Raw genomic sequence first — 118,959 nt, 5'->3', positions numbered from 1 at the left:
GCGACCGGGCGCCCACGGGCGCGAGGCCGCCCGGGAACCCCCCTGCCCGCAGGGGCACCGCGCGCCGGCCCCGGCCCCTGCCAGGCCCGGCCCTGCCTGAGCCGGCCCCGGCCACGCCGGCCCTGCCGCGGCCGAGCCCTGCCAGCCCGGGCCACCCCACACCTGCCCGGGCCACCGCACCCCTGCCAGCCCCTGCCACCCTGTCCCTGCCTGTGCCACCCCACACCTGCCCGGGCCACTGCACCTCTGCCAGCCCGGGCCACCCCACACCTGCCCGGGCCACCGCACCTCTGCCAGCCCGGGCCACCCCACCCCTGCCCGGGCCAGCCCACCCCTGCCTGGGCCAGCCCACCTGTGCCAGCCCGGGCCACCTCACACCTGCCTGGGCCAGCCCACCCCTGCCACCCTGGGCCACCCCAGCCCTGCCTGGGCCACCCCTGGCCACCCTGTCCCTGCCTGGGCCGCCCCACACCTGCCCGGGCCACCCCAGCCCTGCCAGCCTGGGCCACCCCACACCTGCCCAGGCCACCGCACCCGTGCCAGCCCAGACCACCCCGTCCCTGCCCGGGCCACCCCACACCTGCCCAGGCCACCCCACATGTGCCTGGGCCACCCCAACCCTGCCTGGGCCACCCCAGCCCTGCCAGCCCCTGCCACCCTGTCCCTGCCTGTGCCACTCCTGCCAGCCCCTGCCATCCCATCCCTGCCTGGGCCACCCCATCCCTGCCAGCCCCTGCCAAGCTATCCCCAGCCAGGCTGGGCCATCCCATCCCTGCCTGAGCTGGCCCTGGCTGGACCCTGCCACACCATCCCTGCCAGGGCCAACCCCTGCCAGGCTGGGCCACCCGCCCCCTGCCAGCCCAGGCCACCCTGCCCCTGCCCGGGCCACCCCGTGCCATCCCCTCCATCCTTGTGGTGGTGGCCACAGGGCTGCCCCACCAGCAGCCACCATTTAACACCTTCCATGGAAACGCATCATCCCACAGTGCCCATTCCCTGCCTGGTTTTGTGCGTGTATCTGAGGACCAAGTTTCTGACCACGCTGCCGTGGGCCAGACACTGCCACGGTGGTGGTGACACGTTGCACGAAGGTCCCGGACTCGGGGTGCCGGTGTGCTCCGGAGAGCTCTGCCCTGCTGAGAACCAGGGCTCTGGGAGGTGCCCGGACACCCCCCGGTCCTTTGGGCCGGAGCCCCCAGCTCTTCCGTCGCAACCCTCCCGCCGCAGCGGAGCAGCAGGAGGCTCCGGGATGATGCACGGACCAGTCAGTCAAGGAGCAATGCAAAGAACATGCAAAGCTTATTCCTCAAGCAGGGCGCTGCTGCATGGCCCCTGCCCAGCCCTTACAGCCCGGGACGTCTGGGCGATGGCGGTGCTTTTTGGGGGTGTCCCACGAGGGCTGCCACCCAACCCGCTGCCTGTGCACAGACCCTCTCAGGTGGGCGTGCACGCCTGCTATGGGGTTGAGCGTTCGCGTATCCTCCGGGATAGGAGAGCAACGCCTTACCGTGGCACAGCTTATGGCACAGGGTGGGACCAGGGGCAGCGGGCGTCAGCTCTGCCGGCTGCATCCCCAGAGCAAAAAGGAGGGGGTCAGTGGTGGGAGCTGAGGTCCAGCAATCGCCCCCCCCAGCCTGCAACATGGGGGGCCTTGACCCACCCAGGTGAAGCTGCATGAACAGGTGAGAGATGTTAGCTCCCAAATTGCAGCCAGCTCCTGGCGTGGCTGGGTTTGCACACTGAGCCTGGAATAGTGCAAGTTTCACTGATCCCAGACCCCATTTCCCAAAGCTCCCCAGCATTAAATTCAAAATTCAAACTATGACCCAAGTTGTGTTGCTGCCGTTCTTGGCTGTTTCTTGGTCTTAACAGTTTTATGCATTTTGTGTGCGCCTACACGAGTAGGCGGGGATTGCTGAGGCCCATGAAATTATCTGGTGGCTTTCCAAGAGCAGGGAACACGCTTCTTCACTGGGATGCAGAGTCTGCTGCCGGTCACCTGTGTCACACCAGCAGGCTTGCCAATGGCCGGCCTTTCCTCCTTTCAGAAGTCGGGATCATTTTCTTAAGCAAAACGCCCATTTATTTTAGGAGAAAGGAACACAGCTCATGGGGGAAGGACTTTAAGGTGATCTGTATCACCGCAGGCACCCCATCATCTTCCGACCATGGTAGAGGCAATTTCTCCAGCCATGCCCAAGGCTTTGCTTCTTCCTCTCTTGCAAACAGCCCGGAGACTTCGCTGGATTCACGGACATTTTCCCCTCCCAGCCCTGGCCGGGAAGACCCAACAGGCTCAGCACCAGCCCTTCCCCAGCTGCCCCTTTCCCCAGGCACGTCCCGGGTGGGGGGGTCACACCGACAGCCCCACTCGGCTCTCGGGGGTGCCCTGCCTTGCGCAGGATTCGCCCCGTGCCCCTCCAGCTGATGCCAACCTCAAAGCGGCTGCAAAAAAAGGTGACCAAATCTGCAGCCTGAAGCCGCTGGCGCTGGGACGCCGGCAGAGAGGAGCAGGAGCCTCCGCTGCCAGAGCCCACGCGGCACTCGGGGCTGTGAGAGCCAAGTTTTGGCAGTCTCAAGCCCTGGCAAGAGATGGAGGAGCCTCCTCGGCGCTGGGCAAGACCGGGGCTGAGGGACCAGGCTGCCGGGAGGGTGACGGCGAGCCCCGGCTCTGGATGGGCAGGGACGGCCAGGAGGGAGCCCGGTGAGAAGACGACATCAGGCAGCAATTGAAAAGAAGGAAATTACAGGCCTTAAACACTTCCAGAAACAAATTTCTGATGTAAATCTTCCTTTTGAGGGGGAAAAAAGAAAAGAAGGGGGGAAAAAAAGGAAAGGAGTGATTCTACGCCTCCATCACCCGCCTCCCCCCGCCCGAGACACACACACACCTTCACACACACACGCGCGCTGAAATTAGTTGTGACAGCTGAAATTCTCCTCTCGTCGGACGCTGTTTGACAGGGTACTTAAAAAAGGAGGAGGGAAAAAAAAAAAGGAGGAGAAGAAGAAAAGGGAAAGTGGTTTGGTGTCGCATGGGGGAGGCAGAGGGGGGTGATGGGGTGGGGGGTTTCAAGTGATACAAGGCGCATAATTCAGGCTTCTTGGATTGCAAAAGCTCCTCTTACCTAAAGGGCCTGCTGCCTTTATTTTTATCCAAATGGCTCAATTACTGCAAAGCCCCACAGAGAAAATTATGGATGTTTGCCTCTATTTTTCTCCCCTTGTCTCGACAACTGTAGATATTTTGTTTTCCTTCTTTCCATCTCTTTTTTTTTTTTTTTTTTTTTTTTTTCCCTTTTGGTGGTAGTGGGTGCGGGGTTGGAAGGTGGCCGGGGACCAGGATGGGGAATGGATGGGGAGATGTTGGGGACCTGGGGCGAGGGATGGGGCGCTGGCGTGTGGTGGCCCTGCCACCATCACACAACTTGGTCCTCTCTCCATCTCCCCCGTCTCACCTTGCACCTTTGGCTCCTCGCATCCCCCTTGTCCCCGCATCCCCCACCCTTCTCCCTTCCTCCAGGCCTCTCTCCCTCTCTTCTCCCCCACCTCCCTCCTCTCCTTCCCCCTGCTCTCCTCCCCATCACCCCCTCCCTGTGCCTCTCAAAGCCACCATAATAGCAGCTTGTTTGGCACTTCACTTGGTCTCAATAAGAAAATTCCCCCCTCTCCCTCTTTTTGCCTTCGTTATTTCCAAACCCTGCAATAGCTCCTTTGCTCAGGGCTGCGGGAAGTGCCCATTTTTCAACATTTTTCTTTGGCTTATGTTTGTCATCCTCTGAATTACCGCACCAGGGAGTCCAGTCAGCCCAACACCGGGCCCTGCTATTCACGCCTCTCCTGCTCCTTAAGATCATGTAGGGAGAAATTAGTTATTTATTTCGAGCACCGCTGCAATGCACTTGCCCGCAGAAGTGTTTGTTTTGATGCACCGCTGGAAAAGGAGGCTCCGCGGGGAGTGCCGGCAGCACCGGGTCCGGCAGGAGACGCGGTGAGGGCAGGGCAGGGTGCGGGCAGCCCCGGGGGCTCCCGGGAGAGGTGTGAATGTGAAGACCCCCAGCAAACACGTGGCTTGTGAGAGGGGTCCCCACCATGCTGAGATGTTTCTCCAAGGCTCCTCCTGGAGCAGATGCTCTCTGTGGGTCCTGAGAGTTTCCAGGTGATGTTGTCCCATCAGGAAACCTGGTTGTCCATGGGTTTATCCCTAGGTCAGACATGCCACGGTGAGATGGATCCCGCGACCGGATGGCACCAGGGGAGCATCCCACCCCAAGGTGGCTGTGACAGCACCAGGGAATGCAACCCAGGAGGCTCTGCCAAGCGCTGAAAGATTGGGCAGATTTGGTGGCTGGAGGAAGAAACCCTGCTCCAGCCCACAGTCACCGGACACAGTCCCCAGTCCCACTCACCAAGTGCTGTCCTACCCACCCTGGCCCCCTTCGCAGAGCGGTGCCAGCTCTGCCCGGGCAGCCGGGCTTTTGGGCAAGGGCAGCACGGATCGGGAAAAATTCACCAGCTTGGAGAGTCCCAGATGATGGGAGATGGGAAGGACGCTGCCTGCCCTTGGAGGTCATAACACCCCTCCCCTTCTCCCTGTGCCGGGGTCAGGAGTCAGCGAGCCCCATCGCTGAGCCCACCGCTGCCATTGCAGACGGGGCTGGCATCGCGGCAGCTCCATGGCCGCCCTGGCAGTCGGGATGCTGCCAACGCCTGGGAGCCCTTCTCCTTGCGGAGGTGCCGCCGGCAGGCTGCCGGGGAAGGGGCCGAGGGAGCTGCAGCTTTAAAGAAAGAAGAGGAGCAGCAGGAGGAAGAAAATGTAAAATTGGCCCAGTGGGTAGACCTGCTATTTAAGTGCAGTTGAGAAGCGAGCGGGAGGAATTACAGGAGAAATGATAGTGCCCTGACAGCTGCCATTTCCCACCGCCAGTCTCCCCTAATGGAGTCCTAATGTAGTGGTGGGCTCTTCACTGACAGCCCAGCCTGAGACAGGGCTCGTCTTTGTGCTGGTGACAGATGGGACAGTCCGGCAACAAACCTGTAATCCTCTGATTTCTGCTGCTGGCTCAGCTTAACCCCTTCTTCCCCTAGCACCCGCTCGCTGCCCAGGTGTGGGGTCCAACCTGCCCCCGGGATCCCCCATCAGCCCGCTGCGGTGTGCCGGGTCTGGCAGCAAAGCAAGGCGCTGGGAAGAGAAGGCAGCTGCCTGCAGCTCCCTCCGCATCGCTTGGCTGCTGCTGGCCGGGGCAGCGTGGCAGAGGCTCAGCCTGGTCCCCAAACCGAGCTGGAGCAGGCAGCAGCACGGCTCCCTGCGGGGAAAGCAAAAAGCTGGATGCCGCTCTGGCTGGGTTCCCCGTGCCGCTCTGCCTGTGTGCCATTTAAGCGGGCAGGTGAGCGCGGGCAGGTGAGCGCAGGCAGGTGTGCTCTGCGGCACGGTGCTCGTCGGGAGGGCTCTGGGCTGCCTGCCTGGCACAGCGCCTGCCGGGAGCCTCCCGCTACGGCTGGCTGCCAGCTCTGGCACTGAACCTCCTTGCCTGCCTCAAATTAGCCCCAAACCAGGGGAGGATTAGACAGTTTTAAGCTAAAAGGTGTGACAGTCCCCCCTCAAGACCAGGCTGCCTTGACTACACGCAGCTCCGGTCCTGCTCCCCGGGACGCTGGGGGTGGCAGCAGGAAAAGCTGCTGGAGATTTTCTGCAGAAAAATAAATGCAGCTACTCCACACACTTGTCTGTCTGCTGGGAGGGAAGGCCAGGCGTGCTGGGGGACCTTCTGCAGCAGAGGGGTGGGCAGAGGGATGCTCTTGCCCCTGGGATGCAAAGGCGGAGATTAACCACCTGCTGATCTCTTCTCCCCTATCCCAAAGGGCCCAAAGGATCCCTGGGGAGGGATTTTTGGATGCTTCTCCATTAGGCAAAGGTCCAAGCCCCTCTGCCTCCTTCCCAGCATGGAGCATCTCTCACTTTCACCCTATCTGCTCTCCAACGCACGTCTGGGTCTCCCATCCCCTCTGGTGCAACCCACCGGCATCCTTCCCAGCTACAAGGGAGCTCTCTCCCGTCGGCACGGGGCAGCCAGCTCTTCTCAGCCTGCAGACACAGAGCCATCACCCCAGGATCACAGGCACCGAGCAAAAAGTCACCAGCCTGGCGGGGTGCCAGCACCTTCCTCGTCTCCCCTCCAAAGCTCCCATCCCACCGGCAGCGTGCCTGCCTGCTTTCCCTCCTGCTTTCCTGCCCGGGCAGGAGTTAGCAGGTAGGACAGATTGCTCCAGGCAGCTCTGCTGGCTCCATCTGCTCATCCATCTCGCTGCAAAGCGGGGTCCTGAGCTAAGCCCCACTCCTGGCTCTGCGACCATCCTCTCCAGCTGATCCCGACCTACCCGAGGCCACGGGGAATGGCAACATCCCCATCCCGTATCCCTGCCCCACCAAACCCTGGAGAGCAGCTGAGTCCCCTGGGCCGGTCCTGGTGGATGCTGAGGGTCCCCCTCACCCTCTGCTCGGTGGGAGCCCCGGCCCCAGCAGCGTTAGGCACTCCTCGGCAGGAAAGCGCAATGCGGCGCGCGCAGGTCCTCGGCACAATTAGCCAACAAGTGGCTGTTTTGTGAGGGATTGTTGCTGATGTGTTTTAAGTGGCTTTCTGAGTGGAAAATGTGAGGTGCTGGAGAGGCCGGCAGACAAAGGGGGGGATGCATTAGGTTTTATTGGTCTGCTTCGCACACATCTGACATCACTCCACGGAGCAAGTTCTGCCCGGCTTTGGGGAAAATGAAAAATAAAGCAAGAAAAAGGGGCCAAGGGTACAGGGGCGGGGGGAGCGGGAGCGATTCAAGCAGGCAAGTGGGGGCTTAATAGCAGGAGACACTGGAGCAAACTGTGTCAACCAGATGGGACCCGGGTGCCGCGGGAGGAGAGGGGAATTAGCCAACCCGCGCTTTGTTCCAGCAGAAAGCGCGGCCCTCTCCCCCCAGGAGCTGCCTACATGTGATATAATACAGCCCCTTTCAGCCGCTAAGCTGGCCAAGGACAAAAGTCACCGATAAATAGCGAGAGGGCGAGGCTGAAAGCAAAAGGCAGAGTTGCCAAGAGCCCCCGCTTTCTCCTCGGGCGGCCCGCGCTGCCGCGCATCTGCCCCGGCTGCTGGCGCGGGGACCCGTGGGCACGGCGGTGGTGGGGCCGGGGGCGATGCCGTGGGACGGGGCTGGGGGCAGGAGGGGTTCTGGAGGCATGGTGCCTTCAGCAGGGGCAGTCGCAGCCTGCTTGGCGTTCGAGGGTTGTCCGTGTTTTCTCTGCCTTGATTCCCTTCGCCAAGCTGCAAGAGCCAGAGCCCCCATGCCTCGGGCATCCCCCGGAGTGCGTTGGGAAGGGCTGGAGGCTGCCGTCCTGGCCATGTCTCCCAGCAGCCCGCCGCTTGGGCTTATTCAGCCGACATGCATCCTTTACCTTCGTTTCCAGGCTCCTGTAAAAACACCCTCAGCACCAAATAAAATAGCGCAAAAATTCTTCAGCCAGCCCCAAACGCCTGGAAGCCAGAAGCGGACCCTACCGAGCGCTCTCCCTGCAGCCGCCTGCTCGTGGCCATCGGCGTCCCTCGGTTCCTCTGCCCTTCATCCAGAGCCCGGGGAGCACCCTGCGCCCTCACCCACCACCGCCCCACTGCCCGCAGCAGCCCCACACCTGCTGGGTGGGGGGGCTTGAGGGCCGGAGCCACCCCAGCTCCTTGGATTTTGGACCCAAAGGCACCCTGGCCATCGTGCCCCAGCACAGAGCTCGAGATCCACAAACATTTACTGGAAGCAGGAGACCCCCAAACACCCCCGGTCTGAGCTGGCACCCCCAGTTTGGGGTCTCCCCCCCTCCCAGCCCGCAGCAGGGACCCAGCCTGGCCAAGCACTAAACCAGCCGTGGGGCTGTGCAAACAAGTGGGACCACCCCATCTTCCCCCCCCAGAGGGGTCTTCTTGCTCTTGCAGAAATATTGATCCAGATAAACCAGGGAGACACATTAGGTGCCCCGGGGCGGGTCAGGAGATCAGTGGCTCAGCTGGCCGCCCGCTGCCCCGTGCCCATGGGGTCCAGGATGGGCAAGGGGAGCTCCAGGGCCTTGGGAAGCCCCTTACGCCGCCGAGGGGGCCGCGTCCAAAGTGCTTTTGCCGAGGGGAGGTAAAACAAATCGATGAGGGGCCGCCGTGACACGCTGACCCTAGCGCTGAGCCGTGGTTTTAACGCGTGACAGTAAATCTGGGCGGGGGGCTCGAAGGCAGATGGCTGGAGGGGGGAGGCGAGATGGGGCACTTGCTGGTGGGATGAGGGAAGGGCAAGAGCTCCCAAACCAAGCTGAGGCCAGCACAGCCCCCGGGAAGGGGGAGGAGGTGGCAGAGGGCAGCTCGGGCGCTGACACACGGATGGGTGACGCCTCTGCCATGAGCGGGATGCCCCTCGCAGCCGAGCATCCCTCCGAGCGGTCCCTCCTACCACCGCACGTGCCCTGGTCTGGCCGGGAGGGCTGTAGAGTGCCGGAGCAAAGACACCCCGAGGCTTTCTCCAAACCCATTATCCATCCAGCCGAGGGGAAGCATCCCCTCCAAACGGAGGTCTCGGTTTCCAGCCCTTGGCTCCTCACTCCCACCTCCCGTCTCTCCCCCCCCCGCCAAACCCGGAGGAGAGGGCAGGAAGGCACCAACGGCCGCGGATCCAGTTACCTGTGGCCAACAAAACCTACCTGTCCCTTCCCGGCTGCTCCCCCCGCCCCTCTCCGGGGGGACAAACCAGAAGAACACCCCGGCCCTCCCCGAGCATCGCCGGGTCGCTGCCTGCCGCGATCGAGTGACCAGATGGACGGCGGGCTCGCGCCGCAGCCTCGTCTGTGGGTCCCTTGTCCCCCGCCCCAAGCCGGCTGAGCTTTGACGCTCTGTCCCCCCGGGGCAGCCTTTTGTCAGGGGCATGCAGAAGGGCCCCTGTGTCCCTCTGATCCCCGCCGGCCCAAAGGCAGCGCGTCCCCGGCCGGAGCATAAAGCTGGCTTTCAGGGATCCGGCGTTGGGAAACTCCCAGGGAAGAAGCAAGGGAGCTTCTTGTTAAACGGGGAGACAAAGCCACCTTGTTAAGGGGTTTACAAAGGCGACCATCTCCCCCTTGCCTGGGAAGCTTGCAGCCGGCGACTCCCAACCTCACCGGCGGGATGGCTTTCCCTCGGAAAGATGGAAATATTTAATAGCTGTGCTGTGCTGCAGCCCTGTGACTTCTCTGCTCCCTTGAACCCACTTGGACCCTCGTCTCCGAGGGAAAATGGAGACTGAGCGCTCATCGCGGGGTCTCCCATGGTTTTCCTCTGAGTGCATCGCCGGTAGCGGTGTCCCTGCGCGGGGAACGCCATCCTCGGCGCTGCCAGACCATTACCAGCACCCAGGGACCACTGGCTGCCCAAAATTACATGGTGTTGGGTAGCACAAGAGGATTTTCTCCCCCTCCCTTGGGAGAGGTGGGCCGGGGTCCCCTCCCACACACCCTGCAGGTGGGGAGATGGAGCCCCAGGAGGGGACGTGATGGGGACAGAGTCCCACAGGGCACAGCCACACAAGACCTCCCTGCTTCCCTCCTGCAAAACATCCCCTCTTTTGCTCCCTTTCTCCAAGCAATAAAATAAAGTTTAAGCAAAAACCCAGTGGCCCCACAGCTGCTCTGTGCCCCCAGGTGTTTTCTCTGAACACTCATCTATTCTTCCTGTCTTTTGCGGGAAACAGTCCATGCCCCAAACAGCAGGATTTTGGCACGATCTTTGTGGAACCTGATGGCAGCTCAGCCTCTGAGGGGCCCCCCCAAGCCCCTGGGCTCCCCATTTTGCAGACCACATCTGGGGGTTCCTCACCCCATGGCCACATCCAAGCCCCCAGGACGCATTGCCCAAACCTGCACATTGTTCCGAGTTGTTCTTGGCAACGCTTGTGCTAAAATCCACATGCATATTAAACCTTAAACCCGGTAATTACCACTACCTCCAGAGAAACGGGAAAATTGATTTTGCCATAGTGATGCAGCAGGCTGCGGTAGCCAGCATCGGCTGTTCAGCTTAAAAAACCGGGACCCCTTGGGCATGTACAAAACCCACCTGGGCACGACAGCCAGCCGGGCAGGGGAAGGAGAGACCTGCCTCTGCTAGCAATCCCTAGGGATGGACAAAACAGGCCAAGCCCGGTGCAGTGAGCCCTGCTGGGCAGCAAACGCGTTGCCAAAAAAAGCCAAATTAACAGCAAGGACCTTTCCCCCCCCACTTTTCCCTGTGGCACACGCTTGCCTCACACCTATGCTTGCAGGTGGCACTCTGAGGGGTCCACATCCCTGCTGGCATCATCCCCACATCCTCCTCCTCCTCTCCCTGGGGAAACACCACCCCTGGGTGAGCAATGCTGGAGGACATGTCACCATCTCTGCTTGGAGCCAGCAAGTGTGAGATGCTGCAGCTGCCCGCGCTGTGTGGTGCCACCCTGGGTGCCGGCCCTTCACCAGGAATCCCCAACCCCAGGTCTGTGCCCCACAGGGCTGGGCTGGAAGCAGCTTTCCCTCACCGGGACCAGCAATAAATTGGACTGCTGCAGCTTTAAAGAAGCATGTCTGCTCCTTGGCTGGCTGCAGGGCTGGTGGCAGTGGGGAGAGCTGGAGGACACCTGCGGAGATCCTGTACAGCTGGGGAAGATTAGCCTTTTCCACTAGACAAGACCCATTACCATGTTCCAATATACCATCACTTCCGCTAGGAGAGCCTGCAGATGAGATATCGATTGCAGTGACCCCGGACAAGCCCTTCCCCAGAGCCTGGGAGGGCGGCAGAGCAGCCCCACGGCATGGCCTGCAGTGCAAAGAGGGGGTGCAGCTTCCCAAGGGCATCCCCAGGGACTCCCAGCCCCAGGGTGGCAAGGAGCTGCCTTGGAGCAGGCTGGAGCTTGAGCGATGGGCGACGCTGTGGGGGGATGCGCAGAAGAACTTTGGAGCCCAGCAGTGACCCACGTCCCTTCCCGGGGTCCCTCCGGGCTCTTCCCAGCCGCAGCTCTGCCCTGGGGATGGGGAGCCCCCAGCCCACGCTCGCTGCCTTTACAGCCGGGTGGGTGTTGCAGAAACAAGCCTGCCACCTTGAAAGCCCAAAATGTTATCCCCAAAATGCCTCTGCGGGGGAGTTACCAGGTAGTTCAGGAACTGCTCACACCACGCTGCTCGCCCACTGCTTTTCCTTCTTGCTGCGACATGAAGCTGGCAGCCCCAGCCCCTGAAATACCTCCCTGAGACGCACCAGGGCTGTGGAAAACTGCAGGGAGGGCAATGAGAAACCATCACATCATGGAAACTGGAAGGGCTGATGGTAATTATAGTAGTAAAGTAATTAAACGTGATGTTTGACTCACAGCATCCTATCACTGCAGCCCACGGTAGCTGCACCAAGGGGAAAGGGCAAGCACTTGCTGGGTCTTCTCCATCCTGCAACCTGACAATTTTCAAGAGTTTTTTTTTCTCCTGCAAGTCTCATACTGGGTTTGACTTGGCTTTTTGAATACACCAAGCCCTGCTTTACCAGAACAATGCGCTTTCGGCCCCGTTGGAAGCAGCAGCTGGAAGCCGACACACGCTGCTCCTCCAAGGCTCACCACAGCCACGGCCACCACCTCCTCCGAGAGCAACCCTGCGCTGCCCGAGCAGCCGGAGCTGCCGTGGCACGCAGCATCCTCTACCCTCTGCCAACAACCTTGCGCATCCCAGCGGGTGCAGCGAGGCACGGGCAGCCGGGGCACCCCGGGGTCCATGCTCAGAAGTGCTGCGGCGTGAGTGCTGGAGGAGATTTGAGGCCTCGGGGTGAAATGGCTTTTTCCAGCTGATGATTTAAGCACCCCAGGGAGAGGTGGCCCAGCTGGTCTGATGAGCCCTTCCCAAGCATGGCCAGCATGACCAGAAGCTTCTGCTGTGACACTTTTTGGTTTTCCCCCAAAAGAGACATCAGCTCCTCATTGCACCAAGTTCCTTCAAACTCCACTTTGCCAGTGGAGACCTCTGCCACGGCCAAGCTATGTCGCTGCCGAGGACGAGCAGGGGAGGTAATGCTCACAGCTTACAGGGCTGCCCGTTGTCCCATGGGCCAGCACGGTATCCTTCCCCAGCATGTGGGAGGGCAGCAGCTCTGTTCCCAGCTTGTTTTTTGGATGACCCCCCCCAGGAGATGGCTCTTGATGTGGTTTCAAGCCCTTTCCCCCACCTCGGAGGGGGCTGTTGTGGGAGGAACAGGGCTGGCTCAACACCGGGCACCCGTGCCAGGGTGGGCTCAGCAGCACGACCCTGCTGAGTACCACCACCGCTGCAGGGCTCCGGGACGCTGCTCACGAGGGACCCCCGACATGTAGCTGCACTTTCTGCATGGACTTGCTGCTGAAAGCCACGGGATGTAAGGAACAGCGCGGCCTCACACAGCATCCCCTCTCCCTGCACCCCACGGGGGTCAGACCGGCTCCGCCAGCCCAGAAAGCCATTTCTCTCCCCTTGCCTGACAACCCTCCACTGCTTTCTCCTCCCAAGATGGTCGCTGCCAGTAATAGCAGGGAAAGTCACATCCAAGCTGGGAAAATAACATGTTATTTTCCCAGCTGTGATGTCAGAGCTTGTCACGCCCGCTGGCTCGGCAGCGGGGTGGGCAGGGCACGCCTGGACATCCCCAAATGGCCACCGGGCCGGGCTGTCCCCCCGGGGGCTGCAAAAATGTTCCTCTTTTTGGCGGTAGCTCTGCTTTTGCTCCCCAAATGGGTGGGAAAGCGGCACGTCCCTGCCACTGGCATGGGGCTGCCTGGTGCCCCGCAGCCGTGCCGGGTACCACAGGATGCAGGATACCATCACTCCCTGGAGAGCGTCTCTGCTCCCCACCTGGGGACACCCACCATGGGGACATCCCAAACTACGTCCTTCCCCATCCTCGGTGGTGCAGAGCAGCAGTGCATCCTGGGTGTTTGCATGGGTTAGAAAATGTTTTCTTTCTTTCCTTCTGCTTCTACCATGCGTTTCAGAGCAGGTCTCTGTCACCAAGCCATCCCTGCATCCTGGCCGAGCGCTGCAGCCTGAGCCCCGGGGACGAGGGACCCCCAACCCACCCAGGCACGATGGGAGACAAACCCGCTGCCCAGCCCGGAGCAAGCACCCCTCTCCTCCTTGCCTCCCGCAACACCATCAGAGGATATTTCCCTTGTTTTTTCTTTTTCAAACAAGCCCCAGGTCTGCTCTTAAAACGCACTAAAACAAAGCCAAGAGAGGAAGGCTCAAATCCTCTTAACCCATCCTCGTCACCCAGCTCACCCCTCCGGACCAGCACCACGCAGGGCGATGTCCCCTGCACCCCACCTTCACAACAAGGTACCGACAAACCCCCCACGTCCTTCAGGGGCACTTAATCCATTACAAATTTCACAAAGCCCAGCTTGGGGAAGCGCTGGGCCAGAAGAGCAAACAAACAAGGCAGGAATAAAGCCCGGCTCTCAATGAGCGGACCCAGCACGTGGCTGGGTTTTTATTTCTTTCCCCACTTCTCCTCCGGCCAACCACCTTTTTTTTAATGATTGCATTTCACTTGCCGCCCTGTAACAAAGCCATCACCTCCACCGTGACTCCGGAGAGACGAGTTACAATTACAAATTACCACCACAATTAGTGCTAGTTCTTAGAAAAATTAGAAAGGGGAGCGGGAGGCTCGCGTGCGATTGATTGCTATTCATCCTGCTTTACGGTGACCTTGCTCTGGAGACGATGATATTCCTTCAGCCTGGAAACCGGATTTAAAAAAAAAAAAAAATTAATTGTAAATTAACAGTAATAACACACATTTCCTTTCAATTAATTTAAGCAGAATGAGGGGGCGTGAAGAGCAGGCGTTTGTTAAGGCCTGTACAGTTTAATTATTTTTTTTTTTTTCCACGAGATAATGTAATTAATTTATCTTAGAGGGGTGGGGGGACATGGCGGATCGGGGAGAACAAAGCATTTAACAGGCAATGGAAAAATTAAGAGCCCATTATGTAAATGCGGCGTGTTTTACACCCCTGGAGTTGCGGGGGGAGGCGGGGAGTATGGCGGGGTCTGAGAAATAAGTAAAATAACAACCGGCTGCGCTGGGGAAGGCTGTAATTAGGCAGGGCTGGTGCTGGGGGGGCTGGTTGCACCCCGACGGTGGGTGGGGGCTCAGGGGGAGGCCTCGGTGCACCCCCAGAGCCCAAGCAGGGCAGGGGGCTGCATCCTGCCAGCCAGGGGTGAGTCCCGGGGGTGCTGGGGGCTTTTTCCCCCCCTCGGGGAGGGTCCCGCCTCGACCCCGCAGACCTCAGCGAGTTGATGTTGATGAAGCCGGTGGCGTCGGCAGGCTCGTAGTCCCCTTGCACGTTCATGCTGTGGAGAAAAAGGCACCGTCACCGGGATGGAGGGGCCGGGGGGGGAGCTTGGGGCTGCCTTTTGGGAAGGGAGAGGACACAGGTGACCCCGGAGCCGGCTGCGACCCCGGGCCGGTGCCCGCTGCCACCCCTCCTCAGCTGCTGGCGGCTGCGGGGGGCTCAGGGCGCGGGCTCAGGGCAGGGTCCCCGCCAGCCCCCGGGAAGGAGCCCCTGGCATCGGGAGCAGCAGAGCCGCAGGGCCACCCCGATGGCCGTCCCCGGGCTCCCCAGCACCCTGCTGGAGACACAGCCCCAAATTTCCCTCTGTGGTCCCTCGTGCGCATCATCACCCTTCCTCCCTGCGCCCTTGCGTCAAGCAGGGATGCTCGCCCTGCCCCAGAGCCGGCCCTGGGCATGGCCGTCCCATGCCAGGCAGGGACATTGCCCCGGGGGCAGGGGACATTGCCCCAGGCAGGGCAGCGGTGCTGGAGGACACCCCCGGCACCGATGGGGTTCGTGGCACCGATGGAGTTCGTGGCCGCGGCAGCTGGGGCCTCGGTACAACACCGAGCGCATCCCCCTCCCCAAAGGCGGCGGCCAGCCTCCGCATCCCAACTCTGATGGTTTCCTACATCCCAAAAACACACGGCTCATTTCCCAGAAACCGCAAACCTTAAAAGAGGAAGCGGGGGGGGGAGCGGAATAAAGAAGAAAAAAAAAAAAAAAAAAAGAAAGAGTTTACAATGATTTTACCTCCCCTGACGGGCTACAGAAAAACCTCTGTGCTTTTATTTTTGCTCATTCGAGTGGTTCTGACCTGCTCTATAATTATGTTACTTTCTACCTACTGTGCAGAGGCATTTCCACACAGCTCTGCCTCTCACAGCTTTCTCTCGGGTTCCTGTGACGCCGTCACTCAAAGGCTTTCAAACCAGCGATGTAGAAATCAAAAAGAAAAGGAAAATGGCTGGAGACGCAGGGAGAATAAGTGCCCCTGCTTTTCTCTCCCTCTCTCTTTTTCCTCCGTCCCACCCCCCTCCATCCTCCTTTTTTTTCTTCCCTCTTTTTTATTTATTTTTTTTTATACTTTATTCATTTAATCTCTCCAAGTGAGAGCGTGAAGCATAATGAAGGGTTGGGACGGATTATTAGGAGCTGTTGATTTTGAGGGGGAGGGAAGGGGGGAAAAAAAGCCAGAGAAGAGAAAGAGAGAAGATAATTTGACATTTACTCCGACTGATCTAAACTCATTCGGGTGTATTTATGGCTTATAAAGTGTTTAGAGAGATTGAAAGGGGTTGAGGGAGGGCTGAGGGGGGAGCGAGCGAGCGAGAAAACAACGTGAAGAAAAAGGAAAAGCCGGAGGAAAAAAATAATACTGACTTGAAAGGAGGGCTCTTGCTTCAGCCGGGTGCTTGGCTGGGAGGGCACTGTCCCTGGTGTCCCCAGGGATGGGACAGGATGGGATGGGGTAGGATGGAGCGGGATGGGATGGGATGGAGCAGGATGGAATGGGATGGGATAGGATGCTTGCTGCCCTGCCCACCCTGGCCCCCCCCCCCAAACCCCACTCACCTCACCAGCTCCTCGTTGTACAGCGACCGCGGTGACTCCCTGCCCAGGATGTAGACCTGGCCCTTGAAGACGGAGAGGCGCACGGTGCCCACCACCGCCTCCTGCGAGCGCCCGATGCACTGCCGGAGGAACTCGCACTCGGGGCTGTGCCAGAAGCCTGCGGGCAGGAGAAGGCATCAGTGAGGGCACGGGGGAGGCTGGGGTGTCCATGCAGGGTGCCCCCCCCCCCCCCAGGCTAAGTCCTGCAAGGCAGACCCTAATAATTTACAAGGGAAGGGATGCAGCCACAGGACTGGGAGAGGTGCCAGGACACCCAGGTTCAGCTCTGAGTGATGGAGACCCCCGCCCCCCCCACCCCGTGTGTCCCTTCCCCTTGGTGGCCCCCGGGTCCCCACCCAGGGGGGCTGGAACCAGCTGCTGGAGAAGCAGCAGCGAGGCCATTCTCCTTCCAGCTCCTCCAAGTGGGGGGGGGGGCCCTCATGGAAATTAAAAGCTTCGTTAAATTATTATGCAACCGCCAGTCAAAACCCAGCATCTCAGGAGGGTCAGGTGGAGACAGACAGACGGACACAGAATCTGGGGGGGACACCAGCTCCCAGTCCCCTGGGATGGGGACGAGCTGCTCTCCCCGGGGACAGGCAGGGCAGGGATCAGCCCCGAAGGGTCAACCCTGACCGTGGGCTCTGCCTGGGGGGACGCAGCCCCCACAGAAATGCTTTGCCCCTGGGCAGCCCTGGGAAGGGACCCCCCCCGGCGATGGGGTCCCAGCGGGGTGGCCCCCCCAGCCCGCTCCCACACCCCGTCCCGGCGGGATGCGGAGCAGAGCGTTCCCCCCGGGTACCGCAGCGGGGGCTGACCCCGGGGCTGCATCGGGCTGCGCGTCGGGGCACAGACGTCTCGGCAGCCCCGGGTGGGCTCACTTCCCCGGCCCTTCCTAGGGCAGCAGGGCTCTGCTTTCCCCCGCCACCATCTCCCCCCATCACCGCTCGTGGTTTAGCTCGTTCCCCCAGCACCCCCCGAGCGAGGGGCTGGGGGGATGAGGGCAACCGCTGCCAGCACCCACCCAAAGCTCCACCTAACCACAACCACGGCAAGTACCTCCCTGTCCTACCCCAGCTCCGGCGGGCATGGCAGCCCCCCGGCACCCCAAGGCCCCAGCAGCCCGCCTGAAGCCCGGGCTGAGCATTGGGGTGATGTGCGTTCGCACCGCACCCCCCAAAACGCATCCTGCGGGAGCAGCCATTGGCTTTGCCATCCACCGAGGCCACCGTGGGCGCACGGACCTGGCCCTGCCTGCCGCCCCTGTGCCCCCTCCTGTCCCTAAGCAGGGTAATTAGCCAGGGAGCCCTCAGAGACCTGGAATAAAGCCTGGGAGATGGAGAGGGAGATAGAGGAGGAGAGAGAAAGAGCCCATTCACCGCCCTCCGGTCATCCCCAGGTTTTATCTCTCCCATCGCCTTCCTGCTCTGCTCACACACCGGTGCCCTCTCACCTTTCCCTTCCCAGCTGGGCTCCGGGGCTGAAGCCATTAAAGAAACAAACAATTTCTTTTGTTGTTTGGCCTCGCCAGCCCTGAGCGGGGCTGTATCCTGCAACCTTGTCCCTGGGACCTGCGTAGCCCTGCTCTGAGGCACGGCATCAAAGCCCTGCAATCTTCCAGCACCAAAACCATATCCCTGACCCAGACCCCCTCGGCCACCCCACCGCGGCACGGCTTGGGGGTTCGGGGACCCCTTCCCTGCAATCGGCACTGCCATGCAGGCACGGACCCAGCTCTGGGCAAATACACCCCTCTTTTTGGTAACCACCCTCCAGGTATAACTCTTCAAACATCAGGATTGATGTAGGGCTGTTGCATCCCCGTAAAAATAAACCCGAGACACGTTAAAATAATAACCAGCTACTTAAATCCCGACTCTGACAGCTCCAGGTGTGAGGAAGCATCCCCCCCTCCTCGCCCCCCACCGCAGACACATTCCCCACTGGAAGCGATCCCCCTTAATGACCTTCCCGCCTTGTAACCACGATCCTGCCCTAATCGCGGCGCGGGCAGGGGGACAATGGCATTTCCGCACCTGGCCGTACCTGCCGGGACGGAAGCTGGCTTCAAAGCCACCCCTCCACAATGGGATCAATGGGGAGGGGGGGAAGATAAACACTAATTCTCCCAAAATCAGGGACTAGTTGCAATAATGAGGTGTTAAAGGAAGGTGAGCTTGAAAGCCTGGCCTCTGGTGGGGGGACTGCGGGTGCTGTTTGCACCCCGTTGGGGTCGTTCCTTGAGTTTGGGCTCAGCTACCAGGAAAGCCTGGGGCCAGGCTGAAAATCCCCAGGGATTCAGCATCTGGAGCCGGGGAAACAGCAGCCTTCACCTGGCAGAGGTGGGGAGGGAGAAGCAAGACCATGATTCCCTGAGTGGCTCTTTAATCTCGTGGCTTCACAAGCAGCGAGTGGTTAGAAATAAACAAACAGGTTTATGCTTAAACTAAAAAAAGAAAATCAAAATAAAGGCAGCCTAGGATAAAGTCTAATAAAGATAGCTAGAGGCAGGAGCGGCATCAGAGCGTGAATTAAGGCAGGGGCTGTGATTCAAGGGAAGGTAATTGAGACTTCTGTGGCCCCAGAAGCCCGCACCCTGCCAGGTCCCTAAAATACAGTTTAAGCAGCAAAGGGGCTCAGGCATGAAATGCCAGTTGCCAAGGAAGACGCAGGAGGGAACGTCCTCGGAGGGGAAGGTGCCGAGGATGAGCACAGGCATCAGGAACTGCAGGGGAGAAGACAGCCTGACCCAGTCCCGCTGGATCTGCTGCTGCTCAAAGCCTGAGCTCCCGGAGTCAGGTTATTTCCAGGGGATCTTCCCATGGAAGATCCCATGAGGACCATCCCAGACCTTGCAGTTAGAGAGCAATGCCTGAAAACAGATGGGAGGAGGAACTGGGAGGCTGAGAAATCAGGACATATGAAAGAAAACAGCGGTGTTTGGCTGAGGGGCAGGAAATCTCCCCGCTGTGGGGTCTCCAGGGATGTCAGCTCTGAACCGGGCAGGGGATGGAGGAAGAGCCGGGGCATGGGGACACACCGCTGCGCTTGGAGCCGTGCAGCGGGCGCCCAGCTGTGGGCAGGGGGGTTTTGAGCACACCTACGGCATTTTGGGCTAATCCTGCTTCCTTCAATTTAGCACCAGCAACCGGGGGTTGATTCACAGAGCAGACCCCACGGCAGTGCCGGTGTCCCCTCCCGGGGGTGCCATTTGTTCCCTGCAGCACCCGCCCCAGCAGCGCGGGGGGACAGAGCTGAGACCCCTCAAACTCAGCCCACATAGGTGGCTGAGCAGACCCGCGCTGGAGCTGCTGGGTGCATTACAGGCAAAGGGCTTTATGTCTGTCCCGAACTGCGGGTGCAAGCCAGCGTCCCCGTGTCCCTTAGGGCTCCCAGCCCACGCCGGGCAGTGCTGTCCTCGCCCAGGCCTGGCTGTGCTGGGAGCAGCTGCAAGCCCCTCCTGCAGCCCCCGGCAAAGCCCCAACCCGCAGTGCCCCTGTGTGGGCTGCACACCACATAGCATGGCCCTCCCAAACCCTCCCAAGCCCTCCCAGATCCTTCCACAGCCCCCCGGACCCCAGCAGCCAGGGCCATGTCACCTCGAGAGCCCCCCCAGTGCCACGCACCCCTGTTCTTCCCCACGCCAGGGCATGGGGAGAGGTCTCTGGCTTCAAACCCCACCGCGGGGACAGCTGTGCCGGGAGCTTGGCAGCTCGTGCCCCCCATATCCCGGTGCGCTTGGGTCCCCGTGGGGCGAGGGCAGGCGGAAAGGCGAAGCGGGTTGGAGGGGAGAGCTAGGGAAAGGCGATGCGGGGGGACAAAGGGACCGTGAATTACAGCCTGCGAGGCATCTGAATGTGTTGGATGGGATGAAGCGGTGACACCGGGCTGGGAGAGATGCCGGGAGCATCCCCCACGAGCAAGCCCTCACGGAAGGCGACATCACCTCCCACAGGCAGGCGCGGAGCCCCTTTGGCACCAAAGCAGGCAGAGTGCGTGGTCGAGCTCAGCCCTCAGCACAACCAAACCCATCTTTTCCGCCGTGAGAAGCCTCAAAATCCACACATGAATTTTACAGCCCTGAGCGCACGTACCAGCGGGACCTGCAGCCTCCGGTAGCAACGAGGGAGGAGGATGAGGAGGGCTGTGAGGATGGTGCGGCGGCAGGCCTGGGCCAAAGGACCGTACGTACCATTGTACACCAGCTCGGAGAATTTCAAGGCGAGCCCCTGCTTGATTTTCCGTACTTCCCGGTCCATGGTGAAGGCCTCGATATCTAAATGCGCATGGTATAGGATCGTTCCCGCTGGGGTCTCATAGATACCTAGCCATTTTTCCAGGCAGGGGGAAAAGCAGAAAAAGAGAGAGAAACGAATGAGACCAAAACTGTCAGCAAATGACAAAAAATAATGATTTGGCTGACAGAAGGAGCTGTGGTCGAGCGCATTCAGTCCCAGCTTGCTGCAAAATGCATCTGTCATTATATTCATGCTGGGGCCGAGACAGTCCACTCCGCACCTTGCGGAGAAAATTTCTAGATTCCCCTCTTTGAAGAGGCACTCTGACGAGGCTAAATGACAGGGTTTGGGAACCGATCCCCCCACCGATCCGTGCCCAACGGTCTGCGGCTGAAAACCTGTAATTAAAGGAACGACGCGGGGCACAGGCACGGGGAGTGGAGGGCCTGAAATACCCTCCTCTCCCCTCGGCTGGCGAGAAAGAGCCCCGCACGTCCGCTGCGAAGCAATGAGGCTACCTGGGGGCTGGGAGGGCAACCTCATTTGGGGCTGGCAGGGCCCCCCCTCCGGTCCCTTCCCGCCTGCCCCCCATTGCACCAGGCCTGGGGATGGAGTGATGCTTAATTATTTCGGCGATGGGGGCTAACGCTGCGGGCGAGCTGCTCCCTTTGTTCCAGCCGCTGCATAACGTGTTTACTTGGTGTTTAAATGCGATGGTGGCCACGCGGTGCTCCGCTCCAGGTCGGATGCGGGTGGGAAGCTGGTTGGGGAAACGCTGAGCTAGTCCGGCAGCGAACATGCAGCAGGCAGAGCTGCAAGCTGCCCGTGGCCATGGCTGCTCCACCAGCGTGTCCCTGTCCCCTGCCCACCTGCCCTTGGGGATGGTCCCCTCCCAACGGCAGGCACCTGCGCTATGGCACGGCCATGGGAATGGCAAAGGGCACCCGCACGTTGGGTTTTGCTGGCACATGAAGAAACCCCATAGGAAACTGTCCCCGCTGAAGGGGACGTGTCCCCAAACAGCCCCAGCCCCAAGAAGGGGTGAGGGGAGCCCACGGGGCTGTCATGGGGGCTCAAACCTGCACCGGGCTCTGCCCGCTCGGAGCCCTGGAGCACAGCGTCAGGAGGGGGTCCCATCCCAGCATGGCCATGGGTCCCACAGACACGGCAGGAGCCCTATCTACCACGGCAGCCCAAGCTACTTCCATCAAACCTCATCCCTACCAGGGTCCGTGATCTCAGCATCCTACAGGCACGTCTCCATCCCAAAAGAGAGCCACCCCCTCCTCTCAGGCCACCCCAGTGCTGTTGCAGCCTGGTCCCCAGGGGCAGGTCATGGGGTGCTCACCGAGTACCCGTCCCCACAGGGCTGTGGGAGGAGACAGCCGAGTTAACACCAAAAACCAGCCGTCCCCATGGGCACGGAGGCGGCACAGGGGCACAGAGGGCTACTGTATGCCCCCTCCAGCCCCCGACCACGAAGCTAACGCAATTAATATTTCCTCTCCTTCCCCTTAGGAGGTGTTAAAGCCAATTCGGGCTGACTAAAGATTTGGGTTCGTGTCTTGACCCCCACCTCCTGCCCGTCTGCCTGCACCCCTGCCTGCTCCTTTCAACCTGATGCTAGAGGACCAGGGACCGGAGCGTGACAGCCAGGGTGGAGGGGAGGGGAGCTGACAGCCGTGCTCCCAGCCTCGACGCCAAGGAGACAAGAGACACCTTCAAAGTGACACTCGCAGCGTCTCCAAGTGTCTATTTTCATCTCCCCATGTTTACAGGAAAAAGACAGAGGTGTCAGCACTGCAGCCTGGCGAAGCTTCAATCACCCCGTAATTATCGCTGGGGAAGGGGGGGACCGGCGTGGGGCGGGGGGACATGGGGGGGGAAGCCAAGGAGACAGCTGCCGCTGCTTAAAATTTTCTAATTTGTAACCTCGGCTGTCAGTTCAGCTCCATCCGAGCAATTTTGCTGTGCTGAGTGTGGGCTGACACTTCCGACAGCATCCATGGGACTGGACGGAACGCGGTGGCTTCCCAAGGGGAAGGGGAGGGCGATGCTGCCCATAGGAAGATGCTGCCCAAATTTCCACTGCTTGTCCACGGCTGAAGCCGAGTGTGGCCTGGTACGGCTTCATCGCAGGGAAGGGGTTTTCCGCTTTCCTCTTCCATCTGCTCAGCGCATCAAGGGGAAGAAAACGAAGGAGGAAAAGCCCCAGCCAAAGGCAGCGCTTGGCTCTTTTGGCAGCGGCCGTCTCCTCCTTCCTGCTTTCTCCCCACTGGTTTAATTTACTTCACTTAATTAGCCCCCCTTTGGAGTTAAAAAGATAATTTGATAATGAGGATGTGAAAAGGTGAGAGAGGCAGGGCCAGGCTCCTGCTTGCAGCCAAGAGCCCCCGGCCAAGCCGTGGCCCCCCCCGGCCGGCTGCAGCACCACTCCCCAGCACCCCATAATTACCCACCCTCCTCCCACTAAAACAAATACGGCAAAATCGAGTTAATAGGGCTTAAAAGGCTGGCGCGGGCATGCTTGGCTCACCCCTTGCCCATTAGGCCTTAATGAAGTTCAATTAGGAGCTTAGTAAAAATCGATGCAAATGAATTTTTCTCTCCCCCGACTCCCTGGGTCCGGGAGGTGAGGGAGAGGAGGCACCTGGCAGGAGCCTTCGCTGCCACCTCCGCGGCCGTGGAGGGCTCTTGCTGTGCTGCTGGCTGTCTGTGCCTCAGTTTCCCCTGCAGAGCGGGGGTCCCTAGGGAGAAGGGGTCCCTGTGCTGCCCCGAGGAGTCCCAAGATGGTGGGAGCAAACAGCCACTGGGGCCACTGCACACTGCTGGGATTTAAGGGATCATCTCCTCCCGCCTGCGAGCCCAGGTCCCGTCTCGTGTCTCGTTGACCCCTAACCCCATTTGGGGTCCAAAATGCTCCTGCAGAGGAGCGGTGGGGCCACCCCAAGCTGTCCTGCACCCCAAAACCCTGGGAGGGAGGCAGAGTACCGGCAGCACCCTCCTGCTCCAGCCCCGTCTCGTCCCAGCTCTCCATCTCTCCCGCAAATCATCTCTCAGAGCAGATTTCTGAGAGGTTTCTGCTCATCCCAAGAAGCAAAACCAGGGCCAGGATCCTGCTCAAAGCAAGGGGGAAAACCCGCCGCCAAGGGCTTGTCCCCAAGGCGTGCGCACCCCCGCTGTCCCCAGAAAGCCCGGTCCTTCCGCGTCTGCCAGCGCACAAACACAGCAGCGATCGCAACGGCAATGTCACGCAGGAGACAGACGTGACAGTTAAATGGGGTTTAGAGAAATTATTAAATGCTGGAAGGGTCACTAGAGCATGTCAGTGGCTCTTAAAAAAATAAAATAGATTTTGACAAATTACTCAGCATCCTGCATGTAAATGCAGAGGCTGGTGTGTGCGGTTTGGGGTTGGTTTGGTTTTTTTTTTTTCCTTCTTTCAGTTTTAATTCAGTTATTCAAACTCAGATCAAATGATTTGGGGTTTTGTTTCTCGCCTTTCGTGGCTAATGCTCTTGCAAAGGGGCTGGTGCCCTGTGCTGGGAAGGGAGACTGTGGGCTGAGTCTTATCAAAATATTTGCTGATGCCCTGTATGAAGGGCAAGTTTAAAGAAAGGAAGTGTCTAATTAGGTAGTAACAAGATTTAAAACAAAAGAGCAGGGGCAATGGGAAATGACTATGAGCCCTCTCGTTACTTAGTTCTGCACGGGGCAGCTCGCTGCCTCCAGAGATTTCCAATGAAGCTGATCCTAATGGATGATCGATACCAAGAGTCACAGTCTCAAAACCACACAGATAAACCAAAGAATTGGCTTTAAAAAAAAAAAAAAAAAACTCAGTGACTTGCATCAGCCTCCTGCACTTTGTACCTGCGTTATACAGCCTTGCACTCTCCAGGACCTCCCAGGAGCATCCTCCCACGAGCATCCTCCCACACAAGCCCGCGGCTTGGCATTTTTTCCCACTGGGGACAGGTCTTGCCTGAGACCCGGGGTCTCTGGTGGCACCGGGACCCCAGGGCTGGTGCAAACGGTGGCACTGGCAGCAAGCGGGCAGCTGCCTTCATTAGGGAGCAGCAAGAACTCCCTGTTGCAGGGAAATCTTGGTCAAAAGGTGACAGGAAGGGAGCAGTTGAGGGCTGCTGGCATGGCCTGAGCCAGAGGACCCTGGCTATGCTGAGCATCCACCACATCCCACCTGGATTTTCCCTTTTTTTGCTGTTTTTAGGGCACAGACAGCACTGCTGACCGGTGGCCGCTCACCTCTGGACTTCATCCCGACGAAGCGGTTCTCCACGATGTCGATGCGCCCGACGCCGTGCTTGCCCCTGCGGAGGAGAAGGGAGGTTGCAGCAGCCCCAGCCCAGCAGCGGGATGCAGGGGGCTGGGAGAGGTGGGTTGAGGGGGGGGACAGTGGGGAGCAAAGCCCAAATGACAGCGTAGCCAGCCCCTGAGCAGCACTGGTGACCATTGGTAGTGACCCCCAGACTGGACGGGCGACAAGGAGATGGATTTTCTCTCCTTTTCCTCTCCTCTTTGCTGTGCCACCAGCCTCTCCATCCTCGCTCGCTGCTGGGGCTGGCGGTGTCGCAAGCAGCTGTGGCACTTGGGCCGCTGGAAAGCAAATTGGGCAAGGGGACAAGACACTCCGCAGATGTATTCCCGATGGCCAAAGTCATTTTAAAAACCACTTAATTAACACTTAAAAAAAGAGAACTACATGGAAAAGTTCATTCCCCTTCAGGACTGGGGAGATAAAGGCAGAGGCACAAAGGAGGATGGCTGGGGACTGGGTGGCACTTAGTGCGGGGTGGGAGGAGTAGGTGCCCTCATGGGTTTTGCCATATTTTTGGGCAAGCCCCAGGGGATGGCTTTGCCCCGTGGCAGCATAAACTGGGCAAGGGGTGGCACAGGGCAGAAAACCCTGAAGGAGCTGCTGCAGAGGCAGGGGGACAGCGCAATGGACCCAGCCAGCACATCTCTGTGAGCCAAAAAAGCCAACTCGCCACCCAAAAGGGACACTGAGCCCTCTTGGGCAGGCAGGGTGAGGCGATGCCCCCTGGGATGCAGGAGCTGGGGGTCTGGGGCATAGGGTGCCCTGCAGGCAAGGGGTGCCCCAGGACTGAGCCCCCCGCTGCGGGCAGGGGAGCCCCCACCCAACCGTGCGGCTGGGGCAGATGGTAAATGCACAGGGCGTAATAAGACTTCTTAGCCCTTCTCATGCACAGGGAGCGTAATCCTTAAATATCCCCGTGCTCCTGGCCTCAGTGCCCAGCTCTGCTTGCTGGAGTGAATGGCACCCAATTGGCACCCAGCTGGGACCACCCCATCCTCACGCTGCTGACCGCCATCCCTGGGCTCATCGGGACGCGCCTGCTGCGAGCATCCCGCTCCCACCCCAGCCTGGGGACCCTGCCCTCGTCCCCGCGGCCAGCCGGCGGGCAGGGGACAGCGTGGCACTCACGCGATGTCGTTCAGGTACACGAAGAGCTCCAGGGCCGAGCAATGAGTGGCTCCGTCCCCAGCGTTGGTGACCTTCACGGGGACACCTGCGGAGGCGGGGAGGGAGGACGGGCAGGATCAGCCGGTGTCAGGATCCCCCCCGGAACATCACCCCGTGGGCATTAAATAGATGTGACAGATATGAACTCTAAATAACTTCTTAAAAAGGCATATCCAAGCTGGTGCGGGGGGGGAGGCAAGGGGAGGGGGACCCACCTCGGGAGAGAAGCGAAATAAATAAATTAAAAAGGCCATAAAAACGTCCCCCCCCCCTTTTCCCCTCTCCTCTCCCTCTCTCTTTTTTAGGGCCTGTGAAATTGCAACCAGGCCCTTAACTAATTGAATTTCACGCTCGGCAATTGTCTTACAGCGCAGCACCTTCTGTCCCACCAGCCCCTGCCGGGGAGGGGGGCTGACAAATGTGTCCCCCACCCTGCCATCGCGGGGGGTGTCTGGGGGGGACCCCCACCCCGGGGCAGGGCTGCTCGCACACGCACCCCGCGGCGGGGTGCTCCCCGCCATGAATTAATTATTGCACTTTTTTTTTTTTTTTTCTTTTCCCCTCTTTTTGCCTTTAATTTTTTTTTTTTTTTTTTTTTTTTAAGGGCGCTGGGCAGGAGCAGGGCGGGTGGGGTGGGGGGGAGATGCTGAATAGAAAGAGGCATTTTTCTTGAGCAGTGTGAAATGAGCAATAAATGTATTAGGAAGCTGACAAGGGGGCTGCGGGGCCCACAAAGAAAAGCGGTGCGGAGTTGGAGGCTAATCCCCCCTCCATCTGCCCTCCTCATTACCATTTAACGCACTATCAGTTGCCAATCAGCCTCAATGCCTGCCTTTCTAGTCTTTATTACGGAGGCGCCCGCAAGAGCCCTGGCTAGTGATGGGGGCTGTCAGCTCCCCCCCCACACCCCCCCTAAACCCCCTATTTTCCAGGGGTTTATAAACTCAGTTGTAAATTGCTATTAAATGTAACTCGCGGCAATAATGAACCTTAAGCTGCTTCTCGGCGCGGGCCCCCCCCTCCGCGCCCTCCCCTCGCCCCGGCTCTTTCTATTCGCATCCTCCACCGGGGTATTGGCCGGGGTCCGCTCGGCGGAGAGCCGACGTTGTCGGGGCTGTTGTTGGCGAAAGCTGCTTAGCCTTTAAAATAGTTAATAATTAGATTAAAACTTCAAATAAATTAACTAGGGACTGAATGGGCTGCTGGGAGGGGGGCTGCTCCTTGCAGGGGGATCATTATAAAGGAGCAGGGATGCTGGCGGCGGGGGGGGGGGGGGGGGGGGGGTGCCCCCTTCAAGCGGGGTCTCCCCAGCCTGGGCTGGGCTCGCTGCTGCTGCTGCCAGGGTGGATGGTGGCACGGGGATGGCCACGGCTGGCAGAGGTGGGAGATGCTGCCCCATGTCCCCTCTCTGGGTGACGGCTCCGGGGCTGGGCCCTGCCGTGCATCCCCTGGGATGGGATGGGGTGTCCCTGTCTCCTCCACGCGATGCTGATAGCACCGCTGGCCAAATCCTGCTGGAGCATCTCCCCAGCTGTGACACTGGCCAGGGCCACCTGCGTGTCCCCAGGGCCAACTGCGTGCCACCCTGCGGGAGAGGGACCCCATACCCACTGCGCCCCAGTGCCTGGGGTGGGGGCTTGGACCCCTCTCCGCTCTCAGGGGGGTCCCAGCAAGCCCCCCGAGACGTACCCAGACCCTCTGCACGCCTCAGAGAGCCCCAGTGTGCTGCGAGGACCGTCCCAAGCCCTGATGCCACAAGTCGGGGCTCACCCCACCTGCCCCCGCCCCAGGGATGCTCCTGGCTCTCTGCAGCCCCTGGTCCTGGCCGGGGAGCGGGGTTTGGCTTCAAGGGGCCAAGGCACGAGGGGCTGGCTGCGAGGAGGCGCTTACCCCGCTCAAACTCAATCTCCAGCACGTCCGGGGTGTCGGGAGAGGTGGCTGGATCGCAGGTCTTCGTGTAGAGCCCTGGGGGGGCCTGATTCTGCCCCAGGGAGGAAGAGAAGAGGGAGAGTCAGTGGCATTGGCATGGCCAACACCGCCGGCAGCCTTGACCCTAGTGCGCATCCCCATCCCCGATGTGCATCCCCAGCCCCGACGTGCATCCCCCATCCCTGGCCCACCCCATCCCAAAGCACGGGGCCGGCACGGCACAGCACCGGTGTTTACCGAGGCCCGGGGAACAAAGGGGTTGGAAGAATCAGCCAATTTTTCCCCTCAACTTGATCTCATCTTTTCCTCCGACGCCCCCACAGCTGGAGGCGGGATGGCTGAGGAGACGCAAGTCAGGCAGGGAAAAGCAGGACGACGGCAGCAAGCGGCAGGGCGGGCGCCCGCACATCCCTGCGCCGCGGCCGGGCTTATTCGGCGCTGACCGAAAAAACTAATGAGAAGGCCTGACCCCAGCAGGTGCTCCAGGCGCACCGGCTCTTTCATGGTGTCCCCGGGGTTAATACACATGGGGAAAATAGAGGAACAAAGCAAAAACCCATTTCAGAGCACATCAACCTTTATGTATATTTTTTTTTTTTCTAGATTTATAGGAAAGAGGCATCTTATCTCCATCAGAGCCGGGCCACCGGAGGCTCGGGCGCTGGCAATGAATTGCTGCAATTGAAGCGCGTGCCAGAAGGGGGGGGGGGGGGGGGGGGGCGGAATATAATAAAAAAAAAAAAAAAAGCGCTTTCCATCCTGGAGAGCAAATGCTTTGCAATTTCACATGCCCCCTCGGCACTCACGCATGAGGCAGCTGCATGCACTGGTCTCAAAACGCTTTTGGAGCGGTGTTTGCAAACTCCTGTCTCTAAAGGGACCCCGCACCCAACCGCAGCTCCGGGAGGCGGAGGGGAGGGAAACTGAGGCACAGAGTGGTGGAAAGGCAAGGCAGCGCTGAGCAAGCGAACCGCAGAGCGGGGCTGGGCCAAAGCTGTCCTTGGCCGACGTCGGAGGGAACATTGCAACGGAGCCTCAGCTGAGGAGTCCCCGCGACCTAAAACCCCGTCTGCAAGCAGCTTGGGTGGAGTTTCTCCCAAGTGAGCCGCTCCTGCAAACGTTTTAAGCGGTGGTAAAGTGGTGGTTCTGCACAAAACCCGGCCAGTGTGAGCTGGAGCTCTGGGCGTCCCTGGGCAGCAGGGTCCTGCCTGCAGCCGGGACCCTGCCTGCACCACCCACCCGCAGCCTGCCCCGCGCTCTCCCTGCTTCTCCTCTCCTTTTTAAAGCACAACTTTTCTCCTGCTCCCTTTTCCTCCTTCCTAGCAAGGAAAAAAAGGACAAGGTAGAAAACAAGTTAAAAGAAAAAAAAAAAAAAAGATTGCTTTAAAAATATTTTTAAGCTTTTTTCAAGGGAAAATTGATTTCTCTGCAGAAGTTTTCATCTAAAATTTTTAAAGATGGGAAATAAGCCTTTTAGTGAAAAATTCCTCTTTTTTTTTTTTTTTTGGTCCAATATATAGCAAAGCCCAATCACTGCCAGCACTTAAGCCTGCCTGGCTGCAAGCATCCCTGCCTTCCGCTCCACACTGGGGGGGGACCCCTCGCCTCACCCCAAACCCCGGGGCGCAAGTCCCAGCAGCAACCACAGCCAAGTCCCGGGAATACAGACATAACTACCCCAGCACATGCTCCAGCCAGACCAGCCTCACGTTCCCATTTTACCTCATTTTTGCCCCTTTCCCTTGTTTTAAACAAGAGGCGCTCACACACGCGCCTCCCCCGTGCCCCCCGCGCACGCACACGCACAAATTACACGGGCTGCGGATTTCAATTTTACATCGTCTGGCCTTTCCTAGCCCTGATCACACTTATTAACTAGACGAACCTGCGAGAGATGATGAAAAACTTTGAGTTCAAAAGGAAAGATGGGGGGGACGAAGGGGTGGGAGGAGAAAAAATACCAGAAAGTATTAAAAACTCTTTACTAAACATTGGAAGTCAAAGTCAGGTAGTTTCCAATTTTCCGAGCCAACTATGAAAACCCCTATTAAATAAAATAACTAAATAGAAATAAAAGTGACATTTGGCTTGCATTCCACCATTACGGGCGAGTCTGTCCTCTTTTTATTCTCTCTCCTAAAAGCACAGTTCAAATGACAAATAGTTTGTTGCAGTGTATCAATGCCTCCTATTTATCCCTCCCCGCAGGGGGGCTAGTCCTGCAATGTCATCTTTAAAGGGGAGAGAGAGGAAAAAAAAAAAAAAAAAGGGGGGGGGGGGGAAGGGAAGAGTGTGTGGAAAGGGAGAGAGGGAGGGGGGAAGAAAGAAGCAAGAAAAACGGGGCAAGAAGAGAAGAAATTGGAAGCAAATGGTCCATGAAGTAAACCATGATGCAGAGCTATCGATGCCGCAAATGGTTTATTCATCCGGCTGATATTGTTGTGCCCGGGACTGAATGAACTCTTTCAGAGTGCCATATGAAGTTAAAGCAAGTAAATTTCTATCTTTCTCCACATTAGCTGCCTCATTGCCCTTCAATCGGGCCTCACAGAGGCAGAAAATAGCTCAACCATCTGCTTTCAAATCCCTGCGTTTGGCAGGTCCCGGGGGTTTGGGGAGGGGAGCCCGCCGTGCCTGGCACCCCGCATCCTGCCACGGCCGCCCTGGTGCCCGGCGCCGCTTCCCGGGCCGGGGAAAGGGACAGGGGTGACACCGCGCTCCGGGAAGCCACCTCCCGGCGCTGGCGGAGGGAGAGGTGCCCGTGCGGAGGATGCTTGGGGATGGGGTCACTGCACTGTTCTCTGCTAAACTGCCCCCCCCCATTTTCCAAGCTGGCTTTGGGAAGGAAGCGGGCTTGGCAGAGCCTCGGGACCGGGGGTCTTCCCCAAGGGGCGAGGTGCTGGGTGCGGAAGGGGGGTCAGGATGGGTGCACTGGGAAGGGCGCGGGTCTGCCCTTTGCTAGCTCCAGCTAGAGGCACCAAAACCCATCCCTGTGCCAACCGCTCTCCTGGAGGAGAAGACCCCCCTGAGGGCCTGGCTTTGCAAAGCCCGACCCGCAGACACCCCTCCCGAGGGCACCGAAGGGCGAGCGGGACCTTCCTCCACCTTCCTCTTCCTCACGCCCCCGCCGGAGGCACGCGCCAGCCCAGCCGCAGCGAGCCGGCTGCGGGCCGCCGAGCTCCAGCCGGCTCCTCTCCCTCTCCGCCTGCCTCCCCCTCCTCTCCCCGGATTGTCTAATTAGCGCTGATGGATAGTTTAAGTAACCGCAGAGCATCGCGACCTGCTGGAGCATGAACAGCGCAGGCAGGGGCCAGCAGGCAGCCGGACCACGAGCTCGATTCGGAGGCAGCCGGGGCCGGACCCACGCCTCCGGAGCCATGTGCCACGCTCACCGGCAGCGCCTGGCCCCAGCACCCGTCGCCACCGGGCTCTTGGTCCCGTCGGCGGCCAGAGCTGCCCGGGAGTCGGTGGTCCCACGGGTGTCCTTGGGGTGTCCCAGCTCCATCCCATGCAAGGGGAGGTTCTACCCCGTTTCCCCCCGGATAGCGGGGATGGGAAAGCGAGGAGGGCTGGGCGAGCTGCAGGCACGGGCAGGGGACCCAAGCTGCAGGGGCCAGCCCGGACCTCCGTCACCCGCCACCAGCCGCCGCTCTCCCACCAGCGCCTCATCTGTCTAATTGCTCCTTTATTGCTGCCCCGTGACATTGTCCCCTCCGGTGTCACCCTGAAACGGTCCCTTCCCCTATTCACGCCGGCGGCAATTAACGTGCCGGGAGAGGCGGAGGGGCCGGGGCGGGCGGCAGGGCCTCCCCGCCACACACGGCCTGCCGTGAAATTTCCAATTAGGCTGCAAATACACGAGACGCCCTCAGCCCTGTGGCTGCCACGTTGGCCAGGCGGCCGTGATCGATTACCTTGGGGTTCTCCAGGATCCCAGCTTCGTAGCTGCGGCAGGCAGGAAAGGAGAGAGAAGTCACTGCAGCACCTGCAAGCCCAAAAACCGCCGCGACGACCCCCTCCCTGCTCCCACCACCCCATAAGGATGGGCGTAAATACGTGTTATGGATGCCTAGGGGCTTTTAGCAGCAACCCTGGAAGGAGCGTCAGGCTTGGGAGAGCCCAGGGGATGGATGCTGCCACATGGGACGTGGACAACCGGGCAGAACGGGAGGCTGGAGATTTTGGGGTGACCCTTGGCCAGCACGTGGTGGGGCAGCCTGGGACTCTGGAGATGGGAAGGGCTGTCCTGACTGGGCAGGATGGGAGGATCAGTGCCCCAGGCTCTGGGTCCTTGCCCCATGGGAGCTCCCTGCCCACCCGGCCTCTCACCTGATGTGCATGAGGTTTTCATCCATGCTCCAGGGCATCTGGGGCGTCACGGGCACCGGGATCCCGTGTTTCTGCCAAGAGAAGGAGAATGGCACTGAGCGAGCCCACAGGGAGAGCCAGCCCCGCCGGCACCGGCTCCTGCCGGGATCAGCCCTGATAGCGCAAAGGCACAACCCACAGCCACCAGCAAGGTGGCACAGAGCAAGGTGGACATCTGTGTCCCTGACCCTGGGCAACATCAGCTCCCACCATGAGGGCCACCTTGATGGGGACATCAGGGGCACCGTGCAGCTGGGAGAATGGCTGCCCCAGCACCGCCACGAGCTAAGACGGAGACCTAGAGCACCCCATGAACCCCACGGAGACATCTGCACTGACATTGTGTGCTTTCTCTAGGTCCAGGTCCCGGATGGTGCATTCCCCCAGCTTAGCTCCTCATCTAGGGGAGGTGACATGGGGACAGAAATCCCCAAAGTCACAGGATGCTCTCCAGCCTAAGCAGGACAATGCTCTGCCGTGAGGGGACAACGCACACGTCCCCACAGCCTCGTGCAAGCACATGGCGACGCAGGCACACAGCACACGGGGTGGCAGGCATTCCCCCGAGCACACCGTGCACGGGGACGCATGCCCCCGTACCGGCTGCCTCCCCGGCGCAGCGCACAGCGCCAAGCCCAGCTCCCTAACAAGGTCACCGGCGCGCTCAATTATCCACTGACATTTCAATGGGGGAAATTGCCTGTGAAGACAAGGTGAATACGCGGGGGAATTAGCGGGAGAGGCAACGGCGGCGAGCTAACAACTGGAGCCAGCAGGGACGTCGCCCACCCTGCCAGCATGCCGAGCCGTGACGTCCTGGCTGCAGGAAGGCCATGGCGAGCTGGGGCTGGAGGCGGTGGCGGCTGTGGGTTCCCACCGTGCCTCGGCGTGTACGTACAGCCCATACATCAGCAGGCAGCTCTGCCATTTCAGTGTCACCACAGCAGGGACCTCAGGTTTGGCCAAGAGGAGAGGAGCAGGGGCTGAGCAGAGGCTCCTTGTTTGTCGGGAAGAGGGGAAGGAAACACTTGTACTTGTTAAATCACCATCCTCAACCCATCACCTGAGATCGCAGCAAGGTCCTGAGATACCTCCTAATGTTGCAGAGACTAACTCAGCCCTGCTCCTGGGGAACATTGCCCCAGGCTCATGGGTCCTGGTTTGCCAGTCCCAAAGCACGCTTCCAGTGTGGGACCCTTCCAGGACCCCCATCCCCGGCTTTGGAAGTGGGTGCTGGGCAGCCTTGGCCTCCTCAACCCAGGCTCCTCTGCAGGGCTGCTGGGCACAGGGTGCTCTCCTGCCTGCAGACATTGGGGGAGAGCAGGCAGGGTACGTCTGTGCTTCACAAGGGCTTCAAAGCACAAGCTTGGGCTTGCTGGGAGGGCCAAACGCTGCCTGCTGTGTGCAGGTGCTGGGGATCACCTGGCTTCTCCAGGAAAGAGCAAAAAGACGCCTCTCCCTATCCCATCCCTCAGACGGATGGAGCTGCAGGTGCCTCCCAACCCCCCCAATAATGCTAGGGGAGACCGAGGGCCAGGGGACGGACCTCAACCCTGCCTGGGCTCAGACCGTGCTCCCATCAACGCCTGTGCCCTTGTCCTCATCCCAGCGCCCTCGTGGATGTTGGCAGAGGAGGCTTCACCTTAGGTAATTAAAGCCAAGCAATTAATGCTGAATGCTGTTTACCCTGATGGGCAGCACTCAGCAGCGTGGGGCTGGGGGGCCGTGCCCTCTGATGGGCTCTCCCCGTGCCATCATAGATTCCTAGAACAGAATCATAGAATCGTTTAGGCTGGAAAAGACCTTTAAGATCATCCAGTCCAACCATTAACCTAACACTACCAAGTCCACCACTAAACCAGCTAAGGGTAGAGTAGCAATTTCATGTTTCCTGGCTTGGTGGCTGGATTATTTATAATGAAAGTAAAAAAAGTAAAAACTAGGAATCATTAAGGTTGGAAAGGATCTCTAAGATCATCATTCCAGTCATCAACCCAACACCACCATATCCACTACACCATGTCCCAAAGTGCCACATCTACCCGTTTTTTGAACACTTCCAGGGATGGTGACTCCACCACCTCTCTGGGCAGCCTGTTCCAATGCTTGACTACCCTTTCCATGAAGAAATTTGGTCACACGCATCTCACCCGGTATGTATAAATGCATCTTTCAGACCCAAATATCCAGCGGTCGCAAGCCATGAGCCCCAGTTGATTTATGTTCCCTGCCAGTCCTCTCCTCCCTCCGCCTCCTCCTGGCAGCTGGGGAAGCCCATGCTCCCCAGCCCATCCCCACCCCACATTATCACTTCAAATGGGATCCTCCAAGTCCAGACCCATGTACCAACAACCACCAAGCCCAGACAGCCTCGGCTGGGGCCAAACGTGTTGTGACCAAGACGAGATCTCATGTTCAGGGAACGGCCCCGATGAGCTCTGTCCTGCCTGGCTCTGCCTGAGGCAATGGTTCATCCTGGAGCAGCATCCAGGAGAGCTTCACCTTGCTCATTTTGGTGTTTCACCCTCAGCTGGTTGTGGGGATGGAACAGCCGCCGGAGCAGCTTGCTGCTGGAGTAAGGCTGGTTCCAGCACCCGGGCAACAAATCTACGGCAAGAGCTGTTGCACAGCGGCACAGATCCCCACTTTTGCTGGCAGCAACCGAGCCCCAAATATCATCACACTATAACTGCCCAAGCGCCAAGGCGAGTACATCCAAGTGCTGAAAGGACCTGGCCACACATCTCCCTCTCCTGAGCGTGAAAAAGAAGGGAAACACCCTGTTTTTTTTTTAATGCCAACCATAACCAGAGACCAAGAGGCACTACAAACCCTCAATCCCAACCTTTCTTCTTTGAATGGGGCCCCAATCCATTTCATTTCCCTTTTTTCCCCCCTTCCAAACAAAAAAAACCCCGCCCAGACAAAACCCCCAAACCCAAAACACATGTTCCATTTTCCATATAATAAAACCGCGGCACTCTTAATAACTCCTCTATTTGACAATTTGTTTGGCAACATATGGAAAGCTCTTGTAAACTCGCCCCTTCATAATACAACGGCAGATGGCAAAGACAATCCTCAACACGCCGCTCTCGGCGGCCCTAATGGGCTCGGAGGGCTCCTCACCCCGCTCTGCATCCCTCCGGCTCTGCACCTTGCCTTCCCAGAGATTACCCAGGCAGCTTCGATGGCAGCTATTTAAAAACTGAAGCAATTTTCTGGTTTATGCACAGAGCTGCCTTTTCCCTTTTGATTGATTGAGCCGAGTTGTCAAGCATTTCCATGAAGTCGCTAAAAAAGAAAGGTACCCTGGTGGGCACGTAAAAACCTGATGCAAAACTTCTAATATGTTTTATTGCAACTTGTACTTCAAAAAGGAAGGGACAACAAAGGCAAATGTATTTGCTTTGTCTGTTAGGCAAGTCAGGGAGCTGGGACCTGTTTCCTTGGAAAGCGGGTTACAATTAATAGCCAGGTAATTGCGGGGCTTTTAGAAAGAAAGGGGGGGGATAGAATGGAAAGAAAAAAAAACCACGGCTCCAGCATGGTGCTGCAGGGATGTCATGCAGGGTTGCAGCTGTCACCCACCAAGCCATGGTGATCATCCCACAGCCACCCCGAGCATCCCGTGGCCACCCAATGACAGCTCCTACCTTGGCATAGTCCATCAGCTCACGGCGCCCAGGGAAGCGCTGGTAAAACTCGGGCAGCCTCCATGGCGCAACAACCTGGAGGGAGGGCAGGAGCATGAGACGAGAAGCCCCCGGCCCCCTTGCAGCCCCCAGCCCCCTTTGCCCCTTGGCACCCCCTGGGGTCCCCACGGGAGGGGGCTCCTGGCAGCCCTGAAGATCCAGGACCCATGGGGTGTTGGTCCCCCAGCCGAAATTTAATCTCCCTGCACCAGGGTGGAGTAACCCAAACCTCTGACCCTAACAAGGCGTTGGATGCAAGGGGGAAAGAGGCAGCATCGATTATCCGGCAGCTGCCTTGGTACAGTTTCCTCCACGGCCTCGTAGTGTTTGGGGTAAAAATAGGTCAGTTAAGGATCATTACAGCCCCCTCAAATGCCAAAACGTCACTTTGTACAGCTGGCAGCTTGTTAAAGCGAGACACAGCCGCTCGCATTGGTGTTAAAACAAAACTCCCCATCAGATGGGGAGGGGGCCAGGAGCCTGGCGGTGTGGCCCCAGGGGACAATTTTGGGTGCCTTACCTTGATCTTAGGACACAGGGCGTAGCAGGTGAGCTCAAACCGAACCTGGTCGTTGCCCTGAAACACAAATGGGAGATGCTGAGGGGTCACCCCACACTGGGGTGGGCTGGGAGGTGGGTGCCCCCCACCCCGATCCCACTGATGGGGGACGGGGCCTTATCCCTGGACCAGCTCGCCCAGGGCTGTACAGCATCCTCGGGAGAGGAACGTGGCCTGGCAGGGCTGCAGGTTTGGATTTGGGGAGAGAAGCTGCAAAATCGGTGGGAACTGTTGAAGAAAAAAAAAAAAAAAAAAAAAAAAAAAAGAAGGAGCATTACAAGTGCAGATGACAAAACAGCAGCTCCTGGTTGCGCTACAGCCCCATGGCTTCGTCCAGGGAGCTGGGAGGCTCAGGGGCTGCTGGGCGCTGGGAGAGCACATATGTGGTGGTGCACACACATGTGACAGCACACGTGTGCAACCTCTGAGACACTGCTTGGCCGCAGTAGCAGCTCCCCTTGCAATGCTGGAGACCTCAGGCACGGCGGGCAAGGACCCACCGTTTCCCCGCTCCCGGCTGCTCTCCCTGCGCAGGGATGGCACCAAAATCCCCGCAGCAGAGCGCTAGAGGGGACGTGTCTCAGGGTCTCAACTCCAGCCAACACAGGACAGCCACTTGTCCTATGTCCACTGGGAAAAACATCCCAGCCTGTGGCCTGGGAGACCCTCGGCTGAGCGGGGCATTTGCAAATCCTGCGAGAGCCACCAGCCAGGAGGGTCATCTGCTGACACTGCCTGGGACTTCATAGACCGAGGATCCCTGTGCAAGAGTTGGGTCACATCTATTTTCCCAGTAATGCCTCTGGGATAGAATTGCTAGCAATTTTCACTAGAAAAGCAACGCCTGAGGATAAGGACCCATCTATGTCCTCTGTTCCCCCAGCATGGAGGGTGGTGGGAGGGGGTAATGGATGCCAGGACCCGGGCTGGTTCTGTCCCATGGGGTCACTCCCAGTCCTTCTCCATGGCTGGTTTGAACCCAAAACCACCTTTCCCGGTGCTCCTGATAGAATTGGGCACCGAGTGAACAAAACCCCGATGCAGCTCATTCACCTGGCTCCGAGGGAGGCCGGCTGACCCCAGAGTCACCCAAGAGCTATGCTCTCCCCTGGGCTAAGACTCCTAAAAACTGAACTAGTGGAAACATAAATTTGGGTATTTTTTTTTCCCCCACAGGCATCAGAGGACACATGGAGGGAGAGAGTGGGGGGGGAGGAAGACCACAGTGTCCAGGAGGATGCAGCAGCTCATAATTAAATAGCTCTGAACCTCCCTTGATCTTAATTGGCCATGCTGATGAGGTCCCGCTAATGAGGCCAGGTATCCAGGAAGGGGCAAGGAGCAAGCCTGGGAGTTATTAGCGCTTCCAAGGGAATAGCTCTCACCAAAGCCTATTTTCCACCAGCACCAAGGGGTGTAAGGACCCTCCTCCCCTCCTCTTAGCCCCAGCCTGGAGGATACATTTACGGCTGGGCTGGGAAGTCCCTGAGGACTATTACACGCAGGCGAGTACATCCACCAAAGCACTCATTTCCCTTACAGACCCAAAACAAGTCCATCTGCTCCAGCAGCGGGGACACCGCAGATGGCCCGCATTTAAGACGCTGCGGCCTCAGCCGGGGACGATGCGCAGCCGGGTCGAGTTACCCACGGTGGGTCCTTGCCTGCGCCCACGGCTTAATGGCCTGGGGAGTGGGCAGAGCCTGGGGAGCAGCTGAGGGTGCCCCTGCGAGCGGGGATGGCTGGTGCTGGTGGTACCCAGGAGCGGAGGGGACATTGTCGTGTTGGGGGTGCATTACTCCAGGGCACCCTCGAGCAGGGGCTTTTAAAAAGGAGGCTGCTGGGGATGGGCAAGATGGACTGGGAAGGGGTGCAGAGAACCCATCACAGTGGCACCAAGAGTTATTTCAGCCACGAAGCCCCCCAGTCCCGTGGCTGCCCCTCTGCCCCGTCTCCCCAGTGCCAGCCAAGCCCCTTGGCTATCCCCTGGCTGCACCCAACATCCCCCTGCTAGAAGCAGGGTCCTCTGCCATAGCCAGGGACCCCCAAACCCAGCCCCTTGCACTGAGATCCCTCCAGGTGGGCACCTCGCCTTTGCCCCTGGGCCAAGATGGGCACCATCTACTCTTCAGATCCCTGCGGGATGGGGAGCAGGCGGCATCCGGCAGGTCCTGGGTGCACGCACAGCACCCAAGGGCCCCACAGAGCCGCAGCTGGGATCAACCAGGCTTGTGGCCCCTGGTGACAGCGTCGCCCTGCCCTGGGTGTCCCCGCACCGGGCTGGGCAGCGTGCGGGCAGGGGCTGGAGGTGCCAGGGGGTGGCCCACGGTCACAGCACGCAAATCCCACGCTCCCCGTGGAGGATTTCCCTCTCTCCGGGCAGGGGCTGGCCCCAAGCATCCTTTCCACGGTCTCTGGCTGCCTCTAGCGGTAAAGTGTCCTCCCTGCGGCCATAGGGACAGCCCAGGATGGGGACAGCCCAGGATGGGGACAGCCCAGGATGGGGACAGCCCAGGATGGGGACAGGGACCGAGACAGCCGCATCCGGGGTGTCCCGAAACGCCCCGGGCGGTGCTGGCTCAGCCCCAGCCCGGTCCTGGCCCGGGCAGCCCGTGTCTGTAGCAGTTTTTAGAAAACTGATACTGAAAGTGGGGGGTTTTCGGCTGTGACCCAAGCCTTCCCGACAGGGAGAGGGAAATGAAATCCGGCACAGAAATTCCAGAAGTGAGAAGGAAGTGTAGAAACATTTCCCCTCAGAGCACCCACAAAATGCCCTGTGCACCCTTCCTGGCACCCACAGCTTGGCCAAGGAACTGACTGGATGTCCCCTGCAAGCACCCCATGCCATCCCCGCTCCGGTGCCCCCGTCCTCCCTCACCTTGCCGGTGGCCCCATGGGCAACGTACTGGGCTCCCTCCCTCTGGGCGATCTCCACCAGCTTGCGGGCGATGCAGGGCCGTGCCAGCGCGGTGCCCAGCAGGTACCGGTCCTCATAGAGAGCGTTGGCCTGCACCGCCGGCCAGATGAACTCCTCCACGAACTCCCTGCTGATGTCCTCAATGTAAACCTGCCGGGATGGAGGGAGCCCCATGATGGGAGGCTGGCTGGGGGGGGCGGGGGGGAATCCCACTCCTCTAGGGCTTTGGGGACAGCATGGTGGAAGGTCCTTTTGCCTCCCCCTTTCCTAGATGTTGCTAAAAGGCAACTTCTGGAAAAGCAATCCCTCACTGGCACCATCCCCTGCAATGGTGGCCCCAGCCACAGGGTGTGTGAGACCCCAGGGCGCAGCCCCATGGCAGGGAGCAGAGGGAGCTCAGAGCACCCTGGGCACCTGGAGGGAAGGACGCTGTTACCTTCTTGGCCCCCAGTGCCAGCGCTTTCTTTCGTGCTGCCTCAAAATCTTCCTTCTGCCCGATGTTGGCCTGGAAGGGGGGAAAAATACCCCAAGACTCAATTTGAAAGGAGACCACAAAACCCAGCATAAGCCTAGCCTGGCACGGGGCATCATGCGAGGCACGGCAGAGCCCGTGCTGGCTGGGCTTGAGGTCACCCAGGATGGGCAGGAGGGGGGTTGCCCCCCGAGACGTCATTACCTCGGGGCCGTACCTTCCTCTGCCAAGCCCTTGGCTCTGCCCCAGTGCGCTGCCCTCATTAGCGGAGGGTCATTTGCTGGCAAGGACAGGCTGTGCTGCACAGGGCTGGCAGCTCAGCAGAGCAGCACCCAGGCTGGGCGATGGTTAACTAGCGAGAGCAGGGTCACCACCATGGCCACGCACATCCCAGGACCCCCGTCACCCACCCCAGGTCCCCAGACCCATGGCCCAGTGCCCCCTCCACCCCCAGCCCCTGGGGACAGGGTCCACGCGGCAGGGCTCGGCGCGGGGCTCACCAGGTAGGCGACGACAGCATAGCCCTGCTCCTTCAGCCACACCAGGATGCAGGAGGTGTCGAGGCCCCCGCTGTAGGCGAGGACCACCGTGCCCTTGGGCTGAGCCATGGCGCTGGCAAAGCAAAGGGAAAGGGGTTCATGATGGCCCCAGCCCCTGCCCTTGCTCGGCGCAGAGATGCTGCAGCCATCAGCCGTGAAACCCTCCCCAGCGTCCCTTGAACTGGCCACGGGGCCGTCACGGTCCAGCTGGGTGCTGAGGGCAGCCAGGGGTGAGGGCTGTCCCGGGGATGGGCTATTCTGGGCAAAACAAACGTTATCCAGGGGATGAATAACCAAGAGTCAAGAAGCAAAGCCCATGGCAAACTAAACGCTCAGGGCTGGCGGCAGCTCGGGTTGGTGGAGGAGCACATGGCAGAGCCACCGGTGCTGGGACAAGCTCTCCGATTAAAACACGGGCTCCCAGGATTGCTCTCGCTCACGGGCAGTGAGAGCTGCTGCTGTCGGGTGCCAGGTGCTCCCGTGGGACCAGGGCCACGGGCAGCATGCCACGCCGGGCCGTTCTCAGCTCGCGTCTGGCTGAGCCCCCTCCTCTGCCGGGACCACCAGGCTGGGGGCAGCGAGCAGCGCAGGAGGGGACTCACCACGGTATCGGCATCGGGAGGGATCAGGAGCAAGGTGGGGGGAGCTGGGGGCCAGAGGAAAAGCCATGGCTCCCAGCCAACAGCAGCTGGGTGATGGAAGAGGCCAGGGCAGCCATCGGGGCAGCTTCGCTCTGCTTCTTACCTTTGCTCCACACGCGCTGGCAACCGCGGCACAGCCTGCCCCACGCTCTGCAAGCACCCTGCAACACCGGAGGGCCAGGACTCAGACACAGGTGCCCGACGGAGACGCAGCCCGACGCCTTGTGTAGGCATGACACGGCATGGGGTGGCCCCGAGCTGGCGCCGGTACAGAGGAGCCACCGCGGTAGATGGGCACAGCCACCCACCAGCACGGCCCCGAGCACCCACCAGCGCTGCCGGGTGTGCGATAGCCGCAGGGCTGCGGCGCTCAGCAGTATCCCCCGCAGCCCAGCCCTAAGTCTAATTAATGCTTATTGGGCGTTTGTCCTAATTACGCTGCCCCGTGTTTCCTGCCAGCGTGAAACACCTACGTGGGGATTTGATGCCCCTTACCCTTTGGCTGAGGATATCGAGGACTTCAGCCAACAGCAGGAGATGATGAAGGACGCTGCAGCCCTGGGGCTCAGGGGGAGGGATGGGGGATCCCGCTGCGAGAAGGGGCTCGGGGCTGTCCCTGGGCCGCGCTGTGAATCCCAGGGCCCCGCGAAGAGGCGATGCCAGCTGACCCTTGGCCGGGGAAGGGGAACGGCAGAGCCAGCCAAATCCTGTCCTGAGCAACTTTCATGCTGCTGCCGCCGCCAAGTCAGCACAATCCTGCTCCTGCTTTTGCAGGCAGGGAAGGCTCCGTGCCGAGCTCCTCCAGGCTGGCCCACCCAGCACCTTTCACAGCAGGATGCGGTTACACCGGGGTGTGTCCCAGCACCCCGGTCCTGCCAGCGCGGTGTGGGGCCAGCATCCACAGGGCATGGCTTGGAGCCGACCCAGGTGCAGGATCCGGCCTGCTGCCGCCGGTTTTCTGCTGAAGAGCAAAGGGGTCTGGCAGCCCTGTAACCGCGATTCGGTTCCCTGAGCCTGCCCGCGCCAGTCGGGCTGCCTGTGCAGGCGGTGCAGGCAGCACCCGATGCCCAGGCTTGTGCAATCCGTGTTTCCCTGTCCTCGGGGCCCCGTGGGTGTGCCGAGCTGGGCCCCTGCCCAGGGAGGGTCAGCCATTCTCTTCCTCAGCAGGGCATTTACAGGAAAGCAGTCGCAGTTCCCGAAAGGGCCCAGCCCAAGCATGACGCTGCACCTGCAGCCCCTTGCTGGGCAAATTTCCTCCTTTACCCCAAAAACCCAGCCCCGTCACGGCCTCCAGCATCGCTGTTGCAGTTGCCAGCCTGACTAAGCACCTCTGAGACCGGTACGCTCGCTTCACAAGCGAGGAAACACCTCCAACTTTTGCCTGCTCAGACAAGTTTGTGATGCCCACGCGGTGCCCACGGGACCTAGGGCACCTTGCCCTGGAGTCACATCCTGCATCCCGGGAAGGGTGCGGGGCCACCAGCTTTTCTAGCTCCAGAAACGGGGCTTGTGCCAAGACCGCTTGCCCAGGAAGGGAGAGCCCCAAAGTTTTGGCATTAGGTGGGAATAAATCAGAGCAAACAAAGCTCAGCAAAGGGGAACGTGGCGGGACTTTCTCAGCCCTGATTATTATTCTGTAGCAATTTCTGTGTGAGTTGGGGCAGCGTTCTTACCAGAGCGACTCTGGCTGCTCTGCTCCGCAGGACACTGCGCTTGTGTTTTTAAAAGCAAGTGAAAAAGTAAAAGGGGAGGGGAAGAAAAACTTGAAACTTTGGTAAGGAGAGGAACTGCTGGGCTGGAAGAGCAGCCTCTGCTCTGGCAAGTGCTGCCAGCGGGCTGGGCTGGGGCAGGCAGCCGGGGCAGGCAGCACGGGCAGGCTCCCCAGGGGTTCTTGCAGCAGAGGCATGTGGGGATGCGCTCGCTGGTGCTGGGGTTTGCCTCAGCATCGTTCCTCCACCTCGTGGGGGTCTCATCCTGCCCCCCAGCATCCCCAGAGCAGAGTGGGGAGGGCACAGGGTGATGCCAGCCAAGGTCCCAGCTCCCCTCCCTGGGGGTGGCCGAGCCTGGGGTCCCCAGGGAGCTGGAACTCACTTGCAACCTCCCCTTTCCAAAACCAAGCTAGAAGGGGCTTGACTGCAGCCTGCACCTCCTGGGGCTGGGAAAGTGCTGGCAAAGGGCTGGCAAAGGGCTGGGACCCCCCCCCCCCCCGCTCCTACAGGGAGCGGCGAGCCCTTCTCCAGCACCTAAGGGTGGGGGGAGCTGTGGGTGGGCGGAGAGGGGACAGCCAAGGACAGGGGGCCAGGTCCCCCAAGGAAAAGGGCCCCCTTGCCCGCCCCCCCCCATGCCATGTCCTCACTCACCCACTGCCCTGGGCGCTCCGGTCCGGTGCCTGAAGCATCCTCCTCCTCTTCCTCCTCCCTTATAGCCGGGCGTGGGCAGGCGGAGCCGCCGCAGGACTGTCCCCTCCGTGGGCACCGTCCCCAGGCGAGGCCCTGCCCTCCGCCTGCCCGCAGGGCGCACGGGCAGAAAGAGGGGGGCAGCTTGCACCCCTAGCCGGGATGGAGACCGTGCCCGGCCCTAGGCTGCTGCACAGCTGCTCTGGGTGCTGCCACCCCTGTCCCCCCACCCCTGACCTCCTCATCAGCCTCCACAGAGCACCGAGGGGGTGCCCCCCCCCCCCCGGGATCCCACACAGCCACCTGCCCCCAGGGGTGGGAAAATGGGGGGGCAGAGGGGGGCCGGTGCCCGGCTGCTCTGCGACCGCCCGGCTTTCCTCCCTGGCACAGCGTGGCAGGGGAAGGTTGAACTTATTTGAAACCCCATCAGGAGGAGAAGTGGGAGCCCAGGTGGGCAGGAGGGGAGGGGGCAAAACCCTGCCTTTTGGGCACAAAGTGGCCTCCAAACTCCCCCTCGCACGTGCCCGGGGACCCCAGACCAGCAGCAGACCAGGCCCTGGGGGACAGGAAACCCCTAAGCAAAGGATGGGCCTTTTGGGGGAATCTCAGTGCCCCCATATGGGTGCGTCAAGAGCGAGCTCCACGGCACCCTCACCTGGGTGCACGGCCACCATCAGACCCAGTGGCCCAAATGGCCCAAACCTGGGGACGTGGGCTCGGGTCCTGCACCCCCTCATCCCTCCAGCCAGCACCAGGGAGCAGGACTGAACTGGCTTTTTTAGGAACAGCCTCCACCTGCACCACATGCACAAAGGCTGCATCCTGCTCTCACTGACCAAGGGACCCGAGGCTGGGGCAGGATTAGACCTTCAGGTGTTGGACGTTGGCCCTTTGGCATTACCACATCCAGACAATCTCCCTTCCACGGTCCAAGGCCACACAGGGAGGTGCCCAAAGCCCTGGGAGGTCAGGGCTGCTGCTAGGGCAGCCCCCTCCCGCATGCTGAAGGAAGCTGCTTTCTTCAGGCATGGCTGGTATTTATCCACAAAACACCTTTATTTGGAACAAAACCATAAATAAATAAGTGTGCACAGAAACCAAGTGGATTTTAAAAAAGAAAAAAAAAATTGAACACGAGGCTATTTCAATTTAATATGTGGTTAATGCCGGGGTGCTCTGCACCCTCCCCAGCCCAGGGGACCCCACCCTGCACCCCAGCAGGGCCCTCACCAACCACTGTCACCAGGCTCATCCCCCCCACCCCAACTGGGGGCTGATCGGGGCCAAGGCCAGCCAGAGCTGTGTTTGCACTGCGGCCACCGGTGCAAGTTGCGGGGTTGCAACAAAACCTGCTGTTTGCGAGAGGTTGGTGGGACATTTTGTCCAGGGCTCTGCTGAGTCAGGGACTGGGCCGGGGCGAAGGCACCGCAGGCAGGGGCTGCCGGGGGGCAGGGGAGAGCAAGGGGGTGGCCAGGGGGGAGAGGAAAGGTGCAAACTCTGCTCTCCCTGAGCCACGAACACCCACTGGTGCGGTGGCGAGGGACAGGAGGGGCTAACACCGCACCCACTCCTGTCCCTCGGCTGTGTCAGTAGGGGTAGGGTGAGACAGAGATGATGAGGAGGAAGATGCTGGGTGCCCGGCGCCCACCCTGGGCCAGCGCCTGCACCGTGAGGCGGTGGGTGCCGGGGTCCCGCAGCGGGCGCAGGGTGGAGATGATGCCACGACCCCGCTCGGTGCGGAGGGCGAAGGGGCTGCCGGGCTCCTGCTCCAGCAGCGTGAAGACGGGGCGGTGGTGGAGGGCAGGGCCCGGGGCGAGGTGCACCACTTCACGGCCGGCGGCGATGCCGAGGGGCAGGGTGAGCAGCTGGTACTGCAGCACGGGGGGGCCAGCCGAGCCACAGTCTGGGGTGCAGCGACCAACACACACCCTGCACGAGAGCCAGGGGGGAACGCGGGATGCAGCGGGGCATCAGGAGCGGCCAGGACGCTTGGGTCCACGGTGCCACAAGAAGTAGTGCGGGATGGGCACCCAGAGCCCCGCAGCACAACTCACCCAGGCCTGGAGCCTCTCCGGTAGCCAGCAGGGCAGGGTGCGTCGATGCACTGGGCACCTCCACGGGTGTTGAAGCACATCTGGCTCGAGCCGCACTGGATCGTGCCCTCCGCGCACTCATCCACATCTGCGGGCAGAGAGGTGCCCACGCACCCCAGGCTAAGACGGGGATTCAAACCCCAACTCCGACACCTTCCCACCCCCTGCCTGGGGTCTCGGACACTGGGGCAGAGAGACGAAAGCACCCAGGCTTGCAGCCCCAAATGGAGGACATCCAGGGCACCCTGGGGGCGGGGTTCACACCCCGAGGGACTCGGGCATCCCACAGGCATCCCACCAGGCTGGGGCACCGGCCCTGCACTGACCGTGGCAGGTCTTCCCGTCGGGCAGCAGCCGGTAGCCGGGCGGGCAGACGCAGCGATAGCTGCCCGGGCTGTTCCTGCACTCGTGCTGGCACTGGTGCAGCATCTGGCACTCGTCAAGGTCTGTGTGGCAAGAGGGGTGAAGCCAAGTGGGGAAGCGGTGGTCCCCTCTGGTGCCCGCTGCCCTGGGGCAGCCTGGCTCTCGCCTCCCCTTCCCAGCATAGCCAAGCCCGAGGAGACCCCGACTCCACAAACAAGGGTGCAAACAAAATGGGAGACAGGGCAGCAACAGGCACAGGAGCTGCCTTTTGGGCACAAAGTGGCCTCCAAACTCCTTGCAAAGCCCTTCCCCAGTATTTCCCCTGTGCACACTCACCAGTGCAGGCACCATTCCTCTTGATGAAGCCCATGGGGCAGTGGGGGCCCTGGGCACCCAACCCCGCAGCCTTCGCCACCCGTCGGAGGGCAAGCTGGGTGTAGAAGGACCGTCCCCGCGGGCTGCTTGGCCCCAGCCAGCGCAGGGGAGGGTCCCGGGGCGTGCTGCCCGTCATGCCCCCTCCATCCATCTCCGCTGTGCCACACTCGCTGCCCGGCAGCAGGGTCCCACCGGAGGGACACAGGCACTCATAGGAGCCCCGCAGGTTGCGACACTCAAACTTGCACGGCGGCGGAGACTGCAGGCACTCGTTTACATCTGATGGAGGAAAGAGCAGGAGAGTTGCAGCTGGATGGGGAAACTCAGGCAGGGGAGCAACCGTGGCCCTGCACCGTGTGCCCGAGGTAGTGTCCCCCAAGACCCCAGCTTGTACCCAAGCACGGCCAGCCGGCACCCAGCGAGCGGTAGCCGGGAGGGCAGGCGCAGCGATACGTCCCTGCGGCGTTCTGGCAGAGCTGGTTGTAGCGGCAGATGTGGGACCCCTCGGCGCATTCGTCGATATCTGGGGAGCAAGGAGGGGACAGGGAGGTGGCACCATGCAGCAGGTGCCCCTCGCCATCCTCATGCCCCCCTCGGGAAGGTGCGTACCAAGGCAGTACAGCTCCTGAGGGCCCAGGATGAATCCCGGTGGGCACTGGTCTCTGTCAGCCCCTGAGAATCAAGCAGAGCCGGCTGAGAAGGGACTTGTCACTGCAGAGACGTGGCCTTTGCACCCTCACAGCCACCCAGGATCTCTGTCCCCATCCCTGGGAACCCCCTTGTTACCTGCGTCAAGAGATGCACGGAGCTGGAAGTGGAGCTCCTCCAAGGCCGGGTCGAAGGAGCCTTCGACAGCGGTGGCCCGAACGTGCTGCACCCGGGGGGGCTGTGGGCCCACGGTGGGGTCGTACGCGATGGTATGATTGCAGCGGGCACGGATAACCCGCCCATCCCGCAGGAAGCTCTGCACTGAGACCCCCGAGAGCCGCCCCATGCCCGTCTGCACATAGCGCTCGCTGAAATCCTGGGGAGAGGCAGGGAGGGGGGTGAGGCCACGGACCCCTCCCTGGGCTCCCAGAATGGGAGTCACAGCCCTGCGGGGATGACGGGCAGCGTCGGCACCTGCAGCAACACCGCGGCCTCGCCAATGCTCTCCGGCACGGAGCCGCTGATCACGCTGTCCAGCAGCAGATCACCAGCAGCATCTGCGCCCCGGGCGAGGTGGGTGACACGCAGGAGCTCCCCTGCCGGGAAGGCAAAAATGAGTGGCAGCCCACGGCACCCCCAAATGCAGCTCCATCCCTGGCTGCAAAGCTGAGCCCAGCAGTAGGCTGAGCCCCCAGGGACGGTGCATGGGGGAGATGGAGGCTGAGGCGGGCAGGACCCAGCGCCGCAGCCCCCAAAATGCCGGGGCCCCCTGGCATCCCTCACCTGTGGCAAACTCCAGCTGCGACTCGTGCCAGAAGGCGCCCTGGGTGACCAGGAACCCGCTCCGAGCCTCCCTGCTGGTGTGTGCCAAGGACCAGTAAACGGGGGCGATGATGGTGACCAGCACCCGCATCAGCGGCCCTGGGGGTGCGGGAGAGAGGGTGTCACCACAGAGCCAGCACCCTCCTAAGGGGACACCTGGCCCTCTCCAACCACCCTGGCCCCCCCTTGCCCATATGTGTGTGTCGGGGGGGAAATCTTTCCCCCAAGATTTTCACCTCGCGGGTCAAAATCCTCCCGGGGTGAGGGCAGGGGTGACCACCTACCGATGGCAGGTGGGATGCTGCTGATGCTGCTCCGGACAACAGCGGTGCCGGAGCGTGGGTCATCCAGCACACTGGCATGGAGGGTAGCGACACCGAGCTCGTGGGCGTTGACGATGCCACCCAGGCTGCCCCGCACCCGGCGCGGCTCCCCTGGGGCAAAAGGGGCAGTGGCATTAGGGCTGCTCTCCCTTGGGGAAGCAGGGTGCTTCCCTGCCTCCCTTCTCAATAATTTGTGTGTCAAGAAAACCTCATTTTCTGGAGGTGAAGGCAGCCAGAGTAAGGCAGGCAGCGTCCCTACCTGGCTGCAAGCACACCTCCCAAAGACACTGCAGGTCTGGGCAGCACGGTGCCACGTCCACAGGGGATGCTGCAAGCGTGGCCCCGTGCCTTTTGCTCACCGATGAGCACCAAAACCCCCCAAACCCTGCTGTGTATCAACCCCCATGGTCCTGGCCCCAGCCCCAAGCTTTTAGTTGCTTCTCCTCTAGCGCGCCCGGCAGTGGAATGCCAGCAGCCGTGCAGAAGGCACGCAGGGCACCCGGCGCTTCCTCCACGCTGCTGGCCAGCCCGGCCCTCTGCCCCCCAAGAGGCAGTGGGAGAGGATGCGATGTGCGTTTAGCAGAGCCCCTGGGAAATGGGAATCTAATCACGGGCAGCAAATGCAGGAAGGCTGGGGAGAGGCAAACAGGGGCACAGGCTGGCAGGCGGCAGCTGCTCAGGTAAGGGTTTGTCTGGGCTCAGACCTTCAGATGAGCAGCGGAAGAGACAGGAGAGAGCAAACCAGAGCGTGAATCAAGGGGTTTAGAGCAAGTAAGGAAAGGAAATATCCTTCCAAACCACCATGTAGGATGTCTTACCCCATGTGTAAGAGTGCTGTGGGCAGCCCCAGCCCCCAAGCCAGCCAGAAGCCCTGCAAGCCCCAGGGCAAACACCCACCTTGGACGGCCAGGGAGATGTGGGCGACAGCAGAGCCCAGGGCATTGCGAGCGAGGCAGGAGTAGCTGCCGGCATCACGGCTGCTGACGGCAGGCAGGAGCAGCGTGGCGTTGGGCAGGACACTGGGACCCTCAGGCAGCGGCTCCCCATCCCGCCGCCACTCCACGGAGGGGGTGGGCTCCCCCGACACGGCACAGTGCAGCAGCACCCGCTGCCCGGCGCGCACCGCCATCGCTCGTGGCGTCACCGCCACCGTGGGGGCACCTGGGCAGGGAGAGGGGTACGGGCAGTGCCGCAGCATCCCAGCGGCACTGGGGCTGTTCCCCAGGTGTCTGGGGGTGGGCTGGGGAGGTGACTTGATCTGCAGTCCCTCAAAAGGAGGGTGCAAAGGGGGGCAGCACTCACTCTGCAGCGCCAGGGTGATAACCTTCGCCGCTGTGCCCGCATCATTCTCTGCCACACAGCGGTAGTGCCCCGCGTCAGCGATCTGATGGTACCAACAGTGTTAGCACCATGCTTGGCTTTACCGTGAAAGCTCCCCAAAACATGCCGGTACCCCCAAAACTCCACTCACCCCCACAGCGTGGATGGCCAGGGAGCCGTTCTGCAGCTGGCGCAGGTGCCCACCGTCCACCACCGGCACCCCATCCTTGCTCCAGCGGATGAGGGGCGCAGGGTGGCCCTGGGCATCACAGTCGAGGAGGGCATCGCCCCTCGGGGGCTCCACCTGGTAGGTGCTGGGGTCCCCCCGTATGATGGGTGCCTCTGGGGAAGGGAGAGGGGTGGCAGAGGAGGAGGGCTGGCCAGGCACCCCGGTTTTCCTGTTGGCACCTACCTCTGACAGAGACAAAGGCAGTGGCCCTGATGGCACCGGCACTGTTCTTGGCATGGCAGACGTAGGTCCCGCTGTCGGTGTGGGTGGCTGCCTCCCGCCGCAGGGTGCTCTGGCCGCTCTGCCCCGACACGCCGTCTGCAGGGTGCAAGCCCCCCAAAAAGCACAGGCAGGGACCAACTGGTTATAACCCTACACAGCCAGCCATGCCAGCACCCCAGGGACCCCGAAAGGTGGAAGAAGGACAGGGTCGGAGCCAGGATCACATGCTCCCCCCAAGCTCAGCATCCTCTGTCCCCCGCTGCCCCCCTGCCACGCACCGGTGATGAGCTGCCCGTTGGCCGTCCAGGAGATGTGGGGCAGGGGGCTGCCCGCAGCAGCACACGCCAGCTCCAGCCTCTCGCCGCGGCTGAGGGTGACGTCTCCGGGCAGACGGGTGAAGGTGGGCAGGGTGTGGACAGAGAGGGAGAGCCAGCGGACGGCCCTCCCGGCTGAGTTCACTGCAGTGCAGGAATAGCTCCCGGCATCCCCTTCCTGCACGGGGAAAGTTGGGAGGACAGGAGGTGGGCTCACGTCTGGGGTCTGGCTGCAGCCCTGGCTTGCTGCGCTGCATATCTGCTGGCTGTCGTGCACCCAAAAAGCCACAGCTCAGCCACGGCCACTTTTTCCAGCCGGCGTTAGCAAACTCATGCTGCCCTGACCCGCCAGCCTGTTGCAAAGGACTGAACAGGGCTCTGCCTCTGCCAAATACTTGTGAAAGCAGCCAGGATGTGGCTTGGCTAAGTGACAATTTGTCCTGCCAGCCCCAGCCCAGGGACACAGCAGGGCACAGAACAACCTAGGCTTTCTTTTCAGCAGCAAGAGACGCTTGTTTTCCAGCTCTCCGACCTGGTGCTCACCTGGATGTCCCGCAGCAGCAGCTCCCCGGAGGGCAGGACAGTGGCCTTCCCGCTGCCATCCCGCACTGGGGCTCCCTCCCGGCTCCAGGACACGCGAGGCTCAGGGACGCCGTGGGCAGCACAGGGCAGCAGCACCTCCAGCCCCTCCAGGACAGCCAGCTCCGCCGGGCCAGCCGCGATGACAGGGGGCACTGGATGGGGCAGGAGAGCAGGGACTTGCTCGCATCTTGACAGCCAGGTTTCACTGGGAGGTGCGGGGAAGGAGCCGAGCAGAGGATGGGGCAAGCGCGGGGGCTCCGGTCCTGCCTTACCTTGCACGATCAGCCTGGTCCTCCCCGCAGCAGTGCCCGAGGGGTTGCGAGCCACACACAGATAGATGCCCGCATCTCCTGGGGAGGCCCGGAGGAGATGCAGCTGCCCGTTGGGGAGCACCTTCAGCCCGGGCCCTGTGGAGATGGGCAGGAATGAAGGGCAGGATGGGGCAGGACAGCCATGCTGGGGCGTGGATGGACGGAGCGCAGGGACTGTCTCCCCTGCAGAAGTGCCTCTGTCTGCGGAGTCCCCAGGGAACGGCTCCAGCGGCTATCGCACCCACCTTGGATGGCAGCCGGGAGCCAGGAGGACCCATGCACAGGTCCAGCCAGCACCTTGCTGGGATGCCTACAGCCCTGGGCAGCTCGGTCACTCAAATCTTCCCCCTAGCCAGGGGCTGGCGGGCAGCACAGGCTCTGCCAGCCTCCAGTGGGCTCCCGCTCACCTCCGGCGATGCCGACACCATCCTTCTGCCAGGTGACCTTCGGCCGGGGGACGCCGGTCGCCTCACAGGACAGCACTGCACTGGTGTTGACCATCACCATCGCCATGCCAGGCAGGGGTTTCAAGGCAGGGGGCTCTGCGAGGGGCAGGGAAGCGTTGCCCACGGGGGGTCCCCCAAGGTGGGCCAAGGCACAGGGAGCGGGACCTCTGGGAGCCGTGCGTACCGTGCACCGTGAGCCGGAGGTGTTTTCGGGCTGTGCCTGCAGTGCTCCTCGCCGTGCAGGTGTAGCGGCCAGCATGTGCAGGCAGCACCTGCCTGATCTCCAGGGCCCCTGGGAAGACAGCGGGCAGAGGGGAGGTGGCAGGAGGGCTGGCAGGGACCCACCGCCCCATCGGGGCTGCACTGCCCCATGCCTGTACCTGTGGGCAGGACATGGTAGCCCCCTCCTCGGCTCCCCAGCTGAGCCCCCTCCTTGCTCCACGACACCATGGGTGGGGGCACGCCGGAGGCGTAGCAGGTGAGGACTGCGGGGGACAGCCGGGTGACAGCCACGTCCGTAAGGTCATCAGCGATGGTGGGAGGCACTGGAGAGGTGAGGGAGGGAGGTGAGCAGGGCTGCCCAGAAACACTGAAGGCGATTGCCATCCACACGCGCCTGGGCACAGGAATTTCTATTTCCCCCCTCGCCCACCCCCATGTCCAGTCCCCAGGGGTGGGGCTGGAGCACACTCCACACCCGAGGTGGTGACAGACCCCGGGAACGCCACTCTCGGCAAGACCCACAGCCCCCAGGAGCTCACCGTGGACGGACACGAGGAAGACCTTGCGTGCCTCTCCAGCAGCATTGGTGGCAATGCACTCAAACTGCCCCTCGTCCCGGGGACCGGGGCTGGTGATGAGCAGTGACCCCGAGGGCTGCAAGCTGCATGGGCAGAGCACATGTTGGGGTCAGCCCCTGCCCCACGGGGAGCAGCAAGAAGGGACAACCCCCCCCTACAGAGGGACCCTTTGGCAGGCAAGGTGGCCGGTGCTGCGGGTACCTGTAGGCACCGGGCGGGAGGTGCAGGTTCAGCGGGTGGCCGTCCTTCTCCCACCTGACGTGGGGCTCGGGGGATCCCTGGGCGTCGCAGCCCAGCGTGGCCGGCTGCTGAGCCAGCAGGGTGAGGTTGGAGGGCCCGGGGGTGATGGCGGGAGGGACTGCGGAAGGGCATGGCAGTGATGAGCAGAGGACAGCAGCACATTGTTTTATCGATGAGAGCAGCCCAGCAGTGGTGGGTTGGAGGGGGGTGAGTCCAGGAGGGACCCGGCTTGGTTCTTCCACCTACCCAGCACGTGGAGGTCCAGACCTCGCCGGTCAGAGCCGGCAGGGCTGGATGCCATGCAGAGGTAATAGCCTGAGTCCTGAACATGAACAGGGTTGATTTGCAGGGAGCCGTCTGGCAGGAGCTGCAGCCTGGGGAGGGAAAGCAAGGGAGCCCTGTGTGGGTTCTGCCCAGCCGCGCTGCAACACACGGGGACACGGGGCTGGGAAGGTGGCATGTAACATTGCAGCCAGATGTGGCACGCATCTGCTGAGCCAGCATGGGGACAGAGCACAGCCCTTCATGGGGGCCCAGTTGCTGTCTCTGCTCCAGGCATGCCAAGATGCCTATTGATGTGGGAGGTGGCATGATCCGAGAGCCAGCTCTTGGTGCCACCAACTCACAGACCCTCGTACCTGTTGCTCCCACGGAGAGGCAGGAGCCGGCCATCCTTCCGCCACGTCACCCGGGGCACGGGCCACCCCTCCGCCCGACACGGCAGTACCGCTGAGCCGTTCAGCAGTGCCCTCGCCTCCTCGGGGCCCGGCTGGATCTCCGGGGCCACTGCGGCAGCACCCAGCCGGCACGGCAGAAAGTCAGAGACAGGGCCCAGGAGACGGAGAATATCAGCCCAGACCAGCACTGCCTGGGCACTGTCCAACCCCCGCTTCCCATTACCCCAACTGTAGGACACCCCGTAATATCGCACTTCCCCAAACTAACAGGGACAAGGCAGGTGCACACCTGCCCTGGGGCAGGGCATCATCGCTCACCGTGAACCTCCAGCTGGACACGCAGGCTGGTGTCCCCAAGCGCGTTGGTGGCCCTGCAGCTGTACTCCCCGCCATCCACTGCCCCCACGGCCTGGATCTGCAGGAAGCGCCCCTCGGCCAGGACTTGCCTGCGGGCATCCTCCTAATGCCCCCGGCGAGCCCCCGTCAGCAGCTCGCCCCATATCCCCCCCCCCACGAGCACGGCGGGGATGGTGGGGGTGCATCCCAGCCCCTGCCCATGCACTGTCCCGGGTCCCGTCACACGTACCCGCAGCGGGGAGCCCTCCCAGTGCCACTCGATGTGGGGGAACGGCACGGCATCCTCGGGGCATTCCAGGATGAGATGTCCTCCTGCCACAGCAGTAATGCTGTGGGTCTCTCCCACGCTTGTGATGCTGAGGGGCGCTGTAGGATGTGTGCCAGGAGAGACAGGGGGTGTCAAGCGAGTCAGGGGGTGCCAGGCGGGTTGGGCACACCCATATCTGTCCCCATAAGTCACGCATAGTCCCCCCGCTCTGCGGGACCATCACGCTGTGCTCCAGACCCCCCCCCCGACGGAGGCTTGACGGCCCCCACTGCTCTTCCCATCTGCCCCCCAGCAATCCCAAGGGTGGGTACAGAGGATGCTCTGGCTCTCTGGTTCCCCAGAGCTCTGATGGCCCCACAGCACCCCCTGCTAGCACCCTCCGTGCCTGCACCACTGGGGCCATGCTACCTTGGATGCTGATGTGGAAGCTCCTGCTGTCCTCCCCGGCGGGGCTAGCGGCCAGGCAGGTGTACAAGCCAGCATCAGCAACCTACATAAAGCCAGGAGAGGGAAAAATTGAGGCATGAAAAGAAAATGCACGTGGGGAGCAGAGAGAGGAGCTCCTACCTTCATGCTCTCGATGTGGAGGGTGCTCTCATTCCCTGACATGAGCCAGCGCCCTGCCAGCAGCCGCCCATCCTTCTCCCAGGTTACGGTGGGCATGGGGACACCCGTGACCATGCACGTCAGCTCTAGCGGGGTGCCCACGGCGATGGACATCTCGGTGGGATGGGGCGCAGCCTCGACACGGGGCGGTTCTGCAAGGCACACGGTGAGGCGGGTGGGCTCATCCCCTTGTTGCTCCCAAAAAATTGTCTGGCTCTCCCTCCCAAATCCCCGGGCGCAGACACGCACCAGTCACCAGGAGGTGGAAGGCTTTGCTGGCCTCCCCCACCTCGTTTGCCACCAGGCAGGAGTACACCCCCGCGTCAGCTGGCCTCACGGCCACCAGGCTCAGCCGTGGGCCACCTGGCACCTGGTTGCTCTGCTGTGCCAGGGGCTCGCCGTCCTTCAGCCAGGTCACCGCCGGTGCTGGGGACCCGGTGGCTTCGCAGGTGAAGGCGACGTCGGAGCCCTCAGCCACCATCAGCTCCTCGCTGCTCTCTGGGCTCTCCAGGACGGGGGGCACTGGGGAGGGAACATTTCTCCTTAGTGGGGCCGTAGGAGCAAAGCTGGGTCCCGAGGCACTGAGGATGGGTTTGGCAATTCCCTGGTGTCCTGTGAGCACCTGGAGGTGGCTCAGCCTCCCTGCGGGGTGCTCTGGGACTGCTCTGAGGCGGCTCCTGCCTTGCTCCATCCTCCCTAAGCCTAAGCCCAACCCCAGCAACCAAGGGCCAGCTCAGGACCCTGGTTAGAAACAGAGCTGCAAAGCACGACATGTGATCTGCCAGCAAAATTGGTGCTTGCGTGCCCCCAGCTCTGCTCTCCCCAAACCCCTCACTGCGCCGTACCCTGTATCTGCAGGACGAAGCTGCGATTGGCCACCCCTGCCTGGCTGGAGGCGATGCAGGTGTAGAGCCCGGCGTCGGAGACCTGTGCCTGGGAGATCCTACCCCATGGAGCAGGGCATGGGGATGGGGAGAAGACATCAGCTCCAGGTCCCCCCCCAGCCTCCCAAAGTCCCCCCCTCCAGCCTCCACAATGACGTGCAGCCACCTTTGGGGTGCAGCTGTGGCCATTCTGGCACACAAGCCTGGGTACCAGCCCCAAAGTCTGCGACCGAGCATCGCTCTAGGGTCGCTTCTTACCGGAGGACATGCCCGGCCGAGAACAGGGTGACGCGGGGGGACAGGCGCAGGGGCAGCCCATCCTTCAGCCAGCTCACGTGCAGCGGAGGGGACCCCCGCGCCCGGCACTCCAGTGTCACCACTGCAGACACGACGCCGTGGACCACCTCAGAGTCATCGACACCTCTCTCGATGGTGGGGGGGACTGGGCGAGGGGACAGAGGTGCTGACGAGGCTGTCGGGGGTGGGTGGCCCTGGTGCTGCCCTGTGGGCCCCAGCCCCACTCACCCAGCACGCTCAGCGTGTGCAGCCGTGCGTCTTCGCCCGCGCTGTTTTGGGCCAGGCAGGTGTATGCCCCCGAGTCGGCAGCTTGGAGCCCCTCGAGGAGCAGGGAGCTGCCGTCTGGGGACATCCTGGGCACAGAGAGAGCAGGACAGTGACCTGTGTGTCCATCCCCAATGTGCCCATGGAGCAGAGATGCTCTGCGCTTGGCTGCAACCCAGGCTGCAGATTTTGGGGTGCACTGCAAGGCCAGCACCAAGAGCTGGGACCCTGCCAGGGTGACAGTGACCACGCCAGGCTGCAGCACCATCCAGGACACGAGGGCTTAACCCAGCACAGTGCTTCTCGGACAGCTGGGATACGCTCGTCCCAGCTCTCCAGGCAGCAGGGAGACAGGGGAGAAGCAGCGGAGCTCAGCCTGCCTTGCGCTGCTCTTTTGCACATGGGGAAACTGAGGCACAGACAGGGCTGTGCCACGGCTAGCCTGTGGGGTGCTCCCCCCCACCCCAGACTCACCGGGCACGCGACGGGGGCTGCAGCCCCAGAGGCTGCCCGTCCTTCAGCCAGGAGATCTGGGGGGTGGGCTGTCCCTCCGCCCGACACTCCAGCCTCACCCCTCTGCCCTCCAGCACGCTGTGCTCACTGGGGACCCCCGCGCTGGTGATCTGGGGTGCCACTATACCAAGAAGAGAGGGAGGCTGAGGAAGAGGAGGGGAAGGAAGGCTCCCCTCAGACGGAGAGCCTGCGGGGACCCCCACCACCCCGGGAAAGCCCTACCTCGCACCAGCACCATGAAGTCCTTGCGCGTCTCGGTGCCTGGGCCCCGTGCCAGGCAAGTGTATCGTCCCTGGTGGAAGGGCTGCAGGGGGCTGAGCTGGAGCTGCCCCCCCCCAGACACCAGGCCCCGCTCCGGGCTGCTCTCTGCGAGGAGATGGGGCAAAGGGGGCTGCAGTGGCACTCCTCTGCCAAATTATCCCCAGGCACGTTGTCACACTCCCTCCTTCCCACCCCCAGGACCCAGGTTTGAAGACTTGGTTGGGGCTCTGCAGAGCAGGGTGTTTGCACTGCGTGTTGCTGGAGCTTTGCAGGAGAAAAAAGCCACTGGGCTGGGGGCAAACCCTTATCCCAGCGGGTGGCCAAGGGCTGGTACCCAGAGTGCTCACCCCCACATCTCTGCATCACATCCCATGCCCACATCCTATTGTTTCAGCCTCAGGAACAAATCTGAGGCCTCTTAAAAAACATGCAGGGAAAATGCCAGCCCCTTCTCTCCGTGCCCTGCAGTTCTCTCACAGCCAGAATAGAAGTGGGGAAACTGAGGCAGGTCTGCTTCAGATGGGGCAGTGGTGAGGCTCGGGATGGCAGCCTGGCGGAGCGTCCCCCTGTGCACATACCCAGCGGGCTCCCGTCCTTCAACCAGGTGACGGCAGGCGCGGGCACACCGGTAACTTGGCAGGTCAGGACCAGGGGGCTCCCCATGTCGGCATCCAGCGTCTCCTGCTGCGGGTCCTCAATGCCCGGGGGCCCTGGGGAGGAGGAGCGGGGGTGGGGAGTGCAAGCAGGAACACCCAGACCAGGGTTTGCCATCAGCTCCTTGGTGTGTGCTCTCGAGGGGCAGAGCTCCCAGCCGAGCCCTCGTCTCTTACCGTGGACAGTGAGGATGAAGCACTTCTCGACCCAGCCGACCGCATTTAGTGCCACGCAGGTGTATGTGCCTGAGCTGGAAAGCTGCAGGCGAGGGAGCTGCAGCACCCGTGAGCCTGGAAGAAGCAGAGAGCAGGGAGTCAGGGCAGGCTGGAGCCGGGACCGAGTCCGGGCCACTGTGCTGGCAAGCTGACCCGTCCCCCAGCAGGCGGCAAAGCTCCGTGCAAGAGGTGTCCAGCCAAAGTCTCTCTTTGAGGTCTGAGGCCTCACTGTGCACAGCAGAGAAGGGTGCTGAGCTCCTGGGGAGCGGCAGCGCAGAGTTTGCAGGATGCAACCTTGGTCCTTTCCAGAAGGGTTCACTCGGCAGTAAGTTGTTAGCGTGTGGTTACAGCTGAAAGTCTGAGCTCAAGTACCTCATGTGGGTTAGGGGAATTAGAGCCCGCCATGGAGAGCCAGCGGCTGTGCCAAGCCCTGGGGGACAGGCTGTCATCCTCGCTCATCCCAACGTACCTGGGGTGACGGTCACCTCCTCACCAAGCTGCAGGACATGGCCATCCTTGTACCAGGCGATCTCCGCAGTGGGCTGGGATTGGACATCACACGCCAGCGAGACGCTGCCGTTGACGATGCCGTCGATGCTTTCGGGGTTTGCACCCATGATCCAGGGTGCTTCTGCTCCGGCACACCCCAAAAGACAGTGCCAGAGGGGAACCGTCACTGTGGAGGCTAAGGTCTCCCCGGGGCTCCCCAGGAGGAAACACACACCGAGCATCTCGCCTGCTTGGAGCGTGCTGGTGCCTCGACCTCCTTGCACGGAGCGAGCGTGACAAGCACAGGGGCGTGGAGGCAGCCACGTGGTTCAGAAGCCACGGGAGACTCCAGCTGGCAGAGGAGGAGGAGGAGGTAAATCAGTGACCCAGGGACGGGTCGCTGGGGATTGCTTACCCTGCACGGCAAGGACAAAGTGCTTCTCAGCTGACCCGGCCGGGTTCTCGGCCACGCACGTGTAGCTGCCGGTGTCACCTGCCTCCACCGTGGCCACCTGCAAAGAGGGAGCAGAGCCCCACTGAGGGCTGCCCCAAGCCGGGGAGCTGCTGGGGCTCCCATGGGGACCTCGGCACCTGGCAAGACCAGGGCAGTCTCCTCCTTGGGGAGGGGAGAGTGCCCCGTCCCCTCCAACCAGTGTCTCTTATGTCCCCCTCTGGCACAGCCACCCTGCCCAAGGGGACACCAACCTGCAGGACTGTGCCACCCTCCAGGAGCTGGTGCCGTGGGCTGACCACAATGGGGACATCGTTCCAGAGCCAGGACACCACAGGCACCGGGTGCCCGGTGGCTTCGCACTTGAAGCGGACGGTGCCATTGATGGTGGCTGTCACCTCCTCAGCCAGGTCCTCCGTGCCACCATGGATGGCCGGGGCGGCTGGAGGCAGGCTGTTATCGGGCTGCCACGTGCCTCCGTCCACTCCCCGCCCCAGCCCCGTACTCACTCAGCACCTCCAGCTCGTAGTGCAGGCGGTCCTGTCCCGCCGCGTTGGCCGCCTCGCAGGTGTACCTGCCCGCGTCCTCCTCCCGCACCACAGGCAGCTGCAGCACCCGGCCCCCTGCGGTGCAGGGCAGGGGATGGGGAGGGCTCCGCGGGGGTTGGAGGGTCCCCTCCAACCTCCCCCTCCCATCTTGCTGTGTACGGACCCCCATGCAGCCCCAGTGACATGGGCCCGCTCGTGCAGGCCCCACGGGTGCTGTGCATGCTGGCAGGAACAAGAGGACAGAATCCAACACCCCCCCCCCCCCCCGCTATGGATGCTCTCAAGCCACAGAGCTGCTGCAGGAAACCCCCCCAAACCCCACAGTGAGGGTCCATGCCCATTACCTAGCAGCATCAGCACCCCCGGGCCTGGCGAGAGGGGTTCCCCGTCCTTGTACCAGGTGAGCCGGGGGGGTGGGATGGCACTGGTGTCGCAGTAGAGCGCAGTGGGCTGATCGAGGACAGCCTGCCGGTGCTCCGTCACCTCCCCATCCTGGTCTTCCTCCCGGTGGAAGATCTCAAGGGCTTCGTTGGGGCTCATCTGCTGCTGGAAGAGGGGTGGCACTGCGGGGACAGGCCATGGTCAGCTGTGGGCAATGGGGACTCGCACCCCCAGGTGCAACCAGAGCATCTGCCCGGGCCTGACTGGGGCCAAGGAGATGTCCATTTTCTAGCAGATACAAACCCTCTTCCTGCTCACCCTGCTCTGCTCCCACGAGGGACCACACTAAGGACCCCTCCTCCTGCCAAGACACCTGCTGCTCCGGCCACTGGCTGGCTGCCCAGGGCTCACCTTGGACATGCACGATGAAGTCCCTGTCATCTTCGCCCACGGCGTTGGTGGCCACGCAGGTGTAGTGCCCCGAATCCGAGATGCCAGCTGGTTTGATCTGGAGGACCTGCCCCTCTCTGAGGATCTGCAGGTGGCCGGTGCTTTCCAGGAGCTGCATGGGGACCCCAGCCCCAAGGCAGGGAAGAAACAGAAGGACAGGAGGAGGATTAAATACCCAGGAGTGGGACAGAGCCCAGCCAGCCATATAAAGGGTATCTTCCCGCTCCATCCACCTGGGAGGGTCCCCAAAACCAGCAGCTCCTCCCTGGTTGCAGTTAGGACCTCACCTGCTTGTCCTTGTACCACCGGATGGTTGGCTCGGGCACAGCCCAGGTCTCGCATTCCAGCAACACCGTGCTGTTGACCCTGGCTTTTACCTCTTTCATGGCAAATTCCCCCAAAGGGTCATCTCTGGCAATCCAAGGAGGAACTAGTGGGGAGAGACGACACAGCTGGCATGAGAGAAGAGCCCACGAAGCTCTTGCTCTGCCCTACTCAGCAACAGGCAGCACCTTGGCGTGCTGCTGACACCCTCAGACAGACCCCTTTGCCCTCCCCAGGGTAGGCCAGAGGATTTTTGGGGCCACATGCCAGTATGTGTGTGACTGAGCACCAGCTGCAAGAGGTGCAGCTCCCTGGGGTGAAGGCACAGGAAGGGAAGGAAGGGACACTGGCCCAGTTATAGCGGTGGGGTTGCTGCAGGAATCAGGAAGCACATTGAGAGCTGCCGCACCCAGGACCTTCACGGAGTAGTTCTTCACGGCCTCCCCGACCTCGTTGGCCACGATGCAGCTGTACGTGCCTGTGTCCTCTTCCTGGGCATTCAGGATCTGCAGCCCGTGGCCACCTGGGCAAAGGGGGTCTCCTCAGAGGGCTGCCGCTCACAGCCATGGCTGTCCATCCCCATGCAGCACAAGAAGGCATCTTAAGGGACCTGCCTATCACCTGCAAGCCTGACTTGAATGGGTCTTCTAGAGCCCAGTTTCCAGGCTTATAGAAACCAGTGCTGTCTCTCTGATGCTGCCAAGGAGGCTCTAGCTATATCGGACAATGCAGCACATGGAAGATCAGCACCCACCTGATGGCCTGAGCCCTTCGGGTCCTGCAGGACGATGACTGCTCACTATCCCACTGCCCTGGACAACAGTCAGACCCAGAAAAGGTCCCACTCCCGCTCCCCCAGGCATACAGCAAGGGGCCCCAACAACCCATGCAGAGCCAGTGGACACCAGAGCACAGTACCAGGGACCAGGTGGACATTTCTAGATGCTTTGAGGGGAACCTCATCCTTGAGCCAGGTGATGTTGGGAGATGGGTATGCCAGAGCCTCACAGACCAGGGAGATGGGGTTGTTGATGATCACTGTGACTTCTTCTGTGGCAGCATCATGGGCATCTCCAGCGAAGGTAGGCCTGGCTGCAGAGACATGTTTGCATGGCAGATCAGCATTAGCACCCACTTAGGCTTCCCAATACTTCGTTCCCCTGCCAGAAAGCATGATCCGAGTTCAGAGAGTTAGGGTTGATCACAGCATGTGAAATGCACAGCACATACAGCACAAGCCCAGCTTCAGACCCTGCCCTCCAAAAGCACAGGAGACACTCTCCCCCTTCCCACCAGCCACCATCAGAGATGGCTTCTGCACTAGATGGCCCCTTTATGCCCACCCAGGAGGTCTCATGAAGGCTTTGGGGCAGGTCCAGGACCTCATGCCATGCTGCTGGCAGTAGGGTTAAGGGATCGTCACCACCTACCTGGGGCAGGCAATTAAAAAGCCCTCTAAGTCCAAGTCCCCTGCTCACACCTGAGACCCTGCCTCCATCCAAAGGCATCTCGTACCCAAAACATCTAGCAGGTAGTGCTTGGTTTGATTCGCCACAGAGCTGGAGGCCACGCAGGAGTAGCGGCCAGCGTCAGACAGGGAGGCTCGGGGGATGTGGAGCACGGAGCCATCAGGGGAGATGGAGAAGGTGTCTCCACTGGGCAGAGGGTGGCTGTCTTTCAGCCAGGTGATCTTAGGCTGGGGGTTGCCTGTGCAGGATGGAAAGCGGGTTTTGGCCTTCATGCAAAGTTCTTTCTGTGCGTGCACACAGCCTGACCGGGGTCACCACGCTGGAGCTTTTCTGGAAAGCAGGGACATCAGCCCAAATCCAAAATTATCATGATCTGGATCAGGTTTTTAGAAGCTGCTGGATGAGCCAGCAAGAAGAAAGAAAACTGTCCTGAGTAGGAGGTGATTAATTATTCCCATCACTAAAGAAGAAACCAGATTAGAGGAATTTTAGCTCCATTTGGGAAAGATTGGAGCTTACGTCGTGGAACAAGCTCCCCGCGTGGGCGCTCCCTCCCCAGCGCTTCCCGGATAGCCCAACTGCAAAGCCAGGAATTATCCCAAAAACGCTCTTCAGCCGATTTCATCTATTTTCATGTCATCGACTGGAGCCATCCATTTGCTCCACGCCCCAAAGGGAGACTCAGGTCCGTGAGCCCCCTCTCCCACCTGCTCACACCACCTCCGCTCCCCATGTGATGCTCACCCGCAGCCAGGCAGGACCAGGTGACAGGGTGACCCTCTGGCACTTTGATGGTCTCTTCTTTGCCTGCGTTCTCAATGTGGGGAGGAACTAAGAACACAAGCCACCAGGGACCTCAGCAGCTGGCCAGCTTTGCCGAGCCCCTGAGCTCACATGCTAAGGCATGAAGGACTCTGGCACTGCAGCTCCCACCATGCCCAGTCTTAACTCATGACTGTCCCTGCAAGGGTGAAGCTCTGAAATCCCACCAGGAATCCTGCAGCAGACAGAGGACCCCTCCTTACCTAAGACCTCCACATGGAAATGCCTCCTGGCCTCCCCAGCTACATTGCTGGCCAGGCAGGAATAGTGGCCACCATCCTGGGCTCGTGCATGGGTGAGCCTCAGCAGCCAGCCCCCTGGAAGCATGGACAGAGAGGTCTTAGGGCCCTGATCCAGGCACTAGCCCATCCCAGCAGTGCTCCTGCAGGGCTGGAGCTCCGCCACATTTAAACCCATCAGCGCTGGGGCAAAACGTGCTCCCAAAGCTCCCATCTCTCACAGCATCCATGCCTTGTCCCTGACCTGAAAGTATCTGCACGTGCTTGCTGGGGGTGATGGGGGAGCCATCCCAGGACCAAGTGACTGTGGGCAGGGGAACGCCAGTGGCCTCGCAGGTCAGCATCAGGGCTCCATGCAGGGACACGCTGACATTGGTTGTCGATTCTGATCCTTGAATGAACTCAGGAGGAACTGGGGAGACAGAAAAGGGTAGACATCCATTTGCAAAGCAGCAACCAAGACAGCAGAGGAGCAAGGCAAAGGGGGCAAACTGAGTAAACCCATCTTGTTCCCACCCTCCTGCTCATATAGTTTGAAGACACAAGCCCAGAATGACCTTAGCATCATCTGAAGTTGTTGCCTTTGAAGGTGTTATGGGACAGGTGACCTACAGCAAGTATGTGCCACCTACCTGCACCCCCAAGCCCATGCTTACAGGTGTGACACCAAGCTGGCCACACACCCTGAGCCACCTCAGGCCTTTTCCAGCTCAAGTGCTTGGTACCTTGACCCATGAGGTTTCCCAAGTCCTTGGAAAGTAGATGACTTTATGAAGTGTGAGATGGTCTGCTCTGATGACCCTGGAAGAAAAACTCCTGGCTGATGGAGCCAGTTCTACAGCTATGCCTAGAGCATCCCCCTTCTGACCCAAGATCTTCTATGTGCTGGATTGTGCAAGACTTCCATGTTGGCTTGTTCTTCGCACTTGTGCTATGCAACATCACCACCCTCCCAAGCCTGCCTGCATCCATACCCCCCCAGTCACCAGCCCTGTCCCACACCCCTACCATGCACCACAACGTCAAACTCTCTCCGCTCCTGCCCAGCTGCATTTGCCACCAGGCAAGCATAGCGTCCCGCATGGGCCACCTCCGTCTTGGGGATGCGCAGCCGCCTCCCCTGCTCCGTAAGCAGGAGCCCATCTCCACTGGCCACAGGCTGCCCGTCCTTCACCCATGTCACTGTGGGCGGTGGCGTCCCCACGGCCTCGCACTCCAAAACCATCTCGCCAGCCTTGATGACAGAAACCTTCCTTGGGGCTTTGCTGCTGCCCTGGATCCTCGGCAGCGCTGCAGGCAGAGGGACACAGGGTGGAGGCAATGCTGTAGCAACTCCCTTGGCCGTACGCAAGTGGATATACAAATACCATCGGTCTGGACAGTGGCAGCAGGAGGGCGAAGCAAATGTGAGTGGGTGCAACTAGTGCAATCGGGCTGCTGGAGTGAAAACCAGCTACAAACAGCTTGGAGCCAAGAGGAAAGCTGGAGGAGCAAAGCTAGGCCAGCTAGCAGCATCCTTTCCAAAACACCCAAGGCAGCGGGCAATGGCTGTGAACTTTTGGGTCCAGCTGGATCTTGCATTGACAGAGATCATGGCACCTTCAGCCACCCCCACAGGTCCTCTGTGTCTCTGGAGCTACCCGGCTCACCGTGCACCTCCAGGCGATGCTCCTTGCTGCTGCTGCCAGCGGCATTCCTGCACTCGCAGGTGTACGTCCCCTTGTCCACCAGCCGTACCTTCTCGATGTACAGCATGCTCCCTCCTGTGGACACCAGCTTCGGGCTCCCGGGCTCGGTGGAGAGGGGCTTGCCTGCCCGGAAAAAGGGACAGCAGCCTCCTCTCAGGGTCCCAGCAGGACCAGTTCCCACCCAGAAGATGGATACTGCTCAACATAAAGCACTCCTTGCTGCAAGGAGACCAACATCTCTCTGGTGGGTCAACACATAGAATCATAGAATCATTTAGGTTGGAAAAGACCTTTAAGGTCATCGAGTCCAACCATGAAAAGGAAGGAAAGCATGTTTTTAACATGTGTGGGGAGGGACGAGGCTGAGGAGCGGGACCCTACCCTCCTTCTGCCAGCTCAGGGTGGGGAAGGGAATCCCGTGGCACTCGCAGGCCAGCCTGACAGACTGCCCCTCCAGCACAGACATGGCGGCAGGCTCTGCTGAGGAGAAGGACGGGGGCACTGCAGGGGACGAGAGGAGAAGAGCAGCTCACTGATGGCAGCGGACAAGAGGAGAGGGGCAGATCCCCACTGCAGCTCCGTCCTGCTGGCTACACACCACCCGCAGCTCTGCTGGGCTTTGCACAAGAACCAGCAAGCCTCCCCTGCGCTGGCTCCATGTGGAAACAATAATCTTGAATCTCCAGCTGTTAAGTGAGTGATGGTTTTAATTGCATGTGGCCTACAGCAGAGGATGACCAAGCATCCCGCACCAGCCACGCAGGCAGGCCAAGCCCAGACTGGCCAGACACAACCTTATTAGGTAGCACTGCTCACTGGGAAGGTTACCTAACTCTTTCCATTATCAGATGCTGTTCTCAGTTGCTCATAAATACTGGATGGAAAATGGTAACTCCTTCCCATGAGGGATATCAATTTGTAGAAGAAAAACCCCAACACCCAGAAACCCCTGAAAAACAAAAACAGCAGAACCCAAACAATCCACCCGAGCCAGGACACCAGACGTGCGAATGTTTCCCTGGGAAGGGATTGCAGGAACAAGCCTGGATCAGGAGAACTGGATTTTCTCCACTCCCTGGCTACCTGCCTGCAGGACTTCCACCAACTGGCCTAGAGCGTCCCTGAGAAAAGCCAGGCCCTGGCTCAGCCCCCAGCGCTGTGGACGTGCTGAACAGGCCGGGAGGCTGCAAGGATGCTCAAACTGAGTGAACGAAAGCAGCCGGTGCCCATCCTGGCAGCAGCCTGGGAACCACCGCTGGCATTCTCCCAACTTGGGCGGGAGGAGAGAAGGGGGACGATACCTGCAGCGACCGCTGCACTGACTAAGTGTGAATAAAGGACAGAGAAGCCCTGGAAATGGCAAGGAAATCCTTCACTCTCCTGCCTAAGTTTTGGAAAGACACCTTTTCTGCATCATCACTGAAATCTCCCCCTCAAGACTCATGCAAACATTGGCTTTTCCCCTCTGACATCGTTCTGGTGAGGATTCCCTACCACCTCCAGCTCCATCGTTTTGCAGAGCTTTAATATTTTGGGCTTAGTGTTTTCCAAGCCAGTCAGCTACCCCAGGTACATATTATACATATAAAGAAATAGTATATAATATAGTATATATGTGTGTGTATACACAAACACACTGTATTTGCCCCTGATGGGCTATTGCAGCCTCAGCGGCCCTCACCCCACACATCGAGGTTGTAGTGTTTCTCCGGGCTGCCGGGCACCTGGCACGTGTACTTGCCCGCATCCTGCACCGTGGCTCGCCCGATCTGCCGGAGCAAGCAGAGACATTAAGATGCTCTGCAGCAGAGCTGGACCCGCACAGTCCCTCCATGGGGGGATTTTGTGCCAGCAGAAGCCATGGGGATGGGATCAGCGTGAGGTGTGGGAATGGTGCTGAGCCATGGCCAGCAGAGAGGGACAACCCCCCCCTCTGCACCCACCCTCTCCCAAGGGCGGGGAGGCAGAGACAGGGGTCTTCACAGCCCTGTTTCCCCTCCCATCCCCTGAAATACTCCAAAACGTCACCTGCAGCACGGTCCCCTCCGCAGACAGCTGCACACCCAGCTTTGGTGTGAGCAAGTTCCCGTCCTTCAGCCAGCGGCACCCCCAAGGGGGGACCCCAGGAGCCAGGCACTCCAGGGTCACCGGCTGGTTGACAATGACAGAGACGTTCTCCTCCTCACCCAGAGCAGTGGGGGGCACTGGAAAACAGATCGACAGGGCAACACCTTCCCCGAGCCACCCCCTTCGGTGCCCCTCCCCAGGGCTGGTCCCCCACAGCCCTGCGCACTGGCAAGGGGATGGTGGAGCAGCCCCGTAGTCCTGAGCATCACCCCCAGCCACGCTGGTGGGAAGGGGCTGGGGATGCACGGGGGTACTTACACCGCACCTCGAGGGCGGCCTCACGGCTGTCCTCCCCCACGGCACTGCTGGCTACACACGTGTACGTCCCCGAGTCCTGGAGATGAGCGGTGGGCAGGGACAGCATGCGCCCACCAAAGAGGATCTGTGCTTCCCCAAGATGCAGAAAGAGCCCAGATGAGCACAAAACCAGAGAAACTCACAGGCAGCTGGGCTGCAAGCCAGCACGCAGGAACAGGGATGTGTGGGCATAAGCCTGCCTTGAGCCTGTCCTTGTCACATCCCAGGAATCCTCTGCCCATCCATGCCCCTCATGGCAGGAAAGGCCAGCAGAGGCCTGAGCAGATCCATGCTCCCATGGACCAAACATGGGGCAGCTCTGGGCAACATTGCACCTGCTCAGCTCCAGCAATTGTTTTTGGTTTTTTTTTTTAAAAGCCAGAACAAGGAAAAGGAGCATCTTCCTGGAGGGATGTTCCTCAGTGAGCCCCCCCTCCATCAGGACCTGTCTCACCTGTGGGCCACCCACCACCACGCTAGACACCGGATTGCCATCCTTCAGCCACATCAGCACTGGAGCTGGGATCCCCACGGCATCACACTCCAGCGTCACCGGCTCGTTCACCACCACCGTGAGAGGTCTGGGGCCAGCCGTGATCTGCGGAGGCACTGGGAGGGGGCGGGCAGAGAAACGTCACCAGGAGCAGCAGGGTGCAAAAGGGACAGAGTGGGTGGGAGACACCACGGTGTGGACCAGGCAATACCCATCCATGGGGTCTTGGTTTTCTAGGACGTTATTTGGGATGAACACAGGGCATTGCATGGCTGGAATTGCAAACGGGGCAGAGGACAGGGGCTCTGCTAAAGCCATCTTCCAGGGACACGTCCGGAAGGCTGGGACTGCCCCATTGGTACCATGCACACACGAGAGATGCTGGGGGAGGAACACCCAGCTCCCAGGCAGCCGCGGTCCTTCCCCTGCTCACCACGGACTCACCAGTCACCTGCAGGCTGTACCAGAGCTCAGTGACACCGGCCACGTTGGAGGCCACACAGCGGTAGCTGCCAGCATCGGAGAGCCGGGCACGCTGGATCTCCAGGCGCTTCCCATCCCTGGACAGGGTCCAGCCTGGTCCATCCGCAAGCTGCTCATGCCCCTTGTACCAGGTGACGTCTGCAGGGAAGCAGGGAGCAGAGCTGTAAGGAGAGATGCTGCTGCCCTTTCACCAAGGGGACCCAGGAAAAGCCCCAGGGACGCATGAGCAAGAGCCAAGGGAGAGGACCGACTCACTGGGAGCAGGCAGCCCCGAGGCCAGGCACTCCAGGGACACCGTGCCATTCTCCAGGACAGCCAGGTCCACCATGCTGGGTTCGATGTTCGGAGGCACTGCAACCCAGCATGCACAGTCATCAGCTCTGCATGACCCAAGCCAGCTGCAGCCACACAGTGCAGTGCCATGGGGCACACCTGGGCTCACCGAGGCCTCTCGGCACGCACCAAGTCCTGGGAGCGCAGCGGCCAGGGCTCACTCCCTGCTCTGGGAGAGGACCGCATCACCACATGGTGCCACTGCTGCTTCCCGAGTCAGCTAGCAGGTTTGTTACCCCCTGGGATGAGATATTCATCCTTCCCAGGGCAGGGGTCTCCGCTCTCTGCCTGGTTTCTTACCCGGCACCTTCAGCATCACATCCTGCGATGCTGACCAAGGGGTGCTCCGGCCAGAGAGGCTGGGAGCAGACCCTTCACTGGGAAGCACCCATCAAGGATGGATGCTGTAGTTTACCGCAGTGTTGGTGGCTGTCAGCTCTCAGCCTCATGTTGAGGCTGGTGAAGGGCAAGATCCCAACAGATCAAGCTAGTGACCCTACACCTCCCAAAAAGCAGGGCCAAGAACACACCTCTCCTTTGGCTAGGTATATCCTCCCTGACATGTGGCATGGATAGCAGGTCTCACCCCAGATGCTGCACTCACCTTGCACCAAAACCTGCACCTCTGCCTGGGCCACCCCTGCCTGGCTGCTGCCCTGGCAGCTGTAGAGCCCTTCATGACTGAGCCCCACACGAGTGATCAGCAGGGTCCCACCATCCTCGGACACCACCACACCGTCCCGTTCACCCAGCGGGTGCCCGTCCTTCAGCCACCTGCAAGGAGGGGGACAGGCAGCGAGTCCTTGGTCTGTCCCACCACCCCCTGGCCCCCTATTTCTGCCCACCGAGAGAGTGAACAGCGGGGTGCTGGCAGCAAAGACTGTCTCCTTGTCACCTGGAAAGGGGCTGGCAGTGCCCAGACCACTAGGAAGAGCAGGATCCGAGGGGCAAGAAGCAGGACTGATGCCTCCCATCCTAAGGGACACCCCAAGCTCAGGTCTCCATCACCCATTCTGAGCCCCCATCCCAATCTCTGCTGCAGCTTTGCACACTGGGCCGCAGAGCACCCCCAGGGAGTTATGCAGCCCCTAAGGGAACTCAGGGGGACATGGGCAGGATCCCCCCACTCTGCAGTACTCACTGGATCTGGGGTGCAGGGATGCCCGTGGCACGACAGTGAATCCGCAGGGAGTCATTAGCGACGGCTGTCAGGTAGCTTTCCCCATCGCCGATCAGCAGCTGAGGGGGAGCTGGGGGGAAAGGGGACCTCAGGTTGGGACCACACTGGGACCCTGGCACAGGAGCGTGGGAGCAGCTGGGGGCTTGGAGGGTGCGGGACCCCAGTGGTACATTAAGACCCGTAGCCCATGGGAAGAGCATTTTAACCAGCGGACATGAACCTTGGACTTGCAGGCTGTAGCTGAGCGAGGCGTTCCCCGCAGCATTTGTGGCTGTGCAGGTGTAGAGGCCGGTGTCCATCACCTGGAGCTCAACCAGCTGGAGGGACCCTGAAGGGAGGACGCTGTGCCTTGGGGGAGAGGGAACGGAAGAGCTGGATGGAAGGAACAGCCATGTCCTCCGGCACCTACCCCTGGGCAGGAGCTAAGGGCTGAGAGCTCACCATCACCTTGAGACAGCCAAAAGAAGGTCCCCAGGGCCACCTCCTGCACAAGGAGGGCAGCAGAGCTGTCCACGGGTGCAAAATCCCTTTGCTCAGCTCCTGCGTGAGCTCAGCACCAGGCAGCAGCGTGAGCCATCCACCCGGGGGGACGGGGCTCCCTGTGGAGCATGGCCCCCGCAGCTGGAGCTGGCTGTGCTCTCGCTCCCAGCACTGTCTGTGCTCCACAGACGTAACATCATCTCAGCCCACGGGTGCAGATTCCTCCCCGTGTGCTCCCATAAATCACCCAGACATGTGAGGACAGGCCAGCTGAGATGTGGGGAGCAGCACAGATCAACCAGGAGCAGTCATGGAAAACCAGACACAGACAAGCAACACAGTCCCTCAAGAAGAGCAAAACCAAGATGCCCTCCTGCTTCCCCAGGCCACAGCAATCCTCAGGTGCAGGGAAAGAAGTGATTAACCCCAGGACTGGGGCCCATGAGTTTAGGGAGCATGGTGCTAACGTACTGAGAAAGCATGTCCTGCTTCCAAGGGGGAAGAACAAGACACTCAATAAACACATATCCAACCACTCTCCAGGTTATCTTCTCCCATAAAATTGTATTAAATGACTGTCCCATGGCTGCCATCAGCCTCAACAGCATCAACAAGTGAGTTTGGCCCTTCAGAAGTCACCCATGGGAACAGAACCGGCCTTTAAACCCACATCCCAGTGCAGACAATGCCACCACCGGGCTCACAACTGTGTTTCTGCCAAACCTTGGCCCAGGAGCATTTCAGTGCCTAAAGCCCATGAAGTCACTTGGGCTGCAATGGGCAACAGAGGCTGCAGCACCCCCAGCCTCCCCAGCTGCTCGTCCTCCTCTCCTACTCCTCCAGACCTCAAAACACATCCTCCTCTGTGTCCTGCAGCCACCTGGGTGCGGAGCAGCATCAAGCCCCAGTCCAACACCTCCCGCAGGGATCCGTCATCCCCAGGCACATCCTTGGCCTTGCTGCCTCCAGCACCATGACAGCATGAGGCAGGAATGTGGACGAAGGCAGATGGGCGAGTGGGGCCGAGGAGCTGTGCTGGAGCTGCCTTCCCTTCCCAACCCTAGCCCTGTGTCCGGGGCAGGCACATAAAGTACTGGGAGCAGCTGGTCTGTCCCAGCAGATGTTTGTATGATGGAAAAAAAAGCTGGTGGTTCTTGCTCTGCTCTCCTTGAAGAGCAGAGCTAATGCCGTACTGTTCGGCTGCCTCAGCTCCTGCCAGAGCATTGAGATTCGGCCACTTGATGCCAGGAATGCCCTTCGCATCTCCCTACCAAGCAGCTGAGTCCCTTCGTGGACCCAACATCCCTCTGGGGAGACACACAATCCCAAGAGATCATGGCCTCAGCACTCACAACTCTCCTTACCTTCTGGTGGCGAGAGGCAGTGGCTGGGACTCCTGGGTCCACACTACCAAGGGAGGAGGATAGCCTTGAACCTCGCAGGGCAGGGTGGTCTTCTGCCCAAGCATAGCCAGAATGGTTATGGGGTCTGACGCCTGCGATCCGTTCACCCTGATCCTGGGCTTCGCTGGGTGGAGAGGAAGCACAACTGGTGCAGGAACACTTCAGGTGCCCCACAGCCCTCACTGCTGCTCTTTCCATCCTGAATACCCATCTGGCACCTGGCTAGGTGGCCCAAGGAAGCTAGGAGAGTCCCCAGGTCATGCTCTTCCCACCAACCACCCTCCAGAGCCGCTTTACTAGGAGCTGGTGCCAGGGCCAGTCCCGGGCACTCACTGCTGACGGAGAGCTGCATCTCCCGGCTGGAGAAGCCTGCCGCATTGGTAGCTGTGCAGAAGTAAGTCCCAGCATCCCCAGGGGAAGGCGAAGGGATCAGGAGGGTCCCATCAGGGTCAAGGTGGTAGCGTGGGCTCAGTGAGATGGGCTCTGTGCCCTGCAGAGGAAAGGGAAGGGAGGAAGAAAGACAGCAGAGACTCTCCCATGAACTGAGCATCCCAAGGGCACGAAGAGGGCTCTGGACCCATCAGAGCAAGCTATCTTCCAGTCCCAGCTTCCCAGGGCACTTGGTGCCACCTCCCTGGGCAGCCACAGCCACACTGGCGAGCTACATCCCCTCCAAACACGTTACCCCACACCTGAGGGTGACCCATAGCCCAGCTGGCAGCAGGATGGCAGCCTGCCTGTCCCCGTCACCTACCTTTGCCCAGGTGATGGTGGGGGGGGGCACGCCAGTGGCATTGCATCGTAGGGCAATGGCCACTCCCTCGGTGGCAGCGACGAGGACAGGGCCAAGCTCAATGCTGGGAGGAACTGGGAAGGAAGTACCTCAGCATGCATGGCGGGGACCACATCCATCAGAGAGAGCGGTGCTTTGCAGCTTAAGAAGTGCAGAGGGCACCCACCCCTGCTCACCACAGTGCAGGGATGCCCAGCACCCTGCCACTCACCGTGGATGACCAGGGACACGTCCTGCCTGTGCGAGCCGAGGGCGTTGGTCACCTCGCAGGTGTACCTCCCCGCATCCCCCTGTGACACCTGGTCCACGTGCAGGCTCCCGTCAGCCCGGACAGAGTAGCGGCTGCTCAGGGCTACCTGGGCATAGGCAGAGAACAGAAAGCAGGTCAGACCAGGGGGGTCAAACATCATATTGCTGTGTCTTTGGGGCACATCTAGAAACCAGTCCTTGAGTGGTAGGAACATTCTGATGCAGCGATGAACCCACATTACCCTCCCAACCCAAATACTCCCCTAGCATCTTCCACCAGCAGCTTTGGCCCCAGGAGGTTGGGGCACCCATCCTGCAGCAAAGCCCCCGCCGCAGGGCTGTGCTTGTGGCTGCCCACCCACCCACCACCCCAGCAGGCTCAGAAGCCTCACCGGCTGCCCATCCTTCAGCCAGCGGCGGGCTGGGAACGGCCTCCCAGCCAGGATCACACAGGGCAGAGACACGGGTTGGCCTGGGAGCGTGCGGACCACAGGGGATGCAAGAGCTATTTCTGGGGCTGCTTGAGGGAGGGGAAAGGGAAAACAATACTAATTAGAGATAAATTTGCCAGGAACGCTCAAGACAACAGATCTGGATCGCCTTTCTTCCAAGGTCCAGACCTTGGCTCGGCACAAGCCAGCTCCAACATTCAACTCCTCCAAGAATTTGGGGATATTTGTCTACAATTTGGGTTCAAGCACGTGTCAGTCCATTAAGCCAAAGAGGTAGAATTGCATTATCTGAACCCTGCGCTGGGAGGAGGTTTGCTGAGCATTCACCACGGCTGGCTTGGAGCAGACACGGCTGCATGGCTCTGCCGCTCGCTCATCCCTGGCGCAGCCGGCACTGGCTGCAGCCAGGATCAATACATCAACAAAAGCACGTAAAAGCAAACCATGTCCGGTGACTGTGAGCTTGACCTCTGCTTGGATTTTCCCAAACTCATTCTGGGCTTCGCAGATGTAGACAGCTTGGTCATCCAGCGAGGCGCCTGGAGAATGGCAGGGAGAAGCCTGAGCCTGGAAGGGCTGGAGAGCCCCAAGCAAGCTCCAGGATGGGGTGACACCACCCTCCCCTGCCCTGCCACCGCCTCCGAGGGGGAAGAGACCCCGCAGTGCTGGAGGCTTGCAGGCTGTTATCGCACAGCTAAGCTTGAACAAGTAAAAAGTAGAAGTAAACCCACTCTATCAATGCTTTACTGCAGCAAAAAGAGTGGGCATGGGGGCTAATCCCACTGCTGGGACACCAGCCTGCAGCAGGCTGGGGGAGAGCACCCGAGGGTGACACCGTGTAAGCATGCACCCCGGCGGGATACCCACACACGCTCTCCACCACGCCAATGCATGCTTGCACGCTTAGCTCTCTTACTGTTGATGAGGAGCTCGGCAGCCTCCAGATGGCTGGAAACACCATGCGGCTCATGCCAGCCCATCACGGGCTTCCCGTCCTGCCGGGACCAGGTGATCCGTGGTGGAGGAGAGCCCTCAACGTGGCACAGCAGACTCACGGTCTCCCCAACCTCGACCGCCACGTCCCCCAGGGGCTCGGGAAAGTGAGGGGCAGCTGGAGAGAGAGCAGCGGAGAAGGGGCTCAGGCAGGTCCAACACCCCAACTTCCCCAGAGCAGGCTCTGCACAGCTGAGACTATAGAAGAGACAGGGCTGCAAAACTCAAGAGCCAGGTGCCCTGAAAAGTTCTGAGATTGACTTAAAGCATTTGGTGTTTTTCCAAAGCTGTTATAGCCATTGCAGTTTCCACCCCTTCCAGTTACACTCAGCATCCTCCTGGCTCAGCAAAACATTTTGCGCTTTTCCACCTTTAATTGCTTCAAGACTTACTGCCCTCAACTCAGAACCTCCTCTCTTTCTCCTCCCCAGGCTCTTCCATCCCTTATGCCTCCAGTGGGAAGCCCTGAGCATCAGTTGGGGTACTTGGATTTTCAGACAAAGAGAAGCCAGCCCCGACCTCTGTCTAATCCTACTAATTGCACTTTGCATCCCCAGTCTTGCCCCAAGCCATCGCATCCCATGCAATGGCACCTGCACCCGTCTTCTGCTGCTTCTCGAGCCTTTTCCCAGCTCCTGATCCTTGGAAATCCCACCAGGCTTCAGCCTGCTTGTACCAAGCACTGACACCCCTGCGCTAGGAAACCCAGGAGCTGGGGGAAGAGGAGCCTTGGGAAGCAGCAAGCAGGAGCTGAGCCAGGAGGGAGAGCAGTGGAGATAGGCCTGAGTGCTCAGTGGGACCCAAAAGGAGAGGCAGAGACTTACACCCCACGTCCAGCACAGTGCTGTCGAAGGCGATGCCGGCCTCCCCGAGAGCCTCACAGACGTACTGCCCCGCGTCCTCCTCCCGTACGGCCTGCAGCCGCAGGACGGCACGCTGGGTGCCAGCTGGGAACACCGCCACCACCTGCTCACCTGCCCCGAGACCCCCCACATCAGCACCCCAAGTGCCTCCGGGGGTCCCTCCTGCCATCAGTCCAGGGGACCCCACGTGTGATGTCCCTGCAGGGTGGCGGAGGGCCCCCAGTGCATGGAGGGGGTTTGCTCCCCAGGTCCATTCCAGCCTCACCTTTGTACCACGCAATGTGGGGTGGGGGCACCCCCAAAACCCAGCACTCCAGGCTCACGTCTTCTCCCACCAGCGCCTTCAGGCTGGGCGTCACCGCCAGGATGGCGGGAGGCTCTGTGCCGCGGGGCGAGAGACGGCTTCAGTGACTCCCTGCAGCGCTGGGTGTGGGGCCATTCACCCCGAGGGGACCCCAGAGCCCTGGGAGCTGCCCCCCAACACCCTCCATCACAGACAGCCCCATCCCATAGCTCGCATGCCGCAAGGTCCCAGCCGGCAGCCGAGGGAGAGCAAGGAGGGATAATAAATCCCTCCTGCGGCAGCTCTGAGCCCGGGCCCTTCCCAGGATGCTGCCAGCCAGCGGGAGAGTGGGTACCAGTGAATTCCAGGGTGATGGCTTGCTCGTCCCAGCCCAGTGCGCTGCTGGCGTAGCAGCTGTAATTCCCCGCATCCTCTGGGATGGCAGCCCTGATGTGCAGAGTGCCCTGCGCATCCGTGAAAACTCTGCGGCAAATGGAGAAAGAGAGAGAAACAAGCCCTGTGAAAATGCAGCCAGCAAAAAATGTGATGTTATTTCACTTATTTGTGAGCGGGCTTAAGGCCATCCCACACACTTAGTAAGTGCTGGGTATTTGATAAATGCTAGCTAGCACCTAAAGCCAGCTACATCAGCTGCTGCAGGGAAGGGTATTGCTTTGAACTAGGGAAAAGCATTGAGAATTGGGCTTTTTCATCTCCAAAGTAAAAAAAAAAAAAAAAAAAAAAAAAAAACACAACACACACAACTTCACCAAAGTCCACTCCAGCACTCAGCCTGACATGGGCAGGGAGGTGGAAGCCAAAAAGCAGAATGAATCAAGGGGAAGCACAAGGAGTATTTTGAGACTTGAGCACACACCAGCTGTGCAAAGCACCTCGAGTCCCCCTCAGTGGGGACGGTGACCTGGATAAGGCAGGATGGCTTAAAAATAAATATATGAAATTAAGGCTAGCAGCATGCCATCCACCTCAGGTGGACAGGTCAGGGATATCGCAATGCTTTCCTCTCTCCAGAGCTATGGGCAGCCCCAAGCCCCTCTCCCTCAGCCCGTGCATCCCTGCAAGGGGAGCACCATCCCCAGTGGGACAGGGAGGGTCAAGGCACCCAGGTCCCCAGGGGTACCTCTCATCCTGCTCCAGGGCCCAGCCCCAGCGCTTCCAGGCAGTATGGGGTGGGGGGTGGCCGCCGGCCGTGCAGTTCAGCCGCAGCTCCTGGCCCCTGCTGAAACGCTGGGGGCTGGCGTCGACCTTCACCCACGGCGCCTCTGCACAGGGTTGGAGAAGGGCTCAGCCCCCAGGTGCCATCGGCCGCCCGCCTGCCTGCGGGGCAAGGCATCACCCTGGCCAGGGTCCCGTTTGGGGCAGAGCCTACCCTGGACAAAAAGCCAGAGGGAGGCGGTGGCGGTGCCATGGGCGCTGCGTGCCACGCACTCGTAGAGGCCCCCGTCCCCCGGCTGCACGCGGCTGATCTCCAGTGAGCGGTTCTGCAGCAGCCTGGTCCGGCCGTCCCCCGGCTCTGCTGCCTTCCCATCCCAGCTCCACGTCAGGTTGTAGGGCACATCGCTCAGAACCGGGCAGGACATGACCACGTCTTGGCCCGGTGAAGCTGTGATGTTGCCCGGGGCTATGAGGCGTGGCGGTGGCTCTGGAAACACGGCATGCCGGGGTGAAATGAGCCCATGCCCAGCCACAGACTGGGAGACTCATGGGCACCAAGGCTTGGCAGTCCCCACCTGAGACAGAGACATAGGCATGAGCCCGCGTCGCCCCAACCTTGCTTGTGGCTGTGCACTCATAAAACCCTTCATCGCTCTTGGACACCGCAGGGATCAACCAGCTGATGTTCCCCAAACTCCTATGAAAAAGAGACAACGGAGTCACCCCCACCCTGGGGCTGCCACGCCACCACCCTGCTCCAAATCCTTGGGACTTTTTTTTCCATCCAAGTCAGGCAAAGGGGTGCACCCCCCACAGACACATCCCTCGGGATTTTCCTCTGCTGCTTTGGAATGCCCAGAACTTGCAGGCATCCAGCCAGCACACAGCATCCCCCTGGCTGGCACAGCTCAGGGGGCTGTTGCTGCCCACATGGGTCCATCATGGAGCCCACTGGGCCAAACCAGAGGCTCACCTGAAGAACTGCTCTTCCCCGAGCTTCATCCTACCCCGGCTGAGCTGCAGGCGGAAAGGGACCTCGCTCCGTGCGGAGCAGGAGATCAGCTGTGGCTCACGGTTGTAAGCCTGGATCTTGCTGGAGATGTTCACTTTGGGTGGACCTGGAAGTAGGTGGGGACATGTACACATATAACACTCCTCAGGAGCTCACCAAGAGCTGCACTAGGAAGCAGGGTAAAAAAAAAAAAAAAACCAAAGCAGAAACCAAAGCAGAGTCAGTGCTGGAGGCTCTGGTCCCTTCTCAGCACCCTTGGGGAGCATGGGGACCACTCACTGGGGACCACGCTGGTGTAGGCGACCCCGGAGAGGCGGTGCAGGGGGTGGCCCAGGGCATCTTCACCCTTCACCATCAGCAGAAAGTCACCCAGGGGGACACGGAGTGGAGAGCCCACCCAGAGCTGCCCCAAGGAGGCGTTGGAGAGGGGCCGCACAGGCAGCGAGAGGAGGGCATGGCCGGAGGTGTTGAAGAGCTCGATCTCCTGCAAGTGCCCAGGCAGCTTCAAGCCGGTGCAGTTCACCACCACGGAGATGGGCAGACCTGGAGGGATGGAAGGGAAAAAACAACCCAGCCACGTTCCCAGCTGCAAGAAGCCCAGACGCAGCATCCGTGCCCCCGAGCAGCACCAGCCTCACCCTGCACCGGCCGCTCCCCGGGCTGGCTGGCGTCAAAGTCCGGCTGGGTGGAGAAGCTGGCTTGAAAATTAATGTTGCTGATGCCTGTGATCCTCAGCGAGTGGCGGCCGCTGCTCTGGGTCTGGAAGCGGAGCAAGAGGTGCATGGCGAGGGCAGGGGAAAGGGGAGGCCATGGGGAAGGCAGAAGGCGGCAGCCAGCCCCTTCCAGCCTGCTCATGCATCCTCTGCCTGGCTGGAGGTGGATGGGGGAAAGCCCATGCCTAGCCGGCTAAATATCCCTCAGGGATGGGATAGAGAACGACGTGTGGGGTCTGACACCAGCCTACCGTGACTGACCACATCCCTGGCTCGTGGGGGTCCACGGCCACCACCATGGCCGAGTTGGGGATGCTGAGCAGTTCCTTCAGACCTTGGCCTTTCTTGAGGACCTTTCCTGCAACAGCGAGTGAACCTCTGGGATTGGGAACCCGGCTCCATCCCCTGGTCCCTGCAGCCAGCCAGGTGCCCATTTTCAGGGCTCACTGTGGTGCGGAGCCCATCACACAGCTCTCACAGCCAGGGCAGCAGAGGAAACCCTCCTAAAACCAGAGACAAAGCCAACCCAGGAAGGGAGCAGAGCAGACACGCTCTGGTGCTTAGTGAGGGCTCGGCAGCTCTTTGCTTCTTCATTTCAGTTTTCAGTGCAGGGTTTGGTGATCCCCATGCCTGCAACCTCCCATTTGTCCTGACCCGAGGGCTCTCCAGGAGGCAAAGCATCACCCCCTGCCCGCTCCCCTCCCCTGGGCTCCTACCTGCTGGATCCCGGACCTCGATCCCTGGGGCAGGGCCGCTCAGGGAGATGGTGATCTCCTTCAGGCTAGGGTCGAAGGGGACGGGCCACGTGTGCTCCCCGCCGTCCTCGTGATCCGTGGACAGTAAGTGGACTTTGGAGGCCTGGATGGCCTCTTCCACCCACTTCAGCACCTGGGGGCACATGGGGGAGGATTAACCTGGATCCTCCCTCGCCATCAGGCATGGCCATTTCGGGAGCAGGGCTGTATTGCACCAGCTCAAAATCTCAGGCATGGCTGCAAAACAGTGCCCAGGCGAGGGGCCAGCCCCAGCCAGGTCTGGCGACACGGGAATGGGTGGGCAGGAGGTGACAGCCCTGGCTGAGACCCCTTGCTACAAGCAGGTGCAAAAGGAATTGAGTAATTTGGTGTAAATGTTATTGCCAAGTGGCTTCTGCTCAGCTGCTCGGAGCAGGCACATTACCCCCCAGCTCGCTCATGTGAATAGAAACCATTAGAACACAACTGCCAGAGGCTGGGCAGGGGCTGTCGCTGGGGGTCTGCTGGGAGCTGCTGCTTGGTAGTGAGCAGAAAAGCACTTGACTCTTCCTCAGGTCTCTGAGACTTCACAGGTGCACCAGTCAAGAGCTTCAAGGTCGGGAATGGGCAGAGAGGCTCCTCTCCCTGTGGCCAGGCCACCCACCTGATTCCCGGGGTGCTGGGAGCAACAGGAGCGCCCCAGCTTCAGCCTCAGCCCCCAGCAGACACCTCTGCTCTGTGGGAGCAAGCAGGTCGGCTCATCCCAAGGATCATGCAAGCACCCAGCAGCAAGCTTGAGAGCGACCAGCCTTCTCCAGCCCTTGCTTCAGCTTCAGGCTAAAGCGGGGCTCTCGGAGCAACCTGGAGGTGCCTTTGGCATGAGGATCAGCCCCAAGAAAACGTAAGAGCAGCTGAGCCGGGCTGGACCACACATTGCCTTGGTCACCCCGCCCCTGCTCCGGCAGGTCACCCTGCTCACCTCTGTCACCTGCTGCTTGTCCAGGTGGAAGATCTGCCCGGAGCTGGTGGCCGCGATGCGCTCGTACACGCGGTACCCGGGGTGGCTCCTGTCCCCGCAGTCCCCCGTCAGCACGAACACCACCTGCCACAGCAACGCTCCCCGTAGGATCGCACACAGCCATGGGGGGTCTGTCCATCCCAGGGAGGGGACGCAGCCAGCATCCACCAGCCCCCAGTACACCGAGCCAGTCCGGGGGATGCCAAATTCACCCCACTACCAGGCAGCGTAGGGGGGTTTATTGCTGCGGCTCATTGCCAGGAACTGCCATCGTGCTGCTGCAGCGTCCACCCAAGCCAGCTATCGCAGGAGGCCGGTGGGCAGTGCCACTCACCTGGGTCTGCTTGTGCTGCAGCAGCCGCAGCAGCCCCTCCTGCTCCTCATAGTCCTTGGCCCGAGCATCCGAGAAGACGTAGACGAAGGAGCCGGGGTGCGAGACCTCCACGGCCAGCCTGATGGCTCCCACGCTCATCTCCGGGCAGTCCCCTCCGCCCTGTGGCACACAGCGAGGGACGTGGCACAGGCACCAAGCCGACCACTGCTCAGCCCTTCCCTGCTGGCCTCCCGGCAGGATCCCACCCAGGGACTGCTCGTGGGGAGGAATTGCACCAGTTTGCTGGAGTCAGCCCGAGCGCAGCATGATGGTGCGGCAGGGGCACGCAGGATCACAAGGACCCGTCCCTGTCTCACCGCTAATGATGTTTAAACCACCCGTTTGGGGATCCAGACTCACAGAAGGCGCTGGCTTCCCATGAATGCCTTCAGTGGGCACATTCGTGCCCACCCCAGCCTGTCACCCCCCACGTGGCAGCAGAACCGGCCACCCCAGGCAAGCGCAGAGGCACAGCAAGGACCAGCTCCCGCTTCCACGGGGCTTTGCGCCCCGAAGGGCTGTGAAACGATGTGCAGCCGCAGCTTTACACCTCCTGCCAAAACACAGCTGCATCCGAAGGGAAACGCCACAGGGATTTAGCAATGCATGGGAGGCAGGGCAGGAGCAGGGATGGATAAAGCACGATTAAACTGCCAGAGAGCGTTTCAGCTGGCAGAATGCAGCTGAAATTGTTTGAAAAAAAAAAAAAAAAAAAGGAAAAAAATTTAAAAAACCAAACAATTTTCAAACAGCACTTCTAGAAGAACGAATTTTTGGTTCTTCAACCAGGGAAAGCATTCCCACTTTGGGACAAGAGCTGTGCATCGAGAGGGCTCTGCCCTGTTGCAGGAGCCTGAGGCACAGCACCAGCGTTACCCACCCTCTCCACTCCCACCCTGGCAGGGTCAGCCCCCAGCAAGCCCAGCTCAGCCCCGAGCTCCTGCCACACTCCCAGGGGATGCCAGGCCCGGAGGGGAGCAGGGATTGCTCCCAGGACCCACCACCATACAGGAATGCAGCGCCGGGCTTCCCACCAAGCGCCAAGGGCCACGCGCCAAGCCAGCCGTGCAGCAGTGCCGTGGGGCTGAGGACGCCTACCTGGACGTGGAGCTCCCGCAGGCGCCGCTGGAAGAGCCGGGGGTCCGCGGTGAGGGTGGCAGGTCCCACCTCTGCAAGCACACCGGCACCACCACCTCAGCCTCCCCGACCACCGGCACCAGCCTCCTCCCGTGCCACGCTGCTGGCACTGCCAAGCACCCACCCCGGCTTAAAGACCCTTACGGGACCCGCGAGACTCGGGGTTAAGCATCTACCCTGGCTTGGCACCATTTGGGCAGACCCGGCACCGTGCCCAGGGGTACAGCCTGCCCCAGGGAAAGCTCTCGGCCAGGGTGAGCTGCAAACCCAGCACCTTTTTCTGCTGGGGGAGGCTCCCAGCAAAGCAATGCAGAAACCCATTTACTGCCTCTGCCTTCTTCCCTGTTCAGCTCCAGCGATTTTCATTCAAACTCAGTGTTTCTGCTGAAACTGGGGCCTCGGTCCTGCTCTCCTTGTAGGGAGTCAGGGCTCTTTTGGAGAGCAGCTGCTATTTATGGGTGTGCACAAAAATCCCAAGGCAAAAACTGGGACAGAAAGAAACGATTCTGGTATTGCAATAAATTACCGAAACCTCTTAACAAATGGTGCTTTTATTGAGGCAACCTGAAAGCACGCTGTGGACTTGTACAGAAATGCCCCCCGTGATTAGACCAGGGAGATTGGGACAGGCTGGAAGTAGAAAAGCCACCCACAAGCGGGTGCCAGCATCACTGGGATTAATCCAGTGAGGAAGTGCTTGTCCCATGCCTGCAGGGCGGCTTGGGGATGGGAGTCCCTGCCCAGCACCGTGCCCTCAAGCTGCAGCTCATCCTGTGCTGGCATCCCCATCACGGCCATCACTGGGGCATTAAAAAGGTGGAGAACGGACAGCGCAGGCACTTGGAAAGTGCACGCTTCAGCCCCAAACCCATCCAGAAGCGCACCCCAGCTCCCTGCAGCCCCGTCCCCCAGCGGGACGCCTGCCCTCCCCCTGTCCTGGCCATACCTGGGTCGTGGAAGGGGACCAGCGCATAGTTGCTGATGGGCTTCGTGCTCCTGCTGAGCGTCCGCTCCAGGATGCGCGAGGCCCCGTCCATCACCTGCACCAGGTCGTCGTACATGGAGCCGGTGACGTCAAAGACGAAGGCCAGGGTGGTCCCCCCTGTGCCGGGGGGGAACTCGGCGAGACTGGGGGCCAGCAGCAGCCAGAGACCCACAAACACCCCTCCGTGGGGTGGCATCGTGGGGGAGACCTTCGGGTGCCGGGGACACCCCTTCTGTCCTTGCCCCGCTCCTTCACCCAGAACACCCAGGCACCGTCCCCGCACCGGGGAGGGACGTGGGGTGCAAGGGGACACGGGCAGCAGGGCCAGAGCCCGGACCCTGGGCAGGGGACACCCAGCCACCCACAGCTGTGGACCTGCTCCTCCGGCGTTCAACTTCTGGGAGGGAAGGAGGGAGGGAAACCAGGGCTTTTGGAGCCAGTGGCGTGGCAGGGAGGTGGGTGGGAGCAGCAGGAAGCTGGGATGGGGATGTGGGGATTGGGAAGCAGGTCCTGCAGCCCATAGGATTGTCAGAAACACTGCCCAGGCCCCCTCCCCGGCCCTGACACCCCCCCCCCCCCCCCCCAGCTCAGAGAGCCCCCCACTCTGTCAGGGGGAGCCAGGGGTTAGGGGAGGACACGGGGGCTTGCAGCTGAGCGCCTGCGGGGAAACCCTGCCAAACCCACGGCAGGGGGGAGGAGAGCCAGCTGCGAAAGGGACCCCGAGGAATCAACCCCCCCTCTGCCACACAAAGGGCCCTCCCCGGAATAGGGGTCTGCAATGGTGCTGGGGGGGACAAGGGGTTCTGGGGGAGGTCCGGGGGGGTCCTCAGCACAGCCGCCCTGGGAACAGGGACCAAACAGCCACGCAAAGTGCGGACAAAGCCAGAGCCAGGACAAGGGCTGGGAAACACAGCCCTTGGCGGGGAAAGGCAGCCCTTGGCCAGGAGCGCTGGCTGGGGGCTGCAGAGCTTTTCCTGGCTTCCCTTGAAGCAGAGCGCTGAGCTCATGGCCGCTCCGCAGGGATGCTCTGCTCTTGCTCAACTCCCCCCCACCCCGGGACCCAGGGAGAGGCCACGGCCAAGGGCCAGCTCCAGGTGAGGCCGAATCCTGCCCCAGGCTGAGCACCCCTCCTCCGGCCCCCAGCATCTCACTGGCATCAGCCCCGCTCCTCCCAGGCACAGGAGCCAGGGTGGGTTAGGGACCACCCACCCCACATCCCCACACACGGGACAGTGGGACCCTCTCGTGCATCCCTCTGCCCCACATGTCCCTGCAAGCCTGGGCTCAGCCCAGCACAGTCCCAGGGTGGGCAAGGACCCCCCCCCCTTGCAGTGGGGCAGAGGGGGCAGCAGGGCAGCACCTCTGCCCCACAGGGCTGAGCCGTGAGCTGTGCCAGTGGCCTGTCCCCCCCGTCCCACAGCCAGGGCTGTGGGCTTGCACGCAGCCGCTCACCTGCAGCCCCTTGCACCCCCAGGCTTTGCACCCCCAGCCCCACACTCACTGCAAGCTCAGGGAGGGGGGCCCCCCACCCCACAGTGTCACCAAACCTACCGCAGAGCATCCCCAGCCACCGACCCTGCGCCCCAGCTCCATCCTGCACACCAGCAGGGAGCACCTCTCCCCAACGCCGCTGGCACCAAGAAACCCCAACAGCTTCTCCCCATCACCAAATTAATCCCAGCCAGCCCTTCCCACACCCACCAGTGCTCCCAGTCCCAGGAACACCTGCACTAGCTGGGCTTTAACCCCTTCCGTGCTGGGGGTTAAAGCCCAGCAAAGGAAGGCACAGCCTCTGGGTAACCGCTGCAGTTTGGAGCCTGTGCCCGTCCTCACCCGCTCCCCAGCACGGGGGATAAATCCCCGGGTGCCCCCGCCGTGTGCTGGCACAAGGCACCTCTGACCAAAAACCCCTGTGCAAACAGAGCCTCCTTGTTTAGACCATTAGGGCATCTCCCCTGGCCTCCTGAAAATAATTAGTCAGCCTCGTTAGGAGAGCAAACAAAGGAAGATGGGCTGGCAGGGAGGCCTCGCGGCGCTCGTTTCCCAAAGACTTGGCAAGGCTGAGCAGCAAATGCGATCCCGCGGCACGTGAAAAGCCTCATCCAGGCTGTGAGCCCCCCTGCCTGCCCAGCCAGCCGGGGGCGGGGGGCTGCCAAGGGGCACCTCCGTTACGGGCTGCGAGGCACAATTACGAGAGATTCGTATCAAGCTCCCTCAGCAGCCATTGCGTGCCAGCAGCAACCCGATGGCTCCCAGCCCGCTGCATCGGCAACGGGGCTCGGGGGCGACGGGGACAGCGCAGGCGGGCACGGCACAGCTGCAAGCATCTTTGCTGCAAAAAAGAAGAAAGGATGCGGGCACTGCGGGAGCGGGGACAGGACCCGGCAGAAGAAAAGCTGTGTTTGGGTAAAGGGAGGTGGAAGGAGCAGTGTTACGGGGGTGAACGTGCCTGGAGCTGAGACCTGACAGCTCATCACAGCGTGTGGGCACCGTGCCTCACCGACTGCGCGCCAGCACAGCTCAGTGCATCCCTGTTTGCAGCCACGCTGGCGCAGCCCGGGCACCGCTCGCTGCTGGTGCCGCTGCAGCCCCGCGCTCGGGGCACGCAGCACTGGCCGGGTGCACCCCCAGCCCAGCTCCCGGCCCCGCTGAGCGCGAGGGCAGTTTTGGGGGCCGCAGGAGGCAGCAAGCCTGACCCATGCCCCCCCTCCGAGCCTGCCTGCCTTCCCCCCGCTCACCCCGCAGCACATCACAGACCACGGGTGCTTCGTTACTGTCATTAAGCTTTTATTTCCACTGTCACAAAGTTCCTGGGTTTTGTTTCGTTTTCTTTTGTTTTTAAACTGTTTCGTTTGCTTGGTTTGCTCTTGAATTCATCTCAAGACAAGGCAGCAGGGCATGCAAGCCGAGACACCGGCACGGACGCACAAACAGGCTTCATCTTTACAAACAAGGCTCTTTGCTGGAGCTGCTGTTTCTCAGCCCGGGGCTCGGCTGCCCCCCGGGCAGGGGTCCTGTGGGCCACGGCACCCAACCCGGGGCTGGCGGGCGCAGGAGCAGAGAGCGAGAAGGGAAGGACGGCTTTCCTGCAGCGCCCGCTGGAACAGTCGGGGCTGGCATGTCTGACTGAGACCCCAAAACTGCTCTGCAAGGAGACCCCCAAGCTGTGCACCGAGACCAGGGTCATCAGCCCCCTCCTTTCCCCCCAGCCCTCACTCCTGCCCCGCCAGCCACTGCCACCGCCCCAGCCAGACCCCTTCCCTCCAATGCCCCCGCGAAGGAGGGGTGGCTGATGCCCTCCCAAAATGCCCCAGATCCCCGCCTTTACCCCAGGGCTGGGGACGATGGGACAAATGAGCTGGCTGCAGGTCACCCACCCAACCCATCCAAACCACCTGACCCTAAATATATGGGAAGAGGGCAGCTCTGCCAGCGATTTTGGCTGCCCCCGAGCCACGCCTGGACCTGCTTCAAAGCCAGCCCTGCTCCAAACGGGGCTCGGCCCCAGACCCCGAGAGCCTTCACCCCCCGCAGCAGCCAGCGGCAGATGCTTGCTTGCATCCCTGCCCGCTCCGGGGGAGCAGCGGCTCCGGGCTGGGGGTCCCGCAGCCTCAACCCCCTCCATCCAACTGGGATGCCGTGTCCTGGCAGCAGGCACCGACGGGCACCCGCTTCTGCGCTGTCGGGTGAGGTGCAGCTGGTACCCGGCACAAACGGGGTCTGGGGTCCCCCATAAGCAAACACCCCCCTCCACGAACCCAGTGGGGAGCGCTCCCGAGGGCTGCCCAGTCTCATTACAAACGGCAGCAATTAAAGGGCTGCTCCAGAGGAAAAACCCGCTTCGCTTCTCTCTCTCGGGTCCTGGTTTGTGCCATGATGAGAGGGCAGGGGGGAATCTGCCCCCAGAGCCTTCTCCCACATCTTTGCTCTCAGGGGGGGAAACAGCTCAGCCCAGCCCAGCCCCAGCGCTCAAGGAAAGACAGTCACAAAGCAGCAACAGTCAGCGCACGAACCTAAAAATGAAAAGAAAGGAAAGTACAGATACGGCATTTTAATGGGGCAACACCGACGGGGACAAATGAGAGGTGGGGGGGACACGCCACAGTCGCCGGGGCCGGACCCTCGCCTCTGCCTGGCTGTGCTTCGGGTCCCCTTCCCATTGCCAGGGCTGCAGCCGGCTTTTATTCCAGACAGGCATCGGGAGCCCGAGTATAAACCGAAACAAATCAGGTCTTGTCGGCTGTTTGCTTTTAATAATGAGCAGGTGTAAAAAGAAGACCGAAATTAATTATTCGGTGATGTAAACTCCGACCCAGCAGTTTGTGCCCCACTCCCGGCGCTCCGGATGTGCCTGATGCTTGGTGGGTCCTGCCAAACCCTCACGGTCACAGCCGGGAGCCGGATCCAGCGCTCGCACTCCCCTGGGAACAGGCGTCGGATCGGTCTCCGGAGCGGGGATGGCTCACCCAGGCCATTTCACTGATGGGGAAACTGAGGCACGAGGAGGTTAAGGCCAACATTTCCAAGAGTGAGATGCTTCAAGCCTCATTTTCAGCGGTACCGGGAAGCCGCAGATCCTGGTGATGCTCAGGAGGAGTCAGGGGCCCTCGGTGCTCCCCAAAGGGAGGCTAGAAGCATCCAAGCCAGGGTCCCAAATCGACGGACAGGGGGGAATACTGGGGCCAAAATGATTTGCTCAGGGACGCTCAGCATGCCAAGAGCGGGGCAGGACAGACCCCACGCCGGGACCCAGGACAAGAACCAGCCCGACCCCGCAGGAGGGGCCTCTGCCCGGGAAAACTCACCATCGCCACCAAACCAACGGGGTCCTCACAGCCGGCACAGAGCTTTTGAATACAGGCATAAAACTTTGTTCCTTTTTGCTCTTTTTTTTTTCCTAATGTGCAAATATTTAACATGGGGCGAGGGAGGACGAGGCATTGGCTCCATCCCTGAGCCCGCCAGCAGCAGTGGCAGCAGGAGGTTGCTGGCGGCAATGGCAGAATCGGCCCGGTGGACACTGAATTTTGGTATTTCTGGGGTCTGAACGTCTCCCAAGCCAATGCCAGTCCTTCACCCCACCGTGACGGGAGCCACATACCCCCTGTCCTCGCAGGGCTGCCTCCCCGGCGAGACATCGGCGAGCGCTGATGGAGCATGAAGCATGGCAGGTCCTCCGAAAATTAAAAGCCTTTCAGGGGAAAGTGTCAGAGCAAATGAGGTTTGCCTTTGCCTGGGAATTATGTCAAATATCGCAGGGTCCATCATTTATCAACGGAGGCGATTACAGCAGTGTCACATTCATTGGGAACAGCCACTGGCACCGGGAAGGGACCGGTCTGGCAGATGAGCGTTAAGGAAGTTGGAGGCACTACAAAAATCTACCCAAGAGAGTTGCGTTTTGGCCACAAAGCATCAAGGAAAAGGAGTTTCCATGGGAGGGAGCGAGGCGACACCCTCCAGGAGCCCCCAGCAATGAAACGTGGCCACCCTCAGGGGCAGGAACCGCAGAAGAGGCAGAAATATTGCACGTGGGCATGAGGTCGGTCTCCTTGGGGATGGGGAAGGGCGGTTTTTTATGGGCATCAAAAAGTGCCACTAGCACACAGCCCCGAAACTGGGGAGTGGGGCTGCACGGCAAAGGACCAGCATCGCTCGGCTGGAGAGTCTGTCCCTGCCACGCTGGGAGGATTCACACCCCACCGCGGCACCGTCTTGTCTCCTGCATCGTGGACACCTGTGAGAACATCCTCCACGTCCAGATGTCACCTCCCACCGCCATGGGGACAGTCCCCTGGCTGGGCTCGGCCGCGGGAGCTGCAGACATCCCGGCAGACAGCGGGCTGGAAAGATGCCGCCACCATCAGCCGGAGCGGGGATGGAGGGCTGAGCCCCCAGGGTGGTGGGAGAGCGGCATCGGGGTCGCTGGGCCAGGAACAAAACCTCGTCAGAGCAGGAGGGGTTTGCACCCCGGCTGGCTTTAGGGGTCCCAGAGGCATCTTGCACTTCGCTCCCGAGGAGATGCAGATCTCTCCTTCCCCAGGCCAGGGGCCAAGGCGGATGGAAGCGGAGCTGCGGCAGCATCCACATAACGCTCGTCCCCCAGCAGATGCCAAGCGGTGTCCCACGGCGTGTGTCCCGCGGGGGCTGAGCCCTGCCTGGGCACGTCCCGGAGCGGCGGCGGGCGATGGAGAGGCCGCGCAGGCACCGCTCGCGGCTGGGGGGCTGTTTCCAAGACCCACGTTTGGGTGCCTCCAGGCGTTTCCCCGGCCCTCCGCCTCCCCCAAGGCGGGCGCAAGGCTTCGCTTTGGGGCCGCGCTCTCCATTTACAGCAAAACCTCCCACGTTCTAAACAAGGAGCAAGGGGATAAGGAGACACCCCGAGCTGCACGTCTCCCAGCCCCGCACCCCCGAGGCAGGAGCTGCTGCCCCCCCAGATGGGGGGACGGAGCGAGGCGTCCCCGCGGGCATCCCCTCTGCTCCCCCAGCCCCACCAGCACACGAGCGAATTCACAGCCACCTCCCTGGGCTGCAAACAGACCTTCCCACTATTTGCAAAAAAGAAAATAGTACAGGAATCCGCTTGAAAGCAAAAGCCAACTCTCGGCTCCATTAATACTTTTTCATGCAGCGAGAAAATTTAAAAAAAAATGGAAATGAGGACGTTCTGGTGCCTGGTGGTTTCCTCGCCCTGCCCGGCTGAGGGATGGAGCGGGCTCGGACTGCTCGGAGCCTGGGCTGAGCGAGCCCTTGCTGAGCTGGCAAAGGGAAGGGTGAACAGAAAAATGCAGGGAATGGGGGAACGGAAAGAGGAAAAGAAGCTACAGCATCCCCTTAGAACAGCAGCCAGCCCATGAAGCTTGGGATATGGGGGGTGGGAGGAGAGGGGGGAAGGCAGATTTTTGGCTTCATTGTTATTGCAGGCTCCCGGTGCCCCGCAATAGTGTACGAGCATGTAAACCTTACATATCATCACCTAGGTGGTTGGACACACACACGAGAGACTAAACACGGCAGCAACATTTACAACAAATAAATAAGGATATCGCTCATCGAGATAGGCATATAAAAAAAGCCTCACTTTTTTCCACCAAAGGAAAAAAAGGAAAAAAAAAAAAAAGAAAAAGCACAATACTGTCTCACCAAAAAAAAAAAAAAATATCCCTAGTGAGCCGGGCCAGGCTGCCAGCGGCATCGCAGGTGACGCCAAGACTGTGTTCCCAATCGCCGTCGGTGCCTCGGCTCCCCGGCCGCCCCACGCAGGCAGCACCCCGGGGTGCATGGCCCCCCAGTACCTTTGGGCTCCGTCTCCAGCCGGCTGGTTCCCGGGAGAGGACCACACCGGCACTGGCACATCCGCAGTCCCATCCGAAAACGTAGGAAAGGGGAGCGAAGAGGGCGAGGAGGCCGGGGTGGGGCTCTGCCTTCGTGATGCTCGACCCATTCCCCCGGCCTTGAAGTCTCGGGCATTCGCTGCCGCTCAGACCAGGGTCTGTTGCGGGGTTTTTTTTTTGGAAAAAGCAGAAGTTGGCAAATGGCAGCGGCTGGTTCAGAGTGCAGAGAGGGGGAGTGAGCTCGCGCTTCAAGGGCATCCTTTGCTCGCGGAACAGAAAGGAAGGCCGAGAGGGACAGGCAAGCTTCGTGCGGCGGTGGTCGGATGGCACGGAGAGCATCTTCCCCCAGGCATCTGCAGGAGAGGGTGGGGAGAAAGAAAATCGGGTGAGAAGGATGGGCAGAAAGACCTCCAGCCGTCTCACGCGACACCAGTGCAGCTGGAAGGGCAAAGCTGGAAACACAATAAGGATTCTGAAAACCTCAAAACTCCAGCGGGGTTAAAAAAACCCCACCACCCATGGTCAGACACTGCCTGGACTGCGATGACCAAAATCACCCCAAGAGACATCTCTGCATGGCCCCGCGGGGCACGGTGAGGACCACGGGGTGCTCAGCCCAGCACCCCTGGGTTGCTGTGAACCACAGCATCCCTGATACCGCCATGCCAAACCCTGCCAGCTCCAGGGTGTAATATAATAAGATATAATATAAATAAACCAGTTAATATAATATCTCTCTGGAGCATCCCCATGCCCTCAGCATGCCAGCTGCCTCCCTGCCTACTCTGCAGCCACAGCCGCAGGCAAACGCCTGCCAGCTGGGTGGCTTGGACCGTGTCCTCGTGGGCTGTGGTCCTGGGGTGCTCCGTGGGATGGGGGGGACTTGGAGAAACCCATTGGTATGGGAGCAACATCCCGCCCCAGCTGGGTTTGGGGGGATGCCCATGCTTTGATGCTTCAGCAGATGAGAACCAGCCGCCCGCCCCCGGGGAAGGTGGGAATGGCATCGGGTGGGTGGGAGATGGGGCACCCCCCGGCCCCCCCGCGCTGCACTCACCGCCGCTCAGCCCCGGGACTATACGAGCCCATCGTAGAGGGAGAGCGCCTGCACGATGGAGGGGTCGGCCTTGGAGCCCTCCTGAAACTCCTGCAGCGTCAGCTTCCCGTCCGCATTCTGCAAAACACTCCCGTCGCGGTGCCGCTTCGTCCCGGCGAGGGAGACGCCAAGCACCCCGGGACCAAGCACCCCGGGGCCCCGGCACCACCCACACCATCCCACACAGCCGCCCGGGTCCCCCCACTGCCGTAGACTTGGTTTCCCCATCAAACCACCCACGCCTGCAGCCAGGGGGGAATGCCATGGAGGGTGCAGTGCCAGCTCGGGGGCCCTGAAATGGATACGGGAATCCCGGAGGGATGCAGGGGTCTGCAGCGAGCCCAGCGGCAGCTGAGACCTTGTGTTCACAGGGGAAGGAGGTACCTGCAAGAGCCGAGACGCGGCGAAGGGGCCCACAACTACCTCCTAAACCCCTTGGCCCCAGGCAAAAAAACCACTCCAGCATCCTCACCTTGTCCATCATGGCGAAAATCCGATCCACCCTCTTCTCCGGCGTGTTCTCCTCCTCAGGAAGCTCCACCGTGTTTCCCTGCGGTGGCAGGACGGGACCCGGTCACGCGCCCGTTTGCGCCCTGCCTGGACGGTGCTCCCGAGCCAGGACGCACGTTTCGCCCCTGCCCCTCCCCGCATCAGGACAGGGCGCAGGGGGCCGGCATTCATGCCAGAGCCGTCCTCAGCGCCCAGATCCAGACCCTGCCCAGGCCACAACCCCCTCCCGAAAAAGCCCACGGAGGGAATCGGGGTGTTCAGCATCCTCTCCGCAGCCCCCCTGCCTGCAGAGCCGGGCTCCAGCCCAGCGGGGACCCCCAGGGGCTGCTTGTCCTGCACCCCCCCCCGGTGCCGCTTACCACCATCTGATAAATGGCATCCACAATGTCCAGCATCTCGTTCCTTGTGATGTACCCGTCGTTGTCCAGGTCGTACAGCTTAAACGCCCCTGCAAGCCAGAGCAACGCCGAGGGGCTGGGGACTGCGGGCCCCCCCCTCACCGGACAGACACCCCGTCGCCGCCCCCGTGCCACCCCCCGTCCCCCTCGCAGGGCTGAGCCCACCGGCGTCCCGCGGGGAGCACTTACACCTCAGCTTCTCGTCCAGCGTCCCCCGGGAGGTGACCGACAGTGCCTGGATGAACTCCGAAAACTCGATCCTCCCATCCTGGGGGGGGGGGAAGGAGGGGGTAAGGGTGCCGCTGCCACCCCCGCCCTGCAAAGTCCTCCCTGCCCGTGCGTGCCCAGCGTCGGGTGCTCTTAGGGGGCACATCCGAAAAGGCAAAGGGGAGAGAGGAGTGATGCACATTTATCCCCAGCAGCGTGATCCGGCTGCTGTGCCCAGCCCACTGGCGAGCATCCCAGCGGGAGCGACTCCGGAGCGTGGAGGGCACCGCGCGGGTGGGCTTTTGTAAGTGGCACCAAAACGTCGCATTTCTCCTCTCTCGCTTGCCACTTCATCGCCTTTTCCCACGTGACTCTCATCGACTAAAATAAGCGTGGGGGCTCGCTCGCTACAGCTGCGCCGCTTTAATTTCACGCCCCAGGAAGCACTGGAATATTTTGCTCCGCCGGCACCGCGCAGCTGCGTTAATGAACCTGTCCCACCAGCACCAGGGGCCCAGCCCCAATCCCCCCGGGCCATGCCCCCGGCTCGCAGACTTACTTTGTTCTCATCGAAGACATTGAAAACAAAGGTGGCAAATTTGGTTGGGTCGCCGAAGGGGAAGAACTGCTTATAGATCTTCTGAAAGCCGGCCGCATCGAGCTGCCCGCTGGGGCAGTCCTTGATAAAGCCCTTGTACCTGTGGAGGAAGGGCAGAGGATGGGCACCAGGAGGGTCTCCCACTGAACGCAGCCCCCCAAGCCCTGCGGAGCCGGGATGGGGCTCTCCCCGGTGCTGCCGTGGGCTGGAGCCAGGAAGGTCCCCGGGCGCTCCCTGTGCTGCTCCCATCACCCGCCCGCAACCTCCCAGCCCCGCGGGACGAGGTCCCCGCGGGCACTGCAGCCAGGGCGGCAGCGGGGAGAGCCTGGAGGAGCAGCGAGCGGAGCCCACCGCGCTGCTCCAACCCCGCTGCGAGCCCACAAGTGGCAACCAAGCCACAACCAGGCTCCTGGTGAACGTTGTCCAGGACCTGGGAGGGGACGGGGACCCGCTGCCTGGCCAGGAGCACCCGGAAAAGTCTTTTAAACCTCCTTTAAAATAAAAAGCCCCCTGCACAGAGTCACCTCCCGCCAGCACGGCCATGCTGCAGGCGGAGGTGCCGGGGCAGGCGATGCCTCGCTCGGCCCTGAAGCCATCACGGGGCCAGCAGGAGAGTGCTCATATCCCTTGCTCAGAACTTTGGATGCACGTGGCTCTGGAGCAAGAAGCTGCAAACAGAAAGCTTTACCCAAAGGCCAGAGCTCCCCTTCCCCTCCGCCGCTGCAGCATGGCCCCGCTACGTCAGGCGCATCCGACCGGCTCTCCGGAGGTGGCCGGGAAAGCTCCCCCCGCGTCGCTGCAGCACTGCGGGGGAGCGACTCGCGATCGACCGCAACCCCACAGGTGATCTGCAGCCCCCCACTCGGCACGCACGTGCTGCAGCCATGCCCTGATAAAAACCAACAGCACGGTGGCCTGAAGCACCCGGGGCAGCTGAGGCTCCGCGACGGCATTTTTTGCACAATCCCAAGTGAAAGCTGCTGGAGGAGCTGGGGGGCACAGCGTGGTTACTGCATCCTCGGAGTGGCACGGCCCAGGGCATCTCCCAAACCCCATCGGCGCTTTAAACACCCCCAAAGCCCTTGGTCCCAGCTCCGGGCTGGACCTGGATGCTGCAAAGTGCCACCCTGGAGGGTGCAGGGGAAAGGGCTCGCCGGCTCCGTGGGTGCGGGGACCACACGGGAACAACACAGGGAGCACGCAGGGTGCGTGAGCATTATGCAACGCATCGCCCAAATCTGTCAGGCGCCCGCTGCAGCGGGCCGAGGGCTGGAGGAGGAGGGGAAGGGGGTGGCGAGGTGGGAAACCGAAGTGCCGGTGACATGGTTTTCACGCTGCTGCAGCTATGACTCATCTCGAGGGGGGAAGGATGAGAGAAGGAGATAAAGAAAGCAAACCTTGACTGGTGGGATAGGAAGATGAAAGGGAAGCAGTGGCTTTTCTAGGGCGTCACGTTTGGTGGGGCAGAGGGGATGGGGTGAGAGCGTGCTGCCAGCAAGGCACTGCACCCCTGGCCCCTGCCAGCCTCTGCGGGCCCCAGTGCAAATGGGGACACACTGGGACAGCGCCGGCCTCCCACGGCCAGCAGCTGGACAGTCCCCACGTCCCCGCTCCCCTCGGCCACCCATATGGGGAGGGAAGAGGTGAGAGGGAGCGGGCACCATCCCACACAGGCGGCCGAGAGCGCTGGAGCCAAGCCCCACCGTGCACCGTGCATGACGTGTGGAAGGAAAAGAACCCTCTATTTTCCGGTCTCCCCTCTATGAGCTAACACCTGCACCCCAAAAGAGGTGCACCCTCCTGCACCCCTTGCCCTGCACGGCTGGCGGGGTCGCTGAGCACTGCCAGCTCCCGCCCTGTCGCCCGCCAGCCCCGCGCCCCGGCAGCTCACCGCCACGCCGCCGCGCCGGACACTCACCACTGCTGCACCTCCTTCTCCGTAACTGCAAGAGAAAACAGGAGAAAAGAGAAGAAGAAAAGAAAAAGGCATTTAGCGCTTTCCCAGTGACGGCTGCTCTTCTGCACCTCACCTGAGTGACTTCCCTGGGGGTATGCCCCAGGGCTCGCTCGCTCCACGCGCTGCCACGTGTTACCCGCATGCAAGCGGCTGCCTTCGAGGCACAGCCTGCGCTAGCCCGGGTGCTCCATGGGGCCGGGACTGCGGGTGCTGGGGCCCCTCCAGCCCCAAAACCAGGGAGCCCACCAAGATGTTTTGCTCCCTGCCAGGGGAGTGCAGCACCATTGCTGCAAGATGCTATGGACCATGCAAGGGCCGGGCTGGTTCATGCCTGGGGAGGATCCAGCCCTGTCCTTCCACCTCCCCAGAGCCAAAACATCCCTGGAAACATCTGGTGAAACATCTGCCCGGAGGCAGCGTGGGGAAGGCACCCGCCCGTCCCTGACACCAACACACCGAACATGGGCACGGGCACAGCCCCAGGACCGGCATCCCCCCAGGCACCACCTCTGAACTATGCGGAGAAACATTGTCAAACCCATGCCAGGGCCCCAGGAAGCTTTACCGGGCTCCAGAGAAACCCCAAAAATGTGACAAGCTAGAAAATGGCAAGTGTTGGCAACCCTGACTGTCCCCAGCCCAGGGACAGCTGCTGAGATCACAGATGTCCCCAGCAGAGGAAAAGCTCCGATGGGATGCGGGATGTCGGGGAGCCTGATGGGGCGGGGGTCTGGTGCCCGTCCCCATGCGTCCCGCTGCAGGAGCGGTGCCTGGCCGGCATGCCAGCGGGGAGCCCGGTGCCAGCAGCGGGTGCAGGGGGAACGGCCTCATTAGTCATTTCCATTGCATCGTGCATCTAAATAATAATAAAAAAGCAATAGGTCTGAAACGTGCTGGGATAATGAGGCGGAGTGGAGATGTGTCAATGTGCAAATGCATGATAAAAATAGAGACCCAAGACACATCAACAGATGCCAATTACCTTGGATGGCAAATAAAAGAAAGCAATTTTCCATCAGAAAGATTTATAAGGTGCCTGGCAGAAGGCGCAGGCCGCAGAAGGTGAGGGCTGGCAGGCGGCAGCAGTGGGGTGCCAGGAGGGCGCACGCCGGCCCCCACCTCGCAGCCGGCTGGGTGCTGGCTCCCGCGTACCCGTGGGCAGGAATCGCTGCATCCAAGGCTGTTCCCACAGGAGGTCCCTCCATCCCAGCTCGGGGACCGCTGGAGGGACAGAGCCTGCAAACCCCCCGGGAAGGGCTCGACGTGGGGCAGAGAGGCCGCCAGCCTCTCCCCCTGTCTCCCCAGGGAGCTGGCAAAGGGCTGCAGCGGCCGTGCCAGGACCAGCCGTGCCGGGAGGGCAGCAGCTCCCGCCGTACTGCCCCGGGATGCCTACAGACCGCAGCACCCGGGGACGGAGCGGGGAGGCAGGTAGAGGGATGCTCGGCACCCAGGCTGAAGGACACGGGTGTCTTTGGCAGCGCTGGAGGAGGGATTTGGAGGGTTGTTTTGGCAGGGCTGTCTGGCAGGAGGAGAGCAAACAGGGGAAAGGACAGAGGTCTCCTGGCAGGAGGGAGCCAGGAGGGACACGCTGTGTCCAGCAGCAGAGCTGGGGCGGGCAAAAACAGTCGTGCCGGTCCCAAAGGATTCCCCATCCCAAAAAAAAAGAGGGTTGCACAGAAGCATCCTTCCAAAAGAGAGATGCTGAGTGACATCTCTCACAGAAACGGGCTTCCCTGCACACATTCCCCACAAGCATGGAGACAGCAGCCAGGACCGCCCCCCGCCGAGGATGCCCGGGGGATGCCCCAGGCACCAGCTCTGCAGCCCGGATCGCCCGCAGGCACTGATGAAGGCGGGTGGGAGGAGGAGGAGGAGGAGGGTGAATGGCAGGACTTTGGGCAGCCCTCGGGGCAGGCGAAAGGGGCAATGGCAGCAGCCCAGGGCTGTGGTAGGGGCTCGGCTCAGCCCCTCCGGGCGAATCGCCTTCTGCTCTCTCTCTCGTTTGGCTGTGTTTCCCCCAACGTGCTATTTTGGGCCTGGGAGCTGCCTTTCAACTCCACCAGGAAACAATTAAGAAATTTGTGCTTTTTTTAGTACAGGAGAAATGCTGGTAACGACACGTTCGAGCTGGGGCGGGAGGGGAGGGACGGAGCCGGCTCCCCTCGTGCCTGCAGGAGGGATGCGTGATGCTCCCAGGAGAGGCTGTTCCGATGGAGGGGACTCTCCACGTGCCAGCCTGAAAACTGGCACGGGGCTCCCAAGGTGGGATTTGTTAATGTGCATCCCTGGAACGGGCCCACGCAAAGCCCCATCCCTCCTCCAGCGCACTGGCACCCGTGCCCTTCCTCCTGCCCCGGGTGCGAGGGGAAGCTGCGGGGTTTGCGCTGGGGCGGGAATGCAGGCCCCATCTCCCAGCCCCTGGAAAACCACCCACCGCTGGGTGCATCCCTCCACTGCCACCAAATCTTCCCTCTCCCCAGGGAAGTGTTCCCAGTGCAAGGAAACACCACGGGGCCCCAGGGCCAGTGTCGCTGCGGCCGGGCGAGCTGGGGTTGCGCGGGTACCTGCCTCCCCGCATCTCTAGTTACGGATCTGAGACAGGCGATGACTTCGCGGCTGCCACTTCCCAGCCGCTCCGACCTCGCCGGGTGTCGACACTCTGAGTGGCACCGATTAGGGATGCTAACACCCATCCCCGCAGCAGGGACCCACAGCCTTGGGGACACGCCGCTCTCCTGGCTGGGCTGAGCCACCTGTCCTGGGGCTGGGGCCAGGGGACACACGCAGGGGCAGAGCTGTCCCTCCGCTCTCCCCGATCCATCCTCTGCAGCTCCCCGGCATGCAGAGCCCAGCCAAGCTCACAGAAAGTACCTGCGCGGCGGCGGCGGCTGCTGCATTTCCCTCCCCTGGCATCGATTACGGCGCGGTGCTGAGCCGATGCAAATCAATTTGCAGCGATATAAACCTCAGTCAGGTTTGACACCGAACGCTCAAGGACAAGGGGATGACCCGCAGCAGCCCCGCTGCAGCATCCCACCGGAGCAGGGCTGGCTCCCTCGCCGTGCCGCTGCTGAGCCGGGGCTGCGGCTGGGCTCAGCTGCCGTGCCACGCTCCCCAGGGACCGCCACCGCCATTCCCGCAGCCGCTACGGGGATGGCTATAAATAGCACACGTAGCAGCTTGTTAGCGGATGCAACGTGCCCCAGGATCCTTGGGGATGAAAGGTGCTAAGTGAAGGCAGGGTATTAGCATTCGTTAGGAACCGCAACGCTGGAAGAGGCATCGCCGAGCTGGGAGCCCCGGCTACGCACCGCAGATGCCCTCCCGTATGTACAATGCCGCTCGGCAGCTCGTGCCGGCAGCATCTTTGTTTGAGCTGCTCTTAGCAAAGCGCAGGGAAATGCGGAGCGCAGGGCTCGCGCCGCAGGCAGGAGCAGGCAGCAGGGGCAGGCAGCAGGAGCAAGCAGCCCAGAGCGGCGCAGGAGCTGCCCCGCACGGCCGAGCCGCAGCCGCCGGCTCTCGCTGCCCCTTCGCAGCGCCCGTCGGTCCCTCCCCGCTCCCACCTCAGCTGGGAGGAAGGCTTCGGCCACGCTTTTCACGCAGCACAGAGGAGCAGAGACTGCCCGGTGGGGCTGCGCTGCAAGCAGCCCCCAGCCCCCTCCTCCCAGCTACCGCTACCCAAAAACCCCCAACCCTCTACCCCCACCTTTCCATCAATCCCCAACGGCACAGGCGAGGACTGACAGCTCCGTCACCACCCGCCCTTCGCGTGCCCCCTCTCTTCCCACCACCCAGCTGCCACTGCAGCAAGAAACAGCTCTGGTTAATCAGTGCTCAAGCCTGTTAATTTGTGTTTTCCAGGCAGCAAGGAGAGGAGGGACCTGGGACTGCGAATCCCCATCCATCCCCCTGCCCGTGGGGGAGCTGGCTGCTCGCTGGACCGCGGCGGGGACAGAGCGGCAATAAGGAGTGCGGGAGAGGTGGCCAAATTCGGAACGGTTTGGGGACCCCTCGCCGCAGTGGGATGCATGAGGTGACACGATGCTGCAGCCCCACGGGGCTTTTTTTGTGCTGCCCTCCCGTTCTGCAGCCACCCCCTCCCCTGTTTGCGCTAGGGCAGGGGCTGAGCCACAGCCGCAGGGCCGGATCCTGAGCGGGAGCGTGCACGCTCAGCCTTGCCCCCCATGTGCCACGGCCACGGCGCAGGTCTGTCCTCGGGTGGGCTCGGGCTCCCAAAGGCTCGGCAAGCACCGTCCCCGCGCAGCAGCCAGCGGGGAGTCTCTGCCGAGCCCTGGCACGTCCCCCCTCGCTCCAGCCGCTACAACAGCACCTTGATCCCGTGGGGCCACGGGCACCGCCGCCTTACCAGGGAAACCAGGGTTAATTATTTCCAGGCACAGAGCGGTTCCCCCGCCGCGGCAGGGCACTCCTGCTCTGCCAGGCCGTTGGCTCCACCACCAACCCACGGGCAACTGGCCCGGCATCACCCGCCGAGGCATGGTGGTGGTGGTCCTGCGGCATTTATTTGCCCCAGGGACTCGCTGTGGCTCCTTCCTGGGGTCCCCACATGTCCCAGCACATCCCAGTCTGGGGCAGCCACCACACTGCCCCGCACTGGGGCTCCCGTCCAGGTTTGGGGCTGCCTAAACCTGCTGCGGATGCTCAGCGCAGCGCCAAACGAGGGCGAATTGGGCACCCATGTGCGTGCAGAGTGGGCACCCCCACGTGAGCAAAGTGGGTGCTCAGGTGTGAATTAATGGGGCACTCATGCATGCGCTACCTGGGCACCCATGTCTGTGCTAGGTGGGCACTCATGCAAAAATAAATTGGGTGATCATGCATGGACTAATTGGGCACTCGTGCGTAAACTATTTGGGCGCTTCTGGGTGAACTAATTGGGTGCTCATGCATGATTTCATTGGGTGCTCATGCATGAACCAGCTGGGTGCTCATGCATAAATTTTTTGGGCACTCATGAATTTATCAGGCGCTCATGCACGGAGTAATTGAGCACCCACGCGTAAATTCACTGGGCACCCCTGTGTGAACTAATTGGGCACTCGTGTAAATTAGTGTAATTAGCAGATAACACACTTGTGTGTGTGCTAATTGGGCAGTCATGGATCAGGTGCTCATGCATAAATTAATTGGACACTCAGGCATGAACTGATTTGGGGCACATGCACCAATTAATTGGGCACCCATGCGTCAACTAACAGGGTGCTCAGGCATGGACCAGTGCGCGATCCAGCGCAAATTAACTGGGCACCCATGCATAAATCAACCGGGTGCTCACATGTAAATTAATTGCGTGCTCATGTGTGTATTAATTGGGTGCTCATGCGTGAACTTATTGGGTGCTGATGCAGAAATGACTGGGGTGCTCATGCATGAACTCATCGGTCCCTCACGCGTAAAATACCACGCTGCTCCGGGGTGAACCCCGCGCACCCTGCAATTTATGCCCGACACACTCCACCCCTTGCCTCTGCGAAACACATATTTAAGAATTGTCTGAACATGAATCTGTTACAAACTCCACTTTCAACATCATCACAATGTTAATATTCACCAATTATGAGCTCCCCGCTCCCTCCCCGCCGAGCGGGCGACGGGGCTCAGCAGCGTGTGCATGCGCTCGCTCGGATTTCACTCCTTGCCCCTGGGACCCAGATTTGGGGGTCAGCATCACAGCCCGAACAAACACCCACCGCAGAATTAGCCCTTGGTCCCCACAGAGCGACCACGGGGCTCAGCCCAGCAGTCCGAACGGATACTCGGTGCGGACTTCACACCTTGCTCCGGCAATCCCGGAGCCGGGAAGGTCAGCACAGATGGACCCCTCTCCAGCACCGGCCCCCAGCCCCGCAGAGTGGGTTACCTGGCGTAACCGCCTCGTAACCTGAGCGGTCATTACCAATTTCAGGCCTCGTCCCTACAAAACACGTAGCCAAGAACAGGGCAGGAGCTCAAGCTGTGGGAGGTACCGATGATTGCAGTAGCTGTGGGGCTTCATCCAGCCCCGAAATGGGCGCCGGGCAGCACCCGCTTGGTGCAGCACCCACTTGGTGCAGCATGGGCATCTCCCCGCGGGGAGAGGAAAGGTGCCCTGCGGTCAGGACCCACCGCGTGCCGGGGCTCTCTGGGACGCTCTCCGGCAGCCTGGGCTGTTGGGTGGCTTTATGCCAGCCGGGGAGGAGGGAAGTACCCACTGGCCCCCGGGGACGGCTGGAGCGTGGGCACGAGACTCCCACAGCAACACACTCCCCCAGCTCCGGCACCAAACCCCCGGCATGGAGCCCAGTGCCTGTGGGAGCTGCACTTGGGGAGGGGGGGGGAGAAGGGTGAAAACACCCCCCAGGGACCATCCATCACCCTGTCTTGGGGCACGTCAGAGCTCACCTGGGTCCCCATTCGACGACGGTTAACTTTTAAGACACGCCGCACGTCAGTACTTTGGAAATTTGGATTGTTTGGCCCCGACAACTCGGGTCTCATTAAAAGTCGGGTTTAAATAACCCATGTCCTGGTTAAACATTACAGAGCGCACCATCCTCCTGCCCTCTGTTGGGGCTCGGCCCCAGCTTGGGGCTACCAGACCGCCACGGGGCTGGAGCTTGCTCCTGCCCCCGGGCCGGCGCAGGGCTAGCTTGAGGGAAGCAGTGTTAAAACACGACCCCAGCAAAACCCGACTGCAGCACCGGGGTCGCCCCCCATGAAAAGAACCACGGCCGGAGCCTGCCCGACGACATTTTCTTTTACCCCCGGAGATGACCCACAGCAGCTTGCCCAAAGCACCGCGCCCCCACCTCAGCCCCGCGCACCCCAGCAGTGCCCGGCCCCCGCTCCCGGCTGCATCGCCCATGCACTGGGGGCGTCCCCGTGCGGGGACCCACCCTCGCAGCACCCCACCGCAAAGGGATGTCGGAGCAGCCTCACCGCGCGGGCACCGCCGCAGCTGGAGCTGCCTACCTGTCGGAGCGCGACGTCCCCATCCCAGCTCGCCCTTCTCCCCGCACACTGGCCCAGTTTGGCTTCTCTCCCCATCAGACACAGACATCGCCAGCATCATGGCAGGTCTGGGAGCCTCCGAGACGTTCGGAGCACAAGCCCGACGCTGTTATTGGTGTCATTTGTTACTGCTGATACACGAAGCAATTCGGGGAGAGAACCGCGTGTGCATTTGGCACTCTTCTTGCCAGCGGTTGCCATTAGTGGTCTGTCTTGCTCCCAGACTGGATAAACAGGTCCATGAGGCAGCTCTGTTCTCATCTCCCCCGGGGCTGGTACCAACAGGAAAGCCAATATGCAGTTAAAATCCTTTTTAGACTTTATTAAATATTTAAGGGCCCGACATTAGGCTTTGGAAATTGGGTTCAGGGAAAAAGCAGCAGTCGCTCTTTGCAGCAAAGGCAGCAGAGGAAGGGCAAAGGACAGTGCCTTCGTTTGGGAATTAATGAATCAGACTGAAACACACCCACAGCAGGAGCTGGTGGCTGCGGCAGGTCTGTCCTGGGCTGGATTTAATCCCGGCTTCCCCATGAGCGGATGCAGCGATGCCCTACAGCGGGGCAGAGCACCCCCAGTGCTGCCGGGAGCAGGGATGGAGCAGCCCCCCTGCCCTGGCCAGGCGGGGACAGCTGTGTCCTGCCCCCCTGCTCAATCCTCCCCTTGGCTACGGGGATTTGGGCATGGCCTGGCGCTCCAAGGTGCTGTCCTCAACCCACAGAGCAGTTGCTGACCCGAGCAGAGGAGAAAACTTCCCTCCGGACCCAGCGCGGGCAGGGGAAGGGAAGTTTCTGTGACTCAGCCATCAGACCCTGGAGCCAAGGTCAGGAGGACGCTGCAGGGCAAAGCCTCGCTGGCAGCGGGGCTGCCTCTGCCCCCTCCCCGTCTCGCCTGCAGGGATGGGGCTGCGCCAAGGGCTGCCGAGGCGGAGGGTGCTGGAGGCACCGAACACCCGCTCCTCCCTAGGGCATCTCCATGGGGTCCGGCCATCAATCAGGAGACGCTGGAGAAAGACAGGTGGACAAAGCACAGGCAGCCCTCCCTCCACGTAGAAACCAAAAACGTGCCTTGAAGGGAGAACAACGTGCAGGAGGTGTGGGAAGCGAGCCCCGTGCAGGCACCGCCGGGCTGGGGAACCTGCAGCAGCGGCCACCAAGCAACCCCAGTGACGGTCACCATGCCTCGGGCTGAGCACCCCCGGCCACCCCTGCCCTCCGGCAGGCAGGGCAGGCACGGGTGCAGGGCACAGACCCTGGCTCCCTTTCCCATCCAGCTCCCTAGCAGACCCGGGAGGCTGAGGAGGGGAGGGAGGAACAAAGCAACCCCACAAATGTCACCCCGATAACGGAGCGAGCGCGTCCGCGGGCTCCTCCCTGAAGCAGCCGCTTCCTTTGATGCCTTCAGAGCTTCTTGTTTCACAACCTTAATTATAGCGGCAGCAGCAAAGGTCAGGAGAGTGGTTAAGCAGATCCATTAACATGTCAGGGGATAAATGAAATGTGATTCTTCTGATGTCTGAGCAGCAGCAGGCAGTGGCGCGAGCGCGGCCGGCAGGGATGGCTGCTCCGCTCTGCCGCAGAGGGAGCCCGAGGGGCCCTTGCTCACGTCTTCCCCTTCCCACCCTGGCACTGCAAGCACCTCCCAGGGACCGCAGGGAGACCCCAAAACTTGCTTCTGATACCCCAAAACTTGCTTGGCTTGCATTTACCCGCGGAGCACCAGGTCCGTGCACACACGGGATACTCAGACATGAGATTTGCTGGGAGCAGGTTGAGGTCTCCCTGGGGAAGGGGCTGGAGACGCCCTCCGGACCACCACAGCCCTCCGGAGGCAGCACATCAAGGTCCCCATCAAGCTCGCAGTGAACCTGCACTGCAGCTGCCACCTTCACGGCTCTGGGTTACACGTGGCTGCAGTAAAAACAGGCCCCAAACAAAAGCCAGCCCCTGGGCACCCCTCCGGTGTGTCCTGCCCATCGCCCTCCCCGGGGACCCCGCTGGGATGGCAGACCCGCTCCGCTCCCCTCTCCCCAGCGCATCTCCAAGGCGCTTGGGCGGGTGCTCTCCTCCTTCCCCCAAAACTTGCCTTTTGGGCTCCTGCAAATCCTGTTACAGGCTGAGAGCACTCGGAGCAGGCAGGCACGCTCGCCGGGTCAACCAGCCAGCAGCCGCCCGGCCTCAGCTTTACACGCCGGGCGTGCTCCCACCTTGGCATCCCGGTGCCCCTCTGCCAGGAACAGGTCCCACGGGGCTCCCACCCCGGGGTGGGATCCTGCCCACCAGCTCTCCGCCCACGGCTGTGCAGGCAGCCCCAAAACGGGCGCTGGTAAGGGCCGAGCGGAGCCAAGGGGTACGGGGCTGGTGCCGCAGAGGTGGGCGCAGGCAGCTGCCAGACGCAGGCAGGGAGCTGCGTTTCAGCCCGGCTTCGCGGCTCCACGCCTTAGGTATTTCACCCAGCATTTGCTGCCGGGGGATAACGGGTCCGTAACCTCCTGGCCCCGCTTTCTGCCGGATGAGCAACAGGAGGGATTTCAACATGAACCAACCTGGCAGAGAAATCCAGCGCCCAGGGCCAAACACTTCGGAGGCTAAAAATAAACCAGCAGCGGGAAGCCACCGAGGTCCCTCCTCTGCTCCGCCTGCCCCTCCGCTCCTGCCCACCACCCTGGCCAGCACATTTCCCCGGCACTGGGGCAGCACGACGGAGCAAAGCCCCAACCCAGTGCCCCCAGCGAGGAACTGACCCATTTTCCTGGCTGAAAACTGCTGCAATTGGAGAATTTTCTTTCCTTTCCTGCAGAATTCAACCCACCACTACGTACCCCTGTAACTACCAATCAATATGTTTGTAGTTTGCTCTTAAACTAATGCCCGTTAATTCAATGCATTACTGTCGAGCAACAGAGGCAATTTTGCAGCTTATTGTAAAAGAGCAGAAAACGATGATGCCAGAGTGACTTTAAAATCCACAAAACAGATCACAGTGGGTAGGACGCGGTTCTTGGGAAAAGAGCATCTTCCTCTCCCCGCGCCCACTCTGCAGCCCGGGCCTCCCAGCGCCATGGGCGTCATTTTGGCACCCTCGCCGCAGCTCCCACGCCTTCACTGGAGCCTTGCTGTGGCCTCCGGAGCACTGGGACCATGGTCCTGACCCTGCGCCCAGTCTCAGCAGCGATGCTGCTGCACCTACACGGCTCCGACAGCACCGGATTGCACGGCTATTGCAGCTGGCAATAAAAAAAATACAGTGTCAGTAGTTCTGGACACGGGCAATAGCAATGAAAAGTGAACCCTGAAATCCAATGCCCCCGCAAATGACTAACAAAAAGAGCTACAATGTGCTCTTCTGAAACAACCGTATATTTTTCAGCCTGTTCCATGATTTTAAGGGTTGCCGATGCTGTAGCTGGGAGCGCTGCTGCAAGCAGGGATACTCAGCACTGCATTTCTCCCCCAGTCTCTCTACCGGGAGTCCACGTCAAAGTCATTTCCACCCACGACGCATATTCCGCACCCACAACTGCACACGTGCACTTTACACAACTTTACGCAGGCTGCAGGGAGCAGCGATACCCCAGGACCTTCATAAATCTCCAGCTTAGCAGAACCCTTTGACCACAGCCCCACAAGGCTCTTAAGCACAATCCCAAATCCCGCCGCGGCCCTGAGCCACAAGCACCTGGCCCAAGTTAAGCCCAGGCTTAAATCCCCCCTAAAGAGGGGCCGGCAGACGCGATCCAGGGAGGACGGTGCTTCCTTCAAGTCTCGGGCGTTAACACCTCCTGGGACAAAACACCCGGCGGCCAAAACTGCGCCTCGAAGCTACCTCAACGAGGCATCGGGCAGATTAATAAATTAATGATTATAAAGCACTTTAAGAGCTTTTGGATGAAAGGCTCTATGGAAGTACAAGGAATTACATAATTTATTATTCATTATTATTATCACTTAGCGCTGGCTTCTCCCGCACGCTCCTATATGGCACCAGCCTGGCCCCTGAGGAAGGTTAAATCCTCGCCCCGCAGCCAGGCTCTCCCCGCCAGCGCCGCTCCAGTGCCTGGCAGATGGGTGAGCTTGGCACTGCCAGATACTCCTGGGCACTCAGGTGCCCGGAGATGCTGAAAGGCACACGGTGATGGGTCCAAACCAACAGGACTTGGGCAGCCAGCGCTTCGAAGAAGCCCTCGCGTGTCCTTCTGCGCCTTTAGGTGTCCAAGTGCCATTAAAATCTGGCCCCCGGCACTGTAAGTCAGGAGCAGAGTGGGGAGGGGAGCCAAGAGACGAGGTTTCCGGGCTCCTGTCCTTCTGTGTTCGGTTCCCGGCAGGACCCAGGACAACCTGCTCTGAATACCTGCAGTGAAATAATTCTTGCATCTCGTGGAGGCCCCTGATGACAACCCTGCAGCATCCCCGGCACGACCACCGTGCCCGCAACGGCCCTGGCACGCGAGTGGTCCCACGCTCCTCTCCCGGCTGCTCCCACCGACTGCGTGTCCCAAGGTTGCTGCGACTGAGGCAGGGCCAGAGAAACCCCACAAACAGGAGATGGTGAGACCAGAGGGGACAGCGGCTGGGGGACGCAAGAAGTCGCCAGGTGCAGGAAAAGCACTGAGGGGACACGGCACAGGCTGCGGGTCCTGCGTGTCCCACAGACGTGATAAACCTGTACAAAAGCCACGTGGGGCGGAGAGAGGGAGTGAAGTCTCCCCATCCTGCCGATCCCAACAGAACCAAGAAGGGGCTTTTTGTTATTTGCTTCGTTTTCTTTTGAAATCACACAAACAGAAAATGATGCAACGGAAGGAAAACCCATCATGAGAGAAACCCTTCGTGTACTGCTCACACTGCCACGGAAACCTCCCCGGGATAAAAGCGGGTCCCCCGTCATTAGCTGCCAATTACGGGGTCCCGGAGACATCTGCCCAGATGTGCTGTAACAGCAGCCGAACAGCCCCACGCATGAGGCAGGGCCAGCGCCCGCTCGGTAACGTGGCAGCCAGCACGCGGGAAGGGCAGCCACGCACCGGGGATGCTCTTCGAAGGATGGTCATGGACGTTCTGCCACAAAGGTGCCGAAATACCACAGTGCTGTGGAGTGAAACTTTTCCCAAGCAGACCCCCAGAAATCCTTGAGTATGCCACGGATCTGTGGCTACGACCGTCCCCTGCTCCAGCTGGTCCACTAGCCACGGCACAGGGGTCCGGATCGGTCTCTCCCACTGCGCTCGGCGCAACCCTGCCCGCCTACCTGCACCTTCTCTGCCTGGATTCCCCGAGAGGCAGAAGGAAATTAGTATCTTTCCAATCTCCCAGGGTCTGAAGATAAATCAGAGGCTCTCAGACGTGCCTGGGAGGGCCCTGTGAAGTGCTTCGCCAGACAAGGGAACGCGCGCTTTCCTTGACAGCTGCAGAAAAGGGGCAGAAACACTCAGCAAAAGTAATTAATCCCAGAGACGAGAGGTGGAACGAGCAGAGATCAACAAACAGAGCCTGGTATTAGCAACGGCTCTCCCTGACAGGCATCACACCGCCGGCCGCGCGTTGCCAGGGCACGTTGGGATGCTGCAGCGGGCTGCGGCCACGCGAAGGGCCACGTGCTGCCCCGTGGCACGGCTGCCTGGGCACTGCTGCCTCACCTGCACAGGTACATGGGTCTGGTGCACCTCAAAAAAGAGGTGGCAAGCGGCCTGGAGCAGGCAGGCAAAACCCCAGGCAGGCCGGGAACTCATTGAGGGAGCGACCAGAGGACAGGAGTCTTTTTTGGAGGGGGTGTGGTGGAAAGGGGAGGGCACCCAAGAGAGAGGAGCAGAAAGTTGGGTACAAAGTGATGCAAAAGGCAATGACCCTCTGCTGGCCTCATCCAGCAAAAGAGACGTCCCCATGCCCGCAGACGATGGTTTCACCAGCGCTGTGTTTGTCTGCTGGTAAGACACAGGGCATCACTGCCCGTGTGCCCCGCCATCACCCCACGGGGTCGGCACCTCCCCCGCGCAGAGAGGAGGCACCCCAGGGGTGCAGAAAGCCCAGCACGCAGGAGATCATCAGCAGACGAGGCTGTGCCAGGGCCAGATCTTTTCCCAGATCCCTCTCCACCGGAGATCGGATGGTCGCAGCGGCTGCAAACCCAGCGGGCAATCGCAGCACGGCAATCCCAAGCACAGACACAGGCTGGGCGGAGAACAGATTGACAACAGGCCTGAGGAGAAGGACTCGGGGGTGTTGGTTGATGAGAAGCTTGTCATGACCCGGCAACGTGTGCTTGCAGCCCAGAAAGCCAACCGTGTCCTGGGCTGCATCAAAAGAAGCGTGACCCGCAGGTCGAGGGAGGGGATTCTCCCCCTCTACTCTGCTCTCTGGAGCACTGTGTTCAGCTCTGGGGCCCCCAACATAAGGACATGGACCTGTTGGAGCGGGTCCAGAGGAGGGCCATGAAGATGATCCGAGGGCTGGAGCACCTCTCCTATGAAGACAGGCTGAGAGAGTTGGGGTTGTTCAGCCTGGAGAAGAGAAGGCTCCAGGGAGACCTTACAGCAGCCTTCCAGTACCTGAAGGAGGCCCACAGGAAAGCTGGAGAGGGGCTTTTTGCAAGGGCATGTAGTGACAGGACAAGGGGTAATGGCTTTAAACTGAAAGAGGGTAGATTGAGATGAGATATAAGGAAGAAATTCTTCACTCTGAGGGTGGTGAGCCACTGGAACAGGTTGCCCAGACAAGATGTGGATGCTCCATCCCTGGAAGTGTTCAAGGCCGGGTTGGATGGGGCTTTGAGCAACCTGGTCTAGTGGCAGGTGTCCCTGCCCATGGCAGGGGGGTTGGAACTAGGTGATCTTTAAGGTCCCTTCCAACCCAAACCATTCTATGATTCTATGAATAACGGTACCTGGCCCAGCGCGGCTGCACCCGCCCTGGGTCACAGCTGCAGCAGCCGGGGTCTGCGCCCAGCTGACACTGCCATTCACTGTTTCTTCTCCCCGAGCCACTTCGAGGAAGCCCAGCCAGGGTACCCCAACCCCTCCTACCATCACTCACGGTTTGCCTATGTGGACATGCCCCCCGCAACCTGCCCTCCTCCTGCCTGCTCCTGGCTATGCCTCGATGAGAGAGCAACCCCGCGTGTAGGGTTGTGCAATGCACCAGTATTGCCTCTTCTCCATATGGGAGAACTTGCTGCATCCTAAGCTATTGCCTTTTTGGGTAAGCGCTGCCGTGGGACTGCAGCAATGACAGCGGGGAGAGCTCGCAGGTCTGCTACACGTTAGCAATTCTCTGGTGAAGCAAAGAAGAAATATCTCCAAGCTGCAAGCAGAGAGGCAAACTTGAGCCACCAAAGCCTTTGTTTCCTTTGTGCATCCTTCAGAAAAAAAAAAAACCAACTGATTTTGCTAAAACTGGATGGCTCAGGCACCAGCCACGTTAATAAGATTACGGCGGAGGTTCAGACGGGAAAGCCACTCACTTAGAAAATCAGGTTATTAAACTGATACCGAGATACTCGTAGAAAAATACCAAACTCTCCGGTGCCGGGCTCTTCTCTCCACTTCAGAGCATAACAACAAAGGAAAGCCCTCCAACTAAAGCACCCAAACTTTGAAAGCCACCCAGACGGTTTGGCTCGCCGTTTAGGGAGAAGCTGCCCGGCTCCAGGGAAGCGGCGCGGGGAGGACAACCACCACGGCCAGTGCCTGGGTACCCGCCGGCGGCGAAACCCCGGGGCCAGGCAGCCCGGGGAGAGGGGATGCTCGGGGCAGGGGCGGGAGGGGGTCAGGAGAAAGGGGGATGGCTCCGGGTGGGCGCAGCGGGCGGGCAGGATGCGGCCCTCGTCCCACAGTTAGGGAAGGCGCGGAAATAGGCCACGGAGAATTGTTGTTATAAGAAAACAGAGTGTTTCTCTGGCTCTCTACCCCTCTCCTCGTCTCTGCTGCTTTGTGGGTTTTTGGTTTTTTTTTTCTTCCCTCCTCCCAGGCTAATCCCTGAATTCTTGCAACAAAGCCCGGCCGAGCCTGCGCCCTCCCCTGGGGAACGGCCCCGGCAGCGCCGATGCCCGCAGAAATCCCAGCTCGCCGCTCCAAACGCCGGGACGAGCCGCGGGGAGGAGGCCGGGGCCGGCGCCGCGTCCCAGGGGGGCCCGGGGACCCCAGCAGCCCCCCCCGGGGCCGCGGCGGCAGCGTCCCCGCCGCGCAGCCCCCCGGCCCGCAGCCCCGCCGTGCCCCCCGCCGCAGCAGGCCCGGTCACTCACAGTACGTTTTCCTGGTCAGCTCCTCCACAACTTCAGGCTTTAACTTGCTGTTGGATTTCCCCATGGTGGACGGCAGCGCCGTCAGCCCCGGCAAAGCGCGCAGCGCCGGCTCGCCCGCCGCCTCCCGGCCTCACTGCGGGGGCATGGAGGGACGGGGGGGCCGCGGTGCCTCGGTGGCAGCTCCCGGCCGGGCTACATCCCGCGGAGGGGCCGGGCAGCGCCGCGCAGCACAGCCGGGAGGGGGGGTACGGGGTGCGGGGGGGGGGGGGGGGTGTCTTTGTTGCCGGGGCTTGGCCGCAAAGCCGAGCGGCGCGGCGCTGCAGGGCCGCCCTGCGTGTGCGTGTCCGTGCGTGTCCGTGTGTGTGCGTGTGTCCGTGCGTGGCCCTGGCGACACGCACCCTCCCCGCCCTCCTCCGCCGCCCGGCGCGGAGCGGCCGCGGCCGCGCTGCGGGGCGCTGCGGAGGCGCGGAGGGGCGGGGGGCTCCGCCCCGCGCTGCGGGAATGGGGGGGGGGGGCGAGGGGGGCTCCGGCATGGCCTCACCGCCCCAAACCGTGGGGGTCCCGGGTGGGAGGGGGAACGCTGAGCGGGGATGCCCTCCCCCCCGCCGGAGCCGCTCCGCAAGGAAAATGCGGAGCAAAATGTCGGGAGGGGGGAAGGGGGGCGATGCTCAGCTGGGGTCCTGGCAAGGCCTCCCGTCGCTGGAGATTGGGGTCCTGCCCGGGGGGCCGATGGGCAGCGGGGGGATGGGGAGGGAGGGGAGCCTGCGGTGGGAACACGCAGCCTGGAGCAAGGCTGAGCTCAGGGCCTGGGGGGCCGGGGGTGACCTTGGGGGGACACCATCCCCTCGGGTTGGGACACCATCCCCTTCAGGGGGACACCATCCCCTTGGGTTGGGACACCATCCCCTTCGGTGGGACACCATCCCCTTGGGTTAGGACACCATCCCCTTCAGGGGGACACCATCCCCTTGGGTTGGGACACCATCCCCTTCGGTGGGACACCATCCCCTTGGGTTGGGACACCATTCCCTTCGGTGGGACACCATCCCCTTCAGTGGGACACCATCCCCTTCGGTGGGACACCATCCCCTTCGGTGGGACACCATCCCCTTGGGTTGGGACACCATCCCCTTCAGGGGGACACCATCCCCTTGGGTTGGGACACCATCCCCTTCAGGGGGACACCATCCCCTTGGGTTGGGACACCATCCCCTTCGGTGGGACACCATCCCCTTGCGTTGGGACACCATCCCCTCGGGTTGGGACACCATCCCCTTCGGTGGGACACCATCCCCTCGGGTTGGGACACCATCCCCTTCAGTGGGACACCATCCCCTCAGGTTGGGACACCATCCCCTTCAGGGGGACACCATCCCCTCGGGTTGGGACACCATCCCCTTCGGTGGGACACCATCCCCTCGGGTTGGGACACCATCCCCTTCGGTGGGACACCATCCCCTCGGGTTGGGACACCATCCCCTTCGGTGGGACACCATCCCCTTCAGGGGGACACCATCCCCTTCAGGGGGACACCATCCCCTTCGGTGGGACACCATCCCCTCGGGTTGGGACACCATCCCCTTCGGTGGGACACCATCCCCTTGGGTTGGGACACCATCCCCTTCGGTGGGACACCATCCCCTTGGGTTAGGACACCATCCCCTTCAGGGGGACACCATCCCCTTGGGTTGGGACACCATCCCCTTCGGTGGGACACTATCCCCTTGGGTTGGGACACCATCCCCTTCGGTGGGACACCATCCCCTCGGGTTGGGACACCCTCCCCTTCAGTGGGACACCATCCCCTTGGGTTGGGACACCATCCCCTTCGGTGGGACACCATCCCCTTGGGTTGGGACACCATCCCCTTCGGTGGGACACCATCCCCTTGCGTTGGGACACCATCCCCTTCGGTGGGACACCATCCCCTCGGGTTGGGACACCATCCCCTTCGGTGGGACACCATCCCCTTCAGGGGGACACCATCCCCTCGGGTTGGGACACCATCCCCTTCGGTGGGACACCATCCCCTCGGGTTGGGACACCATCCCCTTCAGTGGGACACCATCCCCTCAGGTTGGGACACCATCCCCTTCAGGGGGACACCATCCCCTCGGGTTGGGACACCATCCCCTTCGGTGGGACACCATCCCCTCGGGTTGGGACACCATCCCCTTCGGTGGGACACCATCCCCTCGGGTTGGGACACCATCCCCTTCGGTGGGACACCATCCCCTTCAGGGGGACACCATCCCCTTCAGGGGGACACCATCCCCTTCGGTGGGACACCATCCCCTCGGGTTGGGACACCATCCCCTTCGGTGGGACACCATCCCCTTGGGTTGGGACACCATCCCCTTGGGTTGGGACACCATCCCCTTCGGTGGGACACCATCCCCTTGGGTTAGGACACCATCCCCTTCAGGGGGACACCATCCCCTTGGGTTGGGACACCATCCCCTTCGGTGGGACACTATCCCCTTGGGTTGGGACACCATCCCCTTCGGTGGGACACCATCCCCTCGGGTTGGGACACCCTCCCCTTCAGGGGGACACCATCCCCTTGGGTTGGGACACCATCCCCTTCGGTGGGACACCATCCCCTTCGGTGGGACACCATCCCCTTGGGTTGGGACACCATCCCCTTCAGTGGGACACCATCCCCTTCGGCGGCAGGCACATCTTCCAACCCCTGGCTGCCCCCAGCCAAGGGCAGGTCTGTGCCTCTCACCCCAGGATCCTCAGGGCTGTTGTGAACCCTTGTTCACTCTCTGCAACGTGCATATAGGCACCGAGTTCAATCCCTTCAAAAAGCCCACGGATTCAACCTACAGCAGGTTTGCGGCACAGCCAGGAAACCGTACAAGTGCTAAAGGCAGCGGCACTCAGCTCTTTTCCACCTCAAAACCATGCAGGGCTTTATGCCTCTACAAAAGCTCTCTGTGCACACATTCATTAGCTGTACCGATGCACACGATAAATACAGTTTTCTTCCCGCCTGTGTTGCAATGAAGGCCCCGCTGGAGCTGCCCGGACATGCCTGCACTTCTGTGGTAGCAGCCAAGGAGGGAAAAACACTGCGCTCGGATACAGTAAAACCCGTCTGCAAGGCTGCAGAGAGCACAACACAAAACACACGGCGTATTTGCAAAGGTGACAAGGAGCACAGCTGATGCAGCGCTGGTCTCTGTGCCTTTTTTTTTTTTCTCATTAGCAAAGGGTTCCCTGACGCTTCTCCAGGGACACATTCCCGAGGTAGATGTTTCTAAAATACATAGTCCTCTATTACCCAGCCTTCCACAAATGAGCTCATTAAAGCAGAAGAGTATAAAAACACCACCACCGCATCCCAGCTCAGGCACCCGGCAGCAGCACACCCCGGGGAGGTGTCGTCCACAGGAGGAACGGCGCTGAGCGCCGGGGGATTTGCAGCACACGGCTGTGAGAACGCTGCGAAGCTCGTGTCTTCCCTCCAGCATCCCTCCCAGTAGCCACCAATATTTGCACGGCTTTTAGGGACAAAGGCCCGCCTGCAACTCAGGCATAGGCCTCAGCAGATTTCAGTTTGGTCCCCGAATCTGCTGCAAAATGCCCTGTGCAGCCCCTTCCTTTGCTGCCCAGCAGCAAAACACCGATTTTTGCAGTATTTTCCTTCATCCGTGGTCGCTGGGCTGTAACCGCGTTGCAGCAGGGGCGTCCTGCTGTGCGCAGAGCACGACCTGTCCCACGCCCGGCTGGGGTGATCAGCAAGGTCCCAAACCCTCCCCGCACAGCACAGGCATTTTAGCACAAGCTCTGCTGATGCGAAACTGATGTTAAACGGATTTAATTCTATTTAAAACTCTACCCTGCCTCCACCACGGTGAATGCTGAAGAGAGAGCTCAGATCACACAGAGGAGAGGAGAAAAGTAATCGGAAACTCTGCAAGCCAGTCACTTTCTCTTCCTAATTATTAACTTTAACCCTATTATTGCTTAAATAACAACATTAACAGCATTTTCTGGGATGCAGCAACATTTCTACAGCCAGAGAAACACAGTCCCAGCCCGGAAAGACTCCTGGGGCCGGCGGGATTGAAATCTGAACAGTGACTGGGACACAAAACAATCCCATCCAGCTGAATGCAGTCAGCGCGCCAAGGGAAGGAGCCGGGTTGTTTGCTCAGAGAGGAAAATCCAATGCAGGGCCAGCCCTTGAGAGCAGTTGTGCTTTGCAAATCCCCCCGTGCTTCTCTTCCGAGGAACACTTCTGCAGCCCGGCAGCACTCGCATCTCCCTGTCGCCAGAGCTCGCAGCCTGCCCAGCCCTGGCCCGGGCTGGCTTTTTCATTAAGCGACTGCGTGTGCTGCTCTCAGTGCATCCACCGTCTGTTCACCATATTGCAACACGCTGCCATGGAAATGATCATTCCCTGGGTGATATTTGCTGCCGCGGTCGGAGCAGGGTCTTGCTTATAGGGAAGCCGCTGCCTCTCCTGCCACGCCAGCGCCGGAGGTTGGGTTGGGATCTGAGGACGCTCCGCGCTCTGACTGCAAAAGCTGGCTGCGTGGGCTGTGCAGCCGAGTGTGTGTCTGCAGAAAGCTTCTCCTTCCTCAGTATTTACTTAAAAGTGTTTAATAAAACCACTGAGCTCTTTTTCCCCAGGACACAGCAAGTCTGTCAGGCTGAGCCATGCAGCCTTTGTTCCACGTGGGCTCACCCCGCTGCGTGCATTTAATAAAGCATCCTCAGACGCCATCATGGGGGTTTTCCCCAACGCGTCCTTGTTGATTTAATTGTTGGAATTACAGTCACCTCGTGGGAATAGCGCTGCGTACAAGCAGCAAGGTTTGGTCCCCCCTGCTCTAGGGCACTCGCTCGCTTTGCTTCGTTGCAAAAGGTCTTTTCTTTCCTCCCTTCTTCCCCCTTGCTGATGTGCTCAGAGCTGAAAAATCAGTGGTGTAACACAGCCAAAGCACAGCACTCTCTGGCCCCCACCTCAGGCATAACTGGAGCCAGGCTGGAAAGTGGGGATGGGGTGGTATCCAATGCACTCTCGGATGTGCATTGATGCAGGAGCTGCCCCAGGAACGGGAGGAGAGAGGCTGCTGCCCAGCTCAGCCCAGCCCCTGCCTCTCTCCTCCCCTTCCCAGGGCTGGATGAGGCCCCACACAGGGTCCACTTGTGCTTCAGGTTTCCCCAACCCCCTTTTTCCTAGTGCATCACTAAACCCACGCATCCATGCGCCCGTTACTGCCGTGTTCGTGGCCAGCGTTACCTCCAGACCTGTCGGCTTGTGAACATCCCCCTTCCACATCCACCCATGCAAAAGCAGATCGAGAAGGCGCTCCAAAAACAACTGACCATGCAAGCGAGGAGTCTGGCGCTGGAGACGGCAAACAGCCTTTGCCCAGCCACGAACTCACTGAGCAGAGCACACGCAGCCCGTACATTGTGCTTTTTCATGAAAAAGCCAAGTTTTGCTAAGGGCTTTCTTGTGCCAAAGCAGGGAGTCGGTCAGCACCGGGGTGGTAAAGCCTCAATGATTAGGATGAGGAAGGAGCATACACATGCACACACAGAGGAGATAAATAACCAGTATTTTTGTAGTTGATAAAATTAAAGCATTAAAGTGATCTTACTCAGTCAGTGAAAGAGCCAAAGAAATTGGCATCAGCGCTGGCTGCTCCACCAGACAAGCCGTGGTCACTGCTAGCACAGAGAGCCACCAAAACAGTTGCTTTTTTTTGGGGGGGGGGGGGGGTTGAAAAAAAATGCCAGTGGAGCAAGTTCAACATCCTGATGCAACAGCCACAAACAGGGAACGTAGGAATGCATCTGCTAGGCCTGAGGACACCCTCACCCGTGCCTCAGCTTTTCAGGCATCACCCTAATCTCAGATTACAACAATTTTACATACATGTATGATTTCAAGACTGTGGGCAGCTTTAAATGGGACTCCCCAGCTTTGAGCTCATCAACCTGGGCATTCCTGAAGCTCTTTTAAGCTTGACAAGATGTGAGCGGTGCTGCTCGTGCTTCACCCCGGTTTCACTGCGGGCCACAGCAAACACCAAGCGCTGGTAGTTACCATCATAATTGTGTTGATAACTGAGCTATGCACAACTAAGTAAGAAAGCCTCAGAAATCAAGATTTATAACCCAAACCACACTGAGACTCAAACTCTAGCAGCCCTACTGGCTATCACCTTTATAAATTAATTTCAGCTAGCACAGCGTTTTAGTGCCAATACATAGCATGGCTTTAGAGAAAACGCAACAGAAACCAAACATACCAGGTTTTGGGGTAAATGGCAGCGGGAATGGTGCGCTGCAGGCTCTTTCCCCAGGATACAGAATTGCAGATGCTGCAGTGATGGCCAAATGCAGAGGAAGGTCTGGAAATCAGCACAACTGTGCCAAGGCTGCACGTACAGCTGTCTTTCAAGACTGACATGCAGCCGATGCGCTGAGTGTTACAATTTGCTACACTATTAATTTCTCTGTTAAATTCTAGTGCATTTTTTTTCAAGACTGTATTCTCTTTACAGCCTCTGGGGCTGTAATTGTTATGCTAATGTGGGAACCTGGGAAGGGTGGCTGTGGTGAACTCCTCAGCTGTTCTCCCAGTTGCCTGCCCTGTGGAGCCAGCAGTTGGCTGAGACAAAGCCAAGCAGGAGGAGGTGTTGCGATCTTCCTTGTGGCACATCACAAATCCCAGCTGGCAACTGGGAAACCACCTTCTTTTTCTGCTCCTGCTACACTCATCCTGCAGCGCAGGAACTGCAGAGCGCAGCCCAGCCGCCTTGAGCCTTCAAACAAGGCTCAATACTGGAAGCAGGCAGCACGTTTGTTCAGGGGCAGAAAATAAAAAGACTCCTCCTAACGACAACCAAGGAAGTGCTGTGCAGTTGTGTCTGCGTGAGATAAGATCACAGTCGCAGAGGAGGCAGCAGCTTTTTGCAGCAAAGACGCCCCGCAGCATCCACCAGCGCCGTCAGGGCTGAAAGAGGGGTTGGAGAGGCTGTTCTCCACGCTGTGAGCGACGCGCTGTACAAGGTGACTTGAGCACCGTTCACCAGTTCTGCTGCCCAGCTTCAGCAGATATTTTTATTTTAAAAAAAAAAAAAACCCAAAACCCAAAAAAAACCCACCTTCTTTGAGAGAACCGTCCTTAAGACTGCAAGACTGGGGTTTGGAGCAGAACAAAGCTTTTGTTTTTTAAAAAAAAAAAAAAAAAAAATATATATATGTAAGAAGCTTCAAAATAAAGGGAAGGTACGCAGCTGCCAGCTGTCTGCCTTCCTGCCCAAATCTTTGCTCTGAAGGTAGCTCAGTGTCTTTGTCCTTTCAATGCTGAGCTGCGAGCACTCGCAGCGGGCACAGGGGAACAGTTGCGCTGGTGGTTTTCACGCCACAAGCCAGACAGAAGCCAGCCTCTTTCAAAGATTACTCATGAGTCATATTAGATCGTCAGCCTCGGGGTGCGTGGAGCCTGTCTGCTGCACGCACCGCACCGGACGCTGCCGTGGAGCAGCCCAAGGAACTGGTCACCGCCGACCTGGTCTGGTTTTAAGAGGAGACACAAGCCTCTTGAGCAAGATTAATAAGCAAATGCACTGTCAGCAGCGATGCCTGTCCACCCAAACCCCACCCTGCAATCGTTAAATTAAAAAAAAAAATAACCCCCAAAACCAATCAAACGTACAAAATCAACCTGTACCTATTTTTCAGATTTCGTTGCCATAAGACATTGGAACCGTTGCCTCCCACAAGGCTGCTCTGATTCATGGCAATACACAGGCATTGTGTGCTTGGTAAATTCCCAGCAGATATTTCTGCTCAGTTATTGCAACAACAGTTAAAACCCTGACTTACCACGAATACAGATTAGGGCACACACGTACCAGCTTCATTTTAATGTAGTACTTTTATGTTCCTCCTATGGAGCAGCTGAGCCCAATCAAGGCATCTACAAGGTTTAACAGTAAAACAAAAATGAACCCCCAAACCAGAAATTATGCACGCAATATACTTCACACAGAGATAAGCAAATGGAAAAAGACCGACTTGGGCATTTAGTCCAGCTCACAGCCGATAAGGGGCCGTTCCCTACAGTATATTTAGCAGTGATTTGTCTAGTCTCGTGTTGATTATGTAAAACACAGAACTGTCTCCATTTCTCCAGGGAGATTGTTTGCAGCCAAACCCACCTCACTGACAAAAGGTTCTCCTAACACCTTGTTTTCCTCTGCTTTCATTTCATCTCACCTCTCCACAGCTCAGGCCTTGAGCCACACTAATTAATTCCCCACCCATTTCTGCAGTTTCCCCCCATGCAGCCATTTTGTAGCATGCAACGTCTTCTTGGCTCTCTTTAATCATCACTTAGTCAGGCTTACAGCTTTAATTCCTGTAATCTTCTGTCATTGCCCAATTCTCTCATCTCAGTCACTGCAGCTGTTCTTTGTAGCCCCTCCAATTTGGCTACCGCCTCCTGGTATGAGATCCATCCCAAAACGAACAAGTTTGGCTTCTCCCAGGGGATGCAGATCAATACCTTCGAAGCCGTGCTGGGTGTGGGATTCCTTCTGACTTCACAGAGCTCCTGCAGAACAAAGCACCCGGAGCGGCTCAGGGGAAGAGGCATTTCCAGCCGCGCAGCCGAGGCACTAACAGCTGCGCTTCCATGCCCTGCGGTGAGTGCTGGGCGCATACGCATTCTTAGGGTGATAGCCTGCCAATGGGGTATCGTGCCACCCTACAAAAACAACTCGGGACTGAAGAAGATCGACACCTCAGAACAGTGTCCTCTGGGACAACCACCACCCCCCCCTTACTAATATATTTACCCTTGCCAGCAGAGACCCACATTGTTAACAGCTCCTCTCACTGAGGATGCTGGAAGTATCTTACCAAGCTCAGCACAATCAGCCCAAGAGGGAGCAGTAAAAGGAGTTTTAAGCTATCCCCTCCATTTTGATCTTCACCTGTGCCACCTACCACCACCTTAACTGCCTCACCTTGCATACCTGTTGATTTTTTTTCAGCAATACAAGAGCCATCTCATGCGTTGTATCTCAGCCACCCCACTAAAAATATTCCACAGGGAGAAGAGTCATGAGAAAGCAGTGTCACCCCAAGTTACATTATTTTCCATAGATGAGAAGGGATGACATGCATTTGTTATTAAGAAAGACACATGAAAACCCTTGTCTCCTAACCGAGGACCCCAGTATCAGGATCAGCTGTGCCAATACAAGCTGTATTACCGCCTCTTCTGTACAAAGCAATTTGTTTTTATTGACCATTCACTACACAGGGCACACCACCACACTCCTGCTCATTAAAGTCTGTCAGTCAGAAGGCAAAGGAAGGTAAAAGCAAGATTTAAAGAGAAGGCAGCTCTTTGCAGTCATGAATCTAATCTTGCTAGAGCAAGGAGCATTGACAGCAGGCAGCTTGGACTGCAACAAGGAGCAGCAAATGATCAAGACAGCTCAGAATTGCAGACACTAGAAGAAAATCCTTAAAGCAGGTAAAACAATTTGCCTCCTCTGGCCAGGAAAACGCCTACAAACTTGCATCCAAACACAGCACATTGAGGAAAGCTGCATTAGGGCTCTGGTTTTGTTTGTTCTCCTCCCTATGTAAGTCTACTAGACAATCTCCACTTGCACTAGACCTTAAATACTTGGAGCTCTGTTGCAGTTAGGGGCTTTTTCTTTTTATCTCTCCTTGGAGAAGAGAGTCAGAAATCAAGATTTTCCCCACATAATCTATACTTGGTCTCAATCTCAAATGAGTCTTCCCACAATTTAGTCCCACTTTACACACCCCTCCCCTAATGTTTCACCTTTCA

At 60.4% G+C, this 118,959-nt stretch overlaps 3 protein-coding genes across 3 annotated transcripts; all 3 read right to left on the bottom strand.

The window, feature by feature from the left end:
- Positions 1-13,726: 13,726 nt before the first annotated feature.
- ASS1 (argininosuccinate synthase 1) lies at positions 13,727-40,285 on the bottom strand. The gene is made up of 14 exons (XM_075716691.1): positions 40,178-40,285; positions 39,642-39,710; positions 39,167-39,355; positions 36,250-36,306; positions 35,691-35,765; positions 31,996-32,066; positions 31,581-31,611; positions 27,628-27,718; positions 25,699-25,783; positions 24,498-24,562; positions 20,186-20,317; positions 15,955-16,111; positions 14,333-14,398; positions 13,727-13,781 (listed from the first exon to the last, which is right to left on the bottom strand). Exons 1-14 carry the CDS (start codon positions 40,283-40,285, stop codon positions 13,727-13,729), a joined length of 1,251 nt encoding a protein of 416 aa, XP_075572806.1.
- A 4,554-nt stretch (positions 40,286-44,839) lies between these two features.
- On the bottom strand, positions 44,840-81,971 carry HMCN2 (hemicentin 2). The gene is made up of 79 exons (XM_075716542.1): positions 81,737-81,971; positions 80,752-80,822; positions 79,615-79,773; positions 79,242-79,364; positions 78,245-78,416; positions 77,780-77,886; positions 77,454-77,574; positions 77,095-77,358; positions 76,777-76,921; positions 76,379-76,500; positions 76,018-76,290; positions 75,769-75,910; positions 74,983-75,110; positions 74,610-74,723; positions 74,306-74,455; positions 73,405-73,599; positions 72,932-73,027; positions 72,429-72,553; positions 71,999-72,143; positions 71,749-71,861; positions 71,328-71,484; positions 70,956-71,118; positions 69,332-69,459; positions 69,073-69,181; positions 68,536-68,705; positions 67,854-67,949; positions 67,560-67,736; positions 64,580-64,699; positions 64,160-64,321; positions 63,519-63,800; positions 62,755-62,922; positions 62,475-62,588; positions 62,194-62,280; positions 61,496-61,687; positions 60,899-61,072; positions 60,390-60,503; positions 59,944-60,086; positions 59,618-59,768; positions 59,170-59,388; positions 58,787-58,900; positions 58,532-58,719; positions 58,242-58,338; positions 57,807-57,968; positions 57,299-57,412; positions 57,047-57,178; positions 56,430-56,573; positions 56,169-56,328; positions 55,659-55,783; positions 55,392-55,575; positions 55,095-55,192; positions 54,499-54,771; positions 54,211-54,401; positions 54,052-54,133; positions 53,605-53,741; positions 53,337-53,478; positions 52,980-53,127; positions 52,588-52,715; positions 52,303-52,459; positions 52,063-52,184; positions 51,682-51,846; positions 51,486-51,593; positions 51,263-51,397; positions 50,817-50,951; positions 50,506-50,696; positions 49,927-50,140; positions 49,610-49,744; positions 49,349-49,539; positions 49,180-49,261; positions 48,775-49,038; positions 47,839-47,988; positions 47,516-47,653; positions 47,207-47,328; positions 46,871-47,108; positions 46,694-46,756; positions 46,479-46,607; positions 46,046-46,363; positions 45,673-45,792; positions 45,308-45,434; positions 44,840-45,182 (listed from the first exon to the last, which is right to left on the bottom strand). Exons 1-79 carry the CDS (start codon positions 81,969-81,971, stop codon positions 44,840-44,842), a joined length of 12,192 nt encoding a protein of 4,063 aa, XP_075572657.1.
- An 8,213-nt stretch (positions 81,972-90,184) lies between these two features.
- Positions 90,185-109,182, bottom strand: NCS1 (neuronal calcium sensor 1). The gene is made up of 7 exons (XM_075716487.1): positions 109,119-109,182; positions 93,837-93,861; positions 91,880-92,018; positions 91,303-91,381; positions 91,075-91,163; positions 90,678-90,755; positions 90,185-90,283 (listed from the first exon to the last, which is right to left on the bottom strand). Exons 1-7 carry the CDS (start codon positions 109,180-109,182, stop codon positions 90,185-90,187), a joined length of 573 nt encoding a protein of 190 aa, XP_075572602.1.
- Positions 109,183-118,959: the final 9,777 nt, after the last annotated feature.

Source organism: Pelecanus crispus, chromosome 9, assembly GCF_030463565.1.
Source record: "Pelecanus crispus isolate bPelCri1 chromosome 9, bPelCri1.pri, whole genome shotgun sequence".
Taxonomy (NCBI): Eukaryota; Metazoa; Chordata; class Aves; order Pelecaniformes; family Pelecanidae; genus Pelecanus; species Pelecanus crispus.
The sequence above is the reverse complement of the archived record's forward strand: the minus strand, read 5'-3'. Positions and strand labels throughout refer to the sequence as shown.

What these genes read in the sequence shown, in the direction of transcription:
- ASS1 (XM_075716691.1), bottom strand. Translation starts at nt 40,285, where the DNA reads ATGGCTCAGCCCAAGGGCACGGTGGTCCTCGCCTACAGCGGGGGCCTC. An exon ending in GAAAACCTCATGCACATCAG is followed by an intron (nt 31,612 to 31,995) that starts GTGAGAGGCCGG and finishes TGCCTGCCGCAG; the next exon opens with CTACGAAGCTGGGATCCTGG. An exon ending in GTGTACCTGAACGACATCGC is followed by an intron (nt 24,563 to 25,698) that starts GTGAGTGCCACG and finishes TCTCCTCCGCAG; the next exon opens with GGGCAAGCACGGCGTCGGGC.
- HMCN2 (XM_075716542.1), bottom strand. Translation starts at nt 81,971, where the DNA reads ATGCCACCCCACGGAGGGGTGTTTGTGGGTCTCTGGCTGCTGCTGGCC. An exon ending in CTACCTGCTAGATGTTTTGG is followed by an intron (nt 61,073 to 61,495) that starts GTACGAGATGCC and finishes ATGTCTCTGCAG; the next exon opens with CCAGGCCTACCTTCGCTGGA. An exon ending in TGCCTTTGTCTCTGTCAGAG is followed by an intron (nt 49,540 to 49,609) that starts GTAGGTGCCAAC and finishes TCCCTTCCCCAG; the next exon opens with AGGCACCCATCATACGGGGG.
- NCS1 (XM_075716487.1), bottom strand. Translation starts at nt 109,182, where the DNA reads ATGGGGAAATCCAACAGCAAGTTAAAGCCTGAAGTTGTGGAGGAGCTG. An exon ending in ATGTCTTCGATGAGAACAAA is followed by an intron (nt 91,382 to 91,879) that starts GTAAGTCTGCGA and finishes CCCCCCCCCCAG; the next exon opens with GATGGGAGGATCGAGTTTTC. An exon ending in GCTGGACGAGAAGCTGAGGT is followed by an intron (nt 91,164 to 91,302) that starts GTAAGTGCTCCC and finishes TCTGGCTTGCAG; the next exon opens with GGGCGTTTAAGCTGTACGAC.